Source organism: Cydia pomonella, chromosome 10, assembly GCF_033807575.1.
Source record: "Cydia pomonella isolate Wapato2018A chromosome 10, ilCydPomo1, whole genome shotgun sequence".
Taxonomy (NCBI): Eukaryota; Metazoa; Arthropoda; class Insecta; order Lepidoptera; family Tortricidae; genus Cydia; species Cydia pomonella.
Genome location: NC_084712.1, coordinates 8187561 through 8331739, shown reverse-complemented (window position 1 = coordinate 8331739; position 144179 = coordinate 8187561). Strand labels below are relative to the sequence as shown.

The following is a 144179-nucleotide window of genomic DNA, read 5'->3' as shown; positions in this document are numbered from 1 at the left end:
TTAAGTGTCTCTTCGTAATCGTAAACCGTAGTAATTGTTTTTTTTGTAAGTACGAAGACATAGATGGTCTAATTCAACAGGTTGTTACATTTTTATTTGCCTATACAACGTTCGGTAAATTCCCGGTTACGGCTGGAAATTACCGGTATTTTACCGACTGTAATATTGGTCAAATTACCGGGTAACCGGTTAACCGGTTAACCGGTTAGCATTCCCTAGTTCGTAGCCGCAGTTTAGTTTAACGTTTAAAAAGTTTTGCTTGATTTTAGTTCTATCACTGACGACCTGTCTTGCCTAGTGGGTAGTACCCTGCCTATGAAGCCGATGATCCCGGGTTCGAATCCCGGTAAGGGCATTTATTCGTGTGATGTTAGATGATATTACTTGCCAAATTTACCAACGGAAAGTACCCTATAAATTTTGATCGTGTTGAGTGTCGAAATATACGTTTTTTGCAGCATAAACGACCGTGTCTTTTTTTACGTTAACTTAGAACTTAGATTTTTTTTAAACATCATGGGACTGTAGACATGAGTATATTTAATTTAAATTTGATACGTCTACGCGTTCCCGAGATAAAGGGTCTTAACAGACAGACAGACCGACGAACGGACAGACAACAAAGTGATCCTATAAGGGTTTCGTTTTTTTCTTTTGAGGTACGGAACTCAAAAAAATCACGAAAACGTCTAATTTTACTTTATTTTCAGTTCTATATCGTTCCCCTGCATACTATAGCACAATTTTAGAATAAAATAGCTAACCCTATTGTCGAGGTATCTGACAAGAAAAATACACAAGTATATTTTCAGCTAGGCGTAACTCAGATAAAAGGTAAAAACCCACGCGATGGCCATTTCTGCCGTTGCAAGTTTCGTACGGCGCGCCATATCTTTTGTCTCCTTTTAATTTCCTGGCTTTACGTCCTCTCTTAATGGTTTATCGTTGTCGTCACTCGTCACAACAAAGCAGGGGAACAAAATGTGTGTGATTGTACGCAGTCGTTTTTATACAGATGTCGCGGACGCTATATCGTGCACGATATCTTCCATGATAATATAAAAGCGACGACGTCAACTATAAAGCATGAAAGCGGCCATAATAAATAAAATAAATAATTATTATAGGACAATCTTACACAGATTAACTAAGTAAGCTCAAGAAGGCTTTTGTTGTGGGTACTCAGACAACGATATATATAATAGGTATATATACTTCAATACATAGAAAACACCCACGTCTGAAGAACAAATATTTATTTATGCTCGTCACACAAATAAATTTCGGGCCCAGGACCATCCGCTTCATAGGAAGAGTCACTACCCACTAGGCTAGACTGGTCGTCAAACTCCCGAAGCTATTTCGCAATACATAAGCCAGTCTTCTTGCGACCATTAAGTCTGAAGCAATATTCTTGTCCCGCGGAAGGATATAACGTAATTATAGCTCATAAATTGTTATTTTACCATTCAAGGCAATACATATTAAATTCAGTGTGCCACCGATACGAATACATAGTAAATAAAAAAGGCGATCAACCTAAATTCGGTGATAGAAGAGTAATTTACGATTTATAGGCGAAAGAAATTCATTTCCCGTCAAAGTCACCTTAAAGCTTACAGAAATTCATGAAATAGGATTATTTGTGAAGTAGCCTAGTTGGATTTATTACTTGAATATGGTAATCACTAAGGGTGTTTTGGGTCGGGTACTTATTTACAGGCAGTTTTTCTTCAAAATAAGATCATTTACGGATTGTTTGGGGGTGAAGTTTCGTTTGGATTTGTGTCAGCGCTATTTTATTTACGAGTAGATTTTGTGCCAAAGTGAACATTGAATTACAAACCTTAACAAGAGAAACAGAAATAATTTTTCACGTCAGCAGCTCGAACAAGGGTAATTTGCTGCTTAAAAACAGTGAGCAAAATCGCATTTTGCTCACTGAGTGAGACAAAATAACATTCAAGTGACCTTTATATTCGAATGTCATTTCATTTCAACGTGCGGGGCCTAATACAAGTTCGAAGTATTTGGATTCTATTGTCTTTGTGGCTTTCACGTTATTAGCAAAATGAAAGAGACAAAACAGTTCATACGTAATTCAACGGTATATTGACGGTTTATAATAGACCCCCGAAATAAGTCAGACCGCATTGTTCCAAAACACCCTACGAGTCTTCATTCGTAATAATTAATTCATGAAATTAAAGTTTTAAATTTGATAAAAACACCATATTTTACGTATTTTATTATACAATCAAAACAATGAACTTATACAAATTTATAAATAATTTCGCTCAGTAAATAATTCACTACTTTTAATGATCTCTACTATAGTTGACAAGCAGTAGTATCCGCAATTCGGACCGTATCTTACAAAGTTTTTTTTACAAAAAACAAGTTTTCGATTGAACTGTCAATTGATGATCGTTAATTCATTATTTTCGTATTATTTTATTGAAATTTCTTTGGTTTTGTTTTATTGCGGTAATTAAACTTAGTTGTTAGAATACCTTGAGAAAACATGAATAAAATATTGATGAAGACGGATTACATTTTTTCAGGTTGTATTTTTTGACGGCTGACTGACGTGAACATTTTTGTCTACACGAGATCAAAGTTATTTACATCTCGTACGCTTTTGAGTCCCTTACTCGCTCAAGATTCTAAATTAGATTCACTCGCTACGCTTTTGAATCTATTATAGAATCTTTCGCTTGCACGGGACTCAAAACAAGCACTCGAAGAAATATCAAACTTTGCTCTCTTGTTGTACAAATATCTATTACCTACTTATGCATTCGGTCTTAGAAAATTGCATTTTCAGTAAGAATAGAGTAGACGAGACAGGCTTTATTTTAAAATATTTATCGTGTTATTTACAGGCAGTTGGTCAGCAGACATAAGGTTAACATTACGAGTAAAAATACTTTTTAAAACGTTTTCTCGTGACTCTTAAGACGCTTGCTTGTTGCGAATTGTTTAGAATTCAGTCTTATATAGCTGGTATATTTTCATTACAGAGACGTCTGAGCGTGAATGTGAAGAAACGTTGAGACTCCCTACGTGCTGCAATCTTCATTTTTCTGTGTCGCTTGCAAGAAATAAAAGGGATTAAAATTAAGGAAACGAGGAGAAACTGTGTAAGACAAGTTTTTACAGTAGGTAAGTACACAAAGAAGGAAGTGTGACTTAATGATAAAAAGCAGAGTAATTAACTCAGCATAATTATTTAGTTACAATAACATCACAGATATTTTCCCTACAAAACGATAAATACCCACCATTTTGTAGTAACACCATGTACTAACCGTGTAGGTACTTATTAGCAGAATGGTCTGTCATATTAGTAGGTATACTATCGTACACCATACCTACTAGTATAAAAATGTGACAGAACTAGACTAGGACTATACTAGTTCTGTTACATTATCTTTACCCGGATGTAAGTATTAATATTAAATCTGAGCTGTAATTAAGGCTTTACTAAATAGTTCGCGGCAACATTTTTAATCTATCGTTTAGATACGTATTTGTTAATGTTATCTATCTATCGGCCGTATTAAGAATAAATGTCACAGCGATATGATACCGATCTGTCAGTGACGAAAGTGAAATTTTTTCAACCAAAAAAGTCACTTTCGACAAAAGTGTCATTTTTAACCAAATACCTCACTTTTGTCACTTTGGTCGGTATCGTCCCGCTGTGACATCCTATAAGCATTCTAATAGGGCCGTATGGCTATTACAGTAGGTATGAACAACTATTTCTTATATTCTTTGACATCCGCTACACGTACCCAGTGACCTGAAATCAGCGCACACCATCTCGTGATTTCAGGCCTTTGCGTGTCGGTCTTATGTTTCGGCGTTTCGAGGCAAACTACCGGTCTCGATATCAAGGCAAATGACTCAATTAAGTGCGCTGCTGCATTTTGTCGTCTAAACTCATGCCACGTATTTTAGGAAAGGACAATGAACGATTATATTTGAGTAGATATTAATTTGTATGCAAATCGAACCATATCACGAGACTTTTAAGAGTACCTAACAATAAACGTTAACAGCCTCATACGGCTACCACCAGTTTGAAATTGACAGCATATACACTAGCTTGTGCGTAACTTACTTCCTATGCATCTCGCTCGTACTCGCATATTAGTGCGAGCGACATGTATAGAAAGTAAGTTACAGATGTCACATACGTTAGCGATTATGTCGTGTCGTGGTTAGGCTACTGTAGCCAAGTCGCTAGTCACCCTGCCTACGAACCCATTTACTCGTGTATTTATCACGAATATCATTTCTACATCAGTCTATTATGTACCGGCATCTAGTAGATAAACACAATTTATTATATTGAGCTTACTTTGGGACCAATGGGTCGATTTGTGTAAGATTGTCCAAACATTAATCTATCTATGTAATTATTGGAACGAAGTTCCTTATCGGACGGTTGGCGGATGGGGGCTAGGTGAAAGAAAGTGTAAGATTTTTCCGCCACGGCCCTCTTTTGTTTAAATTCTTTCGCGAGAATAAGTAGCCTAATTTCACTGACCTACGTAAATCCTATAGTGGCGCAATTGGCAGACACCCGCTTAGAAACAGCAACGATCCGGGTTCGATCGTGTATGCAGAAATTACGTTTTGTATTTTTTTGCACTTGAATTTCATATTTTTGATTGACTAAACGAGTGTGAAGCACGAGCTAAGTGTATAAGTTTCAGCTTGTACAAAAATGTTTTCTTATGTTTGGTTGTTCTCTTTGCTTGTAAGTCGCATTTATGAACTAATGTGTGAAATTTGGTAATTATTATTTAGTCAATTAAGTTTTTTTTTTTTCTGTATTTGTTAATCAATAATATAATACGTTTATCAATAATAATATACATACTTCGTCCCAACTGAGTGTTTCACGACACTCACCCATTTTTTATGTATTGAACTTTTATGGTTTAAAATGATAAGTCCGATCAATTTCACAAATATCTTTACAAGCCAACGTTGCAACAATTAACACGACCATTGTCAGTGTCTTAGAGGGGTGTATTCATATTCATTTATTAGTATTAAGTATTGTCATAAATATTACCGCTACACAATAATCATTACACTAGATTAATACAAAGTAGGCACAAATTTGGAAAATATTTACAGTATAACATAAATAGTAATTTAATAATGACACATTAGGTAAGGAGAAAAGAAGGGTTAAGGGAAGGGGAAGGGTTAGGGGAGGAGGTATATTTTTGGAACGTTGTGGAAAGCATATAACATTTCTAAAATTATTACCTACCTATATGTACACACTATAACTACACAGGCATCAATCTTCATTGAAACCTTGTATATCTTTTACATTTTAGTTAATAGGTAGTTTGTTTTAATTATTTTCCGTAAGTCTGGCAAAGTATGGCAGGAGACTAAATACTTTATTGCGATAAATTACATCCGTTACTTCCGTTGAGTATATAATGTATAATGTATATCTAATTTACTCTTGTTCTCTAACAGCTTTGTACCTAGACGTAAGAAAGAAATATTTATGACGTATTTCTTTTTTACATTAACTGGACCTTATCTTCACAAGCGTCCATGGGAGACGGTGCCCGCTTGTTTGCCGCCGGTTTGTTAATTTCTTGATTTTATATGCCACACTCTGTACGTAGTCATTTTTGACAATCTATGTTTGTTGCTACCCAAAACGTAGCGGTTATTGCAAGTAATAAATAGACCCATAGGTCTACATATTATATTACGAATGCTGTCTGTGACAGATATCATGTTTTGAATACCACATTACATTTCAAACAAAGGGATATTGATTATTCTCACAGATGTAAATGATAAGGGATACATTGTTACGATTTGTATCTCGACACAATCCCTGTCTATTGGGGGTGGGTGGTGGTCTGCTGGGTCCTCAGATCATAGAAAGGGTCGTTTTGTGTTTTCCGTGAAATGAAACGTTCACGTAAAACAAGGTCCTGTTTTATAAAAACACGGTGAGTTCAAAAGATTTTGTGTAATTTTTGTGTAATTCGTTTAATTCGGCGTACATAAGAAATTGGGGAAAAGTCAGTTACGCTTTAACGTGAATTCCGCCCCACCACGTATAATAGCCATTGAAAAAACAGTTTGTAAATTGGGACTTCTTGCACTAAAATACGATAAAAGTACCCTCGTTTGACGGGTGCAATTTGGTTTGACTTTAAAAAAGTGCAAGGACAAGTGAAACTTACCATAAGTCGATGTCAATAAAACTACGACATGAGACTATACCGTATTGTATTTTTTTAAATAATTTAATAGTTATTACAATAAAATTAACTGAATTATTATTAGATGTAATTTTAATTATTGTTAGAATGACTAGAGTCTATGTCAAAAGATAGTAACATTACAAGTGGTTTGCTCCATGGATTATGATTTAGTAACTTGCTATTGATATCGATAAAAGTTGAGTCGATATTTAATTAATCACTAGCACTGGTGCCACTGGTACGTTTTAGCCCTAAAACACGTGCTATGACGATAAACAATTCAATGAGAAACACGGTCACAATGGCTGTTACGGCGTTATTGTTACTGTTGAGAGTTACTACTGAAACGAATAGACTAGAGAGAGATGTCGAAAACAGTTTCGTTGCCTGCATGTTGTGTGAATAGCATTGTGAACGTAAGAAATGAGTTACCAATAATTTCCATTGATATATTTATGTTATCGTTAATATAGAAATATTTTTTCAAAACGTTAACAATAAAGCTTTTAGCTTATTATCTATCTTTTGCTGCCGGCGTAGCTTTGATGGTGGAGATGTACAGCAACGGGCCCGATTGAATAACTATGGCCTTTATTTATGATAAAATAGTTTTTGTTTTGCAAACAAGAATGTATTTCCTCTCCAGAATACTGTACAGGACTACCTACATACATACATGTGTATACAATCTCACCTGCTGGTAAGTGATGATGCGGTTTGCGGTGATATAGCATTAAATAATGTAGATACCGACCGGTCTGGCCTAGTGGGTAGTGACCCTGCCTATGAAGCTGATGGTCCCGGGTTCAAATCCTGGTAAGGGCATTTATTTGTGTGATGAGCATGAATATTTGTTCCTGAGTCATGGGTGTTTTCTATGTATTTAAGTATTTATATATTATATATATCGTTGTCAAAGTACCCACAACACAAGCCTTATTGAGCTTACTGTGGGACTTAGTCAATTTGTGTAATAATGTCCTATAATATTTATTTATTTATTTATTTATTAGATACTACAGCAAGCATAGATAAAGTCTCTCAGGTTATTATGTCCACAATGTAGCGTAGTATCAATAAATTCCAAACACACAAATAGATTTCGCTTACTTACACTCTATTAGCATATCCCTCGTCAGTGTTCGAAATTTATGCTGATGGGCAGGCCTAGATGAACTCGATCCTGTTATCGGAGTTAATATACATTACAATCATAAAGTGGTTCGCCTAAGGCAATCGCTCAGTATCTACGCGATATGATGTCCTGATTATAATAATTGACTTGTTCGGTATCTATTCCACAGGAGAGCATATTTAGAATACTGCAACCTTCAGTCATGGCAGTATGGCATCATTTCTTTTAAATAGAGAGAAATTAATGAAACGTTAAACTTAAGCAAACGTATAATTGAGACCACGTCCATTATAAGGGTGTTTACTATTCTTGAAACGGTCAATGATGATCCGTATGACAGTTTCTCGATTTCACTATTGGATAGACATAAGTTTAGGAAATAATTGAAGTAATGGGTTTTTACCGTATTTATATTATTTTTTACATTTGTGTTAAGAACCAAAAAAAAAAACCAAAAATGAAGTGTCGTAGGGATCATCATTGGCCGCGTCAAGTATATACTTAGCAGAATATTTAGGAAAATTAATAAACATTTTCTCGTGCGCTGGTAATAGGCACAACTCATGTCAAACGCCGTTAGAGATATGACTCGCCTTAAAAAGAGCGATAAATGTTTCTAGCTTATATTACATTTTTCTGCTCGAACCAGCTTTCAAGCTTAGGAAAAATACACGGTACGATTTTTAGTAGGATGTACCTACTAATTAATCAACGTCGGGACGTTGCTCTCATAAAATGTAAATAATTCGCCCTCATCTCTTAAGAGGGAAGAATAGCTTTTTGAATCTAACGAAATAACGGTAATTTTTCTATAAAATTCCATGTCGGGAGAAAATGGTTTCCACTAACTAAATCTTAACAAATCTCTTTGATTTTGATGTTGATCGCTTCAGCAGAATATATTCTAGGTCGAAGTGGAAAAACATTTTCTCTTTTTGTATGGACGATCAGGTGGTATACTTCCCTCTTAAGTGGGTACATAATGTACGGTCACGCGAGTTCGACTCGCACTTGGCCGGCTTTTGTACGACCCGAAAGTTAACGCGGAAATCAATATAAGCTGTGAAAATTGGTTTCTGCTTCAAATTGATACCTCATCATTACTTTTACACGCTTTTCGATTGATAATTTAATATTGCACGGAGTCCAGGGAAATTAAATTCGTTCTTAGTTAAATGGTGTTTCGAAGATGAAATTGAAAGGTCTACCCCATATTCCCATTCAGTTATCGACTCCGTGTTTACATTTACCAGTTGGTTACTTTACCCAAAAACACGGGTAGTGAATGATAGATAGCCTTCGTTATTAGGGCCACTCTACACTAACGTATTTTGAGTGTCTAGTCGGCGCCTAGTAAGCGCTATGGAAAATGGCGTCAACGCGCAGTTCTACGAACGTTGCGTCGAGCAGCAGCCATAGAGTTGACGGCTGACGCCGAAGCTCGGCAGACGCTAGTGTGGGGTGGCACTTAAGAAAACGCCCCGTAATTTTGATAGACATTTTCCCTACCAACTCGAGAAAAGTGCGCCGTGAGTCAGGGTACGTCTCTCTCTATCATTGCTTTCTCTACCTATATTTTTAGGGTAAATGCACTTAGCCCCCAGGACTAGCCAAGCTGACAATCGTTGATAGAAAACGCCAGTTGAAACTTAAATAATGTATGGCAATTGTCAAGTTTTTTATCGTTTGGCGTTTGGCGATGTGTGATTGTTATCTTAATTAGGCCCCCTGGTGTTGTATGAGGGTAAACCTATCACTATTTAGCAGAGATCTACAGGACAGTTAAACCAAGAAAGTGTATACATACTAGACATTTATTCAGTGTTTACATGAGAACTGTTATTGGCGTATGTAGTAAATAAACAATAGTAGACAAACAATTCATAGAAACGTTGCTATACAAATATACATTTGACAAAGTTCCGTCTACTGCCAGTACTTTGGCCCCTTAAAATAAGCAACCAGATTCTACAAATATAATATTAACATAATATGTCAATTTCAATACGACCCCTTAATGTGCATATTCGAAATATTTAAACGGATGAAAATACAAACAAATCAAAGTGATATCAAAGAACAACTGTTAAAAAATAAGCAATTAACAATCAATGCCCTAACCGCGCATGCACGTATAGTGCTTTTCTCTAGGCAAAGCTTTCTTTAATATGTTGGCGAGCATTCAGTCGGTCAAATCAATACTCATATTGTCCTTTAATACACTCCTTACAAAGTGGTACCTTATGTCATTGTGTTTACTCCGACGATGAAACATTCGATCGTTCAAAAGACACAACACTAGAACGGTTAAAACTGCTACAAAGGCCCCAAAGCTACAAATTAGATGTGGCAGGGGTATTCGACAACGATATTTTCCGTCACAAATTATTTCCTCCAAAATAAATATCTATTTTGACCATGGATGTCGGTTGTCCGTGCCCCTAGACCTAAATAGGGCAGGTGAAAGGTCCATTGAGAAATGTCAAACATGACAAGGGTCGCAATTCCGCCACCGATAATAGTTTGGAGATATGGGCGCAAAACTACGAGTATAGTACCTACATTACCTGTAAAATTATAGGTAAAATCGCGTATAAATAAGGAAAAATAAAATTAACTTTAGTACTAGAATAAATATTTGTAGTAAGCTGCAGAGATAACTGCTGACCTCCGTGTAAATAAGTTTCTATACGGGAGGGTCAGTATCTTTACAGCTTACTGTACCTAAACACTACTTACGCGTTTTGTATGTATATAGACAGAAAAGACAAGACATCCAATGATACCTATGAGTACAAATACAACATACAAAATTACATTCCATACAAGATATAATCTACGAAAACGAGAGTTTTAATGAAAATTCCGTGCTATATACATACGTTGCTCTTAAAAGAGGTCCTATGAATCTCCGTTGAAGTAACAACCTGCAGTAAGTTACGTGCTATGATTAGCTAAGTAATCAGAATCAGAATCAGAATCAGAATCATTTATTTTGCTAGAACATTACACAGATATTACAATTTGTCATGTCAGTAGATAGGTTACATGAATGCATGTTCTGCCACACTTGGCATGCAAAACTTACACTAGGTAATACATTTAGCCTAAGTTTACGATGACATTAAATTTCTATAGCTAATAGTTCGGTAATTCTGAAGCTAAGAAAATTATTACGAGTAATGTGTTTAAATACCTTAGTTTTAGACTACAAAGTTTTGCTTCAACTATACCAGCATATAAATTTTTAAAGTTAGAATGACTCTCAGTCTCTCTATTGTCATAACTTTCTAGAATGGCTGCCAATACTGATAGCAAAGATAATTTGAAATAGAGGTAAATTGTCAAAGAAAATTTTGTAGGCACAGTAAATTTACAGCCATCTTTCGACACATGATTAAAACTTTTAGAACGCCATTTGACTTTGATCCTTATTCTTACTGATATGTGTTCAATTTGTTAATTATCAAAAAAGCGGCCAAGTGCGAGTCGGACTCGCGCATGAAGGGTTCCGTACCATTTGAGGCGTATTAAAAAAAATCTACTTGCTAGATCTTGTTCAACATTTTACCACTTTGGACACACATTTTTTCACTTTAGAAGTGTCTCTCGCGCAAACTATTCAGTTTAGAAAAAAAATGATATTAGGAACCTAAATATCATTTTTGAAGACCTATCCATAGATACCCCACACGTATGGGTTTGATGAAAAAAATTTTTTTTTTTAATTTTATGACGTATTAAAAAAAAACTACTCACTAGATCTCGTTCAAACCAATTTTCGCTGGAAGTTTGCATGGTAATGTATATCATATATTTTTTTTAGATTTTTCATTCTGTTATTTTAGAAGTTACGGGGGGGGGGGGGGGGGCACACATTTTTTCACTTTGGAAGTGTCTCTCGCGCAAACTATTCAGTTTAGAAAAAAAATATATTAGAAACCTAAATATCATTTTTGAAGACCTATCCATAGATACCCCACACGTATGGGTTTAATGAAATTTTTTTTTTTTTTAAATTTTATGACGTATTAAAAAAAAAACTACTTACTAGATCTCGTTCAAACCAATTTTCGGTGGAAGTTTGCATGACAATGTATATCATATATTTTTTTTAGTTTTTTCATTCCGTTATTTTAGAAGTTACGGGGGGGGGGGGGGGGGACACACATTTTACCACTTTGGAAGTGTCTCTCGCGCAAACTATTCATTTTAGAAAAAAATGATATTAGAAACCTCAATATCATTTTTGAAGACCTATCCATAGATACCCCACACGTATGGTTTTGATGAAAAAATATTTTTTGAGTTTCAGTTCTAAGTATGGGGAACCCCCAAAACTTATTGTTTTTTTTCTATTTTTGTGTGAACATCTTAATGCGGTTCATAGAATACATCCACTTACTAAGTTTGAACAGTATAGCTCTTATAGTTTCGGAAAAAAGTGGCTGTGACAGAATCGGACAGACAGACGGACATGACGAATCTATAAGGGTTCCGTTTTTTGCCATTTGGCTACGGAACCCTAAAAAGTGGCGTTATCTTACCGGGCACCGGCTAAAGGTTGTAGCGCCATCGCTCGAAACGATGCCGCAATACCTTTGGCCTTTGATACCTATATCCGATGGCACGGTAATTTCGACTTTTGACTTTTCAGAAGTGAATATATATGTTTCCTCAGTCTCCCGTTGACCACGAACGCTGTAAAGAGCGATCGAAATATTGGGTTTTATTTTAAATTCATTATACGCGATATAATCCGTTTACAAAGTTTTATTTCATGAGTTAAGGCTTGTTCTGCTTCTACAGTTGTTGGCACCACAGAAAATAAGCATTATGCTGACTGCAGGTGCTGTCCTTTTCTATAAATTTTGCGAGATCGCGTACGATTTTGCGTGCAAGATCAATCTTGCAAAAAATGGGCGAGATCTCGGAATACCGAGATTGCGCACCCTAACTCGAAACTACTTAGGTAAATGTCATGCGATATACATATATGTCACGGAATGTTTATAGCTATGGATATTAGGTACATCCATAATAAGTTACCCAGTTTATTAAAGAATAGGTTTCATAATTCATTCCTGTCTACGCTACTCCAATCTAAAGCACTAGCACTAGTGCACAATGAAATATTCAAAACGTTTGATTAATGAATGAAAGTACCTCCCAATCTTGGCCGAAATGGCAGACGAACTCCGTTTGAAATATTAAATCTTCTAACTCCGACTTCCAGCAGTGAATAATAAATCATCTTTGAAACAAAGTTACCACTGATCTATGCTCTGACATAAGCTAGTAACCGTACTCCGCAGCTGAACAAATTGTATTCTGAATTAAAGAGCATTCAGACCAAAAATAAAAAGTAACTTAATCATCCATTTAAAAACATAGTAACTTAACATGGCATATACTTGACGACCTGTCTGGCCTAGTGGGTAGTGACCCTATCTATGAGGCCGATGGTCCTTGGTTTAAATCCTGGTAAGGGCATTTATTCGTGTGATACACGGGTATTTGTTCCGAAGTCATGAATACTATATTATTCGTTGTTTTCTAGGATTAATTTTAATCTTAGGCATTGACAATTGAAACCACCGGTTACTTGTTATATATCCAAAACAATACTTTTTGTCAACATTCATTACATTCACAGTGTGACAGGCTTCCCTAATAAAACATGTATGATATAAGTACAGTCACGGAATTGCAAGGTTTGTCACTTTTCGATTCTATGTAATGGCATTAAGGTTCAAAAGTGACAACTGACAAACCTACAAATTCCGGGACTTGTATATTGTTTGGGATTTGTATTGTACAAACTTATACATGGTTATGTTTCGTATGAGGAAAATGTAATAAGATACCTAGTAGATACAGCTATAAAGTGGGGTCGAGGGTTCCGTTCGCGTCGCTCGTATTTGCGAAACTTGATCTAGCTTGCCATTACGATAGTGCCAAGCCGAGGACATGACCAAAAATAAGAAAAATGTTATGTTCTTCTCATTGAATAGGAGAGATTCAATTGGAGATAAATCAAAACCTAAAACTAGGCATATTTTTATCAATTTACAATTGACTTATTTTTTTAAAATTAATAAATGGTATTCGTATAAACATGAACTTTTTTTTATCTTGATAGATAAAAAAAAAATGAAGATATTAAGAAAATATCAAAGCTGAGTGCATTGAGCAACTCAGACGTATTAAATGGAGCTCTGCAATTTCTGAAAGTCAGTCGAAGGTGCAACGAGTATTATGGCTCTTTCAAACAAAAACTCCATTAAATCCAGACGCCCTAATACTTGCTAAAATATTACTGTAGCACTAACCCTGCGAACTTCAACATAAAATAATATTAGGCGATTTTCAATTATTTACTGCTACCAAGAAGTAACTACTTTAACTTCTTAAGTTTATCTATGGTATTCGTATGTTTTGGCTGCTTTACAATAAACTAAGTTTTCGCCTGTTTTAAACATTGTGTGTAAAGCATACAGATAGACAATCATATTTTTTATTAGAGAAACAATATTCAGAGTTGGTTCGATTTTCTATCAAACGAAATAGTCAATGGATACACGATACATAGGATTAAAGTTCACATGATAGAAAATCCGACTCAGCCTTGTTGACCTTTAAAACATATGTAAAACCTGATTCTTATATCTCACTACAACATTTTTTTAAACAAAAACAAGAAAAATCTTAGTTAAAACACAGTTACATACTAAATCCAGTGTTTTTATTCTTAATTTAAAATATTATTCATCCTGCGGGTCGATGTCAGGGTAACTAACTGCTTATTTGGTGCTTATAAATATTTATAGGCACTTTACTTTTAGTAGCTGGGCTGGTTCAAAGAAGCCAACAAAATCTTAAATTAATTCGTGACTTGACTCGGCCAAGTGACTAAGTAATGAATATATGTATAATAAATAATATATATATAAATGAATTATTAATTGTCACATGTTTTTCCTATGTATATAAAGTAAGACAAACCGACAATCACAATATAAATTCCTAAGAATTTACCACGCGTAGTTTTAAGTGAAATTGTATATTGTGAGATAAATAAATCATATCATATCATATCATATCATATACAGTGGGCCCGGAAGAAAGAGAGTAAGGGAATATGTACTCGTAAGCCAAAATGCAGATTGTGTGCCTCTGGGCGTTTCTGGAGGGCCCGGTTGTTTGCTTTGGCCCAAATGGATTTTATAACCTCGCGTAAGTAATTTCGAATTCGTCAGTATGTTTTCTGAGAATAGAGGCGTTTATAAAATAGTTATAAATAAAAATATTACTCAAAATTTTATAATGAAATCCTACTTATGTAATTATTACGTTATTAAACTATTCTTTTAAACACTATTTGTCACAATACTTTCAAAGTAATATCTCATTAAATTACGTCCAAAGTACATGACCCAACTTATCTCTGCGATTGTAGCGTAGTCTGAAAGCATTGCTTCTGCCCGCTCTGCAATTTACACGATTGATCGTCCAGTTAATTGCGATTGAAAACAAACACAAAGGATATTAGCGTTGGGCAAGCAATCCCACAACAAATGAGTGTGCCGAACCCAATCGGGAATAGGTATGGAACGACTGGCTCAAGTAATACCTACTATCAGAGCTCAGTTACTTAGGTACCCATATGTGTGCGGACCCCTGACACGTGCCTGACACACTCCCTGATATTAAAATCGAACTGGAGCCATATTGGTACGAGTTTTCGTTTCTGAACAAGCTTCTTGAAACTACAACAGTAATTGGAATACTAAAAGCTTTTGTGCGACGACTTTTAAAAGTTTTTGATTGTTGCTTTGAAAGTAGGTACCTACCTATTAATTCTTTGGCTTTAAAGTTCAATGCTGTACATGTCCAATGGCGTGATGACAACATTCATAAGACCATTATTTAGCTGTCAAGAAGTATTTTTAAATTGCGCTCCTAGTTGGTATGAACCAGGAACAAAAATGGCTTTGAAATTATATTCTCATTTTACATTCTATTTCCAGCCGTTTACGGTTAAAACAAAAGCACATTCACCCACGCTGCGATATGCCTTAGAATTTCATATTCATATCACAGATGCAGCCAAAGGCGATTTTGTACGTAAGATGCCTATCTTAAGCGCTTCGCTATGCGCCCTGCTAGAACGTGAACAGCATGTACTTATGAATGTTCCTTTAGAGACAAGGCCAGCTATAAATGAGGACACTGTGTAAGTGTGCGTGTAACCCTACTAGGTTAAGCAAAAGGTTTCATGAAATTTACCTACCTAGGTACGACATAATTTATGTACCTACATAAATTATGTCGTGTACGATGTACGATTGTATTCACTTCCCCGTTGCTATGCTTAACTCTCCAGTGCCCATGGCTCATACCTATTGTTTGAGCGCGTAACATTAAAGGTGGCGACTGACTTGTAACATTTCGGTGTAATGTAACGCGATACAACCCGAGCATTACAACAGTCAGTGCAGCGAGCCGAGCCGCTCGACGCGAGCACCGCGTGCTCCACTCGGCTGTCGGTTTTTACGCGAATCCCTTTGAGTATTACAAAGGTGGCGACTGACTTGTAACGATCGCCGTGAACGATACATTACAAGCAAATGTTACAAGTCAGTCGCCACCTTTAGGTTAATCATTTTCGTTTCAGACGTGGCTACGTTTGTTTCTAAAGGGGCCCAGTGATTACCAGTTCGCCGGACGATATCGGCCTGTCAGTTTTTCGCAAAAGCTGACAATCGCGAATAACTGACAGGCCGATGTCGTCCGGCGAACTGGTAATCAGTGGATCCCTTTAACCATAAACACACGACTTTATGCTCCGACTATTTCATAAAAACGATTTAAATGTAATAGACATATACACGTCGCAATAAAATAACGATATAATATCAATCAGTTAACCGCTTTGGAAAATATCAACAATTTCGCACATTTTATATGTCAGCCCTTGCAAGATAGCACAATCATCACATTGAAACTATAAACGAAAGAATTGAAGAAGGGCGGGTACTTGAGCCAAAGTTGCAGCCGCCTTTTCTCTCCCGCTCGCCTTTCCACTCGACTGGCTGACTAGTGATGTAGTGGGACGCTTAACCTATTACCTCGAGGCTTCATGTCTCCTTTCAGTCGGGCCGGAATTCACTTGGCCTCATTTTTATGGGAATATGGGCTAAACTGTATATTACTGGCCACCTTATACAAAAAAACCGGCCAAGAGCATGCCGGACCATGCTCAGTGTAGGGTTCCGTAGTTACACATCCTTCACATTAATTCCTTGAACGGGATTTGATTAGTAAGCATCATGTACAGTCAGCAAAAGGGAGTACCTTTGCGGCGCTTTGTACGTATTGTTTGTACTAAGAAGGTAAGACTTATTGCAATAACTCAGAAAAAAACAGCTTAACTGATCATATTGGCAGTTTTCATTGAAAATTTTTACTAAGCTTTACTTTCACGATTTTTTCATATTTTTTGGACCCATGGTTCTAAAGTTAGAGAGGGAGACGCCTTTTTTTTCCTTTGGAATCGATTATTTCAGAAGATATATAATTTACTTTATGAAAAAATGATTGTTGTAGACCCTTATTAAGAACTATCCAACGATATCCTACACGATAGGGTTGAAGCGAAAAAAAAACACTTTACGAGAAGGGGAGGCACCCTAAAAAAAATTGTTTTCCAGTTTTTATTCTACCACTTTGTCGTCGTGATTAATTTATATATATTCATATTAAATTGCGATTTTCTAGCATTAACGACCACCGAGCAAAGCCGCGGACGGACAGACGGACAGACAGACAGACCTTGCGAAACTATAAGTTCCTAGTTGACTACGGAACCCTAAAAAGGATTCTGTTTAATATTCACACAATCCAAGTAAAATTTTAAAACTAATGTTTGGTTTAGTTGCATTATGCGAATAAATAAATAGGATTCTATTTTATTTTATTTTATTATAAGGTGGCCAGTTATTGGAAAGCAGCCAGTAATAGACGATTTACCCTGCTTGCGTTTTATTTGTAATGTTACATTGTAATGCCCTCACAGGGTAGCATGTACTATTCGTAACAAATAATATTTAACATCTTGTATCTTGATGCATCACTGTACTGTACATGTATACAATAAACAATATTTTAATTGACTGCGGCAAAGGCAGGATTATGATTTTAACAGTGTATGTATGTACTTATTCATTCTTATCACGTGTGTTTTACTGTGGCTTCGAAACTGCTCAGCCAATTTTAGTGAATGAAGTACTTATTGTCATTGGCTGGCCATTTTAATTTTGTAAATTGAAATGTAAATTTAAGTCTAATAGGATACATTAAAACTTCCAAACCGACTTTCAAAAAAAGAGAGATTATTTATATACGACAAAGTCCGTGTTACATATATACTAAGAAAAGAAATGCCTTTCGAATATTTGATCAAATACTGTGAGCATGCACTATAAAATGGCAGTTTACTTTGTATAGAAAACAGCTGTTATCATCTTTTCCATCGGACTCATTGCCCAGTTTGTGCCCTCTCACGCCGAGAAGAGCTCACTAAGCAGAAAATCACACAATAATTAACCAATAGTGCACATAAACAAAATAAAAATATGTTTCGATTCAACAGAGCTAGACCGTCCGTTCGCAATCCGTAGCCTCACTAACTGAGTACCTAATTAAAAGTCCCTGGCAAGCTCGGCCAAATTTCACCTCATACAAATGGAGTTTCGTTCTCATTTTAAAACTACGTGTTGGTTTGTAATGAAACTTTGCACATACAATGACTATATCTAGGTCAGAAATAAGTTTATATTGCTCCACCTTATAACACAAACGAAAACAAGTTTTGTATAAAAATCTTAAACTCACTTTTGACTATGATATCTGAGGCTACATAAACTAATTACAGCCTAGATATACCTTATCTTTGTAAGTACAAAGTTTCAGAGAAATCTAGCTAGTCGTTTTAAAATGAGAGCGTAACTACGTTTGTATGGAGAACCGAGCTTGCTGGGGACCCTTAATCTTAGATATAAATTGTACGTTTGAGTTCTACTACTCGCAGCCATAAAATCAAAAGAAATAATATTCCGAACAAATCATTTTCCATCCTAACGTCGTCGGCGAAACTTTTTCGATAAAACTTATTTTTTATTGCGTCGCGTGGAGAAAAAACGCCATGAATTAGGTTGTGTCATTTTATGTCCGCTAATAAAAGTAGCTTCTAAACATTTCCTTCCGGTTATGTTTGGTGATTAGTTCACGTAATAACATTAAAGACTCTCCTCCGGCATTTGTGTGAGTTTAGAAGAAGCAAATTATAAGATCCTTACCCGTCGAGAATTAACGTGAAAATATTACCGAGAGGTATTCCTAGATTGCACGCGCGTCCGTTAGTGGTTCCAGAGAATTCTACACTCTATTTTAGAATCAATTTTATCTTTTCTCTCTCAACGAGATTGCTTCAGACTAATTTAAATAAAATTGCTCTATGCTCTTATGAGATCATAATCATATAGTGGCATATGTACATAATAAATGAAGCTATTGGGTATGTACCACTAATCGAATTTCATCATAAATGTATGCAGATTTGAATCTCATGAATCTCTAAATATTTTTTCTCCGAAGTGAATTTCCAATTTAACTTGTCGCTTTTGTTAGCTCAAGAATAATCTAAAACTAATGATTGCTTCGAAAACATAATAGTATTTTTATGACCGCCGTTTTGGTTTATTATTTTTTTATTTTATTTGGGACATAAAAACAGTAACGCACAGGGTTTAGGCACAGAAATAGAGTACAAAGAATAATACAGTGAGAAACCAACAACATCGTTCACAGATTACTAGATTATCTACTTATACTTATCAGATTGGCAGGAACAATTTAGGCGTATTCGAATTTTAGTTATTCAATCTTTTTCCGATATGATACCTACTGATCTGTCAGTGTCAAAAGTACTGAACTATAAAACTCCTGCATATCTTTTCAAGAAGCTATCTTGCATTAAGCTCCGCGAGCGCCGTGATTGTGGAATTCATCTGTTGACGCCGCGTCATGCTTCAGCCGCTTTCCGAGGAAGTTTTAAGTATTCTGCGTCACGCTGTTGGAAAAATGTGCCGCCGCCAGTGAGAAACCTGCAAAGTTTTAAGACAAACCTTAAACAGTACTTACTCAATCACCAGCTTAACCAGGAAACCTGCAGATTGGAAACAGGTTGCCTGTAGTCAAGTCTCTATTATTACTTACCACAATGCTTTTGTTCCTTCCGCAATGGAATCGGCACCATTCCCCACACACCATCCTTTTATTTGAGTTGATTATGTTATATATATTATTCGTTTTTCTTTTGTTTACGTATTTTAGTCAACTTTGTTTTATGGTTTTTATGATCGAAAATGGATTGAGATTATGAGATTCATCTTATTATTATGTTTGTCAAATCTGTCATTGAATTTAATTCGTGTAGCTACCGCTGACCTGGCGCTAACTAGCGCATAACTATGCACGCTTAATGCGGCGCCACGATATGATCCGACCGGACCGGGACAGGTACGTTCGTTTCGTCCGTGCAATTTTATCTAAACTTAGTGTTAAGTATGTTCGTCATGTTGTATCTCTTTTTGTATTAGCTTGTCTACTGTGCGTAATTTATTTCGGTTTATTTTATGTTTCTTTCCTTTTGTCTGTTACCTTCCGTGATTATTTCGCACTCGATGGTCTCATCGGAAGATCTGGAGCTGGAAGTCGCCAGCAACATGCTGAGATGAGGCCATTTCGTGACACTTTAATCTCACTATGTTCTCTTATATGTATGTCTATTACTGTTTGTGTGTTTATGAATAAAACAAATTCTATTATATTTTATTCTAAAAGTGACGTTTTTGGTTAAAGAAATGTCAGAACTTTTGCCAATGACAGATCAGTATCATATCGGAAACAGATCGAATAACTATAACTCGAATACGCCTGGTTGTCTTGTCCCCGCTCCCGGTAATTCGGTAGTATACATTTGACATCTCGTATAGGAGTATAACGTGTGACACTGACAACTAAATTATAATGTTAACGGAACACGTCGCGCGTTATCAGACTACAAGTTCGCAAATTGTGGACGTGGTTGGCGCTTGTTTTGTGGTTAACATAATTGTGCGGCTGCGGGCGTTGTCCGCGCTACTGACAAGTTAGAACCGACATCCGTTGCAGGTAACTTCGGATAAGAACATAAAATAAGATAATTTGAGTTATTAATGTTAATTCAAAAGACATGATGGTGAGGAATACGGAAATTTAATTTTCACCACACCAACTGGTAATGGCCTTTTTGCATTTTCTGCACTTGTATCGTAAATAACTATTTTCTAATCCACCTTACAAGATATTATAATATTTCATTTAACTTTATTGAATTTCATTTTCATTAATATAATTTCTTCTTCTTCTTCTGCCGTGCCTTATCCCTTTATTTGGGGTCAGCCCTCCTCGTTTTACGACACTAAGACAGTCGGTCTTGGGTTGTCTGATCTAGAACGTTTGCTTGACCAGTTGAGCTCGTTCTAGATCATTAGCAACGGTTGTCCACCACGTGGCGTACGGTAGCCCTCCACCTTTCTTTTTATCCGGGATAGCTAGGGCCTTCTTTACGGCGTTGTTTTCATCTCGTCGCATTACATGACCGTACCATCGCATTACATGACCGTACCATCGCATACGACATCTTATCCACGATGGGAGCAACTTTAGGTTCTTACCTCGGATGTATTCGTTCCGCACTTTGTCCAATCTCGTTACTCCAGCTGCCCACCGTAGCATTTTCATTTCGTTCGTGTGCATCCTTTGTTCATGCTGCTTTTTGACGGCCCAGCACTCGGTACCGTACATCATGGCTGGTCTTACTGCCGTGTTGTAGACTTTACCCTTTAGCCGAATCGGCATTTTGGCATCACATACCTAATACACCTGTAAGGGTTCTCCATTTTAGCCAGGCTGCATTGGTTATATATTTAATTTAATTTAATTTAATTTAATCTAATCTAATCTAATCAAAACAGGATAGGGAAACTGTATGGGATGGCATATATAGGGACATACCTTTAAGGAAAGAAGGAAGAATACATAATTTTACAAATTGCTTTATTTTATGTTTGATATAAGGATATGGCAAGACGTTTGGAGTGTGTTTTCGAAAAAATCACTAAGCCACGTCTTAACTGGGGAAGCCCAAATTTGGCATGTTTTGAAAATGTTTTTTTGATTTTTGGAAAACAGGTGGCTAAAAGGTAAGAGTGTTGTATATTCTAGATCTAGAATCTTCTCATAATTCTCTTTCATTTGATACCCCACACGATAGGTTTTGAAATTCTTTTTTTTCAAATCCTATACAAAAATTTGATGACGTCATTACTCCCCGGGGGATTTTTAGGAACTAGTAACAAAAATTTTATTTTTTTGGTCTAAAGTACCTGTGTAGCAAAAATTGTCGATGTAGATATGTATATGCGGTTTTTTCGTTGTAGCACATCCACTATACGTCTTAACCCATACAACGCTGATGTGTTGTTTGCTCTGGAGAATCACTCTGCTGATACATAGGGATATAATAAATGACATACATATGCGATAACATCACGGAAATTCTATCAAGTAAATCAATGTTACGGTTTATATACAGAGGATTACAAAATGACAAGAGTATGAGAGACTATAATGTTATAGTAATTGTATCTTAATGTTGTAGGGTGAACCATGTAAGAAGTAAGTCATATAGGGTACCTACCCTAATTAATCTCTCAAGCTAGAGGCACCTACAACTTTGTGGGTTGTAACATTTTTGCAACTGTCATAAATTAAATAACAAGCAATTTTTAAAATGAACATTAAATTTCTAAAATCATCTAACAGTGTCAAACCACACAACTCACAAGGCTCAGGCGATACGGGCCGACACATTATAGGACGAAGTCGTAGCTATAGCATATAGCCGGAAAACGCGAAAAAATATTGTGTTTCACACATTTTGGCTGGTCTGATGTTGATATTTTGTATGGGAGAGTCAATTTATTTTCGCGATCTCGGTATTGGTCCCATAGTAAAAGTTGCTCAGTATGTACATATTCACTCCGTAAATTATTGCAGGTGGCTAGAAAAACACCCTATAGTATGTTTTCAGTTTTGACATTTTTGTTATTATATGTTATTGTCTCTGTATTATATATATCCAGTTCCGCTTACAAAGTAGAATTTACAGCTACAATTCAATTCAATTCAAATATACTTTATTCATGTAGGCCTAGCAACAAGCACTTATGAATAGTAAGACAGTATTACATATAATTATCTTAATCTAATTATCAGAGCAATTTATTGATGTTGTAAATATTATTCCATATATAATACTAATGAATATAATTCATAGATCAAATTTAATACTAAAACTTTCACAAAATACAGTCATACAAAAAAAAAATGTATAAAAAATACTAGTCTAGATTGTTTCTAGAATAAATTCTAAATGTCAAACAAATATAATAAAAACAACAAAGGAAATACATGCATTGGAATATCCATTTCATCATCATTATTCAAATATAATAAATAATTAATCATTTCGAATCACAATTAATCCCACGTTGTTTTATCATTCATGTAGTCTTGTGTGGTATAATAAGCTTTAGAAATAAATTTACGCTTTACATGATTCTTAAATTTATTAATTGGTAACTCAGTAATATGGTTTGGAAGTTTATTATAAAATCTCACACAATTACCCATGAATGATTTTTTAATTTTATGGAGCCGAGTGAAGGGCACGGCGAGCTTATGTTTATTTCTAGTATTAATATTATGAATGTCACAATTTTTCTTAAAATCGGCAATATTTTTATGCACATACAGAATATTCTCATAAATGTATTGACAGTGCACTGTCATGATGTCAATTTCCTTAAATTTATCTCTCAGTGAGTCTCTATGGTTCATTTTATATATTGCTCGAATAGCCCTCTTCTGCAGAACAAAAATGGTATTTATCTCTGAAGCACCACCCCACAGTAAAATACCATATGACATAATGCTATGGAAGTAACTAAAATATACTAATCGAGCTGTTTTGACATCAGTTAACTGACGGATTTTGCTTACTGCAAAAGCTGCAGAACTCAGTCTATTCGAAAGAGTAGCAATATGGGGACCCCACTGGAGTTTAGAATCTAAAGTTATACCAAGAAAAACTGTACTATCAACTAATTCCAATTCCTCATCCTTCACAATGACACTTGTTTGTACATGCCTTACATTACTAGTGACAAACTTAATACATTTAGTCTTATTCTCATTTAACAATAAATTATTAACATTGAACCAATTTACTACTTTTGAAATAGCATCGTTTACATCATTGTAAGCTTGTTGCTGTCGTTTGACTTTGAAAATAAGTGAAGTGTCGTCTGCAAACAATACTATATCATGGTGGGTCTTTACAAGGAATGGCAAGTCATTTATGTAGATAAGGAACAGGAAAGGTCCCAATATTGACCCCTGTGGTACACCCATAGAGACCAATGACCCCGGTGATCGCTGTCCATTCACATCGACCCTTTGTATTCTACCATTTAAGTAGGACTTAAGTAAATCCAGTGCCGCTCCTCTAACTCCATAATAGTGTAGTTTCCTGATTAATGTTTCATGACAAACGCAGTCGAAGGCCTTAGACAAATCACAGAAGATACCTATAGCATCTCGTGACTCCTCCCAGGCATCGAAGATATGCTTAATTAGCTCAACACCAGCATCGGTTGTCGAGCGACCCCGTGTAAAACCAAACTGCTTATTATGCATTAAATTATTGACGTTAAAATGTCGTACTAATTGAGAAAGAATTAATTTTTCAAAAATCTTACTGAACGTTGGTAGCACAGATATCGGTCTAAAGTTAGTGGGGTCAGAGTTGCTACCCGATTTAAATAAAGGAGTTATTTTACTATGTTTCATTAAATCAGGAAACTCGCCGCAATCAACACTGTTGTTAAATATAATTACTAAGTCAGGCGCTATAATTTCTACTAAGGATTTGACAGCATGGACAGAGACTCCCCAGAGGTCATTCGTTTTTTTGACATTAACCGAATTAAACGCCTTTATTACATCGGAGGTACAAACACGTTCAAAATGAAAATCTCCACAACACTCTGGAGCGTTATCTTTTAATAGAGTAACAGCAGATGAGGGTGATGAATTTAAATCCTTAGTTGTGAAAACTGGTACGTCAGTGAAAAAAATTTCAAATTCTGTAGCTACTTCTAAATTGGAATCTATAATTTTGTTATCAATATTTAGTTTAAAATCATTCACTCTGTGTTTCGAGCGACCAGTCTCCACATTGATTACTTTCCAGGTTGCTTTAATAATGTTGGTACTATTTTTTATTCTTTGACTTAGATAATTTCGCTTAGCTATATGACAATCTATTTTAAACTTTTTCGAATATTGCTTGACATGTTCTTTAAATTCATCACTCGTGTTAAACCGCCGTTCCTCATACAAGGCATACAGTGCACGTCTTCGTTGATGTAAGTCCGCAGTAGCCCACTCACTAAAAACTGATGCACCACTAACTACGACCGATTTTGAAGTAAATATCGCATTATAATGATCCATAAAAGTGTGAAAGAATGAATTATACATACTATTTGGACCCATATCGGAAGACAAAAAGGGTAGCGCCTGAACTAGACTTTGCTTCATTCTTTCTACGCGGTCCGAGGTTACTGGTACAAAAGTTATTTGTTTTCTCAAAGTATTTTTCCTTAATGTCTCAAATACCATTAATTGACCTAAGTGGTCTGATTCTAAATTACTGATAACTTTTTTAGTAATAGGAACAATATCAGTGAAAATATTATCTATACAGGTTGCACTAGTAGCAGTCACTCTAGTAGGCTCCATAAACATGTGGTTGAGATTACCAGATTTGAATAGATTCAACAATCTACAAGACATTGTTGAATTTTCCAAAATATTTACATTAAAGTCGCCGCATATAAATAATTTCTTACTAGAAGATGATATTTTAAGTAGTACAGAATCCATTACACTTTCAAATATTTCAAAATTACTTAATGGCGGCCTATACACACAGACAACAATAAATTGCTCCAATTCTACTGCACTTAGTTCTATAGTCCGTTCAACAGACATGGATACAATATCCTTACGTTCCTTAAATTTTAACTGATTATTTAATATAATTAACGACCCACCATGTATGGAACTAATTCTGGTGAACGAACTTCCCACCTGATGATTATTAAATTGAGGCATTAATTCATTATTTGTTAACCAATGTTCAGTAATACATAAAATATCAACATAAAAATCGTTCATAAAAAGTTCAATCTGTAAATCTTTTCCTCTAATACATTGAATGTTTTGATGCATCAGGTGGATATACTTTCCATGTTTACAGTATTTTTCATTATATTTATTTAAAACTAAATTGCCAGAGACAGAATCTTTTGTCTTAACAGCTAGTTTAAATCATTGGTTATGACTGGAACCAATTCCAAGCTCATACTGGGCTGCTCAATAGGAGCAGAGTTGTCTGCCAAATTCTTGGCAGAAATGTCAAGTAAATAGGATAGCGATAAAGCTATTTGTATACTGCTACCTAGATATTTGGTATGTACAGTTTTCGATACATTTTACACACGAAATAATAATAATACGAACGTGTCGATTGCGGCGACATTTTCGGTTCGTTACTCGCTAGACATAAGTACACCAATCAACCGACATTTTCTCGACTTTCTTGTCGCTTTTCACCCGAAAATCAAGCTGAGATTCGTTGTTCGTTGGTTGTAGGTAGAAATGAGTTTTTTTTTAAACAAATTTACCGAATATCATGAGTGATATTTACCCCTGGCTTTCAGGTTAAGGAAAATATCGTAAAGGAAATTTGCGAAGAAATCTATATAAGTCGTGTGCCCAGCAGTATGTACTCGTATGATAATGAGATTTATTTGAACTGGGTAAACTTACTGTTAGTGTTGCATATATGTTGCCTGTATGGTGTGGTGACGTGGACCATAAGAGAGAGCGAAAAGAAAAGGATAGAAGCGCTGGAGGAGAATGCTTGGAGTAAGTTCAGTATCTTGGACTTGATTAAATCCGAACAAACGACTCCATACTTCAATAACTCGACATAAAGCAGCATTTATGGTGTAAGCTCGAATAGCTTCCTTGGGTACGTCTCACATAGAGAAAACTAGGCAATAAAGCGTCTTGTGATACAGGGCAAAGTTGGCGGAAACCGAGCGCGCGGAAGATCTCCCATGAGATGGACGGATTAAATTAAAGCAGCTGAAGACGGCCCTGTTAATACCTAAGTCCACCCGGAGAGCTGTTGCCAGATGGGAATTGCGGAAAATCCTAAAGCGCGTTACCGCAAAAAAATATGAACACACGATCACCTGCTAAGAGTGCAACGCAAAATAGGTAAATGTAGGTATTAAATTTGTATTAGTATTCGTTTATTTGTATTGCATCTTAAAACGTTATTAAACAAAGCTACGTTAAGCTACACGATGTGGAACGCTGCGTTAATTATAAGCAAAATAACATAAATACACGTATACGATTACCTATTTGCACACGTCCAATGTAAACACAAATGTGGGAGGCTGTCGACATTTTCAGTTCGTTAGTCGCTCGTCGGGAGCCTTTTCAGTTCATTCGGATGTGGATACATCCGTTTAGCTGCCTGTCAAAGCAAAATCAGGTAGTGTGACATGGGACTGAGTTCCGAAATGCGGTAATGACCTATCAACATTGGGAGGAAAACGTCAATTGATATTTTTGTATCGTAATCGCTCGATATCCTGAATGTATGTAAACATGACGTTACTTAAAATTTCATTGTTTCCGAATAAAAACAGTTGAAGGAGTCGCCGTCGTCGGATACGGCGAGGAGGACTATATATATATACTTAAAAATACTTACCTTTTTTCCTTTCAGTAGTTACCCAATATATAATATGTCCTGTATTTTTACAGTGATTACGTTTTCTAACTCGCGAATTGTCGGGAATGGGTCCTTTTATCTTTTGTTTCCAGTCTTTTCCTCTATTGAATCCATTTCTCTTTGCACCGTTATCTTCTGATGATGGTTTTTATTGCTATGAACAATTCAACAAACGATTTGTTACGGATAAGGGATATAAATTACACCATTATCGTTTTCCTTTTTTCTACAGCTTTATAGATTATCCTTAATTCATTAACTTCTAAAAACATAAGAATAGCCCTTAATCTATAATTATATTTAGAAGTAACAAGTATGTATTTTATAACTTATAAGTTTTGATATAAACTCCGTATATGTATACAAATATCTAGGACAGTTGCATTTATTTTTCCTTAAGTTGTATTTATTTTTGCAACTCGCTGTAGTCGCTGTACAGAATTAAATCACAATTAAATTATATATGTAAGGGAATCCCCAGTGACTTAAAACTTGGTAGAATTCTCTTGGGGAACTGCTCAAGGAATGACGCGATATTAAATTAACTTTGTAGTGCTAGCTTGAATTTCTTTACCAGTGCGAGCTCACTGGCGGCAAGCCAACTCGAGAAACAAACAACTTGCCGACGAAAATATATTGGCAGTAAAATTGTAGGATTTTTGAAGACAGCAGCTTACTACAAGGGTGAAATGTCTGAGGAAACAACGATTTTATCTCATTTAAGTACCTAGGCAGTGCTAAGCCTAATGTTTGATCTTGAATTCTGTCTGAGGGCAAGTCTTTCAGATAGTTGTTTAATATTTGTATGCAGAACTAAAAACGACTTTTCGCATTGTATAGTTTTCCCGGTCACCCGCTGCTTTGTTTGGGTTCAGAATGTTTATTATTGGTATACAAGTATGTGTAGTCATCTCTCTATATCTGACGCGGTGAATTATGATCCCAATGACAGTTCCTTTTTCGTATGGAGTAACTGTTAATGTAATAAGTTTTTAATTTTTTTTGGTACTCTTTTTTTTTATTTAACAATGTAACAATTAAGTTATTAAAATACGGTAAAAATCTATTCCTTCAACTATTTTTTAAATGAAGTCTTTCCAAAACTGATTTTAAGGAACCGTTATAGGGATCATCATTCGCGTAAGTTTCAATTCCATACTTTGTGGTAAAATGTTAAAGGTAAATTCTTCGTCCATTATGTTATGACATTGTAATTTTCAGATATATAGGCGATGATGATGTTGAGCATAACTGATAAACAAGGACACCAGGCTAGAATCTCCAATACTGAACAGATTTAATGCCTGACGATAACGAGGGTCAATATTAACGATAGAGAATGTCCCCAAAATGCCACAGATGACGGTGCACATCTCGTAAGTATAGGCTACTAACCTAACCAATATACCGAGTGCTCCACTCCGACATTGCAGGTCGTCAAATGCGAGTGGACCAATAACATTTTAAGGCTCTCAATGTCTAGGTATTCCAGATTCATAGTCAAATAATGTCGCGATATGAATGCATCTCGATTCGAGAGCACCACTGAAATACGAGAACAGTCGTTGGAAAGCCATTAAATTGAAGTTATGCGAATTACGATGAAAGCTTGACTGATCGCATTAATATGTCTGTCACGTCCACAGCCGAAACATGAATGGTATATATAGATACCTACGCTAAAATCCATGGAGTCATAGGGCGCGTGACAGCAAAAATCATACCTTCATTCATACACCTTAATCTTTCTTCGAGTAATCGATTTATTGGGTTTGCATGTATATATAAACTCTTTATTGTACAAAACACAAAACACAAATATGGCACAGGAACAGGATAGGCAGTACAAAGGCACACTTATATACTTTATGGTTTATACATTGGAGGCATTGTGATGATATGCATGTTTCTAGAAGTACCTATTATGTCTAACCACTAAGTAGGTGCTTCTATAAACATAGCTGTCTTAGTAATTATTTAGTGATAAGTTTGTACACATTAACATAGCTTTAAGTGCATACTAACATATTTATGAGTCTAAAGTTACTTGAAATAAATGATTAAATAAAAATAAAAATATAGGTATTGTATAAAAACAGCGATTGATAATAAACATAGATGAAGCTTTGCAAAATGACCCCACACATATTGTGCCGAAGCGGGCGGGGCGTCAACTTTGTGCCGCGGAGCTATTTAGTTCGCAAATGGCGGCCCGTTGTCACAGTCGTAGCAAGAAGTATTAAAATTATATCTTTAATAAAAGAAATATGCCTTATTGTGCGGATAAATGATGTGCTAGTAGTTCCAACAAACACTGGAAACAATATGGGATTACTTTTCACGTATAGTTTAGCTAGGATCATATTATTTTGATTTCTCTTGATCACAACAGGCTTTATATGGGGATGATGTTATGCATTTTAAACAATCGTTGATATTAAGAAACTTTCATTTTAAATTTGTTCAGGTTGTTATTTTGACAATTTAAATTCGTGATAGTAAATACGAATCGTCGTTGTAGGTGGCGCTTTTTTATGTGTAGGTACATTTTCACTAAGTAAAGTAAAGATCTCGCTGCTATTTATAACTTTTCGTTAAATTCGCGGAAGGCTGGACCGATTTGGCTAATTTTGGTATTGCAATATTTCTAGGTCCAGGGACGGTTTGAATGGTGAAAAAATATGGAAAGAATGCAAGTGTGGGTGTTAAACCTACGTGGATCGTAAATAATAATGCACGCACTTAATAAACAATATGTAATGTTTGAATGGTGAAAAAATATGGAAAGAATGCAAGTGTGGGTGTTAAACCTACGTGGATCGTAAATAATAATGCACGCACTTAATAAACAATATGTAATGTTCGAAATACAGTTAAAAAGTTATTATTATTTAAGTTAGTAGGTATTAAACACAAGCGGTTAGCACAGGCACATACAGTTCACCGAAACACTAGTTAGGTTCATGCACCATACCATTTATATTAGTCCGTGAATCCATAGGTTAGTATCACGATAAGCTACTAGTCAAGTACGCGGATAGGATTTAACTGGCGTTGACGATGTGCGAGCGATCGATTCCGTGACGTAAGTAACACTAATGACAGACGCGGGCGCCGGGCGGCGCGGCGCACGCGTTACCGACGGTCCAGCAACGGTTGCCAGCCCGCGCGCCGCCATGTTGTCGGCTGTCGTGAGTGGGTCCACCCGAAAAAGGTTTTGTGACTCTGTTTTGTTTGCGTACTTTGATGTGGAGTAGGCCCCACAAAGAAAATACTTAGTAAAAACAATAATGATATTTTCCCATTCCCATACAAACTGTTCCTACGACGACGTGTTCAATACGAATTTCTGCATGAACGATACAATGTATTAATTGGTTCGGAGGCTTAATTCCCTTTAAACACGTGCGACAAACGAACAAATAATAAGCCTATACAGGGTGATTCAGGAGACGTGAGCAGGATCAAGCTTGAGCATTCAGTAAGTTATAAGCAACTGTTTCGTACCAGTATTTGTGAGATTAACGTTCTTTTATTTTTTACTGTTAAAAAAAAATGTTATAATTTATTTACGCCATGTATGGTCACCCTATTTGTTTTATCCATAACAAGTGACAAATTGAATGTCATCGGAGTCTGGTTACTTTTGAAAAATCGTATCTCACTCAAGTGTGACATTTTGTTTTCTTCATAATCAAACTGCTGTCATAACGGTTAAAGAGGTTTTATCTTTCTTAATTAAGTGTTGTAGGGTGTCCATGATTGTAGATTATCAAATTTGTCCTTCCAAAAAAGTTAAATAACAGAAATAAAGCGAGATTGTTTTACTTAAATATGATGATGAACGGTTCATTAACATTTACTGATTGTGTAGGCTTAGTCCTGCTCACGTCTCATGAATCACCCTGTATATATTTACTCTTTAAAATAAAATAACAAATTATCATACAAAATATAGCATTTAAAACGTTCTATATCGCATGAAACCGTCTACGTGGAGTTGGTTTCCATTGTCATGTATTTTCAAGTGTCAATGCTACAGCCAATCACAGCGCCTTATTTTATAATACACCAATCGTAGTTTGGGTGGTTTAAATTGACTAATCATGGTCAAACGCAGTTTCGTCGTTGAAAACAAGATGTCAACATCGACGAGTTGCAATTGGTCCGTTATGAGTACTGCGTGTTTTAATAGTGGGGCCACTTTTACGCTGATATTTTGTTTGAGATTAGTCTTCTATGTTTTTTTCGTTCGCTGTATAAAAGTAAGTACTTACAGGTCAGTATCATAAAACTGGGCTCACGATCCATTCTACAGTTCCTGACACGCATATTCATTAGGCATCGGTACTAATGATCATTAGCGAATCGCACAGCCATTCTGCGTACTAATCTGGTCCTTTCACGCTTCTGATGAGTCAACCAGGGTGATTAATACGTGTAGGACAATGAGGCCGGTTTTCACTTGATATTTACTAAGTGATATCGTAAGATTTTTGATCATTATTTTTGAATGTTAATATATTCAGAATTCTGGTAGCGTAATTATTTTTTAATAAAAAAAAATCTTTTATTTCGGACAGAGTCCATAAACATCTTAATGCTACTCGTAATAATGTGGGCTTCAAAAATGTTTGCAGTTTCTTTCAAACTTGTCGGTGATCACTTCTGTCATTATATCTTTGTAAAAGGTTTCTAGAATAGATAAGTGTCCTAATGTGTAAAACCTAACGAACTGTAATTTTATAATGAAAAATCATGGCAGTGTCTAAAGACTCGCATGTAAATTAGACTATTTGGATCTATATCTTAGTTTTATTACACAGGCACGTGACCGCACATTTCTAGCTAAGAACAATGAGTAACTACAAGTCGGAACATGGTTACCTTACTAACTAGAACATGAAGCGAAAATTGAATTGTAAATTTACTGTTAGCATATTCAGCGCAAGTTTCTTCAGATTCTTCAATTTATGCCGTTCTAGCAACGAATTCATCCCATCACCTGTGGATTGCAGCGTTGGCAGCGCGCCAACGAAGTTTTGGGCTCGGCTCGTCTCGGCGATAGCAATTACTGGGCAAACTGGCCCGGAAAATTGTACCCCACCGACACATTAATAATATAAATTAGCGCGCCCAACACTTTTACTTCGAGTACCAATTAGAGCAGGTGAGGGTTTAAATAATATTACCCTGTTTAGACAAAAGTCTACGGACCTTGGGTCATTAAGAATGTTATAGAAATGGAGAATAAACAGTCCAGTCATTTTATAACTATTGACCCGATTCGAATTTTAATCTACGTCAAATATTAGGTCTAGATACGATGTGGATCGGATATTTCAGTGTCAAAAGTGACGTTTAATCAAACAAAAACGTTATTTATAAATAAAATATATCTAAAGGGAATGTCCTATTTAGGTAACTCCAGAATATCACATGGTAAACGTATATCCTAATCCCTGCTGCGCTCGCATTACAGAAGCAATTTTCGCAACCCGATCTAACTTGCTACGGTTTACGGCATTACGTATGTATGTACGTATGTCTATCTAGGTAGAAATAGCAATATAAATAAACTTAATAGTGTCCAGATTTAAATCCAATGTAGAATAGGTAAACTTTTGCCCATGCACGTACATGGCCACGTAGGTATCGTCATCATCCTAGTGCCCTGCATTTTTGCCGTAGCTCATTTATGCAGGCCAAGAATTATAACAGGCACTTGTTAATACGAATAAGCTGCTTATCACGGTTGCACTACATTTTATACATATAAATACTTTTCGTGTAATATAGTTTGAAATATCGTCATTTTGAATAGCGTAATACAAGGCAATATGTACAAAACGTTATTCTTGGTATAATGGTTATAGGGTATATTTACACTTCCTCTAATATACACTGCAATAATTATTACAATAAAACATATTTGTTATAACTATAGTGACATTACATAATTATATGAAGTACTCAAAAAATAAATAGCACCGAGGAATGTGGGTTCGGTTAGGTTAAAACTGTGACCCCACACAAACAAATATCTAGCAAAAAGTGGGTTAGGTTAGGTTAGAACTGCGACCCCGCCTAAAAATAATGTTTTTGATTGTATAAAGTATAACGTTATATGAAAATATAAAATAACAATAGCCATTATACAATATGTATTTATACTAGTTAGAAATTATATTAAAATATGCATTATATAAATTACAGTTAAGATTAAAACATAATATAAGTAACATAATAAACGTATACGAGTAATAATAATTACATTATAAGAAAGAATTATACAGGCTGTTTCTTTAGTCACCAGAAATAATTTACGGGGTGAATATTTAGGTCATATTGAGCAACTTTTACTATGGCACCAAAAAGTGGTTGTTTCATTCATTTTGGCTGTCTGACCTTGATGTTTCTACTCGTATAGGAGACTAAATTTGTATGATATTTTTATGAGAGAGCTCAACGAGGGTGCGGTGTGTTAGGGTCGGCAACGTGCATGTAACTCCTCTGGAGAAACTGCTTACCGTCAGGCGAGCCGTATGCTTGTTTGCCTTCAACGAAGTATTTAAAAATATATTTTTTAGCGATTTCGGGGTTGGTCCCATAGTAAAAGTTGCTCAGTATGACCTATTTATTAAACCCGTAAATTATTGCAGGTGACTAACTCTACAACCTGTATATGAAATGGCGTTATGGCAAATGTATGATAGTATTTTTATAATTATAATGTAATGTTTAACATTACACACTCGCTGATAACGGCTAAATGATGTTTTGTACAAGTTCCGAAGAACTCATTGGTACGAGCCGGGGTTCGAACCCCGATAGGCTTTATAGCCTGGTTTTTGTAACTTGGTTCGCAGGTTAGAACTACCGTTAGCCTGCCAAAGCTATACCCACCTCGCTCGCTTTGCCCACGGACCTAACCATTGTGTTTAATAAGACAAATTCCCCCAATCCACAACCAAAGCTCAAACGTTTTTATTTCAGTCCCTTAGGCGCTTCGTTGAAAATATGATGACGGCAAAAAATTATTAGAAGTAAAACCGTTTTAGGCTTTCCCCGTAACGATCTTTAAAAAGTTTATGAAGTTGTTACATCTGCCTCAGGTCGCTCTTTTGGAACAGAGGTGAGACTTTATCTTTTCGACTTTGTACTTTAACTTAAGAAAGTTGGCGAGATATTCATTCGATTTATATTTGAGAAACGTTTGGTTCTTAGTAGATATCTTTATTTTGTTTGTTATGTGGCCTCTTTTTACAACTGCTTGTATTAATTCTGCTTGCTACTTAATTTAATAAAAAAAAAATAGTAAAAAGACATGTAGGTACTGTACAAATACTTTTATTAACCGTCTAGTAAATGAAAGCAGAATAAAGCTAATACTTTTTTAAAGCACTGAGAATAAATTAATAAAGTAGTTGGAGTAATTCAAACTACTTTGAATTAAGATATATTGTAAAGCAAATTTTATTAAATCAAATCTTAATTAATAAACTAATTAAACTTCTAAAACCTATTAATCTAAAGGTGGATGTTATTAAGGTGCAGTGGGTACAACCAATTTTGAAAGAATGGACAGGTTTTTAGAACATAGTTAATACGGTTGCCAAAAATATTTTGTTATTTAAAAATGTAAACACGTATCAGTGAAAGGATAAGGATCAAAGTCAAATGGCGTTCTAAAAGTTTTAATTATGTGTCGAAAGATGGCAGTCAATTTACTGTGGCTACAAAGTTTTCTTTGACAATCCACGTCTATTTCAAATTCTCTTTGGTATTGGAGCTTCGGGTGGCTTCGGTAATAATAGCGTAAACGCCAACCGCCAGAAGGTACCTTTACTCGTGGGATGTCACATTTAGTACACGAGTTAAAGTTAAAAGTAATAAGACACTTATAATACGACACGATATAATACCTGTTCTTAGTATTATAAACTTTAATAGCTTTAATTACCCAGCGAGTACTATGTAGTTGCGAAGACTATTTAACGAAACTTTAAAACTCAGCTAAGGCTTCTGCAGTCCTGAGCAACAAACTTGGCTAATGAAGGCACCTTTGCCCACTGGCTTGTGAGAATACGAGTGTCTCAAGAAAAACTTTGAGACACTTTGCGTTTATAAATTATTTATGAACCAACCGATGGTCAATTTTGTAGGGTAGGTATGTATAATTACATACTTAGAATTTTTTTTAGCAATTAACCAAACCGGCAATTTTGATGTAGGTATTTTTTTACGTAAGTGTGAACATTTTTAAAACCTAGCAGATCTGATGTCTTAAGAAATCAAGACCTGATGATTTCCATAGGTAAAGTTTGAGACTTAAGTTCTTGTTATGCCACGTTCCGGAGACTTAAAGTTGGCGTCGCCGCAGGAGTTACTATTAAATTATTATGATATGGAAGTTAGGCCCTGTTATCAGCTAGCTAAATTTGATGTCACATAACATTGTAATAGTTTCGTAACTTGTGTCAAGAACTTTCAGGTAATAGATGTTAATGAAAGAAGAAAGAATGAAAGAAAATACATTTATTTATGACAAAACAGACACGGATGACAAAAACATGTTGACAATACAATGAATTAACATTTAGCGCAAAATGCCATGAAAGGGTCACAACTCAGCATGAAGCTGGCAAAGCCAGCGCTGTTCTTCCGTAATGGATAGGTACATACGTTTTATAGATAATAAAGTACAGTATTATTACTGTGATCATCATACGAGTAAGTTATCATATGTCTGCGACCTGACTAACTCGGTTTCAACAACACTAAGCGCCACTTGTACCATTCCACTAACCCGGGGTTAACCAGTTACAACGTTAACCCAGTGTCAACTTGTACTGGTAACCATGGTAACTCCAGGTTTAACCAGTTAACCCCGGGTTAGTGATTTGTACGAGTGGCTCTAAGTGACACTTGCATCAACCGGTTAACCCCGGGTTATTGGGATGGTGCAAGTGGTGCTATTAAGTATTTGACGGATCGCCTCAATATATCGATTATGATGTGATGTTGTTACATGTGTAATTTGCTTTAGATGGTACACTTTTCGTCAAGGAATTATATTTTCTGTATCATAATTCCATGTTATAATTGAATACACTACAAATTTGTAAATTATAAGTATTTTTATTTCGAAAAATGGAATCGTTGCATTGTTTATTAAAATTCGAGTTGTGTTAATCAACCAACTGCAGGTAGTACCTACTTATTCGACGCGATTCGTCATGAAACACAAAGGCCTTTAAAACTGATGGGCATTGGCACACTTCATGGATTAAGCCAGGGGTTCCCAAAGTGTGCGCCGCGGCGCCCTGGTGCGCCGTAGAAAGTAAAGAGGGGCGCCGTGAGTTCTATCATTATCCGAAACCACAAATATTCGCGGGTACCTATTTGAGCGCTCGCATCGGTAAATGATATAGCGTCGTGTCACTCTTTTTCGACCGTGATTTTAAATTTACAAGGGCGCCGTTGCAAAATACTACACTTGTAAATGCGCCGCAGGTTGAAAAAGATTGGGAAACCCTGGATTAAGCCGAAAATTGAGAATTTTACTGGAAGGTGTGCGCTGGACAGTTTTCAACATTGTATTCATTTACATGAAATTTAATAAGCAGTGCTGTGAGTTATTCTATGGAAAGCGTATTCTGTTTGTAATAAAAGGTTATGAATTTGATCTGCGGTGGCAACATGGTTCGATTTTTATCACTAGTCACTATGCCCGTCACTTTCGTACTTGCATACTTGTTAGAACGTGACAGGCATGGTGACAAATGATAAAGAGTCGACCATCTTAGCCCTCTTACTCGAATTGTTATGGATATCATCTGTCAATGTCAAAAGTAGCATTTCTTCAACTAGAAACGGCACTTTAAAACATTATTTTACAGTACATATGGGGCTACTTTATAGCACTAGTGCGAGAAGTAGCATATTATGTTACTGTGTCGAACATTTAAAGGGCCATATGTACTGTAAAACGTTGTACGATACATGTGCGAATAGGTAATTCGCAACTCGTGTCGATTTAAAACACTCCCTTCGGTCGTGTTTTAATTTATCGCCACTCGTTTCGAATTTCCTATTTTTCGCACTTGTATCGTAATGTACTATTTTACACTCGTGTACGCGTTTTGTTATTATTATATTCATTCATCATTCTACTTTCATCCACTCATAGAGTTAGTCTGCAACGATTTTGATAGCACACAGTTATTTATACGCCATAATTTTATAGAAGCTTGACGTTTAAGATAACACTTGCACTGTGTGTGTTATCACCTTTGCAAACTTTTCTTAGTCTGACTCAACGAGCGAGAGTCTGACTGATGAACATTTTTTCATTACCTATCCTATAAAATGTCATATTTCTAGAAAGTATGTGATAATTTGAGCTCTCAGAGACGACAGAGACTACGACGCGACGCTACGCCGTAGCATCGTCTACGGTAGTCCGTAGCTCCGTAGCAACGTATTAACGTTCTTGTGAAGAATATTCAGAAACGTTGAATGTGATACCAATTGGTTTTTATAATCAGGAACGGTATTCCGATTTTACAGTTTGAATTATTAATGTTTTGTATGGTCGTATGATTTTGACACGATTCGCAGCACACACAGACCCGACTGTTAGTGCATTTGTGCACCAATCAGTGAACGTCAAGGTCGTATCATGACAATGACAAGATCAAATAAATTGTAAATTTATATTAACACAAGTCATCACATATTTTAAGTCGAAGATTGGTCGACATAGTTCGATCCATAAAGAGGAGCTTCAACGGGCGTCTGCCCGCAGTCTGCGTTGACGGACCGACGCAGACTGCGGGTTGTGCAGCTCTCCCGATGGAGCTCCTCGTTATGGAGCGGAGCATGTCGTGCAATCTCACACTTGAAATACGCGAGCGACCCATTTTATTATGTTTAATATTGAATGTCTTTGTCTCACGGAAGTTCTGTTATTAAAATTGTTATTTTTTTATGATACACTTCCAGATCGTCATACGTAGAAAGTAAATTGCTGTCATATTTTACGTTTCTGAATAGGCCACCTGCCATTCTTTATTAGCTACTTACATATATTATAGGTAGTTAACGCGATAAGTAAAAGGTGTTTCATAAGAGTAAGAAGGGCAAATTCTCATTAACGACTTACATGCAATAAACAACTTTATGCTAGCTCAGCGTGGTCGAGATTCGCAAAAAGTAGGACGGTTGATTGTGAGAATCATAATCATGACATTCATGACGAAGCAAAGTACTCGGAAACCACTCTCATTTATTCATAACCATTTTAACTATTCAATATCCTAAACAACAAACGAAGCCATCGTTGTAACTTTCGCTCGCTGTAACTTTCCAACAGAGAAAATTCGGTTATTTTGAATCGTGGCAAATTTCTGCGTAACCACGTCTGTGAGGTTAACCAACACTTATAAACTCAGCGGCGGTCAGAATTATTTTACATGAAACTTTATTACATTATTCTGCTCTCGCACAATAGTAATTACAATGTGGTGAAGATCGGCAAAATAAATAAAAAATTTCGTGAGTGAATAAATAAAATAGTTATTGTCTGCATGTTCTATGTCGCCACGCCGTTATTACACCAATGCACCACGGCGCATTGTGGGCTGAAATTCGGCTCTCAGCATTGTTATAGTAACTTTTGAATTTGGGACAATATGGCATCAAGAATGTCGAGTTATGATTTTTCGAACAAAAATTCATTTCTTTCAAAAACCGCAAAAACAAACCGTAATATCCTAAACCATCTGCGAGGATATTACGGTTTGTTTTTGCGGTACTATGAATTATTTGTGGTTTTTTGGCATATTACATATTTCGGTCACGGGTACGGGTGCGGTTTTTTTAAATCGTTAATGATCTATATGGAAAAGAGTGAAATACCGAAATTTATATTTGAAAGTTTTTTTTATTGAAATGTCTTTTGACTATCATTTTTATGCTCAAATCATAACTTGACACTTTTATGTCAAATAAATTCTAAAGTTACCATAATAATGCTGGGCAAAACCTATTTCAATAAAAAAATGAAAATAACAATTTTGGTTTCTATGTCAATGAGAGCCGAATTGCAGCCCACAGTGCGGCGGTGCATACATACACTACATAAATTACTTTGCTTTCGAAGAAATAAATACAGATATATTTCACTAATGTAGGTACCTAAATAAAGCGGTAAACTGAAACAGAAAAAGCTTTTTTTCTTCTCATATATGACATATAAGTCAAGGTTTTTTTCTCATATATAACATCTATTTCAGTTTATAATGGATAAATGATAAAGTAGTAGGTACTTGTATTTACACTTTTACTTTTACTTGTGTTTAGATTTGTTCCCTAGTTGTAAAATGAAGCGGTATTGGATTGTCAAGTGGGTAAGTAATAACCTCAAGAACATCAGTAAAGCAAATACGTAGATTTAGGGTCCCACCCTCTTCTTTTGTCACTCGGGATAAGATAACCTACCTCCGATCTTTTCCTTTAGCTTTTATCTGACGGAAACTATCTAAGAGTACGAAACCACAACAAATTTCTTTTAAGGTTTCGTGTAGGGACATATTATGATAAAATCCAGTACAATCATACCTAACCTAGCTGGTTAATAGACTGTGTAAAGCTAGTGCAGTCGCATATTATCCAATCATCCATATATTTTAAAAATCTCTGTATCTAAGCATATCTCTTCTTTATTTCAACCTACCAAATGTGACCAAGTGTGAAAAGGAGGGGGGGAGGGGTCAAAAAACCTAGAAATTCGATCAAAACCGTAATAAGTTGTTAAATCTGAATCGAGCTCCTGATCAAATGAGGAACAAAGCTCATGTTTCATTTAACACTATTTGCATTTTACAATCGTGACTCGCAAGTAGAGCGCGCGTTGCGGTGGCGGTACAACAATAGCTCTCCCCTCCCCATAGTTGGAGGAAACGAGATTAGTTTCCATGTTGGTCGCAGAATTATTACTATTTGGATTTTGTGTCTCACCTAGTAATTTACCGTTACCAGGAAAGTTGGTCAATTGTTTCCGTATAATTATAATTTAATTTCCGTATAATTATTATCAGTGGCGAGCAGTCGTGTTGGAGGCCAAGATACACTTTGAGTCGCTGCGCCAGAGGAGTAAGTAGTACGTATGATCTCCTCATAGTTTCCTTTTACGCCTAGATCTATCAGGTTATGGGCCCAGCACGCTCCCACTGCGGGTTTATGCAGTTACCTATAAAATAAGATTCTTTCAGTTTACGAAGACACATTCTAACACAATACGGCTACTTACTACGATACACCAATTGGTTAATCTTAGGAGTCTCATGATAACAGAAATGTTTTAAGCTGTTTCGCCGCAATTATTTATAGGTATTGTATGATTTATTAAACTTTCGAACACGAAATTCTCTTGTACAGTCATGTAAATTAGACTCGGTAGTGAGTAGTGACGGCTCAAACCAATGGCAGTACAAAGGAATTTCAAACAAGAATGTGCCTGGCCTGTTATTGACCAATACCTGCTTTAGTAACTCGATTTAATTATTCTCTGATTGCCTGTAATGTTCTGCATACAAAATAAGTACGTCTAATATTCAGTATCACGTTTACAAGGAAGTATTCTTTTGATGCTAATATAGCTGAAAACTACTGCGTCACGTCATGTTACGTGAACCACTTTGTGCCTATTAAAATTTGTCTGAATGCCCGTTGTAACCTGTAAATCTATGAAATGTACCCGGCTGGTTACATAATACCTAGGGATGTACTAAAGGAAAGAAAACACAAGAGTTCACTTGATAGTCGTTTTATTTCTTCTTTCAAAACTCCTACATACCCTAAAAATTCAACTTCTAGCTCAGACTGCTAACGGTAGAGCTGTTGGTTCATTCATATCTGTATTCTTACACTATAGGATAAATCACCAACAAACTAGTTGTTTAATTAAATTTTATTCTGGTAATTATTATATGAAAAGTTACACCTAAGCATTAAATTTGGCGAGCAACACTGTCCATCAGACCTTAGTAAACCTTGATTATGATATTAAAATTATTCATTATAAATGTGACAAAAGCAAAAGGTTACCGATCTATGACAATGACAAAACTTGTTCTACAAGTAAACTATGAGCTTCTTAAGGGCTACCTAAGGGTTTTCTAAGGGTTTCCAAAGGATTTCCTAAGGATTTCCTAAGGTTTTCAAAGGTTTTCAAAGGGCCAACACATACCTGCTGCCACAGACGATGTTTATTCCTCCGAATTAACTCCTCTGCATTCCGCCTGACGAACAAGACAGACGACAGAAAAAGTCTGCTGCAGTCAAAATTAGCATTTGGGTTGGAACTCGTAACAATGGCCGTGAAGGCGTCCCGAACTGGACGAAGAGAAGACCCGTCTCTTACATCAGCCTGCCACGCTCAAGGGCACGCTCCTCTTTCCTCAGCAACTTGGCAAAGGAAAGCAACATTTGCCTCGACCTATTAAAATCCAGAAACCAAAATCTGAATCTCCGGAACTATATACTCGTATTGTCGCGGAGATCGCGAAGTCTGTTATTGTGGTATGTATCATATCTGTCACTCTTAGCGTAATTTTCACTGGTAACACTGACGATCGAGGTCGGCTAGTGATATAGGAGACGGGGGAGAAAGATGGCGGGTACAAGTGGAGACAGGCGATCTGAGTGCTGGGAGGTTACAGGTGGTGTGGCGCGTGCAATCGCGTACAGGATACTCTTGGTAAGCGAAACATATCTATATTCTGATATTTATATATATATAATATATGGATATTGCAGTGACCTTGAGTTAACGACTACCCTGAGAAAGAGCTGAGTTGAAGAATTGATTGATATTCTTTGTGTGTAGCTCGAGTTTGAATGTAACAAGTGAGGTGGCTGGTGTTTATCGGTTTGAGTTACTGGAGGTTAATTATGGAGGCTGATGGATGAGCTGTAGGGGTTGTTGTGGAGGCTCGTCGGGGACCACATGGTCCCCACCTCAGTACTCATCGCATGAGGAGAGTATACAAGTCTGCGGGATGCACGATGAGTTCTATTGTGGAGATTCAGTTGTGCCGTGCATCCACCGATAATAGCCACGGGACTTGGGGCCCTTCTAATTTTCCCCGAGAGTGTTGAGGTTACATTCATAACAAAGAGATACGAGATTGAGAGGAGATGGAATTGTGCGCCCATCGAGTGTTAATTCATGGTCGGTGCAATTGCTATATTACGTTGTGCTTTGTATATGTGTAGATCCATGTAGCGAGGTTATTATTACATCCCCCTGAGAGTAAATCTCCGCTACATGTTTTGGTGTAGATGCTTAAAAATCTGTCAGTTGCGGTTCACGTGTTTGGAATGATGAGAGTTGTCGTACCCAATGTTGAAATACATTCCTTATGGTACTTGATTTTTTTTGGTTTGGGTATGCCCATGGCGGTGCGTACACATGGGATAATTATGACCCATTGTGGTGCGTACACATAGACAGTAATATTACCAAGCCATGAAGAGAATGTGCATATCGCGAGTTTTTTACACGGTGAACCGGCAGACAGAGGAATTCTTGTTTTTATTTCATATTAATCAGCATTTATTTGCGTAGGTTGTGTTATAATATACCGTATAATATATACCGTGTTTGAAAATAATTAATACGGGAGCGGTAATTACGCTTTTTACTCTAGCGACACTGAATTTAGTCTCTGACCACGTTCAGAAACACGCCAATGTTTACGTTTTCGGTCAAATTCATGTGCAAGTTTATTTAGTAAATTTGTCACTCAGCGCACGTTTTCTCGTTAATTTTATTACTACAACATTATTTTTATTGTGTAACGAGGAAAATATATATATTGAAACATTTACTTGTATATTATTTTCCCCATGGACATTATTTACGTTACGGAATATTTATTGTGTTTGGTACGGAACGGTTAGATATTCGGTATGACAGACCGACGGATCGATTGGTCGTGTCGTGTAGAGAATATTTAAGATAGAGTGAAGTTTAGAAATTAGTCTATGGTTTGGTTATGGTTTATTAGTTTTGTAAGCTTACCCGTTTTTGTGAATTGTGATTTGTGATAAAAGTTTGATATAGAAGTAAAAACGAATAAAAGTGTGCAATTACTTAATTAAGGAGTGCCGAAGAGTGGAAGTGGACTGCTATACAAACCGTTGTAAGTAATAGATTTAAGGCGACTCCATTATGAAGTAATAAAGTAGTTACATTTTCATGTAAAAACTAAAATACTTTTATGCTACTTAAACTCGACTTCAAGTAAACGCATTTAATTGCAGATTAGCATCAAGCACAATGCAAGATTCACAGAAGATTTAAAAATAAAATATATCAGTAGCTCGCATTGCGTTTAATATGGACTTTCTGCTTTCCACATTACAATTGCGCCTAGAAAGGCTAGCGGAAGCGTTAAAGGGAGCCGCCGAGGCCCTTAACAGCATTGAGACTGGTGTTGCAAAGGACAGGGTAATTGCCATAAGAATTAACGTTAAGAATAGATTGTCATCGCTCACATCAGATTTAGACAGATATTTGTCTGGGGCGACGGACATAAAAGAAGATTTCTGCAATGAATGCCGGGATATGCAAATAAAAGCCGAGGACACCCTGACCGAACTAGAAGTCGCGGTAAAATTATACTGCCATGAAGTAGAAAATGGTCATAGAACGCGTCTGCCTAAATTAGAACTAGGGAAATATAATGGTGACATCCTAAAATGGAACACTTTTTGGGATAAATTCGCGGCTAATGTTGATAGTAAGGACATTGCCAACGTTGAGAAGCTTTCATACTTACTAGCCTCATTAGAGGGACCAGCCCTACAAGCAGTTGAGGGTCTGGAAACGACTAACATGAATTACCCGATTGCGGTAGACATTCTCAATAGCCGCTTTGGTAAACCTACAAAGGTCATTGATGCTCACAACGATGCTTTGCAAAATCTTGCTGTGGCGAAGGATTCACCCGAAGATTGTAGGCGCACTCTGAATATCATGGAGAAGCACCTGAGAGTATTAGAGGCTTTAGGGGAGAAAGTGGATGCTAGTTACCTTAGAGTTATCATACTTAATAAATTTCCATCAAGAGTAGTATACCAAGTGTGGCTTTCGTCAACCGATGATTCCTTTGCTGCAATCCGGAAGGCTTTGGATGCCGTAATAACAGCTATGGAGAGTTCAGCTGTTACAAACATGGAGAGTTCTGTGGTTCCAGTAAAGTCCAGTGACATAACGGAGATGAGTACACCGGCTTCTACAGCAACACTACAAATTGGAGCTGTAAAGAAAAGGAAATGGCAACAGAAAAGGGAAGCAATTTCAACTCAACCTAACCGGAAACGCCCTAAGAGAATGTGCATATTTTGCAATGAAGAACATTACAGCGAGGATTGTACCAAATTTAACACATATAAGGAGAGGATTGGGAAGCTTAAAGATAGGTGTTATGTGTGCTTCCAAATAGGACACCGTGCCTCCAAGTGTACCAGAAGGAGGAAATGTGTACATTGCTCTAGGATGCATAATAGAGCCCTTTGCCGGCAGAAGGTGCAGAGGGACAGCAGTAACCCAAGTAAAGACAATGGAGGGGAGAAGTCTGAGCATTAGGCTTTTACTTGATTGTGGAAGTCAACGATCTTACATTACAAATAGAATAGCAAAATTATTACGAATCAAACCTGATGGAGAAGATTGTTTGATGATTTATACATTTGGATCAGAGAAGCCCAGAGAAATGTCATGCCCATATGCAACAGTAACTGTAGTGAGTAAACGTAATGTTGAAAGATTGATTAGAGTGAATATAGTCCCATACATCACCGCAGAGATACCTATGGCTAAGGTAGAGTCACCAATGATAGATATCTTGGCTGACGACGCTTCTACCGGTGAAGGCATTGATATGTTGATTGGAAATGATTTATACTTTTCATTTATCAGAAAGAGTGTTGATTTGGGAAATAATACCTTTCTTGTGGATTCTGATTTTGGTTGGTTCCTCGCAGGAAGTGCTACTAACAGCAGGGAAGGGGAGACTCTATCAGTGGCTACATATTGCCAGTGCCATGAAATCAATCAAGACTTTTTTACAGAACCAGATCTTCCTCTGCGTACCATAGATGTCAAATTTTTATGGTCACTTGAGAGCATCGGGATATGTGATTCTCCAAAAACTACATGTGAGGAAGAAGCCGTCCAGCACTTTAACAAGACTGTCAAATACAGTGAAGGAAGGTATCAGGTCAAGTGGCCGTGGATAGAGTATCCACCAAAATTGCCTACTAACTTTGGACTTGCCTTTGGAAGATTAAAGGGTGTAATACGAAGATCAAATAAAGAAGTCATGACAGAGTATGAGAAAATCTTAAACGAACAACTTCAAGCTAACATAATAGAAATTGTGGATCCTACCATTCCTGCTGACCATCCAGTTCACTATCTACCTTTTCATATGGTTCAACAGAAGGGAAAAAGGGGTCGGCTGGTCTACGATGCTTCAGCTAAGCTGAAAAACGAGAAAAGCTTGAATGAGTGCTTATACAGAGGTCCGAATATGCTGGAAGACCTTACAGGTTTAATACTGAAATTTAGAATTGGGAAAATTGCTATCACTGCTGATGTTGAAAAGGCTTTTCTTCAGGTTGGTTTACAAGAAGAGGACAGGGATGTGACCAGGTTTCTCTGGGTCAAAGATTTAGAAAAGGAACTATCTGAAGACAATATCATGCAATATAGGTTCTGCAGAGTGCCCTTTGGAGTAATATCGAGCCCTTTTCTCTTAGCGGCAACAATTCGATATCACATTTCAAAGACTAACAAAAGTCTTCTTCCTGTGATAGCAGATAAATGTTATGTAGACAATTTAGTGACGTCCGTTCAATCAAGAGAAGAGGCTCTCAATTTGTATGCTCAAACTACAAACTCATTTAAAGAATTAGGAATGAACATACGAGACTGGATGTCTAACGACAAAGATTTTGTAGACAAGATTCCCAAGCTAAAGAGAGCAAAACAGGAAAGTGAAATGAAGATCCTCGGTTTGATATGGAATTTGGAAAATGACACTTTACGGCTCAAACTGAATAACGAAACTTTTGAGAGTGAGATCACAGACAGAGGTATTACAAAGAAAGGAGTCCTGAGAGTGCTAGCACGTCTGTATGATCCATGCGGGTTTGTATCACCACTCATGCTACCAGGAAAACTCTTGTTTCAGGAGATCTGCACTAGGAAGTTAAAATGGGATGAGATTCTGCCTGAAGACTTGTTGACATCATGGAGGAACATAATTGAGAATTTAAAAGTGGTTAAGAATGTAGAATTGCCAAGACATGTTGCAAGTGGATCAAAGTCGGAATGTACGAAGTATGAACTACATTGCTTCACTGACGCATCTATGGATGCATATGCAGCAGTCGTTTATCTGCGCGTCATAACTGGAAAGCAAGTATCAACTTCGTTTCTCATGTCCAAATCCAGAATAACTCCAGCAGAAGACAAGAGTGATCTCAAAATTCCTAGACTTGAATTGCTAGGGTATCTCATAGGAAGTAGACTTCTGAGATATGTTAAAAGCCACATAGACCTAAATATATGCAAGATATATTTGTGGACGGATAGTCAAGTTGTTATTGCTTGGATCAAATCAAGTAGGCTACTTCCACCATTTGTATTGAGAAGAGTCAATGAGATCAAGCAAATTAAGGACATCTTGGGTGCAGAGCTGCGCTATGTCAACTCAAAAGAAAACCCTGCAGACGTAGCTACCAGGCCAGAATTGTGGCATCATAGACAGGATCTATGGCTCCATGGTCCAGATTTTCTTCTACAAGACCAAAATGATTGGCCTAAGGAGCAGAGGTATGAAGAAATGTGCTTGGCTGGGAGGGCTCTGGACACGGTGGATGGTCCAGAGATGACAATGAAAGGCTATGAAGACCAAGATAATGATCCTAACTTTTCTGAAATGGAGGATAATCCTGCAGCCACTGCACTTCATGATTCTGTGCAAAACCCATCTGATGAAGAAAAGTGTGAAGAGACAGTGACTGAGATAAAGAAGTTACAAGGTAAATTCTTTTCAGAAGAAGTCTCAGGAAAGGTGACCAGTTTGTCACGAAACTTGGGTCTCTTTGTAGACGAAGATGGGATCTTAAGATGTAAAGGAAGATTCGCGAATGCTAATTTATCATATGATAAGAGATATCCCATTCTGATTCCGAAGAAATCACCCTTCACAACCCAGATTATACTAAAAACGCATAGAGACAACTACCATGTTGGGGTCCCACACACGCTAAGTATATTACGCGAAAAGTATTGGATCCCTCACGGGCGAGCTCAAGTACAGAAAGCTTTGAAGAGATGTTTGCAGTGTGAGAAGTATTCTGGAGGTCCTTACAAACTGCCACCACCACCTGCACTCCCCAGTGAAAGGGTTAATTATAGTTCTCCATTTACCTTTACTGGATTAGACTACCTGGGTCCGGTATTAGTGGAAACAAATACAGGCAGAGAAAAACGATGGATTTGTCTTATGACATGTCTAGCAGTTCGTGCTGTACATTTGGAGTTAGTCAAGGCTTTGACGGCTGAGGAGTGCTTGCTAGCGATACGGCGGTTCGTGGCGGCTAGAGGACCACCTAAAGTATTGATATCGGACAATGCACTACAGTTCAAGCTGACAAGTGAAGTACTAATCCATTCATACTGCCAGGAGAAACATATCAAGTGGAAATTCATCACGCAGCTTGCACCCTGGCAAGGCGGCTTTTACGAAAGATTAGTTGCACTGGTAAAGCACTGCTTGAAGCGCACACTTGACAAGCATTTATTAACAGACGGTCAAATGCATACAGTAGTGAAGGAGATTGAGGCCGTATTGAACACAAGACCTTTGACTGTAGTGGGTTCCGACCCAGAGGGAGTACTGCGACCAGCTGATTTTCTATCTCTAGGTCAGTGTCTAGAAATAAACCCAGATTTTGGTGAGGGAACTTCACAGGGCACCAATACCAAAGTCGACTTGGTTGAAGGCTGGAAAAGAGGTCAGAGGATTCTTAACGAATATAAAGAGATGTTCACCAATCAATATCTACCAAGTCTGCGGGACAGATTCAGTCACTCTCATAAACAACCGCGAGTGATATCAAAGAAGTCTCCAGAAGTCGGTGACATTGTACAGATTAAAAATGATTCCAAAAATAGAATCAATTGGAAGGTTGGCAAAATCGTAAGTTTAATCCGAAGCCGTGATGGTGAATGCCGAGCAGCCAAAGTGGTAGTTGGGAATACAGAGTTTACGAGATCCATAGCCCATCTGTATCCGTTAGAGTCTGATATGTACGGCCCAACGGATTATGCACTACCACCATCACAAGACAATGAGATGGCAGAGACATCAACTGTACCTATGGAGATGGTTAAAACTATGGAACCTATAAGGGCATCAGAAACGATAGTGTCACCCAAGCCTGAGACAGAAATTGATGAGTCAACAATTCCTACTGAACCGGCAACCGAGAAAGAAATTTCTGTGTTAGATTCTGATGGTAGTCCTACGCATACTGAGCAAGCTCCCGCTGTTGATACATACGAGGCAGAAGTGAGAGAGCCAAGTGTTACGGAAGAACGGCCAGAGGAAGTGACAAGAGTAAGACGGAACGCTGCCATTTGGGCTAGAGAACGAATAGCCGAATGGACGCGTCAGCTGATGACGCTACTTGTATAATCATCTCGCGTTCGGGAGTGTCGCGGAGATCGCGAAGTCTGTTATTGTGGTATGTATCATATCTGTCACTCTTAGCGTAATTTTCACTGGTAACACTGACGATCGAGGTCGGCTAGTGATATAGGAGACGGGGGAGAAAGATGGCGGGTACAAGTGGAGACAGGCGATCTGAGTGCTGGGAGGTTACAGGTGGTGTGGCGCGTGCAATCGCGTACAGGATACTCTTGGTAAGCGAAACATATCTATATTCTGATATTTATATATATATAATATATGGATATTGCAGTGACCTTGAGTTAACGACTACCCTGAGAAAGAGCTGAGTTGAAGAATTGATTGATATTCTTTGTGTGTAGCTCGAGTTTGAATGTAACAAGTGAGGTGGCTGGTGTTTATCGGTTTGAGTTACTGGAGGTTAATTATGGAGGCTGATGGATGAGCTGTAGGGGTTGTTGTGGAGGCTCGTCGGGGACCACATGGTCCCCACCTCAGTACTCATCGCATGAGGAGAGTATACAAGTCTGCGGGATGCACGATGAGTTCTATTGTGGAGATTCAGTTGTGCCGTGCATCCACCGATAATAGCCACGGGACTTGGGGCCCTTCTAATTTTCCCCGAGAGTGTTGAGGTTACATTCATAACAAAGAGATACGAGATTGAGAGGAGATGGAATTGTGCGCCCATCGAGTGTTAATTCATGGTCGGTGCAATTGCTATATTACGTTGTGCTTTGTATATGTGTAGATCCATGTAGCGAGGTTATTATTACATCCCCCTGAGAGTAAATCTCCGCTACACGTATGGCGACAATAAATTTCCACGCTGAGTTTTATAAATATCTATTTTAATTTTTGTAATAAATCAGTATTCTGACACAAACCAATGCCGTCTTTTCTTCTCCTTCTTTTTTTCCCTATATTTCAAATTTAGTGCTCTTTTCAGCCAGAACTGTGTGTTGTCAGTCCAATTGTGCTACCTTTTAAAACATGTAGGTTTCATTACCTAACGACACAATATCCAGAAAAAAATGCTAAAATACAACTATTTATATTTGTAACTAAACTAATTAAATTAAATCATGTTTCATATTTCTAAAAAAATATAACACTAAGAGAAATAAAAAGAAACAACGAAGTTACGCTAACACCACTAGATGGCGCTATGTGACAATACCCCCCTTCCAACAAGAAGGTTCACTAGTTTCAAACACCATATAATAGTGAACTTGCCTGTCCTCAGGCACGATTAACCTTAAAACTAACAATAAATCTACCAAACTAACCATGTATATTCACAAATGACTACCTTGAAATAAATTCAAAACTTGCAACGACAAAATCAAGCAAAACCATCAACCAACAAAGTCAACAAAGTCAACCCTACTTGATCACAAAACAACCTGCCGCGCGAAACTCTTCATCAAAGTAAATATGAAATAAACGACTTACCAAACTATACAACTTGACAGTTGTTAATACATACCTAACCATTAACAAAACTACTACCAACTACCAAATGAAATTTTATATAAACCTAAACTTAAATGCAACCAACGGTTGACGATAACCAAATCTCTGTCTCTTACCCAAAGTAAGATAAATAATTGACATAAACGTACATTGTTGTAAAACTTGGCAGTTTTATCAATTCTCCAATCAGAACAAAATATCTAACCAACAACCTGATAAAAAAAATGTTAGATTAACCCCAAACCAGACTGTCTCAACACAACTTCTATATAAATTCCGCCAATACATAAATCCTTTCATACAATACCCACTTCATACAATCATCATACTTACTACCAGTAATATTTCCTTTTAAATATTACTGTTGCAACTTTCACTTTTGTGTTTGCATATTAAAACTATGAAAACGCAACGAGAGAATTAAATTGTTTGTGACAGTTCAAGCTTTAAAATCTTTGACATGCCAAGAGCCAAGTGGATGACCATCCATGGCCTCCAGCTCGTAAACCAATGGTGATAAAACTTTGGTGATCTTACACTGCACAAACTTTGGAGCTAACTTCGCCATTTTAAACTTTTGTGCGTCACTTTGTGTATAATTCGTTTTCCAAACAATATCACCCACCTTAAAACTAGCATGTCTACGTCTTAAGTTATAATGTGAAGCATTCTTTGCATGAGCATTTAATAAATGCTTTCTAACCTCCTCAAATATATCTTTTAAACACCCAAATTCACCAGCATACTCCTCTCTTGGTATATCAAGAGAATAATTGACTTGAGTATCCTTGTAAAAATTACCGTTAATGACAGGTTCTCTAGCGTGGACCAGAAAAAATGGTGAAAATCCAGTTGACTCATTCACTGCACTGTTTATGGCAAATTGTATTTCAAACAAGTGCTTATCCCAAGACCGATGATTATCTTGAACATAAGAAGCCACTGCTGTCATTATCGTTTTATTGTATCTCTCAACTAGGTTAACTTGTGGTGTATACCTAGGAGTATAATGATGTTTTGGAATATTGTAACGTCCTAGCAGCTTCCGGAACTCAGTTCCCGTAAATTGTGTACCATTATCAACAATTACGGTCTCTGGGACTCCATGTACCAAAATAACGAAATTTTCAAAGTTCTTAGCGACAATTGCACTCGTAGCACGTCTCAAAGGAAACAAGAGTGTGAACTTTGAAAAACAACAAGTTACTACCAGTAAAAACGTAAATCCAGATTGAGAACGTGGCAAAGGTCCAACTAAATCAACCGAAACCGCCTGAAAAGGTCTACCACAAACTTTAGGTTTTCCCATTAACCCCAAAGTTCGCTTGGTGGAGTGTTTATAAGCAGAACAAGTATTACAGTCCTTGATGTAATTTTTAATCTCATCGAACATTCCTGGCCAATAAAACCGTAAACATATTCTCCTATGCGTTTTAAATACGCCTAAGTGTCCTGCAGTTGGCATCGAATGATATTCCTCGACTATTTTCCGTCTGTGTTCTTTCCTTACCACTTCCTTCCAATCAAACTCTGATGTTAAACTATATTTACCTTTACTGTAGCGGTACAGTTTTTGATCTATGATTTGATAATTTGGTACATTCGCAGGATGTTCTTGACATGTTTTGAAATTTTTATCATACCATACATCTTCTACTGTATCTTGTTGAGTCGTGTTAATAACATTTACCGTCAAAAGTCTTGACAATGCATCAGGAACCACATTGTCAGTGCCCTTCCTATGTTCTATCTCGAAGTTAAACTGAGACAATCTACACCCCCAACGTGCTAACCTGCCTGACGGATTTTCTAATTTTAAAAACCACTTTAATGATGCATGATCCGTGATAACCTTAAATTTGCTTGTGCCTAAATAAGCCTGAAATTTTTCCACTGCAAATATCACTGCTAACGCCTCTCTTTCTGTAGCGCTATAGTTCATCTCAGCTTTGTTTAGCGACCTGCTGACATAAGCTATAGGGTGATCTTTACCCTCTATTTCTTGTGATAGCATACCACCAAGGCCATAAGCAGATGCGTCACAGTGAACAGCAAAAGGCTTCTCAAAGTCCGGCACAGCTAATATTGGTGCTGACACAAGTGCTTCCTTCAACTTAATGAACGATTGCTCCGCTTCATCCGACCAACTAAATTTAAGCTCATGTTTTTCCCTTTTAACTGTTAATCTGTTCAATGGGGCAGCAATTGTCGAAAAATTACGAATAAACCGTCTGTACCACGAGCAAGTGCCGAGAAATACTTTAACATCACGAGCTGATGACGGAGTACGAAAGTTCAAGATAGAAGACACCTTATCAGGATCGGTCCGCAACCCATTTTCGTCGACCACATAACCTAAATACTTCAATGAGCTTCGGAAAAAATTACATTTATTACGATTTATAGTTAAATTTGCTAACTTTAATTTTTCAAGAACTCGATTCAAAAGTAACAAATGTGTATCGAAATCTGATGAACAAATAACAATATCATCAATATAACAAAATACCTTACCATTCTCTACATCTGAACAAAAATTTTGATGAAAAAGCATATCCATTAACCGTTGTTGCCTCGCAGGTGCCCCGCAAATGCCAAAAGGCATAACCTTAAATTTAAAGGCCCCCCTGCCAACAACATTGAAGGTGGTTTTATCTTGAGAATCTTTATTCAATGGTATTTGCCAAAAACTTGATGATAAATCCAAAGATGATAAAAATCTTGCCTCCTTAAGGCTATCTAAAATTTGTGGTATATATGGAATAGCATATGAATCAGCCTTAGTAACAGAGTTTAATCTCCGACAGTCCAACCAAAACCGCCAGTCACCGTTTGATTTCTTAACTAAAATGACCGGATTATTCCAAGGACTTTCAGTAGCAGTTACCACATCAAGCTCAAGCATTCTATCCAATTCTTTATTTAAAGCAACTCTTTTTTCTGGCGAAAGAGGATACTGCTTAGCCTTGATTGGTAAGGCATCGCCTGTGTCTATCACGTGTTCAATTAAAGTCGTTCTACCCAAACCTTTGTTTTCCGCTGAAATGTCTTCAAATCTCTTAATTACTGACAATGCTAATTCTCTTTGAAACGGCATTAAATTATCAAATGATGTTAGCGTGTGAATTTGTTTTTCATCAATTTGATAACTATAAAATGTTTTTGGAGCTTTCCTGTAATCAATATTACTAAAAATTTCAGGCGCTAGCCTAAACGCTTTCCAAAAATCACAACCGAAAATTACATCTGAAACTATTGATGGTACGACATGAAACTTAATTATATGAGTTACATTATTAAAAGTGACCGGTAAATAAATTACCCCTAACGACTCTACTTTAAATCCGTCAGCAACTGTGCAAGAAACTTGATTTTTTTTAACCAAATTAAATCCGAGTTTTTCAAAATAAGTGTGAGATGAATTTCCTAACAAAGAAACGCAAGCTCCAGAATCTAACAATCCTATAACCTGTTGTTTCCCTACACTTACTTGAAGATAAGGCCTAATATCGTCCTCATTAGTAGCAAATAAGACTGTGGCAATTGATCCGTAGCTGTAATATTTTTCAATCGCCGCCAAAACCTGCATGTTTTGCGTGCTATTGTCACAGTCGTCCACTAGTTTTTTTGGTCCTTGTTCTTCATTTGAGGACAATCCGCTTTAAAATGATCGTCTTTACCGCACTTAAAACAACCACGATGAATGCATTTTTTAAAATTATGATTTGATTTCCCGCACTTAAAACAAACCTTCCTAGTATTCGAACGTACCTCGCCTCCGTTTGACTTTGACATATCTGACGTAGACGTCTGTGAACTCTGTGGTACATCATTGGATGCGTTATTTGACATTTGTTTTCCTTCAAATTTGTACTTATTATTACCGAAAGAATGACTAATGCAATTAGATGGATCTGATTGATTAAAAGAAGAAACAGCCGAAACTCCTGGCTGTGTTTTCTTTTGTGGTTTATACAAGAATTCAGGTGAGATAACTGCATAATTATTCTTCTGTGGTTCTTTAAAGTTTAAACAACGCTGCCTAGTAACTTCAATAATCCTACATTTTTCCTGCAATTCCTTTATTGAACTGATATCCACCAAGGCTAACTGTTGAGTGTAAAACGGACGTATATTCCTTTGTAAAATATCCAATTTTTCTTTTTCAGATAAAGGCGTACTCAGCCTATTAAACATTCCTGACATTAATGCAAAATAAAGATGAAGTGGCTCATCTTCTCCTTGCGTACGAACACGAATCTCATTTGCTAACTTATAATCATACTCTGGATCCTGGAAATCACTTAACAACAATACTGCAAGTTCTTGCCAAGATGATACCTTATTCCTGTTTGCACGGAACCATATAAGAGCCTGATCCGAGAACAACCTGGCTGCAGAGTACAAAAGTTTGGAATCTGTAACTCCATCAGCCTGCTGAAGATCTTGAACATTTTCCAAAAATGTCTTCGGATCTGTGTGTCCATTGAACTTGAGATTCCATTTCAAAATACTTTTATGACCACGATCCGACTCTGACACAACTTGTTCTTGCACAAAATTACCAGAAGAACCTTCACCTGTTGTTAACAAAGAAGTCACCTTACCGACGTTATCAAACTTATTCAAAAAACTGTCAAGTGTTTGTTTACTTGCCTTTATTTGTGTTTGTGTACCTGTATCCTCTGGTCGAACCCTAGAAATTCTGTGAAATAAGTGATAAGCCAATGCTTTTGCCTTAATAAAAGTTTAATTTTCTCTTGTTTGTTCATACTTTTTCCATAAATTATCCAAATCTAATAATTTAGCCGCTATTATTTTAGATTCAGTGGCCGGGTCAAGTTCTGTTTCCACTATGGAATCAGATGGACAGTCTTTTAACAAACTTTTAAGTTGTTTTTTAAGCAAGTCTACTGTAGAAGCCGGAGATTCTGACCTAATTTCAACTTCATAAATAAGATCCTCCTTGCACAAAGGATTAACTGAAATCTCTCTCTTCTCCATTATGAAAAGTTAACCAACAAACTGTACACTGCTAAATGTGTATATTATCAAATGTTAAAAAAACAATAATTCCAAATGTCAATATTTACCTACTGAATTATTTTGCTTCAAACAACCCTACTATTTTCAATGGAGAAAATTATCAATTTGAATTATTTGTAAAATTGGTGGTTTAAACTTCACAAAATATGTTTATTGAATGTATCACTTAATTTCAATTAAATTTCACAGTATTTTTTTTACACACAGATTAAATTCATATTTTGCACATACCTACACACACAAATTATGTTTAGTATTTTATATTGCCTACCATACAAGGTGAACCGTTTTACTGATCAGAATATTATAGAATCACTTCAACAATTACACATAAAGAAATAAAAACATTGATTGGCAACAATTGGTTCTATTTATAAATATACTCAAATACTACTGTGTTGGCCCTGTCTACAACTATAGAATATAGTAGATACTTTGAAAAATGTCTTGTTTGCCACTTTAATACTCAAAATTGATGGTTTATCCTTATAAATTGAATTGTAAAATACAGATTCCTTGTGGGCGCCAATTATGTAACCTGTAAATCTATGAAATGTACCCGGCTGGTTACATAATACCTAGGGATGTACTAAAGGAAAGAAAACACAAGAGTTCACTTGATAGTCGTTTTATTTCTTCTTTCAAAACTCCTACATACCCTAAAAATTCAACTTCTAGCTCAGACTGCTAACGGTAGAGCTGTTGGTTCATTCATATCTGTATTCTTACACTATAGGATAAATCACCAACAAACTAGTTGTTTAATTAAATTTTATTCTGGTAATTATTATATGAAAAGTTACACCTAAGCATTAAATTTGGCGAGCAACACTGTCCATCAGACCTTAGTAAACCTTGATTATGATATTAAAATTATTCATTATAAATGTGACAAAAGCAAAAGGTTACCGATCTATGACAATGACAAAACTTGTTCTACAAGTAAACTATGAGCTTCTTAAGGGCTACCTAAGGGTTTTCTAAGGGTTTCCAAAGGATTTCCTAAGGATTTCCTAAGGTTTTCAAAGGTTTTCAAAGGGCCAACACATACCTGCTGCCACAGACGATGTTTATTCCTCCGAATTAACTCCTCTGCATTCCGCCTGACGAACAAGACAGACGACAGAAAAAGTCTGCTGCAGTCAAAATTAGCATTTGGGTTGGAACTCGTAACAATGGCCGTGAAGGCGTCCCGAACTGGACGAAGAGAAGACCCGTCTCTTACATCAGCCTGCCACGCTCAAGGGCACGCTCCTCTTTCCTCAGCAACTTGGCAAAGGAAAGCAACATTTGCCTCGACCTATTAAAATCCAGAAACCAAAATCTGAATCTCCGGAACTATATACTCGTATGGCGACAATAAATTTCCACGCTGAGTTTTATAAATATCTATTTTAATTTTTGTAATAAATCAGTATTCTGACACAAACCAATGCCGTCTTTTCTTCTCCTTCTTTTTTTCCCTACATTTCAAATTTAGTGCTCTTTTCAGCCAGAACTGTGTGTTGTCAGTCCAATTGTGCTACCTTTTAAAACATGTAGGTTTCATTACCTAACGACACAATATCCAGAAAAAAATGCTAAAATACAACTATTTATATTTGTAACTAAACTAATTAAATTAAATCATGTTTCATATTTCTAAAAAAATATAACACTAAGAGAAATAAAAAGAAACAACGAAGTTACGCTAACACCACTAGATGGCGCTATGTGACACCGTAAGGAGAAACTGTGGGTATAAAAACTTATAAAATTACCTATGACAAATTACTTTACGAGTATAGTTCATATTAATTGCGTACTTTATAGTATGAACTATATCTGCCTTCGAATCTTCTTGCTAAGTAAGAAATTGTGACACATATCCGGACACCATTTACGAGCACTGCAATTCTAGGTTTTTTAACGTCATAACTATAATTAATGAAGGTACATTATACATATTTATTAACACTACTTCTACATTTCAAGAGAGTTTTTTCACAAGTCTTATTTTAAAAAAAACGTTCATCAAATAAGTTTTAGAATTACTTAAATGTGTTCCGCGCATTTATATTCCTATTAAGTTTACTTTTTAAGTAATTTTCCCTTTAATGTACCTTATATTTTTAATTTAAAAATGTAAACCGCATAAGCTAAGTTTCCAAGCCACCCGAGGATTCTAACTCGGCTTATAATTTCAAAGCCTTTAATCAGTTTGATCCCGCTCGTTGTCAGGGACAACGTTAAGGTGGATTCTCAGTTTCCATATGCCTCCATTTTATTAAAATAGTAAAGCCACATAAAATACCTAATTAACTGGTTTCATTTTATGACCGGATCTGGTACCAATATTGAGAGACTACTCGATTAAAATGCAAAGATTGTTTTATCAATTTACAAATTTAAAGTCTAAATCTGCTTAGCTCGCTCCACCAAGATTATCCAAAGCTATAGGTAAGCGCCTAAATCATCCCGTGATCTACTTAGTCTTTATATCCTCAACGTACACCGGGGCTATCCACTCAGGCGGTTAGTTTAATTCTGATCTCTAATTACCCGTAGTTGACATGGATCCCGAGGTCAAGTTATATTAGGTATGGGCAAGGCCAGTCAAGATAAAATGTCTTGTGAACTAGGTAGCGCGCTTCGTCTTAAATCGACAAACTGGCCCCGTAACTTTAAACATTAATCTGCATCACCTTCTGCCTTAGAATAGAATTAGGTAATCAAATTTGTCTAGGGCTAACAAAATGACATCGTGACGGAAATAATCTAACGAATTAATCGTAAATAAATCCAACCGATCGATGGTAACAATATATTCTCAATAACTTAAATAAAGGCCGAAATACATTATTAAAACGTGATTCTGGTCATAGAAAATTATAATACAATTAAGTTCGACTCAACACGCGTCGCGTCGGGTTGCGTCGCGTCGCGTTTTAATAATGTGTTTCGGACTTTATATTTCCTTATATTCGGACAGAAACACATTATATTAACAATCATATAAAAGGTTTAGTGTCAAGGTGCCTTTTTGATACTTTGACGCTGGTCTACCACGGAAACCCTCTCTAAAAGCGCAACTAAACTATACCTACTTCAAGTAAAATAAAGTAAGTTCTTAATACATATACATCTAACTAAACTAAGAGGGATATATTTAAAATCTGAGATCAGCAAGCTACATAAATAAGTAATACAATAAATAAGTACCTAAATTTATTTTGTTTGCCCGATTTGTATCTTCGTGGATGCTTTTTATTAGTTTTCACGACTGGTGAAATAAACCTACTTGTGATATAGATAGGTAAGGTTGTTTATACCTACCTACATACTGAAACTGCTCGCGTTAGCTCCCTAAAAAGTATAGACCTACCGAATTGTGTAAAAGTGCGACGTGCTGATAATCCGCTTACATTTTGATTAAATACGAAATGAATTTGCTGAGGCACCACGCGGGATAAGTTGAGCGCTATATAATAAACGGAGTTACATGGTCGGATCATCTCAGCCAGGTAGTTATTAAAGTCGTTGAGATTCGGAGTGGTGCCAACTCTATTCACGTGAACTGGAGCAATCTGGCCAATCTGGATTTATATAACCCAATTTAAACGTAAATTGTGTGCTGTCCTTTTTTTATTGAGTGAGTGTTTTGGCAGTGTTTTACATGTTGGGCGAAATATCATCGACTCATCGCCATGTTGGCTGGCGGACTATCTAGTCGAGATCGCTGGAAACCATTGAATGTAGGCGTTCCACAAACTGACACCGTACGGATCCTCGAAAGCCATTTGTGATATGAATGATATGAGATACGTTATAATGTGGATCCTGTTACGTAAAACACTTACTGAATAATTAATATGACACACAAGAATATTCAATTAAGTACATTTTAATCACGTGTCAAATTTTACACGCAAAATGTTCCTTCAACCGAAACTTCAAAGCTAACTCATTTAAAGCATAACACCCGTGGGAATACATATATTTAAGGATTTCGACTCGGCGGGGCAGAATGATTACACCACTCGTGTCTGTACTGAAATAGGGGCTTAGTATGCAGACAGAAAACCGGTGTTTTGCCGCTAAATTTGTAAGTGTTTTACGTTTTCACTTTACTCTTTAGCGACAACAAAAACGCGTCAGCAAAAATTTGTAACAGCTTTTTTATAGAACATTTGTTCCGGGTACGGGGTAAATTTATAGTCTGACTTTTTTGTCACCAGGTAGACTTAGCGCGAGAGATAGGCTACCGGGACGTGTAGCCAATATCTCGCGGTAACGCCTTTTCTAACAGAATTAACTTTATTTATTTAATCTTTATTGCACAATACATGAAGGTACAGATGGCGGACTTAATGCCTTAAGGCATTCTCTACCAGTCAACCAATTAACTTTAGTTAATTCTGTTAGAAAAGGACCTATCTTCGTATCATATTTAGTTAGCAAATTATCGTAGGTAATCGTTTTTCCATCACTCATACCTAATCGTGTTCATATTACTCTCCTGAAAACCCATCATCGGTTACGGATCATCTAAGTCTCTTTAATGAGGCCAATCATACTTTAAATTCGATTTCCTGTGAAGTTACGTTCCTTTTATCAGTTATTGAATCACCGCCAATTCTATTTTGCTTAAATAAATGGGATGCGACACCGAAGGCTATCTCGTTACCTCTCGTGACGACACGTGCGTTACATTCACAAACACTTTTCTCAACTATTACCTCGTTTCTAGCATAAGATGAACCCGAAGTTTGAAACAACTAAGCGAAAACAGCACTCACAGTTACACTGTTTTGTTTAAAAATCGGCGTTGCGCTGAGAAGCCGTTGTAAATAACAGCTCTTATGTAGTGTCGAACCCTTGTCAACCCCGATGCGACTCGTGGAGGACACGTTTTGAATTAATAACCCCCTAGGTTAGACAAACTTATTTTTACCGGCCTAAGTTTTAAAGTACTAGAGCAACTAGTACGAGAAAATGTTGGTTAAAATTATGGGTAGCCCCAAAATTTTATTGGTAGCCAACGTTGACATGGTAGCAATATGATTGTGTACATGTTATAAATGTTATAATCTGTAGTGGCTAACGGGTAGCACCGCGTAATTGGAATTGGAGTTTCGGGGTTTCATAGGTAATATTTTTGAATTCAAGGTCATGATTTATTAATTTCTGTCTTTATTACATCTTCATATACAAATCACATACTTTTTTTATGCCAAGTGTCCACCACATGCCGGTCAAAGCCACTTTCGGCTTCGACTGTTAATAAAGTTCCATCCAAGAACAATGTAGACAGTGACCCGTTTCCATTTTTCTTGGGTGTATGAAGGAAAAGAGAATGCAGTCATAACGGAACTGTTTTATATGAATCTTAACTTGTGATATAAAACATATAGATTATGTCATCGAGCTCCGGCAGATACTCGTGTCATATACCTACTTACGTTACAGTGTAGAGTGTACCGTGAGAATAAATTCAAGTTAAATGAACTCTCAATTTGTATTATCTTTCTCGACATCAATCGTTTTTTTTAGCTCAAAAGCCCCTCGATGGGCCAAAAATTTCGCGTCGCGGCCAAAAACACTTTTCAACGGGCTGCTTGATTCATGCTCCATAATTCATGTAGCATTCAACGCGGAAGGCCTTTTCGTTTGAATACTCGTAAATACTGCCATTAAGGTGTTGACCTGAACGTTTTATTTCGCTTTTACGGTGCACATGAATGGTTTATAAGTAGTTAGGCGTATGGCTTAATAGATGTTACGAGTACACGGCAATAGGTATAACAACACGTATTTAGTTTTTATTAGGTCTCAACTGCAAAACAAAAACTTGCATACATTGTATATCTACTAACATGTACACATATACCAAATTTGTACGAATAGTTATCGCCAGAAGAGTTGAGGTGAATGATCACACACACAGCTACACAGAGTACTAACCGCAAAAACAGTATTTATTACCCCACATTAAATATCTACGAGGTCACTTGATAAGTTTTAAGATGCTCGAAATTCTAAAATGGAACGCACCTGAATTATATGTTTTAAAAAGAAAATTTATTTAAAAATAGAACACAAGTTGCCGATTCGCTCCAATTTAAAAAATGAATATGTTACAGTAATTTTCCCTTCACGGGCAACAGTTTTTAGATGGTTCAATGAATTTAAAAGGGGTAAAACCAGCCTCGAAGATGACCACCGAAGTGGTCGCACGCAAACAGCAGTAACTGCAGAAAACGTGTGGACTACTGAAATCTTCAGTTCAGTTCAGGGAGCGTTAGCATCATTCTACATCAACATCTTGGAGTAAGGAAGCTCTGTTGTCGTTGGATACCACGTTTACTCTCAGATACTGAGAAACAGGCTCGTGTAGATTGGTGTCGTGAGATGCGTCTACGATTCGACAACGGGACATCGCGGCGTGTATCGGAAATAATTACAGGTGACGAAACATGGATTTACTAATATCACCCGGAAAAAAGCGGCAATCGTCAGTATGGGTCTTCTCAGAGGGAAAGTTTCCAACAAAACTACAAAGACCTCGTAACGTCGGCAAAGAAATGGTAGCTAGTTTCTTTTCACGGGGCGGACATTTATCAACATCAATGCTGGAAAATTATAGGTCAGTCAACTCTGATTGGTATACTACAGTAGCATTGCCGCAAGTTTTCAAAGCAGTGCGAGAGAGGAGACCAAATACTGGACTTCGGGGAATCTTGCTACATGACGATAACGCCTCTTCACATACGTCCCTCAGAACAAAGGCGTTTATTGAGAAAGCTGGGATAGAAACCTTAACACATCCACCCTACAGTCCTGACTTAGCTCCCTGCGATTTCTTTTTGTTCCCGGTGGTGAAAGAAAAAATAAAAGGGAAGTTTTTGTCGAGTGCTGAAGAAGCTGAAGCTGCATATGAAGAAGCAATTTCGGACCTATCTGATGAAGACTGGCAAAAGGGCTTCTAAAGTTGGTTCAGGTCAGACGAATGGAACTTTGTATAGAGAGTAATGGAGAGTATTTTGAAAAAATGTAAAATAAATAATATGTATCTTCAATAGTTTTTTTTTATCTCAAAATTTATCGAGTGACCTACGTACCTGTTACTCGATAATATCAATGTAAATTAATAATTATCGATATCACTATGAGTGACACTCGTGTAACTGGCAGGTGATTGATAATGATAACCAAAGAGGAAAGTGTCTATTTTATACTATTTTATGCAACAGTTGTATAATAAGGGTCAAAAAGGGCAGAATACGCCACAAGCATTTATTGACCTACTTATACAACATTGCATACAATGTCTTTCCTACGAGTCAACAAAAATAATACTTTAAACTAGTGTAGAATCATATAGGTAAACAAACCAAAAGTATACAGCTAAGATACGCGAGGCGAGTATACATTCTTACGCGCCCGGCCCGCCCTGGCCCGGCTGGTCAGCGACACCTTCTCATAAGTCATGAGGCCCTGGTACTTGTTCTTTGCTAAATTAAATTTTTGGACCGTTTTTTCTCGATTTTGGCCCTAGTAGCCTATGGAGACTAACAAGCGACGCTAAGCGGTCTTCGTAGTCTATTGGTATTGTTATATTACGGGTGTCACATGAGTGTTTCTGACTTATGAAGCAATTGTTTCTACTATGAAACCAAATGAATCTTTTGTAAGTTGGCAGCAATGCACTTAGTTTGAAACTGTATTAAATTTGATTTTGTTAGGTTGATAGCCATTAGTCAGAGTATCGTTATTAGGGCTGCCAGATCGTATAATTCGATACGAATTTCGTATAATCGGACTGATTATCGTATCTATTATGTATAGGTAGACGTTCGGTATAATTGGATACGAAAAAACGCGAATGGTTATTTCGCATATTCTATTTCAGCACGGGATTAACAGAGACGTATTGCCAACTTGATAATACGATACGGTGACGGTTTGAGTGATTTTTCTCTTTAGACTTACCATTTGATTGGTTTGGTGTTCTATATGATGGGTGTTTGTGAGACGTGTTTTACTTTTTGTGCTGTGTTTCAGCTACTTATTAAGGGATTTTAGTTACTACTTACTAAATACAAGTCGGTTTTTGTAGTAAGTAATAAAAAAATCGGGTATAATCGTTTTCGTATAGTGCAATCGAATTTCGTATAATTTTTGACGTTGGACTGTATAATGAAGATATGTACTAGCAGCCCTGATCGTTATAGCGATTTTAAAGCACAAGTGCTGTTATGAGGAATAGACAATATAACTTTTCTTCAAACCTTTTATGTAGGTTCTTATATTCGTGTTCATGAATGTGTAAATGACAGATAAAAGTAGAGGAGTAGGAAAAATTATTTACGCCCTGTTAGTTAGCTCTATACATAATTTTTAACGTTTTGCACCTGCATACATTCCACACATATGGTCAAATTAACAGTAACCCTATATTCAACGTATAAGACAAAACAAACAAACATAAGACTAATTTAGATCGATTGTTTACCCCTAAAAACCCCCATATACCAAATTTCAGCAAAATCGTTAGAGCCGTTTCCGAGATCCCGGAAATATATCTTATACCTTTAAACGAGCAATTCTTGTATATATATATATGTATATATATATTTCCGGGATCTCGGAAACGGCTCTAACGATTTTGCTTAAATTTGGTATATGGGGGTTTTTGGGGGTAAACAATCGATCTAGATTAGTCTTATGTTTGTTTGTTTTGTCTTATACGTTGAATATAGGGTTACTGTTAATTTGAGGTTATTCATATTTATAATTAAGGTTGTTCAAACCTGGTAAGGGCATTTATTCGTGTGATGAGCATGGATATTTGTTTCTGAGTCATAGATGATTTCTATGTATTGAAGTATTTATAAATATGTATATATTATATTTATCGTTGTCTAAGTACCCGCAACACAAGCCTTATTGAGCTTACCGTGGAACTTAGTCAATTTGTGTAATAATGTCCTATAATATTTATTTATTTATTTGCACTTATAAATAAAATAGGCCATCATCATAAATTTAAGAGCTGCGCATGCCTTTCATTGGCTTCTTCCTTGACGGCGTGATACGACACGACGTTCACTTTCTCCTTCACTTGATCCATGTATACCCTTCTTGGCTTTCCTCTATTTCTCCTTCCTTCTACTTTCCCTTCTATGATGGTCTTGATGAATTCGTCATGTCGTAACAGGTGTCCCAACATGTTTTCTCTTCTACTTTCGATGGTTCTGAATAGGCACCGCTTTTCTCGAACTCTATTTAAGACCTCATAGCATTATACGGTAGCGAAACGTGGACGATGCTTCAACGAGACAGAAAACGCCTTGAAGCTTTTGAAATGTGGTGCTGGCGGCGTATGGAGAAAATAAGCTGGATAGAAAAATAAAATAGGTAAATTAAGTGTAAATCGTAGGTAACGTTAAGTTAGAATCAGTAGCGAAACCATATTAAAATTAATAATAAAATGGATACTGATGATTGCTTGATCGATTGCTTTAATTGACGGTAAACGCAAATACATATATCATCTTTTCATTGTGATAACTAACTAACTAACTGCTTTGGCTCAGCGATCCAAAAAGAATCATAGATAATTTTCATTGTGATAATCGTAGATTTTTATTTGGTGCGCAGCTCAGCTCTAGCAAGTTAACTAACTACATAAATAGGTCTTAAGCATACCAACTTACGTAAGATCCACCTGGAGTTGGCCTATGACAGGTATCATTTCTTGCATGTGATCTGTTTTTGTAAATGAACCATTTTGTATTTATTGTATTAATAAAGGGAGTGTGTAACTTCTATAAGCAAATAGACCCTGGTTAGGCAATCCTTCACATTTTAACTAACTTCAAGCCCTTCTTATAAAATAGTATGTTAAACAAATAATACATTTGTTGTATATGTTAAGTAAGATTAACTACGGTGTGTAAGCACGTTTCACCTTTGACCGCTAACACTCAACGACGACGTGGCTGAGCGCCTCTCCATTTAACTAATATTAAGAGATCAACAATACCTTGCTGTGAGTAATTCCGATCAATCTCCTACCAACATCTTATTTTTTTGGGTTATTTTTATACACATAAGATAAAATTAATATTTTTATTCGGCCGGCTTAAATCTAAAATATTTTTTCCTTACATCAATCTAAACTATCCTACAGGATGCGGCTATTACCAAGAAGATTGATCTTATGATAGCTATAGAAAAAAATATAATTCTCAAAAATATGTTAGTAGGCAAATCTAACCTACTTACTCGTTTTTTTGTCATAAAAATGCAGTTGTGTTCCGTTGAGAAACAACACCCACGATAATATAGATGATATTACAAAGGTATAACTACTTAAGTTGAGTTTTGTATAAGTAGTATAACTAAGTTTCCTTTTCCGCACTTATTTAACACGATCTGATGGTGCTTTATCACTGAACATGGCGGACGGATGATGGATCGTCCACGTTCCACATGATTCACTGCAGCTACACATACCTATTGATCATAATACAATACAGAAACACAAATCACAGTCATAAATACGATCGTGCATAATTTACTTATTGACACGTCTATTAGGTAGACGAAGGTAAAATGTATGTAAATACGGTTTACAATATATAATTAATTAATGGATCCGTTCATTAATTACAATAAAGTTGAACATCGATAGCACGAATCTCAAGGGAAACGCCAAAAAGTTCGTGTTAACGAGGTTTCGTCTTATAGGGGGCATTGACTTAGGGAGATTCTTATAGGTTTCCGTTCGTCTTAAATAGGCTTCAAGTTGCAGAGGTAAAATGCATGAAATATTTAAACGCGCCCTACAGCTCAAATAGCTGGATGGTTTTTGACATACGAGGTGCCGTTAAATTCGTCAGAATTGTGTTAGTGATATAGGCTATATACATTTAAAAATAGCGCTCGTAAATGAATAAAAGGGGGATGATTTGTTTTTTTTTTACCATAGCAATATTGAATAGAATTGGAAATAGTTATTTCAGATTTACATCCATATTTGTTAGTATAACTTAAGAACTAATATTAATTTTGTACATAATATAATATTACAACCATGTATATACCTAAACTAATTTCTAAATTTAAGAAATCCTATAACTTGGCGTATCCAATGCGCCAGTATATGATTCTCAAGCCTCTCTGCAATGACCTTCAGAATGCCGTTGGTGCTGTTCTTAAGCCTGCCCATCATCGAGACGATTCTCTCTCGCATAACCGCGTGAAATTCGTCTGTATGGGCCTCGGCGAATATGCGCGATGCACTACACCATGTGGGCAACCCCTAGGTACAACATTCTGAGTGCGTTACGAGTATTATATTGCACGCGCAGGGCATTTAAGGCTTTTTTCGTATACTTCACCCACAGTCCATTATGGGTATCAAGTGAAAGCTAGTGAAAATACCATTTCAAAAATATGTGTAAGCAGTCGGGTTTTTTGTTTTTATAATAATAATTCTTCTTGTTTTGTATGAGTAAGTCTACGGCAGCTATGTGAGCTAAATCCGTACAAAACTGAGTATAGCCATGTCTTATTTATTAATTGAAGCAGTCGTGAGCAGCTAATGGAAAGCTAAAAGCCCGCGGTCGGCCATCTTTGCTTTTTAAATGGACTCGTACGAGAACGCAGAGGTTGGCCTACTTTAGTAGCGCCTTAGTCGGAAGAGATTTTCTGTCACGTCACGTCGCACATATGGGATAACTATAGATCACTTACCTAGCATAACGAACACCTAACCCCGTTTTAATTATAATTTTTATAACCTCAAAGGTAATTAACTTTTTGATATCTAATGTTGCGGTACAGTAATATGTATTCTGTGTGTGAATGTAGGCTTCATAACGGTTTAGCAACACCTACTTTTTCGATTAACTTCTCTATTTCCGCTACCCAAAGGTTGTCTGGAAAAGATCGCTCTTTAGCGATAAGACCGCCTGTTTGTAGCCTCTACATTTAATCAATTATCTATTTTGTTGTATCTTTTTACTGAGGTGTGCCAATGTCTAACTATCTATCTATGTACCAAGACGACACTATAATTAATTAAAATATGGCAGGGTCATTATAAGCGACATATATATTATTATTTTCATAGAACTTTGACATTTATAATGCCATGCCACACAGGGTTAGCTTGGGCCGACTATAGTAACACCACTCATTTTATAGTAGACCCAAACCAAACGGACAACCAGGGTAGTAAAACTTCTCATTCGCGCTCGCGTGGAGCGAGATAGAGATATGACCTCGGTTTTCCGTTTAGTTCGGGTCTACTATAGTTGCACTCACTTTTACGACCTCATATAAATTAACAGCAACGAACATTTGCTTTTTAAGGGTAAACATTAAACATACGCTATTGAGATATAAAACGGTGAAGGATATAAAGTGTGTGGTCCGATTTGCAGTACAGGATAAGTAAAGAGCGCCTATTTCTGATTATTGCAACTGTGGAACTGGAGATAGTCTAAGGAGACATAGGCTTCTAGTTCAAGATCACTTCGCAACTTGCACATTGCGTGGGTTATTCTTGCGACTTCATTCCCCTTAAATCTTATACCTTTAAACGAGCAATTCTTGTATATATATATAAATATATATATTTCTGTGATCTCGGAAACGGCTCTAACGATTTCGCTGAAATTTGGTATATGGGGGTTTTTGGGGGTATACAATCTATCTAGATTAGTCTTATGTTTGGGAAAACGCGTGTTTTCAAGTTTTCATGCGTTTTTCTTTCGACGCAGAATATGGTCGCTAATTTCGTATTGCCGGTCACTGTCCGTCTGGTCCAGCGGGTTAAGACGCGGACTGCTAAACGAGTGTTACGGGTTTGAATCTCGCCCGGTGACTATCTTTTGTTTTTTCAAGTTTTTGTTCAAGTTTATATATTTTTTTTTTAATTTTTATTGTTTTAGACAAGTTTAATTTAGTAAAAAAATGTAGTTAAGATTATCACCTATAGACCACCATATTACAATAAATAGTTATAACCGAGCAAAGCTCGGTCGCCCAGGTACTGAGGTTTATGGCTCAATTCGAAAAATGATTAAGATCTTGGAAAGGTCTTTAAAAGATCAATAACTAAACGACATGTCAAAATTTACGTTTATTTCGATTCCGCTGTGATCCCAATAAGATCTATCTACGATATTTCTAACGTCAAAGTGACATTGGTTGCCCGAAGTGAGCTGCTTCTGTCAATTATACGACATACAAACGATATCTAAATGAGAACTTATCTAAACCAGAACTTATCGTTATCGTTACGCTATACGTCCGCTCGCTGACTGATGGGGACTTGAGGGCCTACCTCAAACCAGTTCGTTCGTTCGTCTATTTACCCTTCTATGTATTCCTCGAGTATGCAAGAGTGATAGAAAAGCAAATAACAAAATTTCCATTTTCGATGCTCGTGATAATTGCTAATTATAAGTAATGCTCGTGTATTAAATGCGAGTTGTTACTACAGTTGCCTAACTGCCTGTCAGGAGGGGTAGTGCGTTAGGGAACATGTTGTATAGACTTTGAAATATGATTTCTTCTTAAAGCGTCTTGACTTGAATTTGCGTAATTACCTTATTCTCTTATACGAGTAGGTATCTACTTAGGTAATAGAACAGAGTGAGCGCATACATGTATTTTTTTCATAATTGACTAAACTCAAATATTAACGAAGGTGTAATACATGCGAGTATATAAATATATTAAGTGAAATATATTTTTGAATCAACAAAACTATGTAGTAACTATATATATATATATATATATATATATGTATTTTATTTTGTTATTTTATTATTATTTTTAGTTTTGCACCACACGTTAACTTGATTTCACTATCTGAAGGTTGTCTGGAAGAAATCGCTGTTTAGCATATTTATACCTTTTCATACTTTGTGCCATTTCTTGTAGTGTGCAATAAAGCATTTTATTATTATTATTTGTATGTCTCTTACAAATTCTCGGGACCATGGGGTCCCGGGCATTTGGATGGCGTGCGTGGGGCCGAAGCCAACACGTAGAGGCCCCTTGTAATAAGACAATTTACTCTAAAAGTAATGTGACACCAACCGACGATTATCCCTGTTTACACTATAGTAGTGCACCCAAGGACAAGCCCCGGTTAGTCTAGGACTATTGTAAAAAAAAAGGGTTCAAAAATAAACCGGGCTATTGGGTTGAGTTGCAAGTGGACTGGTAACCGGACTATGGAGGATACCTACTATGGCACTTGCCCTGATCATATGTTTTTAAAAAAACACGACAAAATGGGCAGGTGGTGACTCGCCAACTCACAATAAAGGTCCCCAAAAACGGCCGCTCGCACGGAGCGACAAGGGGACAACATTGCGTGAGCGGCTCAGGGTGTGGAGAGGTGTGCGCCGCTTTCTACCCAGTGGCTGTAAACAACCACTGTGCCAACTCGCGTCTTATGCAAATTTCACTTCCACCCTGCGAGCATATAGCTCTGACACCCAACTCTGAACGGCCGGTAAAGGCACGCCAGAGGTGAGAGTCCTGCGGCCCCTGCTCAGTGTTCACTCCAGCCGGCCAATGAAGGCAAGCCGGAGAGAGGGGCCTGACCGACTCTCGGGGGTATGGGACCCAAGGGACGTCACTTCCCATTCAGCTCGCCACAAGCTGCCCTGGGGGCTTATTATTATTATTTCCATCTTTATAGATAAGTACGATAATTTCGACTAACTAGAATAGCGGCCCGATTCGAAATATGAGATACGATATCGATAAGTTCTGGTTTAGATAAGTTCTCATTTAGATATTGTTTGTATGTCATATAATTGACAGAAGCAGCTCGATTCGGGCAACCAATGTCACTTTGACGTCAGAAATATCGTTGATAGATCTTATTGGGATCACAGCGGAATCGAAATAAACGTCAATTTTGACATGTCGTTTAGTTATCGATCTATTAAAGATATTAAACGTGTCTTAATCATTCTTCGAATCGGGCCGTAAGTATCTACGAGTATAATCCCCATAAAAAATATAGAATTCTTAAGTACCTATACGTTTCTCTCAGCTTAGGTTGATTCAGACATTTTTTTATTGACACATTTATTTACAGTTCACACCAACAGCGACATGAAACTTACAAATACTTTTGAAACCAAATCGTGACAGAAAATGAAGCCAAAAAACCGATATTAAGTGAGTAAAAAGTGTGAAGACAAAGCCCTGCCCGTTTCAGAGCGAAATGATGACAAATTTCATTATAAGAGGTGTTTGAACGTTGGTCCCATCAAAGAGGCTTTATCTCCGCCCTATCATGCGACATCTTCATATACTTCAATTTTAACTAAAATGTTTTCATAAGTATTCGTTCACTAACGTAGTAACGTACCCTATACTTGTACTTGACAAATCTAAATGTTTTAGTAACTTTTAAAAGCAACGTGGAAACGTGGGATAGTCGTAGTTAAAATCATACTGGTAGAACTTAAAATGTTCAGCTTCTTCTGCAGGATATTTCTTTACCAGCAGGTAATACATAGAAATTTTAAACCTATAAATGAGTGCGGAGGCGGAGGCTGCTCTGTTATTAGACTACATGAGTTTTCAAAAGAAAAAAGAATTTAAGAGCAATTCCTAGCTGAGCAACTTTTCAAATCTCGAATTTTTGAAGCTATGTTTCTGTCGCGCTGCGGTGGGCGGGAGCGGGAGCTATCTAAGTGTGAGTGCGCGCACACAGACGCGAGACTCGAACGCTCGCTCATTGCGCGCCGTTCCGTCAACATCGCCGGCGAGCCGGACGGAATTTATCCTGCGCTGCCCGACCGACGCAAGTTGTTTTTGTTGTTATCACAATCACATAATATTGTTTTTCATTTCTATATTATACTGTATCTATTAATTACTATATGCTTATATGCTTCGGTCGTCGTCGTACAGTCAAGTGCAAAAATATGTATCGAAAGAATCGTCTCATAAATATGGTACTACGCTCTTATTACACTGGAATAAGATGCTATGGGACATATTTTTGAGTAAGATGTGTACACCCATATTTTTACACTTGACTGTACCTATCCGTATCAGTAAGTTGGGAGTGATCATGGTGTGTTGTGAAATTTTGTAAGTAGGTATAAATATATGTTTAAACTACAATCTATTTAACTTGTAGTACGATGGGGCTAAACTTGATGACAATGACAATCTTCAAACCTTCAAGAAAAGAGCGTACTCCCATCTTAAAGGCCGGCAACGCACTTACAACCCCTCTGGTGTTGCAGGTGTCCATGGGCGGCGGTAATCGCTTACCATCAGGTGATCCGTCTGCTCGTTTGCCTCCTCTACCATAAAAAAAAAAAAATAATAATCGTGCCCAATCATTTTTAATGAAGGTCGCCAAAAAAATAAGAATCAAACTTAAAAATCAATAAGACTAAATAGTTCTTTAAAAAGGTCAAGGTCACTGCGAGCCCATCTTGAAGTATGGAAAATAAGTAAAATTGCGATTTTATTGGTTTAATTTTGCAATGATGTATATAATATATAGTTGATATATAACCTTTTTTTTATATAAAATGTAAGAATCGTATGTAAAGAGTAAAGTAAATATATAGGAAAAGAGAGCCCTCTTGAAGCATTTTAAGGAAACTAATTTCGAAGCCCTATCTCTATTTTGTATCCGAAACTAGCTATGTATGTATGCGTGCACATCTACATATGCATCCGTATGTTCGTATCCGAAAAATTGCTCATTTTCATTTGCTATCTATTTTACTCGATTTTGTAATAAAATTCAACATGTATCATCATCCCTATACAATATAAATACTCTTTAATTGCACACCTCAATAAAAGAAAACAATACAAAAGAAAACAGAAACATAAGCACAGGTAAACAACATGCGGTCTTATCGCTAAAAAGCGATCTTTTCCAGGCAACCTTTGGGTTGCGGAAATTAAAAAAATTACATTGTCAGTAAGTAAGTGTACATATACATACAACTGGATGGTACTGGATAAAAAAAATGGTACGAAAGTGTGATCATTGATCAAGAAAACAATAAATGTGATAATTAAGTAGGTCAGTAGGTAAATTGAAGAAAATTTAAAGTTTGACAATCACTGCTGTTTTAAATAGGTAAAGATCGGATTGTTTCTTTCCGACCTTTACCTGGATGGGTCACGATCGGATATCGGTCTACAGCAGTGCTAGGTCTGTTAACACAATTACAAAAACAAACACAGTTTCATCACAATACGCAAAATAAATTATAGGGCGAATTCAAATTCGCGAAATTTACCTTGCTCTCTGTGATTGCGCATAGCACAAGCCCGACTCCCTGAGCAACGCGGGGACACTGGCAGTCGAGGCGCAATGAAATGGCGTCTTACACAATGTTGCCAACATTAAAAAATAAAGCCAAATTAGGGAGAAACGAATGTCCTACGTTCTTCACCCGCATCCGGTATTTACCCAACATACCTTAATCGTTGAACCGCCGCATTTCAAAATGGCCCTTATTTTAATATCGGCTAGCCGTAATGTAATACGGCGGATTATACAATACGACTGCGATACTTATAAGTATATAAATCCCCTCGTCAATGTAATTGCATTAAATTTGCCATCTAGTGGCAAACATCTAAGTAGTCATCTTTTACTTGTGACGCACAAGTGTGAGCAATGTAAAATACTAAGTATATTTCTAAAAAAATTGCCTTGTTTATTGTGATTATACGTAGTAAAAGAACATGTGATTATTAAATTATAATACGAAAAGTGGTCAAATCGCAAAATGCTGTCGTTTTATTTAAAATAATGAAATAATTAGACCAGTTACGAAAGTACCGGGAAATCCTGGTTCTTTAAAACAGTACCGGTTCTGCAATCCCTAATAAGGATGTTATGCCCATCACTATTCCTTCTGTGTACGTATATTTAGAAACTGTCTCCGCCTCCAATTCGTGCGATAAGGACAACTGCAGCCCGGACTGAAATTCACACGCAAAAAAACTCAAAAATCGAGGTTTCGCTCTCGACTGTTTCCTCCTCCAAAACGCAATTAATCTTTATGAAATTTTGGAAACTGCAAGAGGAAGAAATAATCTATGCCGCTATGTTTTGATTTTTTGGATATTTTTTGTCATTTTTGTATACTGTGCCTTTTTTTACAACCAATTCAATTGAGCCGTTTTTGCGATTTTCGAGGGGCTGTATCTTTCTTCAAAATAAAATAATCCAAAAAAGCAAAACATAGCGGCACAGATATTGATGATATTGATCTTATTTGAAAAAATCACTGCTCTAGGTTAAAAATCCAGGGAGGAATCAGTCGAGAGCGTTTGTATGGGAAAATCGCAACTAGGAATTCCTCTTAATCTCACAAAGGGATTTACCATAAAAGCAGAAATGTTGTAGGCTGAATTATCATCTTACGAGTAATAAAAAGCTCTAAAATGTTAAAATTAATCAAGCAGAGAAACGGACTTAAGTGTATATTGCTTACCAAGTATTATTTATTGTAGTACTTACTACTTAAGAGGATAGGCCACGGCCGCTTCTCCATAAAAACGTAGTCCCAATTTTCCTCTCTGGATATTGACATAATGGAAAATGTCTACATATTTTAATGTAGGTATATTAACCACAGATATGCCCCTAAGTTTGACTTTATTCGATTTTTTTATATGTGTAAAAACTAGGAGCAAAAAACAGATTTTAGATTTTTTTTTTAAATGCTCTTATATTTTATAATAACCCAAGATTTAAAAAAAAACAAACATAGGGTCATCTGTGGTTATCATATCTGTGGTTAATTATACAACAAAGAGTGTCAAAATATTTTTATAATAACCCAAGATTTAAAAAAAATCAAACATAGGGTCATATCTGTGGTTAATTATACAACAAAGAGTGTCAAAATATTTTTAATAATGTTAATATCCAGAGAGGAAAAGTGGAGGAAAATGAGGACTACATTTCTATGAAAAGGTGGTTTCAGGGTGGCCGTGGCCCATCAAAAAGCTGCTAAATTGAAATAATGAATGAGAAATTGAGTACACACAGCTAGGATATTATTTCAAAAGAAAGTATGACAAAAATAAAAACCTTACACACCGGATCAGAGGAGGGTCTACCGCAAACCACGTTCGACGTCACACTTACGCACGAAGTTACAAGTGTAACAGAGCGGCAACACGTCGAACGTGGTTCACGGTAGGCCCTCTGATCACAACAGGTGTAGATATTTTCTTAAGGGCCATTCCAAATACGATGATTTATTATATCAATTCTCTACTGGAATCCTCAGCTCCGAGTACCTACTCAAATTGAGGCTCAGCTTTTGTTCTCATCATCGCATACCAAACGCATATATTTAAGGAAGTCAATGACCTCAAAAGTCTCAAAACCTAAACTATTATGGGTAATCGGAGATCATAATTACACTGGTTTCATTGAGGCAACGCCCTCGTCAAGCGCTGTACCGCAAAAAGGGCTGCGTTATTTACGTGAACACGAATGTGGAGAGAATACTCTTACTTTAGGGGTCGCGCAACGTGTTTTAGTAGCAGTTTATTTTTAACCCATTCCGCACTAATTTATACACATCGACGCTTCTACGGACGATTTTGGGGTTCAAGTAGAAAATATATATACCTATCGCACTGAAAAAAATGTGATCTATAGAACACAGATTAATGTGATTTTCCGCTTTATACAATATCAACAAATGGTTGAAAAACAGTAAAATACAAAATAGTAACGTTAACGGTTTGGACATTTCTAAGTATTAACGATAAAAATAAACGAACACGAACAGTCATTACATTTTAGCTACTCAAAACAGTATTTAATGTTTTGTTCGATAGGCTAATAGGGTTTATAGCATTATGCATTACACGATAATGCAATTTCAATTGTTTAAAATGTTTTTTTTTCTCAGTGCTGGCTACGGTGTGCCACTACGAAACTAATTTAATTATTTAGGCTACTAAATAAGAACTATGACAGTAATACTGATAGAGATGTATCCTAAGAGCGAATTTCACACTGTCCGATTCGATATCGGATGTAGAATCCTACATCCGCGTGGTTAGACGGCGGACGCGCCTTCTTTAGCTGTCACGCATACAACAACAAACAATTTGCCTACACTACGCATACAAACAAATATTATCGGTCCGACAGGTGACGAGGGGGGGGGGGGGGGGTTTCTCTGATATGGCTGAAATTATCGGGATCGCCGTTTCGATTTCGGATGTCGGAAAGCGCTTATGAGAAAAAAAGAGAGTGCCATATGGCATCAAGTCCACCTTTTTTGCGATATCTACCATTTTTATCAGACTGCGTCGAAAGGAGAGTAAAGATTTTTTGCAAAAATGATTTATTAATTGAATAAATAAACACAGAAAAACACACATATATGTACTGCATTTTACTTCCATCTGACATCCGATGAAATTTGACTATAACACATGTAAATAACAACTTAAAGCTTAACTACGTACAAACTTTAAACTAAACATGTTTGGCTGCCACGGTGCGTAACAGCGTAGCCAACGTGCCAATCGTTGACACTCCGTAGCGAACGAAACGTCCGTAGCAGCTGTCACTGTCGCACTAATATTTAAGAATGATGAGAGAATGATAGAGAGAGATGACTACGCTATGCTACAGAGCGTTAATGATTGGTACGTTTACAAGCACCCTGAACTCTGTCTTCAACAGTTATTTTATACCTATACGATATATGTAGCTATTATATGTACATTCCAAGGCGATAAAAGCTACGCATTTGACATATAAAAAATTAAGTTATTTCCAACACACTTGCTCAAAACGACGTTTTTATTTCACCGATTTTTGGCTCATAATCCTAGATATTAAACACGCGTGCTTTTTCATTATATTATAATACTCGTGCTTTTTCATTATATTATCCGACTGAGTTAAGAAGATAACTGATTGCTAATAATATGCATGGAGACGGAGACTTCTTAATTTGGGCGAGTAATTACATTTTTTTTAACCAGTTATTAGGTTTCAAATGTTAGTTCAAAGAGGTTTTATCACACCAAACATAATTTATAGATTAAATTATCTTGTAAATTACATTAATGACTAAACATGACATTTTATCGATTTGTTATCCATCCGTCGAATAGAAATACGAAAATATTAACTTTTTTACATTTTTTAAATTGGCTGTTTGTCGATTTCGTTCGCGCCTTTGCCTTACGCGCGCATTGGAAACGTGCGTAAAAAAAATAACACGCCAGCCATTTTCCTTATTTGTCATAATATTGGAATAGTTTTGCATGTTTTTAGTTTATATATTGACGAAAATGAAGAACACATAAAATTGACATTGCCAGTAATACTAATAGAGGCAAGAGCCGAGAAAGATAGCCTTTTTCCAATAAAATCGGGTGAAAAACAATTAGCGGCATATGAAACTTTTATTCAATGGAAAATCAGCAAAAACGCCCAGTCTTGCTTGGAAAACGTGTTGGTAGCTTACTTCAATGAACTGGCGAATAAGTGCCTAAAAGCCCAGCATGCTTTGGTGCAATTATTCGATGTTGAAACTGTAAGCCACCATTTTGAATATTGTACTTTTACTGTTTTGAGAAAAAAAGTTTTGTTTTTGCCTCGCAAGTGTGTTGAAAAACTTCGTATGAAACGCGTGTGCATTGGTCATTACCCACATCGGCTTTCTTATCATCACAATATCGCCTCGTCTGTAATGACCAACTTAGCACACTTGTATCGCAATGTACTATTATATTCTATATATATGATAAACTTTTAATCTAATGCCCTTCCTCCTATTTTATTAATACCTTCCCTTGATAAACTTAATAACCTTCCTTCCACCCTCCTCCAACGTTCATCCAGAAATCTATTTATGAATACGTAAGAATTTTATGCAAGTTCAATCTGCTGAATATGAAAAAAATCCTTCGGAATGGATTTATCAGACTGTAGCAAGTCCTTTAGGTAATTTTACTGTCAGTAACCAGGCTGGCGCAACTAGGAACAAAAAAAGTTTTGTATGGAGTTTGTTTCGCAAATCTTTCCCAACGAAGAAAAAGAAAACGTCAGTGCTATTTATTCTGTCAAGTGTACATCAAGTCAACTGTCAGCCTAATTGTTTATGAAGGCTTCAATGTTTTGTTCGGGTATTTCGTGCAATTTCTTTTTTATTTAGTGAAAAAATTTAAAATATTGAACCGTGATCAGACTAACGAGCGAGTTTGTTACAATGCCACCGAGAAAACGGTTTACTAAGTGTGAAATATGTGGCAAGCGAGCCACTCGAGAAAATCACGAAAAAAGAATTTCATGGCGAAATTTCCCTTGGATAAAGACGGGTACGTACTATTGCTTTAGATACTTTTGACCTTATTTTGGTGCAGCAGGCTTTAAAACAATCGAAAATATGATACATATTTAGTATTCATTTTAGTTGTGAACTAGGGATGTACTAAAACTATCGATAACTCTATGTTTATTTGTATATCAGTGTAAATAATTAAATTAAATAAGGTAAAGGCACCTATTACCGTGGTAGTTAAGGAACTTTTCAAAAGAGCCAGGAATATTTTTTTTCATCAGAGCATTTAATGAACTTTCCGTTTCACACGTTTTTGGATTCATTTTGGGTTATAATATGTATTAAAATATTTTTTGAAGCCAAAATGACCAAATCTTCTATTACCGTGGCAAGGGACAGGCTGTGATTCTATTATCGCGAATTGAGCTTTCATTACCGAGGGTACAATTAGCATGATTTTTCTGCACTCGTTAATAGAAACCAAACTCAAAATTCGAAACCTAATACCGAGGGTTAAAACAATAATAACGACGTGGGTTCTGTATATTATTTTTGTGTCATTAAGTTTAATAATGACACAAAAATAAAAAATAAAACTATATATTTTTGATAAGGTAATTAAGTTAAATAAAGTCTCTCACATATTATGTGTTATAATTTACCCGTTTATAATTAACAAATCACAGTACTTTTCTTATTGCTGATTCTTATAGCTAAAAAAAATCATGTCTGAGATTTTGGACTACTGTATAAATAAAATTATATAAAAAAGAATCTAATCGGAATTGTCCGGCAGTTGGGTACCCTTCCTTGTCAGAGTAATAACTGAATCAGGAAACAGAAGAATTTAAATCTGATAATGATAACTTAAGTCTAAATTTTATCAACGAAATCTGTACTTGCGGTACCCTAAATGCGATATTTCAATACAAAACCAAATGGGAGTCCCGTCTCTTAAAACGTAGTGATTATATGCTCTTTGTCGGTAACTCGTAACAAAGCGATAAAGACTTAAGTACGAGAGTTTTGATGCAACCTGTATAATATTATACAGTCGAGGTGCGCTTTAATGTATCAACTTTTTACGAGTACCTAACCTGTCTAGTGTATGAAACAAGTTTTTGTTTATTTGTAACATACAAGTAACGGGTGATAACAAAAAAATGAGAATTATTTCAGAGGTGTGAAAAAATACTCATATAACTTTTTACGATACTTTGTTATTATTATGCAATATATACATGATAATTATTTACAATAACATTAATGGATGTTAGAATAGGGCCCGTGGTTTTTCACGTAGTTTAGATATAAAGTTCGAATAAGACCTTTGGACACAGTTTTTGTCCATTTTCGGAATACAAGTCTTAGTCATTTTTTATCAGTTGGGCACAATGTTTAGCTCTCCAATTATTTTTAGACATTTAACTACTCACACAGCCAAAAAAACTATCAATCAACCGACATTGTGGAAGGTTTGAGGGATTTCGGACTTACTTACATACAAATGGTATGTTAACGGAGTCCTAGAATTGTAATGTATGTCTGCTCAAACTTGTCCATAATACATGTACTTGATATTTCCTGTTATTGTAGAATTATTGCTAGTATAGTATCAACCAGTTCCAGGTATATCAGTTTTACCAAAAGGAAATTAACTTTCATCATCCAAACTGAATGATTTCCCTTTGCAATTTCGACACTGAGACCATTATGGTCGATTTTTACTGATTAGTGTATTCCGGGGCTCTTATCTTCTAGTAGCATTCCAGACCTATCTTTTTTAATGATCGACAAATATACGGTTGGTAACACTTAAAAAATTTGGCGACATCTCGTTAGCTCATGGAATTCATATAATTAAAAGTGCTTTGGAGTCAATTCAGGCTTGCCTTGGTTATTATCTTCGCTGGCCAGACACTTTTGCGATTTATAGTCTGTGTCCCTTTTCCCATGTTTAAGTTAGAATTTTTAAAATGTACAACACGTTTTCGCAGAGTTTCTTGTTTCGACTCCATTCTAACAAAAACAAATGTTTGAAGAAATAAAAAATATGAAATTCAAGAATCTCAAAAGAACTAGCAACAACTTTATTAACAGCATTTTTTGTTTATGTAGACAGTTTTGTTTATAAGTCTACAGAAAAACATTCTCATTTTTTTGTTATCACCCGTGTTAGTATTTGAAGTTATAGTTACCGTTTCATTTACCTAATGTGCAGGCCGTCGTTCGACTTTCCATGTTTTTTACCAACTTTATGACATAGATTGAGAAATTAACCCCTAAAATTTACGATACATTATTTGGGTTGTCTGCGAGGCTTAAACTCATACTCGAAGTTTTTCTTAACTCGCTTACTGCTGAGCTGTGTGCGTATTGCGCTCAGCTCTAGATACGTAGCCCAGTTTTTCCGGTACGTAGGTAGTAAACAACGTAGTAGCGCTGAATATGTTAAATAATTAACGTAAATATATGACACAATTTATAGCGTATCTAAATGAATCTAACTGGAACATTTTGTTTCGACTGTACCTATTTAAGCTCTTCTTTTAGGTTTATATAGGTAGTTTGACCTTAGAAATCCGTAACGTCAACACGCGTAATCGGGGATGTCACTTGGGCTTACCACGTCCCCGAAGTAATGCCCACGGTAAGCGTTATACATCAGTCCATAAATAATTGCGTATGTGAGACACATCAAATGCCATCAAACCTCTGAGGGGCGGGACGACAAGCACACGTCGAGCGCTGACTAAGAGCGCCCTTGATGCTATTGTTTACTACTTCAACAACAAACGTAGGTAAACCTTCTAGCAGCCAAGCAGCCATGATTCCAGCCTCGCCCACGAAAATTTATTAGGTATTGTTTTTTTCGAAGCCTATTTATTAAAGTTACGCAGTTGGTAACCTTCCAAAATTCTAACTAACCCAAATTAGAACCTAATGTGTGAGTGTTGCAAGTACTGACGTAAGACTCATCAGATGCATTCAAACCACAAACAGGCGTGATGAGTAGACGAGCACAAGTCGAGTACTAAGTACTGACTAAGAGCGCCTTTGATGCCATTGTTTACAACCTAAACAACATAAGTAAGCCTTTTAGCGGCCAAGCGGCCATGAGGTTAACCTCGTAAGCCCGGAATTTGCATACTGACGTATTTTTCTTGTGCATCCTGTAATGGTTATTGCGGGTTAGGATCTTTAAATCCTATGTTTTTTTGTTATTTGGCGTCAACTCCACATTAACCAAACGTTTCGAATTTGCTAATTTTAAAATACCTGTGGCTCTACAATACAAGTAGTAGGAACCATTATGTCCTAAAACGACATGATCCGAACGGTTGAAGAGAGCACTGACGTTGTTATGTCAAGTAAAGTGGTTAAAGCAAATTATCTTCATTGACGTGGCATTCAATCTGTAAGTATTGAGTCTAGACTCTTCGCCGTCTAGGACATCTATGCCTATTTGGATAAGTTGGTACATACGAATAGCATTATAACTGTATCGCTCACTTTTTTAGGGTTTCGTACCCAAAGGGTCAAACGGGACCCTATTACTAAGACTCCGCTGTCCGTCCTTCCGACCGTCCGTCCGTCCGTCCGTCTGTCACCAGGCTGTATCTCATGAACCGTGATAGTTAGCCAGTTGAAATTTCTACAGATTATGAATTTCTGTTGCCGCTGTAACAACAAATACTAAAAACAGAATAAAATAAATATTTCTTTCCAATGTCGAGGTTCTCATCCAATCACTGAAGTTAAGCAACGTCGGGCGGGGTCAGTACTTGGATGTGTGACCATTTTTATAGATAATGGTACGGAACCCTTCCTGTGCGAGTCCGACTCGCACTTGGCCGGTTTTTAAATACAATAAGCAATTCATCCTTGTTTATAGGCTTCAAAAAATACTTCATTTCGTATTACGAGACTTAAGTGGATCGTTTTCTTAACGCTGAATATCTCATTCAGCGCGCTGTAAACAGTTTAAACCACGATTAATCAACCCACGCAGTATTGTGCGATAATAATTAAGTAAACTGTAATAAGTGCCTAAAAGCGCCGGGGCACCGACAACTTCTTAAGAATATCTTTTTCGTGTAGGTGTCTGGCCTACACCTGTATATAAAGGTGTGGAGATGAGAATTTCAAATCTTAAATGATACTGCCAGGGTAATTAATAAACACGAGATTTTGTTTTGTCCGTAGCGGTTCTTTAAACGGCTAGAGCTAGCTAAATAAAATGCTTTAGGTATTGGTTGCTGAATAAAATGTACTTTTAAAGTTTTTTTTTTCAGAAAAGAAATACTTATGTACTCTGGTCTCGCAACTTGCCCACCGTGGATGTTTGTAAGCTGTCACCGCAGCGGGCGGAGCGCTCGCTGGGCGCGGCGCGGCAAGCCCGGGTTCACATCGCTTCAGTGCTCTCCCGGCTGCCGACCCGGTTGCTCCCGACCGCCGGCCCCGCCCGCGATCCACGACTAACTTATCGCGAGTTGTGCACAATGGGAACCAACCTAATCGCCACTTGAGTCGGGTTCGTTCGAAGTGCTCGCGTCAACAGTTCACAAAGGAAGGATTGAAAACTGCTAGTGTCCTGGATTGTGCCGGGAATCGAGAGGATTATGGAATTCATATTTTATGGATCAAAATGCAAGTTAATTAATTTTATTGTTTTCGTTGTGGATTATGTATACATATATGAATGAATGTAAATTGGAACGTACAATAGGTTTCATTCTGATCGGATATTATTGAAAGAAAACGTTACATTTGTGTGCCTATTTATTTAAGCTTTATTGCACGATATAAAATATTACAAATGGCGAACTTGATGCCATAAGGCATTCTCTACCAGTCAACCATTGGGGCAAACGGAGACTTGTAGTAAGTGCAGGATTGTAAATATGGAGATGATTAAAAAATGAATCACAAATCCAGTTACTTATTTATTTCTACTGTATGATGCTTTTGTTTCATTTCTTTTCAGCATTTTGTTTGAGTTCACTAGGTATAATCATCTAAATATAGCTATTTTTCACACATGCAACGTGCAATGAACCAAGTAACCAAATATTACTAGACGTAATATTCTATAAGTCATCTAAATAAGTGTTACAAAAACCTTAAACATCCTGATTATAAATTGTAATTACGAAGCGTGTAGAGCTTTAGATACCTGTTAATTTTCCCTTTTCAATTTTCATAGAAAAATTACCATTACCATTTCGGGCTATTTCGGACTACCATTGTCGCGATGGGGAAACCGTACTTGTTTGGTTTAATTTCGCGATTGTTGTCTCTGTGTTAATTGTGTACATTGTTTCATGTGCATGTTCTGGGTTCTGAATTTCAAGCAGGTCATTTGAAATGCGATTAAAAATTAATGGTTGTCCTCACAATCATAATTACATTAAATTTCATTTGATTTTAACACTCATTCAGTACCTAAGAGATCATACCTCTATCGTCGGTCGCGCTTTTATCGTTGTGTCGTATAGATTTGTGCGTGCTCGTTCACTGAAAAGATCGTTCCTAACTAGTACAATCTCACAAATGTACTAGTTCGGTATTTTAGTAAGTAGTACACCGAGACAAACGGAGCATAATAATATAACGGAACCGTTTTTCCGGACGTTTTTTAAAGTAGTACAATTCAAAACTTGTTGTGTCGATTACTCCCGTGAGTTGCAACGGAGTGATGGCTAATATGTGCTGTCTCGCTGATATTAGCCGAGAGCCGGTAACTCCTGGGATTTTTTTCCAACCGCTAGTATATTATACAAAATTATAAAACATAAGATGTTCAGTACTAATAAAAATGCCAAGATAAATATAAAGTTAGATAAAATAAAAGTTAATAACTGAGACATAAATTACAAGCTAATACTATTAGTGATTTAATATGTAAAATTAGCTTGTATTTTATTATGCTATCCGGCCCTGATCTTACAGTGCTTTCATTTTTGTTTGTGCTTGACAGATCGCTTTTACATTAATTAATTTGATAAAAATACGTTTGATAAAAAATATATCTACTGCTGAATGCAGATTATTATTGTGCTAATGGAATTAGTGTAGGTGACGGCTTAATTGTTTTTGCTTTATCGTTTTACGTATGTGTTAGGAATGTTAAATCGAGCTTGATTGATAATTAATCATCGTAATGGAGGTAGATGAGCCCTGCATCTACTCGTAAAATATCCAGCTCATAACCAAAGTTATATCACATATTAACGACCCCGTTTACGCTACATTAAGCCGTTTGATTTGTTTCGCTCAATTATACTCATATAAATTTATAGGTAAATACCTGTAGGGTATGAGATCAAGTATTCGAGTAAAGTCTGCAAATGTAGGCAATTTCCGAATGGAATAAAAAGACAAACAGGGCCGTAGCTAGGGGGGGGGGGGGGGGCTTATAAGGCAATACTCTACCTTTCCGCCTTGGCCCTACGTGTGTGCTAACTCGGAGCACGAGTACCAAAGTCATGTTTATTATTAAAGTTTAATAATGTATATTTATATAGGTAATCATTGAAAATCCTCTATTACTACAAAGAGTTTCCATGTCATGTATCATATCGATCCTAATAAGATAATAATACACTTATATAATACATATCACTTTAATGTTCGTGCCCAGAGTTAGCACATGCATGAAAATAAATTATTTAAGTTTCGCCTAGCGTTTTCTATATACGATTGCCATATTGGCTAGGCCCTCAGAATAGACTGACAATAATTTTACATAACATGTAAAGTTCCATTTTGCCACACTACACGGAACCGACCCAGCAACGTCCTGTACTGTATTGCTACATGTCGAGCCGCTTGTGGCAAAAATCTAATTAATTATTTAGTTTAGGACAATCTTCCTAATGTTAAACCATATTTAATCTATGCCCGAACTAAATTAAATTTCTGAGTAGGTACTTTGGTTACTAGGCGACGATTATACATAGGAATCATAATCATTCTAACCAAAATAAGCTTTAGCGGTGCCACATTACGCACGTATGATGGTACGTTGTTGGGTCACAGTCATATTATTAGATTCCGTGCAGCTATATTATCTAATTTATCTACTATCGCCTCTTATAAAATAGACATATTTCCTATTTTATTTCAATTTATACGGACACCAAATTATGTATCTAAATTACACTGAAAACATCAGATAACGCTGATTATCATAGATTTCGAACCCAGGGCCACCAGATTCGCAGACAACGTGACTTAGTTGTTGCAGTCACGTATTATCATTTTATTTTAACGTGACTTTCCGAAGAAACAGGCAACAAATCGAATGACAGCTAATAAATATGCCGAGCACGGAAGCATCGAGATATTCTTTAAGAGAAAAACTCTAGTTTAAAAGTAAAAAATAAAGAATAAAGCTTTGGTATTCGTTTGAAGTTGCACTCGAGTTACGTAGGCTAATTTACTCTGACGGATAGCCGCTCTCATACTCTAGCTATAAAACTGCTTGAACGTGATTGAAATAGTTCGCGGTAGTTTTTAATGGAACGTCTTTGGAAAGAAGTCGCATTAATGTTCGAACTTTATGGATAATATAGCAAACAAAAGTTACAATATTTACCCAAATGCTTTTGTACATAACATTTTTATTTTGTATTGCCTGTTTTATGTAAGTAAACCTGTTTATGTGCTATTGCACTTTATTAAGTGACCTACATAAATATAACAAATAAATTTATTTTCAAATCTAGCTAATTGAAACTTTTGATTGATCTTTAAGCATATATGCAAATAGCCGTTTAATCTCTAAAAAGCATACAACCACAAAAATACGAATAATTAATGTATTTAACAATTAAACTTATTTATTAACTCGTTGAAGAATAACGCTTATCCTCTCGGCAATAGCTTAGATCGCGATATAATAATTTATCCAAAAATAAGTACGTTTCTGGTATAAAAGTGTGGTCCCTATGTGTTCATAATCATTAAAAAACACTAAACTGAAAAATACAATTGCGTGCTAAATTTTATCGAAATGATTTCCTAAATATGCGGAACAAATCATGCCAATATATACAAACATTTCATATACCTAGTTGTTTATATTTAAAAAAAGTTTTGCAATTGAGCGTCGAAGTTACAGTGCATCTATCCTCTAGGTTCGCATTAAAATCTAGCGAGGCGTGATGCGTACGGCGCGGGCTCTAAGCCCTTGATCAAAGCGAACCGAACTATTTTTACTTTTATACTGCAAAAAAACCTGAACCCATGGGCGCCCACGGTAATCAAAGCTCCCAGCTATGTCGGTGTCTACTTACCGACATAATTAGATATTTATTTTCATCTTTTACGATCACTAGTCAACTTGCACCTCAAATATTGAATACCTCGTATTCGACAGTCTTTGCCTGAGCAAAGGTAAAATATTTTTTCATTTCTCATGCTCTGAAAGAAATGTACAGAAAGTGATACGTTTGTGCACTAAAGCATTTTTTTTCACGATAAGCAATTTACATTTGGTTTTAAATGGATTTGTTATGCAATTTCCATTAACGATACTTTTACCAAAATGGTTAATTGAGAGTACCCTCAGGAAATGCTATAAAAAATATACTTAGTCATCTTTTTAAGTAAACACATATATTTTACTTTTCTCGTATCCGAAATGAAAAGTGTTTAACTCGGGTGAAAGTCTCATCCCTTGGTTAACAATCTACTGTTAATTGCTTCATCAGGTCATTTGTCAGGTTTTTGGACTAAGCTTGTTGCGGATTTTATGCTGTAGGTACCCACATTTATAACGAAGCCTGTGGCGGATTTCCACTTATGTAGATTAGAGGAAGTTTGTTGCGGATTCTGTTTAGTACCTATGCTTTTGACAAAGCCTGTGCTGTGGATTTAAAATATGGTTATGGTTTCAATTTAGTTTTATTTAACAAAGGGAATTTTATTGCTTCATGCATGAGGTGAAACAAGGAACTGACGGAAATTAGTAATGGATGGCTGTAACTTGTACTGGCTAGGTACCTTTGACCATTCACTAAGGGCGAGAAGTACTACCCGTTTACTTCAAGTTAGCCGTTACCTCCCGGCCCGCTTCCCCGCACCATGCGCACGCCCGTTGACGCCTTATCCACTCGGCTACCACAGCTTTACTACTACATACTTTTATTAGTTACATTCAATACTATCACAATAATTATTAAATAAAGTAAGCATTACAAAATTAAGTACTTACCTACGTAATTATTTTTTGTCGACAGTAGGTACCACCTCACCGGTACCTGTGAGCTGTGACGTTATCGCTTAAATAATTGATTTTGATAAAAAGACTTTACGCTAAAACGACAAACATCAAACATCGTCTTATAATGTTTCGAAACCTAATAAATAACTCGGAAATACATAACATTCGAGCCGTTCTTAGAAATTGGAAACGAGGTAATAACAAGGGAAAGGATGAATGGTATTATATTCCATTGTGATTCTAATATATCCGCCTACCTACCTTCAACAAGGATTGTGATTTTATCCTAATAACCCATAATATTTCATCTTAGCCAGGCAACAATAATGGTTAATAATAATGGTGATACTGTTGCTATTTAAGAGCCATACTTACTTTGAAAAACAACTTTTTACAAACAGAAATAGATATTTCTTGCCCCTGCTTGGAAATGTGGCAATGGATAGTCTAAATCTTTACTAGAAAGGAACGCGTAGTTGTACATCTGTGTATGTATGAAAACAGCATAGCAAGCATAGCACATCTTTGGTCGAAAGGCACCCTTAGTAGTAAGTACTAGGTTTTACTAATTTATCTTCCACTTACTGATTCGTTCACTTACGCACACACTCAATCAATCTCAGTGCAATGGTTCCCGGTCAAGTGCGAGTACGTCTAACTCGCGCACCGAGTGTTCCGTACAAACTTTCAATTATCTCATGTACTTAACTATAAACACGAAAGACTTTTGACCAGAAGTATACTAGGCATAATTGTGTACAGAGGCATCTATCGGCAAACTGGCTAACTAATTTGCGAGATCTGTATGTATGTTGGTTTTTCATGTATTATCATGTGAACAGATTTCAATATATTTTATATTACTTGAAAGAAGGTGTTTTAGTGTAAGCTTACAGAAATTTCAAGTATAATAAACACCCGCAACGGGGGTTACCAGTGTCCCTTTTGTACCTTTTTGACATTGAACCCTAAAAAGGTTATTAATAGAACCAGAAACTCATCGCTTTTAAGTGTAAATAAAGTAGCAACTGAAATGTTTAATGTCAGTGCCGAGCCAATAGTTACTGGTCAATAATACCGCCATTAGAAATAATGGGACAATGGACAGCTTTCTTTCCTTCTTATCGCATATCGCATAGAGGATCTCTAGAACTCTGTCTTATGCATAATTATTAGACCGCAGTTTGACTTCTGATCCTTGTAGTGGTGTTCCTAGTGAAATGTAGGGATCTTTAGTCCAATACACTTCAGTAGTTAGGCAGGTGAAGGGAAACAACTAGCGTAATAAATATAAACACAATTGCTCCTCAACTGTGCGTTTTTCCAGGAACTTTCTGCCTCGCACTGTGGAATGAACTGTCGCCTGCGGTATTTCCGGACCGATACGACCTTCAAACCTTCAAGAAAAGAGCGTACTCCCATCTTAAAGGCCGGCAACGCACTTACAACCCCTCTGGTGTTGCAGGTGTCCATGGGCGGCGGTAATCGCTTGCCATCGGGTGATCCGTCTGCTCGTTTGCCTCCTCTACCATAAAAAAAAAACAATATTCTTCTTCCTCGCCTTGTCCCGACATTTTGTCACGGCTCATGGGAGCCTAGGGTCCGCTTGGCAACTAATCCCTAGAATTGACGTAGGCACTAGTTTTTACGAAAGCGACTGCCATCTGACTTTCCAACCCAGAAGGTAAACTAGGCCTTATTGGGATTAATCCGGATTCCTCACGATGTTTTTCTTCACCGAAAAGCGACAAAATGATATTTCGTACATAAGTTCCGAAAAACTCTTTGGTACAGTCAGCATCAAAAGTAGCGGATGAAACAACACGCCAAAAGTATCTGATATTCCGGATAATTTTTCCAAATATAGATAAATTGTTAAAATTCACGCTCAAGAGTATATATTTTACAGTCTTAGTTATTCTATATTAAAGACATCACATTTTGGTAAGCTGTTATACTTATGAAACGTTATTTGATCCGCTACTTTTGATGCTGACTGTACAAGCCGGGATTTGAACCCGCGACCTCCGGAATGCAAGTCGCATGCTCTTACCGCTAGGCCATCAGCCACGTCTGAAAATATCGGTACAAAAAAATGGGACAAAAATATGTATACACTACCTTAATATATGGGCAATAAAGTCGTGTATACATATATTTGGCACATTTTTTGTACCGATATTTTCAGACGTGACTGTTTTACATTACAATCTATAAATTGTACATGCAGATGTATGTAAATTCAACCACTTCTCCCTAAACAGCGAAACTAAGTATTATGATACTTACAGTAGGTAACAGGAGACCGATTCGAACTTACGAATATCTGATTACTTAATTCAATTTTGACATCACCTGCTCGTGTATCTCATTCATATTTATATGTGACAATCCAAAGCAAAAGGGCCCTTATGGCAGTCGGCCCTTACATCATTATTAGCGGCGCGCCAATACTAATGCGTCACTACGCCGACCGCCATAAGGTCCCTTTTGATTTGGATTGTCACAAATACTGCAAGTACCTAGAGTATATCACAAAACATATTTAAGGTTCAAATGCTAAATACTCGCACTTGTTAATTTATTGGCGTCAGGCGTAACTGTGAGCTGAATCGGCCGAAAAGCGGACATTCTATTTTTTTGGGAAAGACCAGGGCCCTTATTCGACATGCTAAAAGTGACGTTTCGTGTTGATTTCCATTTGATGTGAGAAATATTGTGACTTGTCGAATTGCTATTATCACCACCTGTCAGTGAACAATATCCACACTAGAGGCGGGGCGTTGTACCGGAATAGTTTTTGGAACAGGTTATTTGTAATAGACTACTTTTAGCTTGTCGAGTATTTAAAAGTACGGACTTTGATTTCTGAAATAAAACAAATATGAAACTTTTATCACCTCGTACCTCCATTCTTACCGTTACTTTAGGTAAAATAAAATTTTGTTAACAGATGGGCGTCTGGGTGTCTGTTGTATCTAAAAATAATGTAATAATATATAACAAAAATATGACAATAGATTCATAGCCTTCACTCAAAACGTCACCATATTTCCGACCCTTACCGAAATAATAAGTCGATATTTGTATAAATAATCCTTATTTGTAAGACGCCTAAGCACGGCAAATACGTAAACTGCCTATTGGGGGTCATACTCGTAAAACTGGTATTTTAGACGTACTTTTGGTACGAGTAACAGAGACGTACTTTTGGTACGCAGTCCCAGCTCTAGTCAGGATTCTAGTTGTCAAATATAAGCGTGTCGAATACGTATTAGTTAACTGTCAAATGAAATTAGATCAACGGTAGACTTTTTTGTCGATGGGTATGGCTGCCATGTTTGGATTTATGACATTTAAAAGGGGATCCTAAGGCAGAGAGTAGTTTTACCTGTACGATTTTGATTCTTCTACTGGACGCAAGATGGAGTTAGCTGCCAAATTCCGATCAGGCTGACGCAACTAGGAAGAAAAAAGTTTTGTATGGAATTTGTTTCGCAAATCATTGCCAACGAAGAAAAAGAAAACGTCAGTGCTATTTATTCTGTCAAGTTTACATCAAGTCTACTGTCAGCCTAATTGCTTTGTTTGTTTTAGCTAAAGGCTTCAATGTTTTGTTCGGGTATTTCGTGTAATTTCTTTATTGTTTAGTGCAAAAATCGAAAATAGTCAACCGTGATCAGAGTAAAGAGCGAGTTTGTTACAATGCCAGCGAGAAAACGGTTTACTAAGTGTGAAATATGTGGCAAGCGAGCCACTCGAGAAAATCACAAAAAAAGGGATTTTATGGCGAAATTTCCCTTGGATGAAGACTGGTAAGTATTGCTTTAGATACTTTTGACCTTATTTTGGGTCAGCAGGCTATAAACACATCGAAAATTAGATATTTTACATTATTTTTCGTTGTGAACTAGGGATGTACTATAACTATCGATAACTGTAGTTTTATTTGTAGGTATATCAGTGTAAATAATTAAATTAAATATGTGTAATTTCCTTAGAACTAGCATGCAATATGACCATAATTAATTCGTCGAAGCTTAATAATGCATAAATTATCTATCACTTATGCATTAATGGTCATTAGTTAACATATTTTTTTTTATCTAGTGATTATTAATCACATTTAATTTTTTTTTTTTTTTATGGTCTAATTTAAGTCCTGTCTTTGTTTGTAATATGAGTTTTTCTTTAGTAGTGCACAATAAAGAATTTTATTATTATTATTATTTAATATATTAACCTAAAATGTAAGAAAATTAATCTCTGTTTTTATGATAAATAAAGAAATATTATAGGACATTATTACACAAACTGACTTAGTACTAAAGTTTGAATGGCATGTGTTGTGGGTACTTAGACAACAATATATATATATATATATACCCACAACACATGCCATTCATACTTTAGTACTAAGTCAGTTTGTGCAATAATGTATATATATATATGTACATAGACCTAATTTATAAGTATTTATAAATACATAGAAAATACCCATGTCTCAGGAACAAATATTCATGCTCATCACACTAATAAATGCCAGTTCCAGGATTTGAACCTGGGACCATCAGCTTCATAGGCAGGGTCGCTGCCAACAAGGCCAGACCCGTTCTCATGATTAACAGACATATAAATACATAAAAAGTTAAAGCATTGATAAAGGGTTGTTGATAACTGGATGCCGAAAAGCATGATTTATAGATGCATATTAGCGCGAAATAATCAGTTGATCATCTCATTAGCAAACACATGGAATATAAACTGTAGATAAAGTCATGTTTTTCCAAGGCTGTATGTTTTCATATGCAGGCAGTGGGCCAAATTTGTTGGAAACGAAGACCTGATACATCTTTCCATAGAAAAGTTACATTTATTCAAACATGTATGTGCACATCATTATGAAAATCAAGCATTTAATAAAATAAAAAAACACTACTTAAAAACTGTATTAAAATAATTCGGGTCCACATTAAGCCCGACCAGATAGTAGTCCAATTAAGAACTATCCACTTTATAACATGCAACTTAAATGTGGACTCGATGCTAACCTGATTTCGAGTACAAAATTTGTAGACAGGAGCCTATGTTGTTGTTATGTTAGGAGCTTATGTTGTTTATTTTATCGATATCGATAAGAATCGTAAGCGTGTAGCGTACTACACTATTTAAATCGCTTATGTTGCTACTATGGTTCTTTGACAGTTCTTTGTCGTACATTTTGGTAATGATTTGCGAAACAAACTGATTCCACTCGCTAGTATGGAAGTCCCGTCTCTTAAAACGTAGTGATTATATGCTCTTTGACAATGACATGCAGTTGCGTCGATGTAGATCTATCATAAAAACGTACATGTGACGCATGTGACAATTGTCCAGGATGAAAGAAATATCTTGACAATTAACATAAAGCAATACAATACCACAAAATGTCAACAAGAAAACAGATTTATTATAAAAATACAAATTATATACAAAGCTTCATTTTAAAACCAATGGTCGTGGGTTCTAACCCCGGCTCTTAACAATGTGCATCTTGTATCATGTACCGATTGCTTTTCAGTAAAGTAAAATATATTATCATGAGGAAGATGGAGTAGCCCCAATAAGGTATATTTTCCCCTCTGGGTTAGAAGGTCAGATAGTAGTGAGACAGGGAGATATAGTGAAGAATGCGGATAAACAAGCATTTATTGTGTTGTTAGGCTAGTTCTTTTTTTCAAAATTTGAAAACGAACGCAACAGCATGCTCAAAACCCCCTTTTAGTCAGAATCTGTTAAATTCAGGCTTAAGACGAAACAGGAGCTGAGCCCGTACACAAATTTGAGATTTTTAGGTAAAAGGTAAAAAATATCGCCGTCGCGCTGACGAGTGTGGCCCCCGTACCTAGCTAGAGACTATCCCTTGTGTGTGTACCAACAAACCAAATTTTAGACAAATATGATACGTCTTCTTCTTCTTTGTCGTTGTACTCTTTGCAGAGCGTCGTGGTCAACTGCTGATATCAGGCGCAGATGTTGCTTGCCGTACGATTTCTCGCCATTTTTCGCGGTTGGGGGCCATTCTGGCAAATGCGTTCAGGGGACCCTTCATGGCAGATTTGATTTGGTCAGTCCATCGCATAGGTGGCCTTTTGCGCGGTCTTTTTCCGTTTGCTCTACCCTGCACCACTAGACGCTCTATGGAGTCGTTGTTCCTCCCCGAGACGTGACCGAAAAAACTGAGTATGCGGGTCTTTACGAGAGTCGAAAGGCGCTGCTTGATACGGAGTTCTTTAAGGATGAAGACATTAGTCCGAAACTCGGTCCAGGATATCCCCAGCATTTTCCTCCAGCACCATATTTCTAGGGCATCCATCGTCTTCTCCTCTGTCTTTCGGATAGTCCAGGTCTCCGCAGCGTATAAGAATATAGGAAAAACGAGGGCCCGTACAAGCCGAACCTTCGTGGTGTTTGTGACGTTTCGGTGATACGTAGCCTATACGTAAAAACTAGCCAAGACAAATCCTTTATAATTTCAGGATTTTCTACACAGCACAGAACATGGCACCCATATAGATCTCAATTCCGTTGTCGGCGAGTCAACAACGACACATATTCTTAATATTGAACTTAATTGGCTCTCATTTCACATTTATGTTTTAAATTAATTATAGGCATAGACATACCATATCCTATTGTAAGTACAAAGTTTCAGAGCAATCTAGCTAGTCATTTTAAAATGAGAGCGTAACTACATTTGTATGGAGAACCGAATTTGCTGCGGACGCACAATGTAGCATAATCGGATTAGGAGCAACCTCGAAATCTCTGTAACAGTCATGAAATTTATTATGTATATAAATTAAGGGCCCCGTTTTCATGCCCAAACCATTTAACATTTGGGGACCTCGAGGAATCCGAACCATTTTGGAAAATGTGTACCATCAACACAACAGTCAACATTAAAACTTATTAAATTCTACACAAAAAATACCTCGATATCTTTGCAGAACAATACATCTTGTTATAGAGAATACTTGCTGAATCTAAGTTTAACGCTTATACACTTCCAGGTGACATTCTCTTAAAAGGAAACTCGGAGGAATATGAATTCTATTTTTAACTATACATTTGTACGTGGTCTACCCCAATATTAACATTTTACTCTACTGTGACTAAACCAGAAAGAAGGGTGGTAAGGGTTATGATGATTCAGTACACCCAGTAGCTAGGTATTAGGATACTGGACGGATTTTTTTAAGTGACGTATCGTTAGATTCCTCTTGCCATTCACAACATACTTTTACTTGTTCTATTAAAGAAAAATCAATACAGCCGCCTTGAGAGGACTCCGAATATTAAATCATATTTTTTCTTCTAGCGCCTAAACTATTGAGCGGAGTACAGTAAAACAGACATCAGTAGATCCACAGTTAGTATACAAGTGCTATGCAATACAAAGTTACTAAAATTAACGGAAGAAAAAGGTTTAGGGCTAAATAATACGTCATTTAAAAAATCCGTCCAGTATCCTAAGCTACAGGGTGTCCTGAATCCTCAGTACTTATACCCATAACCCTACTTTCTGGTTAAGTTGCAGTCAAGTAAAATATTGATATTGGGGTAGATTATGTACAAATGTATAGTTAAAAGTGGAATTTTTATTCTTCCAAGTTTCCTATTAAGAGAATATCCCATGAAAGGGTATAAGGGCTAAATCTGGGTTTAGCAAGTATTTTTTAAAGCAAGATCATTTTTTTTCGCAAAGATGTCTAAAACTATTTTATGTAGAATTTTATAAGCTTGAATGTTGCCTTACACGATTATTGAATAAAGAACGTAGATTTAGAGTAAAACGCGAATTTCTCCTGGATGGTCCACATTTTCCAAGATGGCTGCGGTTCCTCGAGGTCCCCAAATGTCAAATGGTGTGGGCATGAAAAAGGGGCCTTTAAGGGGCGTATATACATACCAAATTTCATGACTGTTCAGACATTTCGAGTTTGGTCCTAATCCGACTGTGCTAATGCCACTATGTACGTAAACTGTAACTGTACTGCGGACTCAACCTTCACGTTATAATTTTTTAAGTATTAACGTTGACATAGTAACGAAAATAATAAACACGTCAATTGAAGTAAACAATATTATTATATGCAAGAAAATTTTGCAAAATAGGTACATTAATGATTAATATGTAAAACACCATTAATTATTGAATTATAATTATGATTTTGTGTTAAAAAATATGAGACCAATTATACAGCCCGATTACACGGGCTACATATTAAAAATGATTATCATGGAAACAGTAAATATACACAGGTGAACAAAATTATAGTAAAATAGGTGCATAATTTCAGAGCTTGCCTGGCCCACCTGTACCACCTACCATGACCACGGCCGTCTCCTACTATTATTTTTTTCTAATACCTATGGCCTTACTAGCGAATAGTATTCCATGTTCTTGATCCAGAATTTAAGCCCTTAACTACATATTTGTGGCACTTGGGGTTGAATTTGAAACTCTAGGGCACTAGCGTGGCTCTATGAGAGCGCCTTATATAGGCTTCTGGTGACCAGAGGATCAGCATTGTTAACCAGCGCGGAAATGCACCCAGCCTTCTGGGCACCCTACCGAGCGACCAGAATATAGGGCAAATATTTTATGTATACGTTTTTGACTTAAGTGTTTTTATCATGTTTTATATTTAAACTTACAGATGTCGAACTACCAGCAAAGTTTTTGAAGAGGTGTAGTTTTTATATTTCCTGGTACCAAACTGATACAGGAAATTGGAACATCAGTAAATAATCTACACCGAAGACAATGAAATATAGTCACATAATACTTTAATGTTTTATTTTATTAAAGAAATCGGTAAAAAAATGTGTTTACTGAAAAAGATAAATTTTATTTTATTTGTAGTTGAATAACAAAATATGTATTTAATCTCCTTTTAACATAGGAATTCTCTTTGTGTAGGTACATATAAATAATAGGTACTTAGGTCTTGGTAAGTAATATAGACAGTACAGTAGGTCTTATCTTAATAATTTGAGATCTCATACATGCGTTCCGATATATCTGATGGCGACTGTACATACAATAGGGTCGCGTATACGAGTACAAAGAGCATTAAAATAGTTGTTGATAGACCAAGTGAGCGAGCTACTATGGTACCTATCTTTATATCAATTTTATGCATTATGTAATAGCGCAATACAGAATTTTTTTTGGACAAATGTAGTATTATTTTTATAGTAATAAAGGTTATTCATGAACCATCTCGTAATTTAAAAAAAACGGACTTTATCTCTAAATCATATGCCTTATATTTACAGATGTGTTAGGTTACAACTTGGTTCGTGAATGTGGTTTAGATTTAGAAGCAACTTGAGACTGGGTGCGGAGTAAATTGCATCAATTTTTTTTACAATTTTGAGCGTTTATAGGAGAATATGTGGAGCGAGCATTATTCGACGTGTAGGTGTGGGTTCAACAAAAAGATCGCATGTCAATAGTTCTTTATTGTCGTTAAAATTCAATTAATAATCGCCTTTATCGACCATCAACTGTGTGGTCACTTTTTAATTGATTGACGTTGTCAGGTACAGTTTCACTACTCGCCGCCGCATTGTTCATAGCGCATTACTTATCCTATCGAATACAAGATGTCGCTGATTCCTGTAAACTTATGTTTAAAAAAAAAGACGCTTTACGCTATGCCATATATTTTAGGAAAGGAAGGGTATTCCCTGTCGTACGTCAAAAAATCCAAGATGGTGCCCAAGCCCATGGACAATAAAGTCTAGCAATAAAATCAACACTTGTCAAAATTTGACATTAGCAATCCACAGTCAGGTGACAATCAAATCAAACCGAACCACTTCGAGTTCAGAGCCATTTCAAACTATATAGTAGTAATAAACAAAGTTGATTTTTGTTTGATTATTTTTTCTATGAATGAGTTTTGATTGTTCCAAATGATAATATCCACAGTTGATAGAATCAACACTTGATACAATCAACATGCGATAGAATCAAGTGTTGATTTGATGTGGACGTGAAATTTGACAGTTGTGCATCTCGAATAAGGCCCTTTCAGCCTACAGTGAGGCGTTAGGTTTCTGATACAATGTAACTTAGTGATAAAATGTTATGTGGAGATACGAAACCTCCTACCGACGATAAAATGTTATGGACGGTATTACGTAAACGTCTGAATTAAATCGCCACCACATTGCCACTAAATCAAAATGCAAATTGCAAACCTACTGTGACGTATTCTGCTCCGCATTACAAAAAGGTTTTATTTATGGTTTACTTTTCATGTATTATTTTCTATTTGGTTTTAGAACCATGTCACAGTAAAATAGAATAATTTGAAATGTATGTAACCATGGCAGTCTGAAAATATCGTCGTAACAGCGATGACCTATTAATTGTTATTCTTTATATATATTTTTGTGTTCAGTTTATCCAAGTGTTTCAATAAATAACGCGAGTTCAACACATCTGGCGACCGTGCATAAATAAAAAATAAAGATGGAATCGTGGAAACGCAAACGAACACAGTTCAGAAGAGAATTTACAACTCTCGCGGACAAGACGGCGAAGGCGGTGGAGAATAAAGATTCGGCAGCACCGCAGATTTTCGACCTCCTGTCCGAAGCGGCTTCGAGTTTGTTTGAAGCTGAAGCCACATTGCGAGACTTATGGGTCGAAAGTGAAGAATTTGACGAGGAACAATTTCATTCAGACCAAGAAAAGGCGATGCAATATAAAATACATTGGCATCAAGTAAAAGCCGCATTTTCAAAACCACTTCCTTGCATCCGTAGTGCGTCGTCGCTACATTCAGCACAATCCAGCATCCAGCGAAGCCTTAAGCTGCCCAAGTTGGAGTTGGTTAAGTTCGACGGGAATATCAAATCCTGGCTCTCATTTTGGGGTCAATTTAAGAAAATTCACGAAGATAAAGTAATGGACGCAACTGATAAGTACCAATATCTTTTACAATCAATGACCCCAAATAGCAGCGCACGACAGCTTGTCGAGAGTTACCCACCTTGCGCAGAGAACTACAGTAAGGCAGTGGAAGCTCTAAAGGCTAGATTTGCTGGAGACGACTTACTCATTGAAACTTACGTAAGAGGTTTGTTAACATTGATGCAACAAAGAGGAGAGCCTAAAAACTTGTCGAATTTGTACGATAACCTGCAAACACACCTGCAAGCATTGGAAACACTCGGCGTGACAAAAGACAAGTACGCTTCAATGCTGTTTCCTATGATAGAGTCGGCACTGCCAGAAAGCATACTTCGTGCTTGGCACCGCAGTCAATCTGAAACCAGGGACCTAGCCAACCTGATGCAGTTCCTGAGACAAGAGGTGGAATCTGAAGAACGGATTAAGCTAGCCAGAAGTAAAATGGAAGATATTACCCTAGCAGAGCAAAAGCCACCCACCGCTTGTTTTGTACAGTTGACAGAAGCCAAGAGTAATAAAGAAGCTTCCCGCAGACAAGGTGAGACATTTACATCAGCATGCATATGGTGTAGCAAGGACAACCACTCAGCCGTCGAGTGCTACAAAGCGGCCAAAATGACAGTGAGTGATCGTATCGAATTTATCAAAGGCAAAAAAGCCTGTTTAATTTGCTTGAAAGGCAACCACATTGCAAAAAAATGCAAGTCTTTCCCAAAATGTCTATATTGCAAAAAGCGTCATTTTACAATCATGTGCGTCGACATTCCAGCGGATCAAGGCAGCAGCAATAAACAGTCGGAGACATTCAATAACATGTCGTGTGTACAAAAGTCTGCAAGTACAACTTTATTGCAAACCGTGATGGTGAAACTTGTACACGACAAGAAAGAGGTCAGTATTAGAGCATTTATTGACAATGGTGCACAACGGTCCCACATAAAGAAAGACCTAGTACAGAAGCTCGGCCTAAAATCTATCAGAAAAGAGGTAATAAGTCATTGTTTGTTCGGCGGGTTCGAGACGAAAAAGGAAGACTACGGAGTGTTTGACATATGCGTCAAGAACGTCGAAAACGACTTTTCTATGAATTTATCTGTTGTAGAACAAACAAATATTTGTAATTTTTTACCTAAAATAAGATCTTCTGTAATACTAGAGCAACTGCGTCGAAAAAATATTATTTTGAGCGACTCCATGACCGACTCTCCTGACGAAGTAAGTTTATTGATAGGTGCTGACTATTCTGGGTTACTACTTACAGGCGACGTAATACAGTTAGATAATAACTTGACTGCTATAAAGACGAAATTTGGGTGGACCGTTCAAGGTCCTATAACGGGGCTTTACAGTTCCATGACAAACTCGACGACGACTTTCCATTGCTTAACAAAGATTGATCTTACAGATTTGTGGTCTTTGGAGGCGATAGGTATCAACGATCCCGCGGTACAAGCAACTAAGACAGCGCGCGATGAAGAAGTCCTCAGATCCTTCGAAGAAAACATCAAGGTCAATGAAGAAGGTCGTTATGAGGTAAGTTTACCCTGGCGTGACGTTCCGCGACCAAAAACTAATTACGATCTTGCCAAAAAGAGGTTAGATAGCACCATGGCTCGCCTTAAGCAGCTCGGTAAGCTCGAAGATTACGACAAGGTATTTCGCGAGTGGTTACAGCTAAACATCATTGAGGAAGCACCTGACCAATCTGTCCAAGGCCATTACATGGGACATCATGGTGTGATCAAGACCTCCAGTTTGACAACCAAGCTACGTCCAGTTTTTGATTGCTCAGCCAAGGACAGGCATGGGATTTCCTTAAACTCCTGTTTAGAAAAAGGCGTAAACCTGCTCGAAAAAATTCCTAACTTATTAGTCGATTTCAGGAAAAACAAGATTGGAGTGACAGCTGATATAACTAAGGCATTCCTTCAAATTTCAGTTGCACCGGAGGATCGGGATTATCTTCGTTTCCTATGGTGGTCCAAGATTGACGAAGACGATAGAACGATGATCACATACCGTCATAGACGCGTCGTATTTGGAGTGACATCGAGTCCGTTTCATCTCGTAGCCACCATTAATCATCACCTTGATAATTGTTCGGAACCACTAAAAGAAACAGCGGCAAAATTGAAGAAATCGTTTTATGTGGATAACTGCGTCACAAGTTTGGAATCAGAGGAAGAGCTCAACAAATTCATAAGCGAATCAAAAAAGGTAATGCTAGAAGGCAAATTTGACCTTAGAGGTTGGATCTCAAGTCCCATTTTGGTAGATAAGAACGTCGGAAACACGTCAATACTAGGTGTAATCTGGAACGTAAAAAATGACACCCTACAATGTAATGTCAACTTTAATAATATTGAACAGAAATTAACGAAACGAACGTTACTTTCAGTAGCGCAAAGGGTTTTCGATCCTATTGGTTTTACCTGCCCCACGACCATAATCCCTAAGAAGATCTTGCAGGCAACGTGGTGTAAAAAACTGACCTGGGATCAAGAACTACCTGAAGATTTGGCCAAGGAATTTAGAAAATGGCTAGAACAAGCTTACGCCATCAATGACTGCGTTATTCCTAGACGACTTACAAGCTTGTCTATACAGGAGTGCGAAACGTCCTTGCATGTATTTTCCGACGCAAGTAAGGATGCTTATTCAGCTTGTATATTTCTGCGGTCAAAACAGGGTGACAACGTTAATTTAAGCCTTGTCCTAGCACGCTCAAGAGTGACACCAGTTCATAAAATTACTACTCCGAGACAAGAGCTGATTGCTGCAACATTAGCGTGTAGACTATCCGTGACAGCTGTTGAATCTTTGGCTTTGCCCAATTGTGCTGTGTACTACTGGTCAGATTCAAGTGTTGTCATAACATGGATAAAGTGTGAAGGACCTTGGAGCGTATTTGTTTCCAACCGAGTGAAGGAGATAAGGAACCTGAGCCCCACTTCCACTTGGAGACACGTCCCTGGCCATCTGAACCCTGCCGATCTTCCTTCAAGAGGCATAAACCCAAAAGGACTCATCGAAAGTCGATGGTGGGAGGGCCCAGAGTGGTTACGGCTGGATGAGGAGCATTGGCCGGTTGCAAATTTCGTACTCGACTCGTCAGAAGTTGCTGATCTCGAACGTAAGAAAACTGGTACTGTTGCCATGCACGTTGAAGAAGAATCTTTCCTAGACAGATTAACCTACTTCTCAAGCTACATCAAGTTGGTTAGAATGTTGTGCTGGATGTTACGATTCAAGAAAAAATCGACATCGAAGGAACTAACTTACGAAGAGTTCGAATACGCTGAGAATACACTAATAAGGTTAATACAAAATAAGTGCGTAAACTCTTTAATAAATAATCAAAACATACAAACCTTTGCGGATAAAAATGGCATTTTACGTCTAAACACGAAACTGTCACTTGGTAATGAAAATTACAATTTCAAGTTCCCCGTGATCCTTCCTGGTTCTGATCCGATAGTTCGGCGTCTAGTTGAGTATAGGCACATCGAGCTTAAGCACACTGGAGCACAAACGTTACTCAATAATCTACGTCAAAACTTTTGGATTATCGGTGTCAGGAAATTAGTCCGTAACGTTATACATCGCTGTATAAGATGCAAAAGATTTAAAGCAAAACGATGCCAAGCACCCACTGGAGTTTTACCAAAGGAACGAATGGAAGCGAGCACGGCATTTCAACATTCGGGCGCCGATCTAGCTGGACCTTTGACTTTACGCTCTGGTGCAAAGGCGTGGATCGTTCTATTTACCTGTGCTACCTACCGTGCTGTGCACCTAGAAGTGGTGGAGTCGCTGTCAACAGGTGAGTTTTTAATGGCACTAAGAAGATTTGTAGCACGACGTGGACGGGTAGAAACGTTATTTAGCGATAACGCTACAAATTTTCGCGGCCTGGACAATGCGTTTGGTTCCCTAGTTTGGGACGAAATTCAACGATTTTCCTCAATAACGCGGATCAAGTGGAATTTTTTGCCTCCGGCTGCTCCTTGGTGGGGAGGGTTCTACGAAAGATTGATAGGATTTCTAAAACAAATCCTTCGTCGAGTCTTAGGAAAAGCATCTATCTCGCTTATGGAGCTGCAAACGGTGCTCTGTGACTGTGAAGCGGTAATAAACAGCAGGCCACTCACATACGTAGGTGGTCAGAGGGATCTGCAACCGTTGACCCCCTCAATGTTTATTCAGCCGTTGCTGTCAAATCGTTCAACCGACTTTGATGAAGTTGACAGAGTAGCCCTTAACGTCAGGCAACGATATTGCCAAGATTTGCGTGAACATTTGCGTAAACGTTTCAGGGACGAGTACATAAGTTCACTCGTACAAAAGCGTGAGCGGAATGGACCTGTACAACTTCAGCCTGGAGACGTCGTCTTGGTGGAGACTGAAGATAAGCGTGTGACATGGCCACTGGCCATAGTTGAAGAGGTTTACCCTGGTGCTGATGGCATGAGTAGAGTGGTTCGAGTTAGAACTGCAGCCGGAACAAAGGTGAGACCTGTACAACGCATTTTTCCTCTTGAGTTAAACTCACATGACCGACTTGACTCGTCTTTTAGGCTAGTTGATACTGACTGTACTAGACAAACACAAACAGAGACAAATGATAGTAGTGAGGTACGATCGACACGAGCCAGAAGGTTGCCACAACATCTGTTTGACTATATTCTGGACTAGAGTAGCTTAACCTTCCGGTTCTTCCCGTTTGGGAGTGTGACGTATTCTGCTCCGCATTACAAAAAGGTTTTATTTATGGTTTACTTTTCATGTATTATTTTCTATTTGGTTTTAGAACCATGTCACAGTAAAATAGAATAATTTGAAATGTATGTAACCATGGCAGTCTGAAAATATCGTCGCAACAGCGATGACCCATTAATTGTAATTCTTTATATATATTTTTGTGTTCAGTTTATCCAAGTGTTTCAATAAATAACGCGAGTTCATCACACCTACATTCCCGTAGTAAGTGTATAATCCAATCCTGAATTAACTAAAGATATTTGAAGAAATCTGTTATCATCTAATAATCATGAATATATTTTATAAAGAATAACATTAATGTAACATGTGTACAATATTGTAACATACCTAAATAGTGCATTAGTCCGAACTCAGGCTGTAAACAAGCCATTCGTGGCTTAGCGAAACATAAAACTCTGCGATTAATTTAATGTTTAGAACTTCAATAAATAATTTATATATATATATATTTAATTTGCAATAAATTTAATAGGCAATAGACTATTGACAAGTCCTGTGCGGAACCTCAGGCCATAACAATACATTACGACACACATCTTGAGAGATCCATTGAAATATTTACTGCTAGCTATACGGTCTTAGGAAGATAATTATTTATATTATTTATGCCCGTATCTTTCTTAAACTATTGGCTGTCGAATACATGTGTAAAAAATCCTTTCACCTTCAACTTTTATACTAAAAGTTTATCTTGTCAGTTATTTCGTTTTACCGAAAATGGCAGACTTTAATTAAAATTTTCGTAGAAAAGAACATAAATTACCTATATTCTCATTGGATGACAAAGGTTGAAGTTTTTCAAAGGACATTCGTATAATAATTGTGTTCTGATGGAAAGTAGAATTTTTCATTGCACGATTTATTAAATAAGAAATACCAGATAAGTTAGTACATATTTACATCAAAGTTGTAAATAAGGTAAATACGGGTAAGCATGGCATACCGATAAGTGGGGTGGCCTTTCCATTGGGGCGTGTTTACATATTGATTAGTGTTCATTGCGAGTTCGTATATTTGCTACTCGCGCTCAGTGGCAAATGTACTCGCAATAACGCTAAACAAAATGTAAACCCCAGACTGAAGGACAGCCACACTTATCCCGCAGACACACTTGACCGTATTGACCTTAATAAAATGCGTGTTCTGTACTTCTAGTCATGACTTCGTATTCTATTTTGAAGGTTCACTTTAATGGAGGAAAGTCAGTACTAGGTTGGAGACAGTGCACCAATGTAACTTGATTGGTTATCTAACCGCGAAATGAAAAAGCAAGACGCCGCCAATTACGCAAATATGCCTTCCGTATTCTGGCTCATATTTTATTTAGATCTAAAGTTCCCTGAACTTCAGTTCCCCACAGTCTGGTGATTTACCTCCCCCTGAGCATGTTTGTGTCCACCCCTCTCAAGGAATTGTGCAAAGATGAATAGATTTCCAATCAATAGATCCACAAAGGCGAAAACACAAAGAATATTCAAAGTTTTCTAGCACGGATGCACTTGAAATATAAATTGAATAAGGTTAGACTTAATCAAATGAAAAATTATTTTGCGAAAACATGAATTAAAAATCGTCCAAGAACATGTCGGGCCATGCTCAGTGTAGGGTTCCGTAGTTACTCTTCCGTCGCATAAGCTAAACTGGAGCTTAAAGTATAGTAGATTGTTAACCAAGGGATGAAACGGTACCTTTCACCCGAGTTAAACAAATGGGCAAATTTGCATAATCAGTAATTAATTAAAGTACCAGATATTTTTCTTAAATTTTAGTTTATTTACATGAATAATGCCAAATAACTTTAACAACCCATTTAATGTCGTAATAACGTTTAACTCTGCATGTACGTCTTTTTACTATGAAGGGGAAAGTTTTTGCGATAACTCAAAAACAGCTAAACTGATCCGCTATAGTTTTCATTTAATGTCTTTCTGAAGCCCTACTTCCATTTTTAGCCCTACTTAGATTTTTTTTCATATTTTTTGGACCTATGGTTCAAAAGTTAGAGGGGGGGGACACACTTTTTTTATTCTTTCGGAGCGATTATCTCCGAATATATTCGCTTTATCAAAAAATGTTTGTTAAAGACCCCAATTAGTTTTGAAAGACCTTTCCAACGATACACCACACTGTAGGATTGAAGCAAAAAAAAAAAAAACCACCCTCACTTTACGTGTAGGGGAAGTACCCTAAAAAAATTTTTTATATTTTATTGTAAGACTTTGTCGGCTTTATTGATTTATATGTCCATGCCAAATTTCATCTTTCTAGCACTAACTACCACGGAGCAAAGCCGCGGACAGACAGACAGACAGACGGACATGGCGAAACTATAAAGGTTCCTAGTTGACTATGGAACCCTAAAAAGGAAAGTTAACAGCGTAGCAGCTATGATTGCATTCTGCATCTACTGTTTAATATTCGCTCGCTCATACCTCGTGCCAGTTTCTATTAGACAAACCTGGAGAAAATAACTTTTTTTATCAAACAAGTAATAAAACACGTGCCAATGAAATTCAATAAAAATCTTTCGTTCAATTTACCATTTTTCGTAGGCACTGAAGCTGAGGCAGTGTTGTTTTGTTAAAACTGTCACGTAGCCGTCGGACTACGTTCAATAAAATCAAGCACGAAATATTGCAATAATCCTCGTCGTTATTTCTGTAATTTGAGCATAAATTTAGTCTTGCTATACATATATAATTCTAAACTTTCTTTTTGTAGCTACTTTTGAATATTGAAAACAATATTCCAATGTATATCTACGTATTTAATTTATTGCGTACATTTAGCAAAAGTATCTAAAATTAAGTAAGTTATCGTATCATACCATATATTCACATTGATTGCCAGCGTCGTAAAAGGGCTATAACCGCGAAAATATTGAGTAACTATCTCTGTCACTCTAATTACGCTTTAATTGTAGTAAAAGAGAAAGATACCCGAAATTTGCGGTGTTCGCGGTAGGCCCTCTGCTTCTAGGGGCGTTAGAAAGTGCTGCCTCACCAGCCCTACACAAAAACCGTAAAATAAATCTTGTAACATTGTGTAAGTGTGGGTTCACATAACATACACAGTGTTGTTTTTGCTGTGCCGCTCGGTCGGGAGTAGTGATGGGTCGCGGATATTTACCCAATTTACCCACCCAGGTAAATATCCATCTACCCGGTATTTACCCGTATCTACCCCAATGGACGGGTAGATTAATTTCAATCGACATGTACAACAAGAAATCTCGAAATCGTTAATAAAAGGAGATATTAAACGAGTAAGTGGTTGTAATTATTGTGTGTAATTTAAAATTAAACTAGTTAGTGAAACTAGTTAGTGATTTTAATAATTGTACTTTTGTTAAAACTTTTTACAAAAAAAGTAAACCGACTTCACAAAGAATGAAATAAATTATCCTTTTTTAGTATATGCGTTACCAACTGATATGTTTGAAGTCGGTGCCAAGCCAAAATTTGAAGCATAGGTTTTGGTGCCATTCGATAAGGATGCGGCTATATAAGTATGTACAATACGTTGGATTGCCTTACACGACAGCAATGAACATACTTTCTATAGGTATAATGAAGACACAGTCGATCTTCTTAGCGCAGTCCGTACCGTGTTTGTCGGTTCGGTATATTAGTATAAATCCAATACGTTTATTTGCCGTCGTAATTTTTAAGAGCTTTTTTTACTAATTTTAGAACTGTTCATAGCACATAAGTGTGGAATTGAGACCGAGTTATTTCCAGAGAACTTCATTTTATAATATAAAACCATTCAAGGAACGTCTTCAGGGCTTAAACTTTTTACCTTCATGCCAAATTTCACCTAAATCGGTTCAGATGGTTAGCCGTGAAAAGGTAACAAAGAGACAGACAGAATTAAATCCACGTTGATTACCTATTACTACAGTTGTAATGTGACGCATAGACATAAAGCTGATAATTTTTGACCGGTATTGTTACTATTTGGCTTGGCACCGACTTCAAACATATCAGTTGGTAATGCATATACTTAAAGAAGGATAATTATTTTATTCTTTTTGAAGTCGGTTTACTTTTCTTGTAAAAAGTTTTCATTTTTAAATTTTTAGTTTTAAGGCCTTGTTAAGGGCTTTTAAGTGACACGTGACGCCTGAATAAAAAACACAATCATGTTAATAAATAAATTCAAATCAATAAATCATTTTATAATAAATTCTTTAACTTTAATAAATAATCAGGATTTTCCTAAAGTCCGTCTGAGAAACCATTCCTGCCACTATAGGTACTCTAAATCTATCCTCCGTCTCGCCACTGACCCAATCCCTCAACCCTCTGATCACTCAACCTCACAGCACATCAACCCCTGATCACTGAACACCTCGATCCTGAACCACCAAATCTTCAACCGCCAATCCCCGACCCCTCAACCCCAGACCCTTAAACTCCTAATCCTAACCCCCAATCCGTCAACTTACAACCCCCGACCACTCAATTCCTATCCCCCGATTCCTCAACTCCCAACCTCTCAATCCCCGACCCATAAATTCACCGTCCTCCTAAACCCCTAACCTCTCAAATCCTGACTCGTCAAGCCCCAAACCCTCAACTCCTAACCTCAGACCCCCGTCTACCTTTACCTCTCACACCTACCCTTCACCTCTTACATGAAAAATCATAATACACCCAATTAAAAGCCATATATATCACCCATGGTCTTCATAGTCAGTAAGTGCATAGAAAGTAAGTTACGCTATCGAATATGTCAGTGTCAAACTCGTGGTAAGGCTACAGTTGCAGTACATCAAATTGGTAGTTTTCGAGAGGAAATGCTTGAGGTGCTTAAGAGTACAGTAAAATCACCATACATGTGTCTTTAAAAAAATGAGGAGTTCCCTCAATTCCTCATAGATCCCATTATCAGATCAGAACCAAATTAAAATGGGACCAACTTGGAGGTAACCCCATTCAAACAAAAAAATAATTACTAAAATCGGATCACGGGTGTCGGAGTAATCGATGAACACACATAAAAGAAAATAGCCACAACCGAATACAGAACCTCCTCCTTCTATGAAATTAAAGTCGGTTGAAAATCGAACTTTACCTCATAACAACCTTTTCGTAATTAATTTGAATATACATTATATGTAACATTACAAAAATCTACTTATATTAATCTTACTTTTACTCACATATCATTTAACATACAATTTAGCAGAATGAAGAACAAAAAATGAAAATACCCACGTAATTACCATCGGCTAGGTAAATATCGGGTATACAGATACACCGGGTAAATTACTAAATACCCGCTCTTGGGTAAATACCCGGATAGTTACCCATCTCTGGTTGGGAGCTACGGGCTGCGGTGTCCTCTTGGTCGGTCCCGTCGGGCCTATAAAACTCTACGGTAGTACCTACTTGATTTTTGTTTACTTCTATATATATGTACCTACGTGTTTTATTGCGTATTTTTACGGTGTCGCGCTAATAGAAAATTGATTGGAATTCTTCTAGTGACGGCTCGTTTCTTCTTTATGACTGTGACCTAATTTCTTTTGTTCGTCGAATCTTTTAAAAATGATATATTTTTCATAATTTTGAATAAACCACCAGTAATTATTAAAAACCCTGTTATTTAATCTCTCTGATTTAAGTAATTTACAGTCTATTTCATGACCTATTATGAGAAGTCATATTTAATATAAACAAATGGTTCAGAGTAAGTAAGAGTAAGAACTCAGTTTTACGGTATTTTTCGGGAGGAGGAGCCTTAAATATAAGTTCAAACAAATGCACATTCTGAGATTGAACATTTTAAAAGAAAAACATGGGTAAAACTCTTAGACACTGACTCTACGAACTTGTATAAAAATACAAACGTTTGGTTCTACGAATTAGTAAGTACATTTACCTTCTTATCTAAAGTGCTACCTACTTACTCTGTGTTACCGTTTGGGAGGAAAATAAAATAGCTTTCTTAAGTGTCCTGTACCTAACCTTAAAAGTTAAGGATCCGTAGCATAGTAGGTTGTAACACTAGTAGAGGCCATATAAACAGAATGGCTCCCTTGGCCTGCGGTGAAAGCATGGGCTACGTGACAACTCTTATAGCGAGCGCGTGTATATGTGCGGCACTGGTTAATGTGTTTCTGTCAGTCACGCACACGATTTATTTTACCACAATTTACACTACTAGTTAAATATCAATTACTGCAGATCGATTTTGATTGATAAAGTTGTTTGAAATAGATAACTAGTGAACCAGTTATTGTGATTAAAAAATTAAAACATCACTATGTTTGGGTACCATAGTAGCCCATAGGGGCTCGTGTAGTGTATGTGTGTATGTAAAAGTACCTAAAAATGTGTCATTCACAGGTATAAACAATATAAACATGATCATAATAGGGCCGCTAGAGCTAAATAATATTTTATACAAGCTAATAATAGTATTTGTGCAAAAGGTACATGATAAGGGTTCGTAAAATTCAAGGGCAGAGTTACAAAATGAGACGAAATTGAGAATTAAAAAACAGTCTTGAGATTATGTACCTACCGTGGCGCACAATATTTTTCTAAGATAGTTGCTGGATTAAAATGCTGAAGTAGACAAATAACTTAATAAAAAAACACTTTTGGTTTTCACATCAAATTCATTGGCAATAATAGAATCAGATAAAACGGAGCGGCCGAGGTGTTCAAAAATATCTGAACACACACTCTAACGCGTTGAAACAAAGGCGAGTTCAATTTGTGAGTGCCTTGGTCGCTCCGTTATATCTGAAGGCGACTGTATTTATCCTGACATGATGAAATAAGACTATCCTAACCGAACCTATCCTGACATGTTTAGAATAACTAAGTAAGCGGAAAAAGTCTGAGAAAAATCCAATTAGTGTCGTTATTTATCTTCCTTGACCTCACTGACTGAATACCAATGAAAAAAAACCGGCACACAGCTTATTGGTTAGATGTATTAGTTTGACGTACAGTTAGCATCAATAGTACCATATGAAGCAGCGCTCCAAAAGTATCCACCATCCTGGAATAATTTACCAATTAGAGATATATCTCTACAGTCTGCGTTCAAAAGTATCTTACACGGTCTAATTATTCTACATACAGAGACATATATCTTTTTATTAAGCTATCAAATGATGAATTTAGAAGTGGAAAAATTACTGCCTTGGGTGAGACTTGAACTCACGGTCTCTGGATAGTCTGCCCGCGTAGCCAACGTGCCTATCGTTCACGCTCCGTGACGAACGAAACGCAACGGTCACAGTCGCACTAATAAAGAAGAGTGATAGAGAGAGATGACTACGGTACGCTACGGAGCGTTAATGATTGTAACGATTGTGTGTAATTGTTCATTGTTGTTGTGTTGTTGCTAAGCGGCCTAGATAGATACTCCAGCGCTCTGCCAACTGAGCCACCAAGACCTCATCTATAGCCAGAAATTTTCCCACCATATAGGTCTACAGTACCCTAGTGTCATCTACCGTAAAAACGTTACACTCCTTAAACGGCTAACGGAGTTCCAAGTCCAGAGGCTGTGAGTTCAAGTCTCACCCAAGGCAGTAATTTTTCCACTTTTAAATTTATCCTTAGCTTAATAGCATTGTTTGCAGACGCAGACCTTGTTAAAAATTAATTTATCAAAGAAATATCGATACTTTTGACGTATTTTTTTTATACCACGACGGTGGCAAGCAAGCATACGGCCCGCCTAATGGTAAGCAGTCACCGTAGCCTATGGACGCCTGCAACTCCAGAGGTGTTACATGCGCGTTGCCGACCCTTTAAAAATCTGTACACTCCTTTTTTGAAGAACCTCATACTGTAGACCCTCGGGAAAACCTCGGCAGGTAGCTCATTCCACAACCGGAGCGTGCGCGGGAGAAAGTTCCTCTTAAACCACACAGTGCGTGACCATGTAGGTTCTAGGGTGTGAGGATGAACACCCTGCCGACGGCGGGCGGTGCGGTGATAGAAAGTAGCCGTGGGCATCATGTCAAACAATTCATCAGAGCACAGCCCATTGTACAAGCGGTAGAACACACATAAAGAGGCAAAGTCTCTCCTTAGACATAAAGGTTCAATACCGCTTGTGAGTTTGGGATCGTCGACGATTCGTACAGCACGTCTATGAACTGAGTCAAAGGGCCCAAGCTGGCATCCAGGTGCTCCTGCCCAAAGGTGACAGCAATACTCCACGTGTAGTCTGACCCGTTACTTTTTATGCTGACTGTATGTGTATACAGTCACGCTCCGTGAGTATTTAAAAACCAATTTAGCTAAGACCCTAAGTGTAAGGCCTGAGTTGACGCTCGAAGCGGAGCCTTCGGCAGGGCGTGCAGCGTGGCGTCGGGCTCACAAGTGACTTGAGCAGCGTGCACTAAGGCCGCTCCTATACGTTTACATTTGTTTAACATGTACGCCGCACGCCCCGCCCGCTGCACGCCCCACTTCGAGCGTTCACTCATGCCTTACACTAAATGGCTCAATAATTGCGGAGCATGTTGGTACAAGATTCTTTATTATTTTATAATTGCAACATTCTCTAAGATTCTCTATTTATGAGCGGATAAATGTAACCTCGCTCCTATTACCTTAACATAATCAAAACTTTGCTAGAAACAAGCGTGTCTGAAACACCGATATAAACCAATTTCTACCTGATTCCATATTTATAGCTAAGAGATTTACAATGGCGTCTTCGTCCGTATTTCCTTTTAGTAGTTAAATGCTTTCCATTTGTTTGATTATTCGCTTCATTCAGCTTCAAGTGAAAATCGCCAATGTTTCCGAATGACTGGATCGGATTTTTGTTCGTTCGGTTTATTTTACATGCAACAATTGACTATAAGCCTACGGAATAATATATGTATGTAGGTAGATACAAACAACGCCATAATTCCCTTTCTAACAAAACGAATGCGTAATGAAAGGGGTACGAGAAATCCGTAAATGAAGCAAAAAAATCACGTTTCCAACGAGTAAATATTTTTTACGAGTCAGTTGCAAACTCGCAACACAATGAACAAAACGTGTTTTAACATTATAACTTTGTATTCGTATTGTCGTCGCTCTTTACAATATTTACAGAAGTGCTTTTATAAATTTGTTTAGTACTCATACCTACACGTCATTCGTCTGAACACGATTTCTCTTAGGGATGAAAACTTAAAAAAACTTAAAGTTTAGTGGCCTTAAGACGTGGTTACATTTTAAATTTTAAATTAAAATATATTGCACCTACTTAAAGTTAAAGAAATTGGTAAGATACTCACAAAACAAAACAAAACAACAAAACACAACACAATGCGTAATATCGTCATCAAGTGCTACGCCGCCGTAGCCCGTAGTAAGTAGATATCTCCTGTCGTAGATGAAAATATTTCATTACGCCTGAAGGCGTATTCTCATTGACCGATTATGAATTTGATCTGGATTTTTAGGGTTCCGTAGCCAAATGGCAAAAAAGTTATGGATTCGTCATGTCCGTCTGTCTGTCCGTTTATGTCACAGCCACTTTTTTCCGAAACTATAAGAACTATACTGTTGAAACTTGGTAAGTAGATGTATTCTGTGAACCGCATTAAGATTTTCATACAAAAATAGAAAAAAAAAACAATACATTTTGGGGGTTCCCATTACACACAAACTCAAAAAAATCTTTTTCATCAAACCCATACGTGTGGGGTATCTATGGATAACCTATCCAAAAATGATATTGAGGTTTCTAATATATTTTTTTTTCTAAACTGAACAGTTTGCGCGAGAGACACTTCCAAAGTGGTAAAATGTGTGTGTCCCCCTCCCCCCCCCCCTGTAATTTCTAAAATACAATGATAAAACTAAAAAATATATGATGTAACATTACCATGCAAACTTCCACCGAAAATTGGTTTGAACGAGATCTAGTAAGTAGTTTTTTTTTTATTACGTCATAAATGATACGGAACCCTTCATGAGCGAGTCCGACTCGCACTTGGCCGCTTTTTTATTGCATATCAATAAAAAAGCGGCCAAGTGCAATCTGTCACTGTCAAAAGTAACGTTTCTGGTTAAAGAATCATTATGATCAGAATATTTACACCTCTAACACCTGATTTTTTTGTAGTTCATACACAATCAGAATTTTTAAGTCGCACCTAAGATAAATCCTAATTTCACCAAAACCTTAAGGTTTATAGAACGCATACTAACATTCCTAGCACGTTCCAAGTTGAGCAAAAAAGCTGGTAAAACGCGAGCCGAGGACACGTGCTCTTTCAACCGGCAAAATATGAGATTTGGGCCATAAGTGACGTAACTGCGTAATTTATGACGCAGCATCGGTACTTGTAGCTTGAGTACATCGCGGACAAGCCTGCTCTTGTTGTCGCTTACCGCACTATTGCCTAAGGGCCCAATGAATCAACGAAGTAACTGAACATACCATATACTTTTATTATAGTACCATATATATATACTATTATGGCTTTTATTATGGCTTTGTCATCATTAGGAGAGAAGACAGACCTAGCAATATGTGGATTAAAAGGTTTGACAACTGGGCAGGACATCGTTAATTATAAGTAACGATACTGTAGCCACGTCACTTTTATCACCTAAGCACCAGTAGGTATTAGCTGTGTGTGCAAGTGGTAAGCACCATTGACTAGCGGTTTTCAGACTCATTAGTTACCTCAATTACCTATTATAAACATTTGGGCCCCAGTAAGTTGACATTAATGCTACGCCGAACGCAGTCTTCGCTTTTAATTTCTTCACCATCTTATATAAGTATGTCATTTTATACATGTCAAGGATCTCCAGCCTACTGGTTCTTCTTAGGCAACGTTTTCGGTAAGCCATACAATTACAAGGCTGCGGAAATATACACCCTCCCGGAAATGTATATTTTTCCGGGTTTTCAATTTCATTCCATGTGAAAGATTAATTCGAGCACACAATTTTTACATTTTTCGGGCACAGTGTCGTCATTATTTGTAAATGATGAATTTGTTTTTTTTTTTTACAGAAATGGGGATCCTGAAAATGAATTTTAAGAAGAGAATACTTTGCAGTGTCTGAAGAACTGCTTGATCGAAGAATTTAAGCAAACGAAAAAGCAACATATCCATGATGAGAATCGTGATAAGTAAGTACTTAAGGTGTTTACGAACCTAATACTTCGTTTATTTGAATTCTTTTAAATATTTATATATTCACCCCTAGATTGATGTCACAATAAATAGGTCTATGTTCACCAGACATAAAATGAATAAGTTTATAATAAGATTGATTGTTACAAGAGCGTTACCTTTTAGTTCATTGTTCATGGTAAGCCTGGGTAGATTTGTGTCTGAGCAAAACTGCCTGTAGAAACCTAGCCAGCCTAAGTACGTTCCACTGATTGACATCGGGCTGTTTTTCTTGTATTAAAGAATTCAGGAGACCTACCGCCCGCCCGCTTCGTCAGTCATTAGTTGGTCTATGTGCCCATATATCGCTCTTGTATATTGTTGGAGTTGCACAGAGGAAAATCGAACGAAGTAATTAGCGTTTATAGCCCAGGACGCCAATTAGAACTTATATTTTGATGTCACAACGATGTAATTTGGTATCACTCACATGGGCGCCATTAAGTATGTCTGGACAAGTAAGAGCAAAATTCACGCGCGAAATATATTTTTTTTTTACATCATTTTAATATCACCCAGCCTAGAGTTCTCACACTAGACAAATGCGGATTGGGAACGTCACAAACATATATAAATTTTCTTCTTCAAGTTATTTAAAATCACACACTAGACTAACATCACACTCAAAATTGCACAAATGTAACAAATAAAACTGTACAAGTTTGATCTTCCGTCTAAACAGTTCTATAAACTTTCTTTCCTCAACAACTCTTCTGGAAGTTTGGTTTGTTGCTAAATTTTCCAGCTATGGTAGGATTTTGTAAATTGGATAAAGTTAACATTCGTTGTAGGTAAAACGGTTGTTTGTTTTGTATCAATGAATAGGAGAGCTTGCGTCCATATCCAGATTATAAAATATGACTAATCCAGTACAAATTTATAACCTTTATTGATTACAATTAGGATAAGCCTCCTGAATAACAATTTCTATTACTTTTCCACTAGTGCGCATTTACAATGTGTGTATATCACACGTCCCACACGTAATTGTCTATCTACATAGTGCTTAATTTGAATTTACTGGCAAATGTCTGATTATGGTTGAAAGTTCAATTTTGCTAACGTTTTATATCAATATTTATAAATTAACTTTGATCATTAAGAAGCCGAACCACTTAATCTGCAGGCTTGTGAAAGTTGTAAACAAAAACGATATTTTTACAAACGTCATCGGCATCTGACATTAAGCTGTTCCAAACGAGGACATTAGCGGTTTCAGTTAACTTCACTAGCGCGAAACCTCGAGGGTGGGATTGGAAGCGATTTCATATTTTGAATAATCATAATGATTTATAGTTTACTCTGTGGGTTGGAAGGTCAGGTGGCAGTCGCTTTCGTAAAAACTAGTGCCTACACCTATAATATAATTCTAACGCCTATAATTATGTGGATTAGTTGTCAAGTGGACCCCAGGCTCCCATGAGCCGTGGCAAAAATGCCGGGGAAACGCGAGGAAGAAGAAGATAATGACTTGATGTTGATTTCTTCCCGTTCCCCTAGCCTAGCACCGATTTATACTCGTATGTCTGACAGAGAGCCGCTAACTGGCTTAAATATCAAACAAGACGATTTGCGACCAACCGCTATGATATTAAAGGCAAGATCCAGTAGTTAAATATTGTTTCACGACAGCTCAGAATTTCTTAATTAGAGAAGGAGAGAACAGCATAATTAATTTTATCATTTTAAACATTAACAATTCCTAATCAATCCCCTGTGAAGTTAGATGCCCTTCAAAACAAATAATTCTAGTAGCTCTAGACTTCGAATGTTAACCCTTAATGCCAGTCAAATTCTCTTTGATATTTGATATACCTATAATTTTAGCTACATGCGAAACTTGGAAGGTTAACCTAAATAATCCTCATAGTAGTCATAATTTATAATGATCTTCCAAGTTTGCAATAAAATTGAATTTCGAGCTCGTAATGTGTAAGAAAGTATAGAGTATTATTTTTTAGTTCGTATCGTGTTACAGTCAGTATTAGTAGCAGATGAAAAAACGCATCAAAAGTACTATATTACTTATCCAAATAGAGATATATATCTACAGTTCATATTCAAGAGTATCTTTTACAATCGAATTGTTCTACATGTCTTTATATCAATTCGGTTGTATGTTTTTTTTTTATGTTTGTTACTCCATAACTCCGTCATTTCTGAACCGATTTTAAAAATTATTTTTATGTTTGAATTTATATATATTGGTTCCGTTTTTGTCAAAACTTAGTTCTGATATGGGATCAATGAGGAATCGAGGGAACTCTTGAAATGTGAAGAGCATACATAATATAGTGATTTTTATATTTTCAGCAACAAATCAAGTATTTACATTTGTAGAAGTGACATTTGATGAAGTGGAACTGCTGATGATGAACAGAACGGAACTCTTCAAGGATGCATAGTTCACGTTTGGGAATTTGTTTTCAAGGCACATTTTTAGGGTTCCGTAGCCAAATGGCAAAAAACGGAACCCTTATAGATTCGTCATGTCCGTCTGTCTGTCCGATTATTATATTTCTATCCTATAGTTTTTTTAATAATTATCTGGTGCTTCATTTCATGCATGGTGTGAAATAATTTATCTTAAATACAGTCGAATACCCTCTTGCGGGTATCTTACCAATCAACCATAGGGCAAGTCTGAAATGTGTCAAGGTGGGTGCAGGAACAAAAAAAAACATGCTACCTCCTTTTCTACATAATTAGGCGTAGGACGCTGTCTTTTTAATTTCATTGTATGAAATCCAAAAACAACAATAATCGTTTTTTCATCGGTCTCCCTCATTGAAGTCGGTTTTTTTTTCTTAAAAATTATTGTTAAGCTATTAGAGAATAGTAGATACTTTTACTTTTAGCTTGGCTGGCTTCCGATATTATTTAATCCCGCATCCCCTACGTATCTATCAGAAAGATTTAGTTTTCTGGCTACTGTTAGCAGTTTGTTTTTTTGTTTGGTTTTGTCTGTTTTATATTAACCTATTTATGTGCAATAAAGTGACATACATACATATATACATACATACATACATACATACACACATACATACATACTTTTGACGCGTAGACTCATCCGCTACTTTTGTTGCTGACTGTACTATAGGAGTAACGATGTAGTTACGAGATAAAAATAAAATGTAAAATATAAAATCTATAGTAGGTATATTACTGTTACGTAGGTTGACTTATAATTATACATAAGTATGTCGGTAGTTGCACATTTGGAAATAAACCAGTTTGCTATGGATCTCAATCTTTTATTCATCTACATAACATTGGCGCAGTCAGTAGGATTTTTATAATATCTAGTAGAGTCATTGTATTATTGTATACAGTGTGTAAATTTAATACGCGTAAACCTTTAAACGGTGATTAGCATAGGACTTAAAAAGTATATTGAGGTAACAGTGAAAATATTAACAATACAAAATAATTCGTCCCACATTGTAAAGCAACACAAGTTACGAGATACGAGCTTTGACACGTATCTCGTATGTCATGTCATGTTATATCTCGTAATATTTGCAATACATTGCTGCACGGTAAATTTTCTAAAATTAATTACGGCGTTATAATTAAGTGTAACTTATAAAAACTTCTTAATTTATGATTACACGGGTAAATTCTAAGTCTGGTTTGATTTATTGCCCATATTGGATTGCACTCTGTATGTAGATATATGCATACAATCCAGAATGTTGAATACATTTAAATATTGAATAAATTTTAATAAGCGAATATTTCTTTAATTAACAAGCTTTAACACAACTTATTTTCATGTTCATTTTCTGTTGTGAGTTTCCGACATTTCGCCACTATGTGTAAATACCGAGTTTTAAACAGTTGCTTTCATGTAAATTAATATATTTTAACTGGAAATCGAATCGTATATTTTTTATTGCCTGTTTACGTTTAAGCAAATAATATTTAATATAATATATTAATGTAGGCAATAGCGTCATTTCCTGGATATCCTGTCAGCTTTTATCTATTTGCGCTATATGCTCAGTAAAAAAAAAACTCTATTCGTAGGCGGTGCGAGTGCGCGGACAGGAGTGGTGGTGTTGGTGGTGGCGAGCAGCGCCGGTGTGTCGGCGCGCGTAGCTGGCAAGGTTGGCGGCTACTCCAACAAGAGCAGCGGTAAGTGAACTAGTCTTTTCAGATAGGAATGGTAGGGTTGGTGGTGGCTACCAGCGCCGAAGTGTCGGCGACTACTCTAAAAAGAGCAGCGATAAGTGAGCTAGTCTGTTCGGATAGGAGAGGTGGTGTACCAACCCCACTAGGTGGCTCAGCGCCGGTGAGACGGTGCGCGTGGCCAGCAAGATTGGCGGCTACTCCAACAAAAGCAGCGACAAATATGCAGTAAGACCACGTATTTATATAATACCTGACTAAATTCAAATCATGTTTTGCAACATGAAACCCTCGACACTAGGTATCTATACCCACAGCTAAGCAAACGCTACAAATGTACAAAAAGGTGCAAAGTGATTCCAAATTCTTTTTTACGTGCATTTTCTCAGAACATGAAGCGCAGCACATACTCAGATTACTCAAGTACGACTTACATTGTGCGATTTCGATGACAAGGAAACTCTTGGCCTCTGTCTCTGGCAGCATAATGTGGGACAACGGAAGAGCGTTCTGCAAAGCGTGCAACTGACGTGAGTTTTGTTTCAACGCAAACTTCGTTTACCGTTTCACCCAATGAAAACTGTATTTTAATTAACAATCTTCTGCTAGAATAAAATTTTGATCGCGTAGGATTTAACTATAATAAAAGGCTGAATATAACTTAAGAGATAATTAGGAGTAATTTATTATTTTTCTAAAAATCTTTGAGACGAGATAGGTTTAAAAAAATCAAGTAGGTATAATAGGTTGTTATCTCATAAAGCGACCCCTTCTTATTATACTCGTATTCCCGAATATATTAATAGGAAAACTCAATCCTACTATACAAATATAACGTACAAGTACTTACTGTGCGTAATTAAAATAGGGATTCGGAATCAGATTTTGTACGAAGAACAAATGATAATTATAATCCTTATTATATATTAAAATAATAATTCGTTAATATAGGTATTACTGAAACATTTATACATTTAGTTTTACATTTTCGTAAACATATAATCGTAAAAAGGAGACTTCAGTATGTATACCTATAATGCCTATATCTACGATAATTATAAACGCTAATTAAACGTAATGACCTAATGACATTTCGCATAAGGTGACCGATTTCTGTATCTAATATGTCAATGTCAGGTACTTACCATTAATATTAGTTTAGGTAGGTAACGTAATTAGGTACTGTATTGACCTAATAGGTATAGTAGATGCGAGGCAGTCCATAAAAAAATAACCACCAAGTAATAAGAAAGTTCACGATACACGAGCCATTAATTGAGTGTCAAACGGAGGGACCCGTGACACCGGAGTTATAAAGAACGATTGTTTTAAGCTTTAGTGTCGGATTTCAAAGCTAATATAGTGACGTCTTGGCTAAGAGGTTTCTCGTTATAAGTTATATGGAGATATTTTTTTGTTATATGACCAGAATTGCTTTTTCAAGGATTATCGTACCGCAATATAATAAGTCCTATTCAAACAAGTATTAGGTAATTACGCTAAAACTTAATCCGAAAAAAAACTAAGCGTCTCTGTAAATTTGCTTTAAATACTTGCCTACATTGTAATAGACATGATAATGACCAAATTTCATTCAAATCGGTTCAGCGGTTTATGCATGAAGAGGTAACAGACAGACAAAGTAAGTTTCGCAAATGAAACTCATAAAAAGTAATAGGGATAGTATTTCGTAATATGCATGATAGGTTTATGGTAGGTTACCTAATTCGTATCTGACCATTAGTTGCCTGATAATAAAGGTTGTTTTCACAATTTTTTTCACAATAATACCAAAAATACAACTTTATTTAAAAACGAATAAAAAATACATGCTTGTTTTTAAAAACTCAAACTTGCTTCTAACATAAAATACCAGATGCTAACGAGTTTAAAACGAGGCCATTTTTACTCCAAAATTTTCTACAACAGGCAACAAAGTTTCCCAGTTTGGGGTTTCGAGTTAATACCTACAATATGATTCCAAAAAGTTTATAACGAAAAAAAAATGAATAGGGTCTATATCATAAAGGTTAATTCTCATTTTGGATCCCTAATTTAATTTTAAGTTGGGAGTTAACTTTCTAATTATCATGGTGTAAGTACATTTGTATTTTAATACCCTGATACTAAAATCTTTTTAGTTTATTACCGTACCTTCTGATGATTACATAGGACACACATTTACCTCACAAAGTAGGTACTCGTTTCGAGTGTGTTGAAGCACAGTAGCTAATGAAAAAGCACTTTTCTCGGTTCGGTGGGCCATCAAACCTTCTTTGTATTCGAATTGATTCTTAATAATTAATGCGGTTCCCATTTAACTCTATTAGCTTCAGAAATACGCACGGATTTCATCGGGAACCTTTTCTTTGTAATTCGCTTTCGTACATTTTTGCCAAACAAAGTTCTTCGCAGATTCATAAACGGTCCATTTATTTTTGGTAGTTAAAGGGTACCTGTATAAGTGTGTAGCTGTATAAATAGAAAATACTTGCGTAGCTGAAATTCATAAACCGAGGTACAACTTAATAAATTATTTGCGATTAAATTTAACGGACATGGACACTTAATTTAACCTAGCGGGAAATAACACCTCGCTGAATTCGTAAGCTTCGCACGCGTTTACAAATTCAACGCCGGCACTTTTACGAGCAAACATTATATAAAACATACTAAGTACCCCTACCTACCGTAGTAGATAGTATCGATTTCATTTATATCACGAGTTAGGAATGTCGTGTGTATACTTAATCTAAATAACAATATACAATTTTACTATTATGGGTGGCAATAAATTGGCAAAATATGGATAGCAGGTTTTTTTTTTTCTTGATCCTGGCTTGGTAAGTGGACATGAGGAGTAGCTGTTAGCTGGGGAGCCGAGAATGCTAAATGTGTACTTACTCGAGCGTCGTAGAGACCTATTGGATTCGTAAGATTAGATGATAGGAAGAAAAAAAGGACATATAATATTTTATTTTTTAGCGAGAAGGAAAGCGACTACGGATTTTTTAAAATGTAAAAAAAATCGCCATGTGTAAGCGTTAATGAAGTTTAGTGCGCCCAGCTTTTTCCCTTTCACTATTGTCTAGCTTACAGGTGTAAAATTTAATTTAACATACTTAATCTTTTTAGTTGTTGAAATATTTTAATTCTTTCTTACTCTCTCACACCGTCACCATACAGCCCTTCGTTGCCATTTTTATAACAATTTGCTTTTAACGTAATAATCAAAGTATTGTGAATAGTAGGGGATCACTAAAATCGTCAGATTATTGAAATGGACACTACTTATTTAACAAAGAATTAATCCACATATCTTAATCTCACGCGCTCGAGTATATCAAGGTGGCGATTTTATTACTATTCTGACAGGGAGTCCTGGACTCCCGGCTCGATTTCAAGGACTTATACTTGGAGGAGGTACTCCACAGGATTATCTTTTGGGCTCCCCAACCATGTATTGACAGCTTGAGACAGAAACGCTGGTCCCTCCCCATCAATATAGCTTAAGAGCTATGATGATTGATGACCTTAATTATATTTGTTCAGGTAAATCAACAAGTGGCATCAACGAGGAAATCATCTGGGTCAGCATAGGCATGGCGATAGCGATAGCCGTACTCATAACCATCGCGCTCTGCTACATTCTCTGCGAGAAGTGCTCTAAGCGGCGCGCGCACCGCGAGCAATCATGACGATACAAGCAGGAGTTCACGCGCCACGCGCTGTCGGACTCCCTCGTCGACCTCGATTTTCCCCACTACACCCTCTACCCCCAGTACTCCCCCGACGGAAAAGAGTACTACTACAACTTCCACCGCTTCTCCTATCTTAGGGACAGCTTTAAACTACCGCCTAAGGATTATCCCATCAAGGATGACGAAGTATACATCAATGCGTGATTATAATGTGTAAACGTAGAGTTACGTGTTGCAGAGTCGTAGATAATTTATTTTTGATGGTGTGTCTATGTACCTACGTGTAGACTTAGACGAACGGTTCAGACAGGGGGCTAATTCAACTAGTTCTTATGACAGTTTCTGAAATTGCAAGTGCAACCATATTTCTACTGTGTTTTGAACAATAACGTGAACATAGGTTACGGCAAATTTCGTTAAGAAGATAGGCCACGCTGTAAACCGCCTTTTCATACAAACGTAGTCCTCATTTTCCTCTGTGTATATTAATATTATTAAAAATATTTTGACACAGTTTGTTGTATATCAACCACAGCTATGCTTCTATGTTTGATTTTTTTTCACATCTTTACTTATTATAAAAGTTATAGGAGCATTCAATTTTTTTTACGAAATCTGTTTTTCGCTCCTAATTTTTACACAAATAAAACAATAGAAAAAGTCACACATAGGGGCATAGCTATGGTTAATATACATCAAAATATGTAAAACATAATCCAACATATACAACGTATATAATATAACATTTTCCATTAAATCAATCTCCAGAGAGGAAAATGGGGACTACGTTTTTATGGAAAAGCCGTGGCCTATCCTCTTAATATTGCTGTAAGTCATGTCACAAGACTTGCAATATCACGAGTCGTCAAAGAAATGTCAAATGTCGCCTCGAAGCTATTCGATTAGTTGAACATCGAAAGGCGTGTAAATATAACGTTAAATAGTAAATGTTAGATGTGATCACAAGATGGATTTTAAAGATTGGATTGTACTGTGATAGAGATTAGTACTCGACTATACGCTGTTGAAAAGGGTAATCTCAAGTAATCGGTGGCGTAAACGAAAGCCATAAAAGTTATTAGGGTCACAACGTATTCGCCACCATTTTAGAAGGTTTTGCATGGGCACCCAAACAAGGTCAACAATGAGAAAAACCTCTCCATTTTTAAATAAGTATACATAATGGTAATCAAACTCTTAGTTCTTTATAAGCAACCATTACCTGATTTTTTTGTGTTAAACTAATCAAAAAGGAAAATTATTGTTTCATAACACATTTTAACCACCCTCACCTCAAATACGCTGATTTAAATTTTTGACTTCTCACGATACTGTCCGGTAACTACTTGCATATTTGTCTTCGCTATTACTATAGCCGCATTCAGTGTTGAATTTATAACAATAAGGTCAAGAAACAGTTTAATATAAAGTGTATTCTTTGGGATCTTGAAAGTTTATAGCAGTGGATTTTACTATTCAATTTAATTATTCGTTGTCGAGGAACCAATTTGTTAAACAAACCACTTTAATCAATACCAACAGAAATGTTTATATTTACATTCTATACTTCAATACATTTTAATCAAAGTTACTCTTAATGTTGATTTTAAATGTTAAATACAAATATTGTTTAATTAAATACTGTGTAAATCCGTAAGCTTACTCAGTGAGCTTACGCTTTCTCTGTATCTATTTGTTCGTACTAATAATGTTGATATTGTGCCAAAGGGTATAGCCGGGTAAGCATGGCCAAATTGCCCTTAGCGAAAAAAATAATTTCCTTTTACTGGATTATTAACCTATATATGTATATGTAAAATTATTTTATTAAAGCCAAAATACTAATCCGATTTCTTTGTAATTTGGGTATGTTGTATATACAATTAAGGTTGTTTTCAGAAATCATTTTCAGAATTCGAGTTTTTCACACTGTTAATCCCGATTTGAATTTTTGAAATAAATATATGTTAAACATTATTAAATTCTACATGAAATATGTACATTTAATAACTGTCGAAAAATCGCACGTATTTTTTTATTTTCCTGAAAATTTTCTACTCAATTTTTTACAATTTTTTCAAGAGGTAATTCAATTTTATTTTTAGAAAACTACCTTAATATCATACCCAAATTACAAAGAAATCGGATTTGTACTTTGGCTGTAATAAAATAAAAATGTTTTTTTTTTCTTTTTTGCATTTTTTTTAAACCTGGAGCATTTGGGGCTTAATTTTTGGTGAAAGCACTACATAATATACATAGGTTAATTATCCAGTAAGAGGAAATTATTTTTTTCGCTAAGGGCAGTTTGACCATGCTTACCCGGCTATACCCTTTACCGACAAGATACCTATAAGTGGTATATACTTATTGAAATACATATTTATAGACCTACGCAAAAGGAATGTAAAATACAACAAGGTAACTTGAAATAAGGTATATAATGACCAATGTATTATTCGTGTATTAATTTTCTAGAAAGAAATAAAGATTTGAAAGTACGATGTACAAGCACGGTTATTCTTTTTTTGTGTTCCATACCTCAAAATCCCTCGTGTGTCGTTTATCGTTTGACATATCACATAAAAGACTTGATTTCAAATATATATATTGTATAATTTTGATCTTAATTAAGAAAATAGGTGACAATTGACCATTCCCATTATCTCCGAATCGTGTGTGTGAAACAAACGAAAGCGTGAGTCGAATTCAAGGAAAAAATTGCACAGAAAATGTGTGATTACGGAACCCTTGTTTTTTTTTGTGACGAATCTTGGTGATACCTGAACATCGAAACAACGAAATCAGCCAACGTGAACATTATCAGTTTGGGAACACAAAAATGAAACAAAAATCATGATTTCTTCCACACTCCGCAACAGCTCTTCCACAACAGCTGGCATAGCTGGCCTTAGTTAGATTTTTTAAACTGTTGTATACCTATTTAGGAGGTTTCAAAAAAAAAAATTAATCTTGAAGGATATTTATGAGGGAAATACACCTCATAACAATCCTTCAAAAAATCTAAAAAAAGTCACACGTTGGGGCATATCTAAGATTAATATACAATAAATATTTTATATATAAATAATGTGTGTATAAATATTTTCCATAAAATCTATATCCAGGGAGGAAAATGGGGACTACGTTTGTATGAAGCAGCGGTCATCCACTGTCGCCTTAGCTTAAGAGCTGCCGATTGACCCCCTGTATCTTTATAAACCAACGTAATTCAACCCAAAAAGTATGTATATAAGTGGAATTTAATATACCCTAACATAATAATGGCCAGAAGTAAAGAATGTACTACCAATTACAGTGAGCTACGAAATTGTGTGGAGAAATTATGAACGAATTCATTTATAAATTTGCCACGCACGTTTACGGCTGATGGTACATAGTAAGCAGATTTGACTGGAAACTGTTCTGAAGGTTATCAATATGTAGACTAGGGATAGAGGATAACATAGATTCATGATAATGATACTCAATGAACGCCATAGTTAAAACCTTAAAAATACTTAATATAATTTCCACAGACCTACAGCATCAGCCAGTAAGGCTTCCACCAGTTTGACACTGACATATTCGCTAGAGTGTACGTAAGTAACTTACTTTGTATGCATCTCGCTCGTACTCGCATATTAGTGTCGCATGTCAGTTTCACACTGCTTAGGCAGTCGTGATAAGGATACAGGAACCAATTCACTATCGCAGCTTTTCGGGTCATTCCAATAAAAGTCACTGTATCGCGGCCAACCACACACAAGCATGGACTACTTCAATACTTGACAATCCATTAAACGCAGCCGCCATAAGAGAAGATCTGCTACAAATATATGTAGCCTAATTCCAGTGATTTCTCCGAACGTCTGAAACCATTAATTCTCGCTGAAAATACATTGGGACCAAACCGGTAGCTCGTGACCGTAAGGTCCTCTATTGTTCGTCTGTGCGATCCGTACTGAACTCGATTCCCTTTATAATTCTCAGAAAGCACCATCAATGCAATGGAGATTGCAAGGCTGCGGATTTTCAATTTTGTAAACTCAACCATTAATTTATTGAACTTACCAATTTGATCAATTGACAAATTTAATTTAAAGGGAAGAATAATTGGCTAAATCAGATTCGTAGAATATGTTTTATTATAGCGAATAAAATAATTATTCATGAGGCTTCCAACGCAAGACAAGAACATATCTCATTTAAAATAAATCTTCCTAACCCCACGCCTACGAAACATGGATTCTGCGATTTCATTTTTAAGAATAAGGTACGTAGTATAAAAAGATGTTTTAATTTATCATGTTCTGAAAGTCAATCAGTTTGTGTTTATCTAGAAAGCGGATAGAAAATAATACGCTGTGATCCTAGGGAGTTTTTCTTTGCAAATATATGTGGAAAAGTAGTATTTACCTCAGATAAAAAAAACCATTTCTGACTCAAACTATTGACGCTCGTTAGCAATTTCCTCCCATCCTTGGGTCACAATCTACTGTTAAACAAATAAGGTATATTCAAATTAAGAATTCCGAATAAAGATCCTAGTCTATTTAAATACAAAGCAGCCAGTTAGCTGGGATAGCGAAAACAAATCTTACTGATTAAGGGTAGCGTTGCGAGGCCTTCGAGCTGAAAGGATTGTACAAATATACCTACACTTGGTTAAACCACAAAACCTACGATATGGTTAGGTTACTTAGACATGGGTTTGCTATTAAGAAATTAGGAGCGTACTAAGGATTAATCAGCACATGAGTTTCTGTTTTATGATTAATAAGATTATTTGATCCAGCTAGAAAACCGTTTCATATGGATAGCTAAGACATAGTTATATCCACAAAAATAACGTTTAATAAAAACACAAAAATCCATTTAAGCCGTCAAAGTGAGATTCGTCATTATGAGTTAATGTAATTTAAGCAAATAAAATAATAAGCTTAGTTTAACTTTATTAATTTAAATAACACCGTAAAGTGAAGCCTAAATTTTGTTTTCAAATATTATTTTTAAATAAATAGGTTACGTAGCAAAACAGTGGCTTACAGATTATAAAATATGAATGCCACCTTTTGTTCTAGGTATTGAAATGTTAAGTCGCTAAGCTTATTTGCTTAATTTGTTTTGAGAACCTTCCATAGATTAATACGAAAGTGACCGTCCGCGCTCCAAAACCAACTTTCCATACAAACGTAGTCCCTGTTTTCCTCTCTGAACATTAACATTATTGAAAATATTTTGACCCAATTTGTTGTATAGCACAGCTTTACAGCCGCCCCTTTCGTTTGATTTTATATTTTTCGAATTTTTAATTATAATAGCCTAATAGCATTTAGAAGTGCCCTAACTCTTTTATTTAGTAATCAAAAAATCGAAAAAAGAATAAACGAAGGGACATAGCAATAGTTACAATACATCGAATTGCATAAAAATATCTTTTATAATGTTAATATCCTGGGAGGAAAATCGGGAATACGTTTGTATGGAGAAGTGGTTGTCCCCTTTCCTCTAAGTGTGAAATTATGTTACCTTGTATTCCGGCAGCTACCCATTTCGGCAACCCGCAGGAAAGCGGAACTGGGTCAGTCCGGTGGAGGTACTCGTCGGGGCCACGGGGACGACATACTTGGCGATTGTAACATGCCCGAGTGCCTGGGAATGTTGCCGTGGCTTCTGCTTGACCCTGTTGAGAAAATTTCAATAATTGCTTACATGGTGGTGGCAGGTGGTACTGGAAAGCGGGACACGGTGCCGCTTATTTTCGTTTTCTGCGTAACCGTTCTGTCCGTGTATCCGAGTATATTTTTACCTGAGGATATTTTTAATTTTAGCTTAGGTGTAAATTCGTCCTAACGGAAATCAAATCCGTGGCATTATAATGGATGACGGAGTTTACCATACCTACTAGGAATTTAACATACTGAGTTATAATACTTATAATATAGGTATACTCTGGCATGCCAACTTTGTCAGTAGAAAAAGGCACAAAATTCAAGAATCGTATGCGAGATCGATCCTTCGCACCAACAGAGTACTTATATGTTAAATACTCGTACCTATCTACATTTTTTTGTATACTCACGGGATTATTTGAATAAAACCGCTATATATCTAAGTCCCAAAATCATAATGTAGGTATAGTAAACGCTCCTATGATGGGACTGGCACCAGTAATGGGATGGTATAGACAAATCCTGTAAAGCAAGTACTTAACGTCAGTTTTTTAACGCTGGCAACATTTTACCATAAACAAGAGCCAAAGAGCTGCTTAAGTATGGAATAAAGAGGCAAGGAATAGAATCTCCATAGGCAGAACTGTTGCAAGTGTCCAGTAGGGATTGCAAATCGGATTGATTTTCAATCCGGCCGGATCCGGCCGGATTTTGGCCATAACCCGGCCGGATCCGGCCGGACCGGATCCGGTTTGGTATAGGGATATTAAAGTTAATTAAATGGCTTATTTTTCTAGTTTTTTGCATAATACGTATTCCAAAATCTATAATTTAAGTTAATAAATAACTTCTTAACAATAAAATAGAACTTAGTAGTAAAAAGTGTGACACTATCAATATCACTTTAAAAACAAAATATGAAATCGGTCATTTATTATATTTAACCATTCACAAGTGCTCAAATTTTCCTTTACAATTGTAAATTTGATTAATTTCCAAAGCCCGGTAATGGGATGTGGGGTGGGAATTGGAACTCCTTGAAAGGACAAGTTTTCGTAACTGTTGTTTGATTGAATTCTTTGTTACGTTGACATCCATTCCAGTAAGAAAATAAGATATTTTACTATTAACCAAAATCATATTAAATTTGCCCTCATTTTTTTTTCGAGAAAGTAGCTGACTGTATGATTTAAAAATTTTTACTTTTTCTTAGTTTACAGATAAAGATAGTCTATTATTCAAGTAGGCATATTACAATGCGTTTACGAAACAGAAAACTATATTGTTCAAATTATAGGGAATGGAGCACGACACGACGATCATATGCGAAAAATAATAGAGTGTAGGATTGAAATCCATCGCGGAAAGAGACTCCCTAAGAATAGTTACATTGATCAAATAAAGAATAATTCTGGCTAGACGTAGAGTAGCATGTACCAGGAGATTAAGGAAATTGCATAAGATTGGATGAAATTATAAATACAAAAGATTCTCTCGTAAATTTGAATAGAAAATAACCAATATTATAAATATATGTATAAATATCTGAGCAAAATATCTGGAAATAAATCTGAGCAAAACTAAAGATTATCAATGTTATCATATACATATATTCACACATATGACACATATTGATTAGCCCAACTCTAGTCGGTTGAGTACCGCCGACTTAATCCTGCTCATTTGTTTACTGTTAATCTCCTATCACAACATTAACCTTCTCTTTAGAATAAATTACAAATGCCTTCCATAGCATCTCCATTCTTTTATTTTTCCTTCTATAACAGTATTTATGTAATCGTCATATCGTGCCACCAACATGAAAGGCAACTTCTGTTCCCAGTCATTGTTTATTAACTAAATTAAAACTTTTTATTCGTTTTACGCTCTGTTCAACTTCATACCTCTCATCCGTCGCCTTTTCCTTATCTAAAACGCACAGTGCGTACTGTATTTAGGTGTTTTTTTTTATTTTGCCGGATCCGGTCCGGATCCGGCGATTTTATACCGGATCCGGTAGCTCCTGAAAAGTGCCGGATCCGGCCGGATTACCGGATCCGCCGGACCGGATTGCAATCCCTAGTGTCCAGCTGTCAGCTACAAATAATAGTTCCAAATGACTCCAGAGTAGCGCTAGAGTAGCTAAGAACCTAGGCGCCATTGACATCTTACCTTTCAAGTACAAATAATAAAGGTATTTAATATTGTAAATAGTTTATATATAGCGGTAAAAACAAAAGCGAAATAAAAACAATACCTCTAATAGGAATATAGGTATTCTTTTTGTAGTGGTAATAGTTTGACAAATTATTTACAGGTATTAAATAAAGCCGGTTGTACAATCCCTGATTGACGGAGTGAAATGCGCTGTCTATTGTAGCGCCGCCTATTTATGGTTTTTTGTCAGACATTTCTGGCACATGAAGATTCTATTCCTTAACTCTACCTTCCATATGCTTCAGTTTAATTTTACATTGATATTTGTTAGATTGAAAATTGATGGCACCATACATCCCATGACTGAAGCAAAAAACAGCAGCTTTCATTAAATACATAAAAAACATAAAGGTCAAATAGAACATTCAACTTTTAATGCATAAAGCCGTAGAAATTTTTCAGGTATCTGTGAAATTAATTTTTTAACAAGCAGAAACGTCTGCGAACGATGCTATTAAGCTTAGAATATAGAATAGTTATATAATTCTGTTAATAAAATACTTAACATTGCCAATGCCATACCAAAAGTGCAGAGATAGAGTAAGATCATGGCTAAGAACACTAGATTATGAAGAAACGGAGGCACTGTTATTATGAATCCCACTCGCATACACATTCACACACACATACGCACACACACATATACACACACACACACACACACACGCACACACACACACACACACACACACACACACACACACACACACACACACACACACACACAAACACTTACTCTTAAAATCTAATTTAATAGTGTTACCTATTGTTATAAAATATTATAGATCCTTAATTGTAATAACACAATTGAATCGGGTCTGAAATTGTATACTTATTGTAAATTATAATAGTAAATAATAATCAGATTTGTAAATTGTATATTAATTAAGTTAAGTACAGTTTGTTGTTTTTACCCTATTTCCTAATGGAAGAGCGGGGTCTCCCGACACAAGTATTGTTATACTTAATGGGAGATTCCAGCCCTTTATGTTATGTGTATTATAAGTTAAACCAAATAAACTATTTTGTATTTTTGTATTTTTTTGTATTTAGAATAAATTTAAAAGTGGAAAAATTACAGTAATTTTTCCACTTTCAAATTTATCTGTGAAATATCAAAAATACTCAAACATATCTCTTAAACGACCCATGATTGGTGCCGTTAACCTGGGTGCCTTTCCTATAAGTAGGATAGCTATTGATTAGCTGTGAAGTCATTAAATACGCTTAATTCAACACAACGTGCCGCAAATTTGACGATTCGGCGAAATTGTCCAATTTAGTAGATCGTGCCGCATGATTTGATTTCTAACCGAACACTAATTTAGCCATATAATGAAACAAATTCATGATAAATTGACTGTTTGAAGTACCTATGTGTTTGAAACAGTAAATGCGTTAAATAAAACGTTACTATTTGTCTACAGTCGATTGCCTTTACTTGGGGATTAGTGTAGGTATTCGAATGTTCTGTGAATGAAGGCAAACAAAGCTTCGGTCAAGCCCTAATTCATTCGGTCTGAGATTTTCTCCAGTGGTTTGAATATTGATCTGATAATGTGATATAACAAAGATATCCAAAGATATTCATTAAGGCAGTGACAAATTGAGAGTTCGTTTTGGGTCAGGCAAATCCGAATCACGGTCGGCAATTACTCTTCGTCCATCAAGTTGTGGTGTCGTAAGTCACAAAGCTTTTGAATTTAGGCAGGAAAGTTTTGAAGACAAATTGTTTTATGTCTAATGCATACTTATGTATATGTCGGAGCCGTCATCGCTTTTTGATAGAATCGCAGTAAATTCAATTGATATCGATGAGAAATAAAAATAAAAGTAGGTATCCTTGTAGAGTAGGTACACCTAATTTTAAGGATACTTTTAAGTCTAATCAATACTCGTACTTAGTGGTAGCGATGAATACAGCAACGATACTGATAAATAATAATAAACGATAATTAAAAATATATATATTTAATTAAAATGCATGTAATCTTTTTAGTAGGTTGGAAATGAATGGGCTTTGTTATTACATTAACTATTATATTTTTTACTGTCATGTCGTGCTGTGTGATCCACTTACAGCCTAATTCGAGTTTTAGTTAATAGATCTGTTTCCAATATGATAGTGATCTGTCACTTGTGGCACAGAAGCGCGAATCAAATTTTGTCGGGACGTTTCCAACAATATCAAATTAATTTTTTTTTTAACTCATTAATACATAAACGAAATAAACAATAAAATGACAAACAACAAACTAAATACCTACCTTACTCATAGGTTACCTTTAAACCTAAATTAAACTATACAACTAGAAGTAACTATATAAACCAAATTCTTCTACGTATTACGTAGGTATGTATTCAAGTCGCACAAATAACAACGTGAAAGTGCGAAATGCATGGAACCTAAAGGCAACGATTGCGCTCGACGTGGCAAATGGTAAACGTGTGAACATTTACGAGTATATATTAGGTATTTCGTTTTTTTTTTTAAACATAACTACTTATGCGGGGACACAAAACGAATAGTTTTGCTAAGTACACTCCCAGCCAATAACATAAGGAGATACCTAACGGTTTATTCCTTTTACGGGTAAATTAAGCTGGTCATACACACTAGGGTATGCCTGCGCAGTTTTGCCTGTACAGTACGACTGCACAGGTAAAACAGTATAGGAAACGGCACAGTCAAATACCACACACGCTCCGTTTTACCTGGGCAGTTGATAAAACTGCGTAGCCAGCCTAGCCAAGGTGACAATCGCAATCGCTACGACAACGAAACGCTTCGTGCATAGATATAACTTTTTATGATCTGAGGCTTCGTGTCTCTATATCACTCTTCCATATTAGAGCGACAATGACAGTTGAGTTTCGATCGCTACGAAGCGTAAGCCATTGGCACGTTGGCTACGCGGCAAGGCATGCCCTAGTGTGTATGGCCAGCTTTAAACGTGTCATATCGATAAATATAGTCTCGTCCACTCAGTGAATTTAATTGATAGTAATAAATGTAGAGTCTGTGCGGAAAGAGAAGAGTTGTGGAATGTATGGGGCCCAATACATTCCACGACTCTTCTGTTTCCGAACAGACTCTAACAATAATTTTATACCTATTGCAAAAATGTCTCCTGAAAAATAGGTCGTTGAATTTTAGTAGTGAATAACTACAATGAAGTAAGTTTCATTCCTATTAGATGATAAACTATTACCTATCCACTAAACAAATATTTAAATAAAATATATATCAACATATTTAAGTAATATTCATATTTTTGCACCATTTGGCGTTGAAACTCCAGGTCCATGAGATCCCAGAGAGCACAAGTTTTTTGCAGAAATCGCGAAACGTCTGGTTGACGTAACTGGTGACCGAAGAGATGGCGGCTTCCTCGCACAATTCAGTATTGCGATACAACGAGGAAACGCCGCCAGCATCCTTTGGAACAATGCCTTAAGGGCTATTTTAGATTTAAGCTAGTTATAGTAATCCTCTGTCCTCTGTATATATCCATTATGTATAGGTAATGTTATTGTAAATAAATATGTGTTATCATATAAAGTTTAGCAAGCCATTTCCATCAGTAGAGTTATAAATATATCTCTACCAGTAAGAAGCCCTAAGCATTATGATTTTTTTTTGCCAAAAACGTTTTATGAAGGATAAATGGAGTCGTCTTGGGACTATGTTATGTCCGATCCAATCATGACTCGTTTCCGGTTCCATTGGCAATATTGTTCTGAAAGAAACAACGTTCTTAATTGAGGAAAACTCGTAGCTTACCGTTTTCGAATTAAATATGTATTTAGGTATTTATAACTTGTAACTTATAATTTCATTAAATAGAACTATACATATAGGGTTTAAATGATTTTAAAAAAACCTTACGATTTGAACCCTTTCCGGGATGTATTATAAATTAATACGCGTTGCAATAGTTTCATTTTATAATTATAAGTACCTAACTATCCCGGTATTCCCGGTATTCCCGGTAATGGCGGTAATCGATGGCAATATCAATTTGCAAATAATCCTAACTATTAAGCCATCTTGCAAATATAGTTAATTCCCTTGATTAAAACATGAATAATTCTATACAAAAACTACAAACCAGCGCCCATAAATCCTATTTCTTACATTTTATAAATTATAAAACATAACATTTAAGTTCACTTTAATCTTCTAAAATTTATTTAGACTAAGCAACATTTAAATTTAGTTCAATCAAACACTTGCAAACAACTGACGTTTAATTTAATGAGGTCAGTAATCAAAGAAAGTTCTTCATCGCATAAAATCTGGCTTTTTCATATTTATGTGTTTAAATAATTAATAAATTCCGAGACGTAGCAACAGCAAGCTGTTTGATCTTATGTGATAATAAAAAATATCTTTATAAAATTAAATAAAATATCTTTATCGAAATAATTAAGATGCCGTAGGTTCAGCCAGCAGTTTTCAAAAATCGTAGCGATTTTTAGGGTTTCGCAGTAAATAGAAACCCTTAGAGCGTTTTCGGTCCCATATAAATGTAAGACATATGTGGTTTTTTGTATTTATCATTGATTTAATAAATCATTATTATTTAAAAAAAACGATAGAGAACGCAAAAAAGGCGGACCTGATGCCAGACGGTACTCACCTGCAGCTGTTTTCTCATGGGCACCTTCCGAAATCCGATATCGGTGCGGTGCTTCCGATCATTTCAGTCATGTCGGAGCCCCCCATCCATCCCCATTATGATAATTAGCTTAAGATAATAATATGTAATACTGTCTTACTATTCATAAGTGCTTGTTGCTAGGCCTACATGAATAAAATATATTTGAACTGAACTGAACCATCAGCAGCGAACCCGTCAGCTATCGGACCGATAATATCTGTCCATGTGCGTATGTGAAAGTGTGCGTGACCACTAAAGACAGTGCCCCCGCGACCTGACTACGTGGATGTAGGATCCTACATCCGATATCGAATTGGACAATGTGTAAACGGCTCTTATAGTTTTTTGACGAAATGATTACTATCGGAAATAATCGCTCCGAAAGAAAAAAAATAAGCGTCTTGCCCACTCTAACTTTTGAACCATGGGTCAAAAATATGAAAAATGCTTAATAAATACTTTTAATGAAAAAGCTGTTTTTGAGCTTCTTAGTAAAAAACGTACAAAGCGCTGCGAATGTATTCCCTTTTGCTTGTAATGTACATGATACTTACTAACTTAACTTACTAACTAACATGACACTTACAACACACACACACACATGACACTTAAATAACATGATACTTACTAACTTATACTTACTTAAGGCAACCTATTCTGACAGAAGGTTAACTGCGGAGCCCTACACTGAACATGGCCCGTATATGGTCTTGGCCGATTTTTATACTTTTTAGATTATAATACGGTTGCCAAAAATATGAATAGCAGCAATCTTAAAGCCCTTCTTTAGTAACTTCAAGAAGAACCGGGTGCCTAGCCAACGTGCCAATCGTTTACGTTCCGTAGCGAACGAAACCCAACTGTCTTAATCGCATGAATATGGAAGAGTGATGATGATGAGAGAGATGACTACGCTACGGAGCATAAACGATTTGCAAGTTGGCATAGGCACACTTGAACTCACGGCGTCTTAAGATTGGGCCATTACAACTTGGTAGATTTGAGTGGAGTCGGGTGGTCATTAGGACTCGCCCACTTAGTCGCAGTCGGCTCTGAGGTTCACTTTACGTCAGCCCTGCGCTCCAGACCTATAAAACTACGCTTAAAGTAATCGTCCAAATTTGAGTTTAGCCAGCTTTTGGCTGTAATATGTAGTAGTTTTAAACGCTGATTCTTGTAGACACATTTCAGTGAGAAATCGGTTGTCATATAATTTAATATGCTTTTCATCACACTTGCTCGTAAACGGTGTTATTGTATGCCAGCATACTGATATGAAATGAGCTATATTATGCCCACGGGCTTAATAGATTTTTATTACTAATTCATACGAAGTACGCCGGTGAGTAAGGTTGCCAGAGCTCAACGAGGGTGGGAGGAGGTTAGGGTCGGCACCGCGCATGTAACTCCTCTGGAGTTGCAGGCGTACATAGGCTACGGATACTGCTTACCATCAGGCAGGCCGTATGCTTGTTTGCCACCGACGTAGTATAAAATAAAAAAAAATACGAATGTTTGAAATGTTACAGTATTTAAAGAAAAATCGCTTAAAATTTAGTTTTTTTTCTCACAGGTGTGAAGAAAAGCTATGATCCTCTCGACGAAATGATCGTGCATTAACCATTGACCAAACTTTACTTCATCACCTAACACGTGATGTGGAATGACCTTTTAGCCTTACCAGTGTCAAACTGACATACGCTTACGTCTGTGTAATTTACTTTCACTAATATGCCACTGCCAGTACAAGTGAGGTGCATAAAAAGCAAATTACGCAGACGTCAGCAAATATGTCAGTGTTAAACTTGTGGTAGCTGTACTCAAGTACTCATGCCTAACTAGAAAGAAATAAACAGTGAGAGTTTCTCATTTCCTCTTTTTATTATAAATGTAGATGTGCTTAAATAAGAGACTTATTATATTCTCGATATTCGACTGTTTACTCTAACTTCCTCGTAACTTGGCTTTACTTCAGGAACTTTGTTTTGCTCTTCATAAGGTTGCTTTGGAAATAACGCCATTGTACTTGTAGGAAGTTCAGAGAGTAAACCCAAAATACCCATTGTCTGCCGTATTTAAGTTTCCATTTCTTGTTGCGCACGAAGACGAAGATTGAAATGAATCTTTCTTGTCTTTTTACCAAATTAAATGTAAATATTGAGACTGCAAATATATTACAAGGCATAGTTGTTGACGTTGATGAAATTAAATGGCTGAAAATAGTACATTACTACAGATGTAAGGGGAGCCGGGAAGTAAGGGGTTGCCAGCCGAATACACGTAGACGTATACAACCCTCTAAAGATTTCTTTTATTTTTCAAAGTTCTTTAGTCATAACAGCTTTGAATGATTCACGGTTAGTTTCACTACACTTAAATCGACCGGGATATAAACCGTGTGTTTAAATCCCGGTCGATTTAAGTGTAGTTCTTTAGTCATGATGAAATCTAACCGTGCGTCGTAATCGTAGCGCAAAAATAATCAAATTTTCGTTTCCCTATAAAAAGAAGCATCATGGCAGAATGTCATAACATAATGAACCAAAAATATTTCTCACAAATATATGTGAAATGGAAATTAAAAAAGATCCACTTGCCAGCCTAGGCCTGCAACTTTGTATGAAATTTCCTTAAAGACCTCTTGTCTAGCCGCGCCCGAGATGTGATACTTTGGGAAGTAATATGAAGAACATTATATCAATATTTCATTAAATGTTTGGAAAAACTACTTATTTTCCTAAAATTTTCTGATGGAATAATAACAGACAGCTTTTTATCATTATTGAACTAATGTAGCTCGTTGAAAGACCCTATAACTGCTAGTTCAAGATTGTAATATTGCAAACAGTAGGGACCTAGATACAATACTACAGCCATGTTCACATTAGTATTTGGGAAGTATTTCCCTTTCTTTCCTATCCCCTCGTGTCCTTCGTGTTACCCCAATTGACATTAACGTTGGGGTAATTTACATGGGATCCATGGACAAACACTGCCATAAACTTACATAACAAACTATTAACCACACACTAAGCGTCTCCCGAGCGTCGGTGTCTAGTCATAGAGTTGACTGCTGCTCGACGCAACATTGACACAACTGCGCAGCGACGCCACTTTCCATAGCGCTGTAGCTATAGACGCATACGCTCAAAAGACGCTATTACGAGTATGGGGTGGCCCGTAGTAGCAACTCTTGCTTCCCAATAAAAAAAGTAAGCTAGGTTCTTCATTCTAAACTTTTTGAATATTGAAACCATATTTTTCCAAATCATTATCATTTGGCCGTCTTTTTATCAGAATGTTACCTTGATTTGCAATTAGTTGACATTAAATCCATCTCCCGGTTCAATTATTTCAATAATGGAACAGATTGCCGAAATCGCAACAGCCGCTACGTTTTATACCATTCAATTACTTACCTTAACGAGGCACGGAAATAATAATAAAGCTTTTTCATTTAACACTGTTCTAGCTAAGTATTCCTTATTGCAGTAAATATACATAAACATACTAAGCAGGTACTGTACGATGGAAACGAATTACTTCTAAGTACTTAAGTATATAGACCGCGAGCCAGGAACAGATTTCCATGACCAATCGCCGCCCGGGCGAAAACTCGTATAGTGGTTAACGGCTATGTATGATGAATCCTCGTGAACGTCAGCTGCTGCTCTGTTGGTAGTTTAAGGAATGGCAGCCACCGAAACACGTAAAAAAATTTAGAAAAATTTGATACTTTGTCAGATGTTATTGTTACTTTAAAAAATCGCCAGTTGCTTATATCGCGGTGGTAAGAACGTCAGCTGGTCGCATGAACATGTAAAAAATAAGCGCTTTACCTTTTTATATATCATGATGTCAATAACAAATCATGAAACTTTTTATGTAGGACTTCATCAGGTGCAACGCCTAAAACGCCATAAACGGATTACGCAATTTACACATTACGCATACTTTTCGGACATAAAGTGGTAAGGCGCGTATTTTTAACATGTTCATTTTACAGTTGACGGTCTTTCCACCGCGATACAACCGGCCGGGTTTTTATTATTTCAAACAGCATCTGAACTATCATCTGACAAAGTATCAGCCGGGAGGCGATGACTGACGAAATATAATCCTGGCCCGCAATCTAATAATAGATCGTGTCATTCAAGACAACGTGTGCCTTGACTCGTAATGTCATGCTATTATAGGTTAGATTTGACAAATCTGCGCGTCATTGTGGTTGACACGAACTATAGGTAACTAAGTTCTTCTTTTTATTTTCTTCTCTTTCTATTATTAAAAATACTACTTGGTTACCTACACACCCTACATACGAATACTGGCAAGTGGCACAATACTTTGACAAATGGCCTACGATGAAAAAGTTGGAGATCACTCTGTGTAACGAGTAAAGTTTGCGCCAAAGAGTAAGTGTTTGCTCAGCTCGTCCTTTCATCGTTGCAAGACATAAAACACAGGTTATGTGATACGTATGCAATAATTAGCCACTTAGAGATGACGCAGTGAAAGAAAACGCTTAAGTATTTTCTGAAAATCTAACTCCTTAACTATTTTTCTTAAATTTGTATGTCTTGCGTTTTGATAATTTTACTCGAAAAATTTTGTGGATGTGGTGGATTTTACAAATTTATTTGCTTTCACATTAATCTTATGGATGATAAACGAGAAGGAAACCCTTTGCTTCTAATAGTCTATGCTGATGTGTGTTGCACTACCAACATTTCCCAGGCTGCACTAAACAGGCTCGACCGTACTCTTAATACGGTATACGTTTTTTCTGATCACATTTAGAGACCAAAATTTCATATAAACTTGAACACCCAAGCAACATTAATAGGTACATTTATTTATTTAGTCACGTAACAACAATATAAGGAATAAACTGATCGTATTAAGTATAATAATATGTAAACCATATTACACTTAATACGACCGTGAACGATAAAGCAAATAGGTATGATATACAATTATATTCAGGACACCAATAATAATAATAATAATAAATGAACATTTTAGGACATTATTACACGAATTGACTAAGTCCCACAGTAAGCTCAATAAGGTTTGTGTTGAGGGTGCTTAGACAACGATATATATAAATAAATAAATATTATACGACATTATTACACAAATTGACTAAGTCCCACAGTAAGCTCAATAAGGCTTGAATATATAATATATAAATATTGATAAATACTTAAATACATAGAAAACACCCATGACTCAGGAGCAAATATTCATGCTCATCACACGAATAAATGCTCTTACCAGTATTTGAACCCGGGACCATCGGCTTCATAGGCCAGACCGGCCGTCGCCAAAACACCATATAAACAATACTCCGTCACATTGTTGCTAGACTCAAAACACAGTAATTTAATACGTGGGCAATACTGAAAGTTCCTATAATGATCCACTTTAGAGATGACGCAGTAAAAGAAAGGCTTATTTTTTTTTATCTAACTCCTGAACAATTTATTGGCGTACGTATGCGACTCTCCAAACTAAAATCGCATATGTATGCATAATAATAATAAATTACAAAAATGTATATTCGATTTAGACCACCTTAAGCATTCAAATGAGTGAAGTAAAAAAAAAGTGCCTGAGGAAAAATGGGCCGTGTACTTTTCAGGATGATACTATCGTAAAGAAAATTTGTACGCATTATCAGATAAAGTTGAGAAAAATATTTTTTTTTATAATTATTTTTGTTACATATCTAATAGTTTTGTGATTATAAGAACTTTCAGTATGACCTGAGCACGCCAAGGATTAACGATTCAGATATTTCTCTTTGAGGAATAATACGCGGCAGAAATATTTCATATATCTATACTTAAAATGTACCTACTTTATATTACTAATAGTTTCTTGCTACTTTCCCAAGAGAAATAAATTCGATTGCTTGTAATATCGTACCAAAAAAAAACAGTGTACATCTTATAAAATGAAACCTTTCTCTTTGTGTCTAATGCTTTCTTATCAGACCTTTATAGTGATGACTTGAATACTGACAGGGTCTATATTCTAGCTTTTTCCTGACTTTTTGTGCATACAACTCATTAATACACAATATTATGTAACTGGACTAAGGAGTTGATTGCACGTAAGTATTTCATTTTCACTACTCCTGGATGCTTATCCAACGCGCCAAGTTTACGCTCCGTAGCGATCGAAACGCAACTGTCTCTGTCGCACTTATCTAAAAGAGTGATAGAGATAAATGAATACGCTACGCTACGGAGCGTAAACGCTTGGCACGTTGGCTAGGCACCCTGAGACAAGCGTTATGGACGCATCAGCGAAGTTGTCCGACAAAGTTAGCTACCAAAAGTGTAATCCGATACAATCCGAAACTTAACCGCAAGCCCTGATTAGCGCTATGAGGCTATCACAGATAAGTAACAAGTACGTGTATTAGGAAAATGAAACATAAGGAGAACCAGTTGAAAGGTCGTAGAGATTTCTAGACAACTTAGATGTATTGTGGCGTAGCTAATAAATTCTCTTATACATAGGAGCATAGTAAAAAAAATCATAGAACGCATACCTACGCAGCATAATATATTTTTGGTTACGTCATTTTAGCATACAAAAATTACTTATATAAAATTAGCAGGAATATCTTTACTTTGGCCAAAGATTTAGTCTGGCCATCCAAAAAGGCAGCGCTGCCAGTCTTCTGGGCACACAAGCCTATTTTAAGTTTTATAAACAAGGTAGGTATAACAGGTAGTTTAGTTTTAATGATTAGTTTGTTTATTTAATTTTTATTTAAGCTTTCTTTACTGTATATTGTCGTCTTATGTTGTCCCAATAAAAACGTATATGTATTTCTTAACTATCATGGACAAATAAACACCTAGGTACTAATATCATTTTTTTCTAAACACACTTTTAGTTTAATTTTATGTAACAATAACTTATACATCAACTTAATATATAAACTTAAAATAAAGGTCCTATAAATAAAACACGTCCGATGGGCAGTGTGCCCAGAAGGCTGGCCGCATTGCCACGTTGAATGACAATGCTAATGCGTTGAGCAAAATACTGGCCACTTAAATCTACTAGGTACTTAAATCTCTTTATGATCCACTCAGTCACATTTTCATTTACAGGAATCGATACGAGGTAATATTGTGGCGTGACTAAATTGAATCCAATATATGTTCAACAGATTACAAATCCGTACACGAGTTCGGGATATATTCAAACCTTGACCGTCCTGCGGTTGGCACAAATCCTCTGGAGGCCCACATAGGCTAATAAATCTCTACGTAATCATATGGACATATAAAAAATAAATTGGCTCTAATAGAAAGCCGATAATCCGGTAGAATCCAAAGGCACGTATTGCGGCACAAAGCCGGCAAACGAGAGGATTTCCCCGGAGATTGTGGGGGCCCACCACACATGATAATGGAATACCAAATATAAGTAAAGCTGAAAAATTATAGATTACCGAGTTAGTAACCATAGAATAAGCTAGCATCAATTACAGTTACCTAATAAAGGTTTAGTTGTCAAAAAATAGAAGGCTACGCACGTAACTCGCATGTCAATCAAATTAAGCAGCCAAGTATTGGTACGAAACGCTTTATTATGTTATACTGCGTAGCGTACTGCATAAATTTGTTAAGCTCGCGCACTGAACGAGTAAAATAAGGAATTATTACATCTACCTTTTCGTCGGATACGTGATATATATGCAGAGGGACGGAGAAAGGTTTATGCTAGTCAGTTTCAGAATAAAAAAATATAAACTGCAAAGCTACAAAAACGGTTACTGAGAGCATCGCTTTAAGGCGAACCAGTTTAAATGTGACGTCCACTTACGAGTACGACGTTGTTTATGTACCTCGAGGTCAAGTTAAAGCAGATAAGTTCATAGGTGCAACTAAAATGTTTTACGAATTAGGTATATTAGGTAGTAGAACCGACATCCCATCAGGCGGCTCGTCTGCTCGTTTGCAGCCTATTACATAAAAAAAAAAAAAAAAAGACAGCCGGATAAACTTCCGGTTGCCAAGCGCCGCCTTGTGCACAAGATACCGCCTTCTAATACTATCTGCAGAGCAGTAAACAAACAGCTCGAAACATTCGAAAATTGCGAAATTTGGACTACTACCATGGATATAGATTTTTCTATTTCTATTATTAAATACCGTAATAAATTAACCTCTTTAGGTGTTATATTTTTAGGCCTTGTGATAGATTAGGTACAGTCAAGTTACTGTTAGTTGTCTACTCGTAATCCTAGAAAGTTTCCGGTCTGAGATTGAAGATCATACAGTAGTTGCTTTTCTACACTACAAGGGTTTGAGATTACCGAACCCCGAGGTTTACAATGCGTATGTGACTTGAGCGCACCGAACCAACTAGTGCAAAACTTCATTTTTAATTAATGAGTTTTGATGGAAACATACTTTTGTGTATTTATACAAGGTGTAAAAAAACGTGGGGATCCCTTTGATGTTCGGTAACGTGTTTTGATTAGGAAAAAGTTAAAGAAAAAAATTTTGACGCGAAAATTTTTTGGCCTTTGTATGAAGAGAAAGAGAGAAAGTAGAAGAAAATTTTATTTGACAGGGAAGAATATTCTATGGGGCAGGTCGTCCAAGTCGGCCAACTTGCCCCATAGTTTTTTTTTCCGTCAAATAAAATTTTCTTCTAATTTTTCGTAATCAGAACATGATAAAAACTTAAACGGACCCTACTATTTTTGTTACGCTTTGTATAAAATATCGAACAGATTACATGACAGCATAGGAATTTTTTTCACTGTCCGTTTTACAGACATTGCTTTCATTAATTTTGAGAGGAAATAATAGCATTAGATACCCTGTTATTTTACTACCCAATTAAACTAGTATGGTACACGTGTCACACACAGCATATTTACGTTGGTATAGGTATATATATGTATGTGGCTTTATTGATTTGCGGAACATATTGTTGATCGGTATTGCAGTGGTATCGATGCAGACCACCCAGCACTGGAGCAAACTAGACCCGGCCGTATTCAGACACCAAAATTGGATATCAGTATAATACCAATTAAATATTGCGCTCATATACCTACTCTTATTCAAGAGCGACCAAACGCACGTAACCCATTTGGTTTTGATTTGGTACGTCTGTTTGGGAATAAGGTTCATGAAGTGCGTCCTGCGACTCCTGCATGTTCGTTAGTCGACAGATGGTTAATTGATAGAGTACCATGTGACAGTATACGGTACCACGCGTTACCATATTGTTAACTTCGATTATACCTAACGTTACATGATATGCTTTCACATCATCTGTGTATTGTACGAATTCTCAAACACCGAGGTACCCCCTTTGCTTACGATCGCAACGGGCCCACGGAAAAAGTTATTTGTTTTTATAACGAAAACAATCGAAGGGATATGTAGACGCAGAAAAAGGTTAGAATCCCCTGGAGAACTGCTTAAGACTCACACGAGCCGCCGCCATGCATTTGAAGTTACGCTCTCATTTTAAAACGGTATTCTAATCCTAATTAAAATATCATGA

General features: G+C 36.5%; 4 protein-coding genes and 1 long non-coding RNA gene across 6 annotated transcripts; 4 read left to right on the top strand and 1 right to left on the bottom strand.

Moving 5' to 3' along the window:
* Positions 1-20952: 20952 nt before the first annotated feature.
* LOC133521745 (uncharacterized) lies at positions 20953-21363 on the bottom strand. The gene has a single exon (XM_061856813.1). It carries the CDS (start codon positions 21361-21363, stop codon positions 20953-20955), a length of 411 nt encoding a protein of 136 aa, XP_061712797.1.
* A 4792-nt stretch (positions 21364-26155) lies between these two features.
* LOC133521999 (uncharacterized) lies at positions 26156-32250 on the top strand. Its single transcript, XR_009799974.1, has 2 exons — positions 26156-28821; positions 31725-32250. It is a non-coding gene; the product is annotated as an uncharacterized LOC133521999 (long non-coding RNA).
* A 7979-nt stretch (positions 32251-40229) lies between these two features.
* LOC133521998 (uncharacterized) lies at positions 40230-122182 on the top strand. 2 transcript variants are annotated; one of them, XM_061857168.1, is made up of 4 exons: positions 40230-40603; positions 114074-114193; positions 118269-118376; positions 121923-122182. In XM_061857168.1, exons 2-4 carry the CDS (start codon positions 114175-114177, stop codon positions 122066-122068), a joined length of 273 nt encoding a protein of 90 aa, XP_061713152.1. In that variant the 5' UTR covers positions 40230-40603; positions 114074-114174; the 3' UTR covers positions 122069-122182. The 2 variants fall into 2 exon arrangements, with proteins under 2 accessions (XP_061713152.1, XP_061713151.1); XM_061857167.1 differs by lacking the exon at positions 40230-40603 and adding an exon at positions 80782-82730.
* Positions 45331-49227, top strand: LOC133521744 (uncharacterized). Its single transcript, XM_061856811.1, has one exon. The coding sequence runs from the start codon at positions 45331-45333 to the stop codon at positions 49225-49227; it is 3897 nt and encodes a 1298-aa protein (XP_061712795.1).
* Positions 97571-102755, top strand: LOC133521997 (uncharacterized). Its single transcript, XM_061857166.1, has 2 exons — positions 97571-102107; positions 102601-102755. The coding sequence occupies exons 1-2, from the start codon at positions 97841-97843 to the stop codon at positions 102612-102614; spliced, it is 4281 nt and encodes a 1426-aa protein (XP_061713150.1). The 5' UTR covers positions 97571-97840; the 3' UTR covers positions 102615-102755.
* Positions 122183-144179: the final 21997 nt, after the last annotated feature.

Bases quoted from the DNA above. Each gene is read 5' to 3' on its own strand.
- LOC133521745 (XM_061856813.1), bottom strand. From the start codon at position 21,363: ATGCCGATTCGGCTAAAGGGTAAAGTCTACAACACGGCAGTAAGACCA.
- LOC133521744 (XM_061856811.1), top strand. From the start codon at position 45,331: ATGGCTAAGGTAGAGTCACCAATGATAGATATCTTGGCTGACGACGCT.
- LOC133521997 (XM_061857166.1), top strand. From the start codon at position 97,841: ATGGAATCGTGGAAACGCAAACGAACACAGTTCAGAAGAGAATTTACA.
- LOC133521998 (XM_061857168.1), top strand. The intron at 118,377-121,922 runs GTAAGTGAACTA...ATATTTGTTCAG, and splicing joins CTACTCCAACAAGAGCAGCG to GTAAATCAACAAGTGGCATC.